The sequence below is a fragment of the Saimiri boliviensis genome, chromosome 2, assembly GCF_048565385.1.
Source record: "Saimiri boliviensis isolate mSaiBol1 chromosome 2, mSaiBol1.pri, whole genome shotgun sequence".
NCBI lineage: Eukaryota > Metazoa > Chordata > Mammalia > Primates > Cebidae > Saimiri > Saimiri boliviensis.
In genome coordinates, this window is record NC_133450.1 from 4,151,836 (window position 1) to 4,294,279 (window position 142,444).

Here is a 142,444-nt window from a genome sequence, read left to right on the forward strand (position 1 = left end):
GTTTTTATTAAAAGTAACAATCAGTGGGGAGATGATCTATTATTGAATACCTACTATCAAAAATAAATAAATAAATACCTCCCTCCTAACACCAAAATAAATTCAAATGGATCACAGGTTTAAATGTTAGAAATAAAACCATCAGGAGCCCAATAAAAGAATGAAATTTATTTTTTGAAGTAGTATGAGAGTGGAGAAAGCATTTCTAAGTCAGACACAAGTCCAGAAGCTGGAAAGATTGATTCTACTACATAAAAATCAATCATTTCTGCCTTCCAAAGAATCATAACACAGTCTAAAGACAGACAAGGAACAAGGCCGGGCAGCTTCCAGCCCTCCCCTCCAGAGCCCTCCCCATCCCATGCTCCCGTGTGTGGGAAGCCGAGCTGCGGGGCCTCCATCCAGAGGCTCCCTGGCCCTCTGGCTCCTAGATGGGTTCGTGAAACCCAGGCTCTCACAGGAGATGGGGATGTGTCCCCTGCGGCGTCCCTCTCCAGAGAGCTCTCTCCCCCTGCAGCATTCTTCAGGCACTACCTGGTCAGGCCCCCCTCTCCCCTTGAAATAATCTCTGTATTAAACCTTCCTCGAATTAAATAGTTTCCTGCTGGGACCCTGAAGGATGCACAGATTAAAAGTTAATTCCTTTAATACTCAGAGTTCCTATAAAAAACAACAATCCAGTAAAAAATAGATGAACATGAGCTGTTTACAGATGAGGAAAATACAAATACATTTTTTAAAAAAATTCTTTAAGCAAAATTGTAAACCCTAAATACCTCTCTGTTTTATGTCCATTGGTTGCACAGTGATAACAGAAGAACTATTGCAGGCTGGGGAATCAGTGCTGGGTTTTAATGGGCAGTGTGGAGGATGTCCCAAAAGTTGCATGTTAAAAAATACTTTATTTTATTTCTTTTCTTTTTTTTTTTTTTTCTTTTTTCTGGAAACGTAGATTTGTTTTCCTAGGAAAGCTGGATTATCAGGGTTTTTTTTTTTTTTGTTTGTTTGTTTTGTTTTTTTTTTTTTAGAAAGAGAAAAAGAATAATAAGAAAAAGAATAAAGAAGAGGAAGAAAGAGAAAGAGGAAGAGAGAGAGAGAATGGGGGTATTGCTTTGTTGCCCGGGCTAGAATGCAGTCTAAATATGGGTATGCCTATGATTGTCCTTAATAATGGAGACATGAAAGAAAATGAGGGAAGAGAATAACAAACAAGGAGCCAACCAACGTTTCGTTTAAACTTCTAAGTTGATATGATGTGGTACGGATAAGAGTGTATATTTTGTGTAAAGTGGAGAGTTCTATAAATGTTAATTACGTTTACTTGTTCCAGATCTGAGTTCAAGTCCTGGATATCGTTGATAATTCTCTGTCTCATTGATCTGTCTAATATTAATGTTGAAGTCTCCCACTATTATTGTGTGGGAGTCTAAGTCTCTTTATAAGTCTTGTATGTCTGGGTATTCCTGTATTGGGTGCGTGTATATTTAGGACCTTTAACTCTTCTTGTTGTTGCATTGATTCTTTTATCATTTTATAATGTCCTTCTTTGCTTCTTTTGATCTTTGTTGCTTTAAATACTATTTTATCAGAGGCAAAAATTGTAACTTCTGCTTTTTATTTATTTATTTTTGCTCTCTGGTTAGTTGGTAAGTCTCTCTCCATCCTTTGTTTTGAGTCTTTGTGTATCCTTGAATGTGAGATGGGTCTCGATGCAGCATACAGTTTTAGTTTTTTGTCCAAATTGCCTGTCTGTCTTTGAATTGGGGAATTTAGTCAATTTAAATTTAGAATTAATAATAATATATGTGAGTTTAATACTGCCATTTGCCCATTAGTTGATATAAATTCTTCATTATATTAATGTTCTTTACTTTTTGGTATTTTTTAGAAAGGCTGATACTGTTTGTTCCTTTCTATGTGTAGTGGTTCTTTCAGAAGCTCTTGTAAAGCAGGCCTGGTAGTGATGAATTCTCTGAGTGCTTGCTTGTTCACAAAAAACTTTATTTTTCCTTCACTTATGAAGCTTAGTTTGGCTGGATGTGAAATTCTTGGTTGAAAGTTCTTTTCTTTAAGGATGTTGAATATTGGTCCCCACTCTCTTCTGGCTTGTAGGGTTTCTGCTGAGAGATCTGCTGTAAGTCTGATAGGCTTCCCTTTGTGAGTAACCTGACCTTTCTCTCTGGCTGCCCTTAGTATTTTCTCCTTCATTTCAACCCTGGTGAATCTGACGATTATGTGCCTTGGAGTTGCTCTTCTTGAGGAATATCTCTGTGGTGTTCTCTGTATTATCTGGAGTTGAATATTATCCTGCCTTACTAAGTTGGGAAAATTTTCCTGAATAATATCCTGAAACATATTTTCCAGCTTGGATTCATTCTCTTCGTCACATTCAGGTACACCTATCAAACGTAGATTAGGTCTTTTCACATAGTCCCATATTTCTTGGAGACTTTGCTCATTCCTTTTTATCCTTTTTTCTCTAATCTTGTCTTCTAGTTTTATTTCATTAAGTTGGTCTTCGACCTCTGATATCCTTTCTTTTGCTTGATCAATTCGGCTGTTAAAACTTATGCATACTTCACGTAGTTCTCGTATTGTGTTTTTCAGCTCCATCAATTCACTTATTTTCCTCTCTAAATTTTGTATTCTTGTTGACATTTCGTCAAATCTTTTTTCAAAGTTCTTAGTTTCTTTAGATTGTGTTAGAACAAGTTCTTTTAATTCACAGAAGTTTCTTATTATCCACATTTTGAAGTCTGCTTCTGTAATTGGAACACACTCGTTCTCCATCAAGCCTTGTTTCGTTGCTGATGAGGAACTGGGATCCCCTGCTAAGGGAGAGGCGTTCTGATCTTGGGTATTCTCAGCCTTTTTTGACTGTTTTCTTCCCTTCATTGTAGATTTATCCATCTGTGGTCTTTATAATTACCATCTTTGTAATTGGGTTTCTGAGTGGACGTCCAACTTACTGATTCTCAGGGCCGAAATCTGAGCAACCCACTGCACCGACTAAATCAGCGGCTTTAAGATTGATGGTGCTTTTCTGACTCTGCACCGAGAACCGACGCTCTGAGGCGCCGGCAAAACCGCCTCGCCGGTCACAAGAGTCGCGCTGGCGACCCGTGGGGCTCCTCCGCTGGGAATCTCCTGGTGCGTGAGCAACAAGAATTCATGTGAAGGTGTGGCGTCCTCTCGTTCTTTGCGTTTTCACTGGGAGCTACAATCCCGAGCTGCTAGTGATCAGCCATCTTGGATCTCTCTCCAATACATTTTAAAATGTAAAGAGATGCTTGGCTGCACTTACAACCAGTGAACTAGCCGGGCGCGGTGGCTCAAGCCTGTAATCCCAGCACTTTGGGAGGCCGAGGCGGGTGGATCACAAGGTCAAGAGATCGAGACCATCCTGGTCAACATGGTGAAACCCCGTCTCTACTAAAAAAAAAAAATACAAAAAATTAGCTGGGCATGGTTGTGCGTGCCTGTAATCCCAGCTACTCAGGAGGCTGAGACAGGAGAATTGCCTGAACCCAGGAGGCGGAGGTTGCGGTGAGCCGAGATCGTACCATTGCACTCCAGCCTGGGTAACAAGAGCGAAACTCCGGCTCAAAAAAAAAAAAAAAAAAAAAAAAAAAAAAAAAAAACAGTGAACTACAACTTTTTTTTTTTTTTAAGACAAAATCTCACTCTGTCGCCCAGGCTGTAGCCTCCGCCTCCCAGATTCAAGCGATCCTCCCACCTCAGCCTCCCAAGTGGCTGGGATTACAAGCATGCACCACCACGCCCAGCTAATTTTGTCTTTTTAGTAGAGACGGGGTTTCATCATGTTGGCCAGGCTGGTCTCCAACTCCTGACCTCAAGTGATTCACCTACCTGGGCCTCCCAAAGTTCTAGGGTTACAGGTGTGAGCCACCATGCCTGGCTTCAGTGAATTATAACTTAAAATTACAAATATAATTATTATTTATATTTTTAAATATAATATATAACTGCCTCCTGGGTTCAAGCAATTCTCCCTGCTTCATCCTCCTGAGTATCTGGGATTACAGGTGCCTGCCACCACGCCTAGCTAATTTTTTTTTTTGAGATGGAGTCTTGCTTTGCCAGTTAGATTGGGAAAGATGGAATGCCCAATTACATACGGTGTTGCTGAGGGTGCTGAAAAACAGGCATCAGATTCATCACCGGTGAAAGTGAATTTCAGTTAAAAAGTAAAGCTTGAGCCGGGCGCGGTGGCTCAAGCCTGTAATCCCAGCACTTTGGGAGGCCGAGGCGGGTGGATCACAAGGTCGAGAGTTCGAGACCATCCTGGTCGACATGGTGAAACCCCGTCTCTACTAAAAATACAAAAAATCAGCTGGGCATGGTGGCGTGTGCCTGTAATCCCAGCTACTCAGGAGGCTGAGGCAGGAGAATTGCCTGAACCCAGGAGGCGGAGGTTGCGGTGAGCCGAGATCGCGCCATTGCACTCCAGCCTGGGTAACAAGAGCGAAACTCCGTCTCAAAAAAAAAAAAAAAAAAAAAAAAAAAAGTAAAGCTTTAGGCCAGGTGTAGCGGCTCACGCCTGTAATCCCAGCAGTTTGAGAGGCCAAGGCAGGAGGATCATGAGGTCAGGAGATTGAGACAATTCTGGCTAACACGGTGAAACATCGTCTCTATCTAAAATACAAAAAATTAGCCAGGTGTGGTGGCACGCACCTGCAGTCCCAGCTACTCAGGAGGCTGAGGCAGGAGAATCAGTTGATCCTGGGAGGTGGAGGTTGCAGTGAGCTGAGATGGTGCCACTGCCCTCCAGCCTGGGTGGCAGAGCAAGACTCCATCTCAAAAAAAAAAAAAAAAAATATTAAGATGCCAGGCACGGTGGCCTGTAATCCCAGAACTCTGGGAGCCCAAGGTGGGAGCATTGCTTCAGCTCAGGAGTTTGAGACCAGGCTGGGCAACATAGTGAGACCTTGTTTTTGTCTCCACAGAAAAATCCTTTAAGTAGCCTCGCGTGGTGGCTCATATAGGCAGTCCAGCTACTCAGGAGGCTGAGGTGGGAGGACTGCTTAAGCCCAGGAGGTGGAGGCTGCAGTAAACCCTGAGTGTGCCACTGTACTCCAGCCTGAGCAATGCAGCAAGGCTCTGTCTCAAAAAAAGTTAAGATGGTAAATTTTGTATGTGTTTTGCCAAAATTAAAAACAAAATAAAACAGAAAGCTGCCAGGCACGGTGGCTCATGCCTGTAATTCCAGCACTTTGGGAGGCTGAGGCGGGTGGATCACCTGAGGTCTGGAGTTTCAGAGGAGTGCTGAAACCCAGGGGTGTGAAAGGGCAAGGCCCTGCCCTTAGCTGAACACTAGGTAAATGTGCAATGAACAAATGAGTGAACCTCGTGGCACAGATGGGGAAACTGAAATCTAGACAGGCGCCCAGGAAGGTGGTGGATGGCAAGGCTGAAAACTCAGCCTTCACCCTGCCAGGCCAGGTCCCTTCCAGTCTCTGCTGCCCCAGGGCTGCAGAATCCTAGCCTGGCTTCTGCCAGGCTACCCTGCAGCTGGGCAAACAGGCAGTGGGTGGGACTGGGTATGATTTCCTCCTTGCCCGCGTGAGGTCTGCTGGGCTCTGGCTGAGCTCTCTGGCCTCTGCCCTGCACCCCCAACTTGGAATCCAAGGGGGTCATGGTTCTCTCTGCCCTGCGTCCCCAGGGATGCATCTAATGAGTTTGCCTTCTCACCCACAGAGGGCTCCAGGCCCCACTCCCAGGGAGAGTCAGAACTCCCTGGGGCCTACAGGTGCACTGTGCTAAGCCAGTGTGAGCACCCTGGGCCGAGAAAGCGACCTGCATAAGCTGCGTATGCAAAGGGGCTCAGACTCAGGGGATGGCGGGGAGTCCCGGCAGCCACGTGGGGATTGGGCTCACCCCTGCAGCACCCCATCTGGAAAAGCCCTTCCAGAGCCAGAAGGGCCTTCTGGGGATGGCTCCTGGAAGGGCTGGGTTCTGCCATCCTTGAGTGACCGACCTGCCTCTGCTTTCCAGAGCGTTCCTATCCTATCTCCTTCCCTCCAGCGGCTCTGGGTTCCTTGCCCTCATCCACCCAGGAGGCCACTGCCCGGGGAGGGGGCCAGGAGCTCTGAAATGAGCACACCCAGCACACACGAGCCAGCACCAGGGTGCCCCGGCCCAGGGGATGACGAGGGGTGGGGGGAGGGGCCTCCAGCTCACCGCCGAGCCTCAAGTCCCGGCCTAACTGTCCCGGCTCAGCTCAGTGCCGCCCTCCGGGGGCTCACGAGGCTCCCTGCCTCCCAGCAGCCACGCCCTCTGGTGTTCCTGGCCCCAGAGGGGCGGAAATCTGGTCCCGAAATGTCAAGCTGAAGGGCTTCCGGGACACTGGCCACAACCGTGGTCTTCAAATTCTGCGGACTTTTCCCAGCGGCAGGATCCACTGCCGGGAGGAAAGCTTCCCACCTTGCCTGTTCCTCCGAACCCCCAAAAACCTCGGGCTTGCGATCTGTGGGGAGAACAGCTCCCGCCCCCTCCCACCTGCTGCCCAATTCTTCCCCATCCGTCCGCCCCCAGCCCTGGCCTCAGCCGGGATCTGCCACCGTCACCCTCCCCAGCCGAGAACTGGAGCCGAAAATGCGGTGTAGGCTGCCCCCTCGTGGGCAGTTAGAAAAGCACGTTTCTCACAGCGGCTCACCTTGACCCACTGTCCTGGGGACCCCACCCCAAATAATAAGGCAACCCAAGGAAAAGCGACTTTGTTTTGCAAATGCAACTTCAAGAAAAGTCTCGCGCCGGGCCGAGGCGGGCGGATCACGAGGTCAGGAGTTCGAGACCAGCCTGGCCAAAGTGGTGAAACCCCGTCTCTACTCAAAATACAAAAATTGGCCGGGCGTGGTGGCGCACGCCTGCAATCCCAGCTACTCAGAAGGCTGAGGCAGAAGAATCGCTTGAACCCAGGAGGCGGAGCTTGCAGTGAGCCAAAATCCCGCCACTGCACTCGACAGTGGCAGAGGAAGACTTCATCTGTTAAAAAAAGAAAGGAAGAAAGAAAAGAAAAGTCTCAAGTTGGTCCTATGCAGAAATTCTGGAGAAACCACCAAGAGTGGCCAGAGGACAGCCCCTTACTTCTCGCTCATTCCTCGCCCTGGTCCTCATAGAGGCACCTGGAGTAGAAATTCCTTGTGCAGACTGGGCGTGGTGCCTCACAACTGTAATCCCAGCACTCTGGGAGGCTGAGGTGGTCTGATCACCTGAGGTCAGGAGTTCAAGACCAGCCTGACCAACATGGAGAAACACCGTCTCCACTAAAAATGCAGAAAAATTAGCCAGGCGTGGTGGCATGTGCCTTTAAATACAGCTATCCAAGAGGCTGAGGCAACAGAATCACTTGAACCCAGGAGGCAAAGGTTGCAGTGAGCCAAGATCACACCACTGCACTCCAGTCTGGGCAACAGAGTGAGACTCCAACTAAAAAAAAAAAAGCTCCTCATCCAACTCCTTGCCAGGAGTTCACTTCTGTTTCTCATACTTTCAGGAACAGAGAGCTCACTACCTTGAAGGCTGACCGTCCTCTTTTCTGTGCCAGGCACTGGGAACACTGATGGTGCAGATCCACCCGTCACCTCCTGGGACTCTCACGCTGCTCACTTAGCTGGAGCAACAGGCCAGAAAATGAGGGTTGCAGGTGCGCCAAAGGCACAGGGATGAGAGCGGCCAGTTCTCCACGGACCTACACCCCAGCTACCTCCCCTCCGGGGTCTTGTATGCAAAGGGATTAAATTCCAGGATCTTGGAGATGTCTGCAGTCCGGCTGCCTCCTTGCTTTTGCTTTCACTTGAGAATCAGCCAAAGTTCCCCAAGCACCTGCTCCGTGCCAGGTCCCTCATGGCACTTTTCCCCATTTAGTCCTCACGTGGGAATGCCACGTGCTATCGCCCACTAGGCAGCTGGGGCCAGAGGCACGGGAGGTCACTTGCCCAGGATGACACCTCTAGTCGTTTGCAGAGTTGGATCTGGCCTCAAGCTTGCTGGGGGCTCTTGAAGCCCATGCAGAATTGACCAGGGCAACACATGACACTCCAGCTTGGCACCAATGCCTGTGTTTCCCTCAAAGGGACTGGGCCTGGCCGGGCGCAGTGGCTCATGCCTGTAAGCCCAGCACTTTGGGAGGCCAAGGCAGGCGGATCATGAGGTCAGGAGATTGAGATGATCCTGGCCGTGGTGAAATCCCGTCTCTACTAAAATACAAAAAATCAGCCAGGTGTAGTGGTGGCACACCTGTCATCCCAGCTACTCGGGAGGCTGAGGCAGGGGAATGGCTTGAACTCGGGAGACAGAGGCTGCAGTAAGCAGAGATCATGCCACTACACTCCAGCCTGCGCAACAGAGCAAGACTCCATCTCAAAAAAAAAAAAAAAAAAAAAGCCCTGGTCAGAGCCAAGCCGAAAGCTGCTAAGGCTCAGGACAGGACAGACTGAGAGGTCAGGAGTCTGACCCCAGCCTGCTCCATCACGCTCTTCCTTCCTGGCCCTGCCTCCACCTCGAGGTCTCCCTGCACCAGCAGCTTCTGAAGGCCCAGACGGAGGACTGGCAGGCAGAAGGCAAACACCTCCCCCAGCTGGCAGCCCTTCACTGCCGAGCAAACCTAGGACCCGGGGCCTGGGTCTCTGCAGCTGCCATCTGGGGACCCCCTCATGGGGCAGGAGAAAGATCGCAGGCTTTGGGGTGGTTCATCCTCTGTGGGTCTCCCTTGCCCTACAGATAAGATCTAGGTGCTTCTGCTTTCCTTGAAGGAAGATGATCAAATGAGAGCAAATGTGTAAACACCCAGCACACAGTAGGCATTGAACAAAGTGTGCCTTCCTACCCGTCCTCACTTTGCTCTTAATACTCAGCAAAATCTGAGGATGTCAGCAACACTGAGGCCAATCCAGGAGCCCCAGGGGCCCGCGTGGTGGTGACCTTCCACTCAGGGAGCAGCCCAGGGTAGGGGGCCCTGTGGAGCCTCCGCAGTCATGTGCTGATCTGGCTCACCTACACCCCAGCACCTCATCTAGAAGAGTCCTTCCATACCCACATGGGGCCCTTCCAGCTGCCTGCCCTCCTGCACCCAGGACCTGCCCTGTGGTGCTCCCGATCAGGAACAATCAGCTCTGGCTCCAGCCCTAGTTGAGCCTGGGACATGGTCCTTTCAGGAGCCAAACAGCTCATCTGTCCCAGAGCAGACAAGCGTTTGCTCTGCAGGAGTCCCTCTGGGCCTGCCCACGGGGCCTGTGACCTTGCCCTGCCTCTGGTCGCTCTCATACCTTCCCCTTGGGGTCTGTACTGTGGGTGCCAGGAGGCGCTGTTCCCCCTCAGACCCCAGGAGACCAACAGGCCCGCGCCCCAAGGGACCAGACTGGATTCTAGATTTTTTGTTTGTTTTTTGGTGAGTTGGAGTCTCGCTCTGTTGTCCAGACTGGAATAAAGTGGCCCGATCTCCGCTCACTGCAACCTCCGCCTCCTCAGTTGAAGCAATTCTCCTGCGACTACAGGCGTGCACCACCACGCCCAGCTAATTTTTTGTATTTTTAGTAGAGACGGGGTTTCCCCATGTTGGCCAGGCTGGTCTTGAACTCCTGAGCTCAAGTAATCCTCCAGCCTTGGCCTCCCAAAATGCTGGGATCACAGGCATGAGCCACCGCGCTTAGCCTGGATTCCAGATTGGAAAAGAAGCAGGAGGCGAGGAATCACCCAGAATGCAAGGGAAGACAATGGCCTTTGTCTAGTCGCTGTGAATCTGGCACTTCCCACGCAAGACCTGACCTCATCCTCCCGCCCACCACGATGGGGGTGGGGTTGGGGGCACCAGTCAAGCTTCTGAGTCAAACAACAGAGACTGACCTCCAGCTACATTAGCAGAAAATAAATGTCCTGCTCAAAAGACAGAGAACCAAACACCATCTCCCTGGGCCCCAGTCACACACCCTGGCCCTAGCCGGCCTGACGCCTCCCCAGCTTTGGGCCTGTCACCCAACGTCAACCCTCACTCATTCAGCAAACCTGGGAGCAGGGGCGTCACACCCTGGCCAGGCCCCAGGCAGGGGGCTGGCTCCCAGCAGCCCACCCAGCGGGCCTCCTCAGTGAGCTGCTAGGCTCATTCCTGGCTGGCCGCTCAGTGGAGACAGGCATTGAGATCTGGCTACGCCACTGGCTGCAGAGGACTTGGAGTCCCCGAGCGCTACGTGCTGCAGGAGCCAAGCCTGGCTGCCGGGTGGGGGTGGGAATCTCTCAGGGATAAGAACCCGCCCTGGGCGCGGTGGCTTCCGACTGTAATCCCAGCACTTTGAGAGGCCGCGGTGGGTGGATCACTTGAGCTCAGGAGTTCAAGACCAGCCCGGCCAACATCGTCAACCCCCGTCTCTACTGAAAATAAAAAACTTAGCCAGGCATAGTGGCACACGCCTGTAGTCCAAGCTACTCAGGAGCCTGAGGCAGGAGAATCACTTAAACCTGGGATGCAGAGGTTGTGGTGAGTCGGGATCGCTCCACTGTACTCCAGCCTGGGCAACAGAGCAAGAGTCTGTCTCAAAAAAATAAAATAAATAAAATAAAATAAAAAATATAAAAAAATAAAAGAAAGAAAGAAAAGAAGAAACCAGCCCCGGGCTGAAGGGAGAGGTGACTGGGACCTCCCGGGGCTACCTCAATGTCAGGAGGGCAGTCCCTGCGACCCACAGACTCCAGTTAGGGCTTCGAGAAGATGGGCTGGGGGACGGCAATAGAGACGCAGGCAAGGAGCTCGTCCTGGGATGGGAGCCCTGAGACCCCCGGGGAGAATGCAGTCACTCACGTGGTCATTCAGCACGCATTTATGGCTACAGGCTCCGCCGCGCCGACCCCGCGTGGTCCGCCAACTCCCTCCTGCGCGCGGAGAGGACGGACATTGTTCTCGGGGCCCGGGAGAGCGTGAGAGCCCCCTGAGGTCTGCGCGCGGGGCCTCGGCAAAGCGGACGCGACTCCGCTTGCGCGAAACAAGCGAGCGACTCATGAGTGTCTCTCGGTGCGTGCCGGTGTCGAGAAGGCCGCGGCGGCGCGCCCCGCACTTTCTGGGGAGACGCCCGAGAGCCGCTCGGGCGGAGCCTGTCGGAGGGGCCGGGGACTGGGGGAAGGAGCTGCCCTCTCCTCGAGCCCCCTGGGGCGGAGCGGCCTCCCGCCAGCCTGCGCGGCCGCTCAGTTCAGACCCCCCGCGGGCCCCGTCTCCGGGTCACTGGGCAGCCCCCTTCTGCAGAGGCCTCCAGCGTGGGGTCACCAAGCCCCGGACACCTGTCGGCCCGCACCGGGGTGGGAGGATCGGGAGGCCCCGCTTTCCAGATGAGAAAACCGAGGTGGGGATCTTTGGAGAGACCTGAGTGTGAGCGTGCGCGCCCCGCCCAGTCTCGGGGTGACGCCTCCGTCCCCGGCCTCCCGAACGTCGCGCAGCAAAGCGACAGGGCGTGGCGCCTAATTGTCCCCACGCCACGCCAGGGCTAGAAACGCGCAGCCGGGGCGGACCCACCCTGCAGGCGCCGCCCCGTCCTCAGGACCGCTGGGCGGGGCTCCGAGGGTTTCCCCAGCACCGCCCCCGCGCCCGCGCCGCGGCCCCGACCATACACCCTCCCCACGGGGCTGGGCCCCCCACGGACGCGGAGGGCTGTCGCAGGGGAGCCCCCTGCCCGAGCCGCGGCTGCGCCTCGAGTCCGACGCCGGCTGCTCGCCGTGAAACGGGGTCTCACGGCGTGACTTTTGGGGGTGTCTAGTATCCCCCAAATCTCCGCCAGCTCCACCAGGCTACCCTAAGTAAACAGAAGCTAATTCACCACTGGGTCCCTTCCCCAGAATGACAACCATCAGCCGGACGTGGCGGCGCGTGCAGAGGAATAGCAGGAGGGGGATGTTTCCGTGGTGGCGGAGCAGTTCTGTGTCTTGATTGTAGCGGTGGTTAAAGGGGTCTACGCCTGTGATAAAATGGCACAGACCTAGGCGCCTGATACTGTTTGATCGTGTTCCACACTTACACAACATAGAACCTTTGGAGGAAACCTACTGACGAGTACTTGAACCCTCTCTGTCCCATCTTTGAAATTTCCTGTGAATCTGTACTTCCAAATAAAAGGTTAATACTTTTAAAGTTGGCCGGGCGCGGTGGCTCAAGCCTGTAATCCCAGCACTTTGGGAGGCCGAGGCGGGTGGATCACGAGGTCAAGAGATCGAGACCATCCTGGTCAACATGGTGAAACCCCGTCTCTACTAAAAATACAAAAAAATTAGCTGGGCATGGTGGCACGTGCCTGTAATCCCAGCTACGCAGGAGGCTGAGGCAGGAGAATTGCCTGAACCCAGGAGGCGGAGGTTGCGGTGAGCCGAGATCGCGCCATTGCACTCCAGCCTGGGTAACAAGAGCGAAACTCCGTCTCAAAAAAAAAAAAAAAAAAAAAAAAAAAATTTAAAGTTGCTTTAGACGAAAATATGAATAATATTGATTGCATGCAGGTCTGGCGACACCTCTGGCACACTGAACGACTGGCATCTCTAATCCATCCCATGCAGGATGGCCCCTGGCCGGGCCCTGTCCTAGGCTAGGGCGCCCCCCCGGGACATAAGCCTCGGGACTCTCTCCTGCTTGGCTTTGAGGCAGAGATGGCAGATATAATATAGGCTGCCCAGTGAAATTTAGATTCTGATAACAGATGGATAATTTTTTAGTAAGTATGTACCGTGCATGTTTAGGACATACTTACCCTGAAAATTATTTCTCAATTCTTTCTTCACCGTCTTCACAGGTGTTGATATTTCAGTTCTTTCATGTATGTGTATGGTTACTGTAAAGCTGCTACTTTAATGGAAACAACACACCAAAGCCTGTAGGCTACAACAAAAGCAGCACTAAGACGGAAGTTTATGGCTGTAAACACCTACTTTTCAAAGGTAGAAAAAGATAAACAACCTAACAACACATATTAAAGAAACAGAACAGCAAGAGCAAACCAAACCCAAAATTAGCGGAAGAAAAGCAATAATAAAGAGCAGAGCAGAAATAAATGGAATTGGAATGAAGACAGCAATTCAAAGCATCAAGGAAATAAAAAGTTTGTTTTTTGAAAAGGTAAACAACATTGACAAACTTTTTTAGCCTAAGACTAAGAAAAACACAGGGAAGGCCCAAGTAAATAAAATCAAAGGTGAAAAAGGAAACTTTACAAGTGATACGACATTCAGAGGAGCACTAGTGGCTGTAATAAGCAACAATATGCAGAGACATTGGAAACCTACTAAACATGGATCAATTTCTAGACCTTTAAAAATGGCCTAGATCGATTTAAGCCTACCAAGATTGGACCACGATGAAATCCAAAACCTGAACAAACCAGTGACAAATAATGAGATCGAAGCGCTAATAAAAAGCCTCCCAGCAAAGAAAAGCCTGGGACCTCATGGCTTCTCTGCTGAATTCCACCAAGTATTTAAAGAACGAATATCAATTTTACCCAGACTAAGCCAAAAGTAGACAAGGATGGAACACTTCCAAACTCATTCTACAAGGCTAGTATTACCCTGATACCAAAACCAAAGATACATCCAAAAATCAAACCTACAGGCCAAAATCACTGATGAACATTGATGCAAAAATCTTAGACAAAGTATTAGCAAATTGAATTCAACCACACATTCCAGTTGGGGCGCACTGTCCCAGGTTCACTGCACCCTTCCCGGTTTCCTCTCTGTGCCTGTCTGCTTTGGCGGTGCCCCCTGGCGGCAGCGGTGGCAGTGTTGGTGTGTGGGCCTCCCAGGACAAGGGGAAAGTGACTATGCCCTTCTCTTGCCTCCTGCCAGGTGTCTGCAGCCTGGCAGCAGCTCCAGCCAGTCTTCAAGCAAGGGACCGGCAGTTGGTCTTTTCCAATTTCTGGATTGGGGAATTGAGGCAAATTCTGGGCATTAGAGTCAGAATTAGGCGAGGCTGAATCAGGGGAGTCTGGGGTCCTGAGAGGAGAGACCTGAAACCCTCTAGAGCCTGTGGGGAGCTGGGTGGGTGTTCAGGCCAGTTGCTTCTCTCTATGCCTCAATGCTCCAGGTACCCTTGCAGGGGCTGAGATCCTGGGGACTCCTGGAGCCTGGCTGCATGGCCTGGCCACCCTGATGCCCTTGTGTTCTCCATGACAGGCCAGCAAGGCCGAGGAGAATGGCTCCAACAGCTTTGTGGGCTCCATGGACCCACAGCTGGAGCGGCAAGTGGAGACAACCCAGAGCCTGGTGGACTCCTACACGGCCACTGTCAACAAGACGGTGCGGGACCTCATGGTGGTCTCATGCCCAAGATCACCATGCACCTCAAGATCAACAACGTGTATGCACCGCCTCATGGGGGCAGGGGGCTCCTGTGGCCCTGGGGACGCAGGTGGCCATGTTGGCCTGCGGGAGATGCCGACCAGCCCTATGGGACCAGGTCCAGGGAGGGAGGCATGGTCTAGACCAGAGCTGTCCCATAGAGATATAGCATGGGACTGTGCACAGTGGCCCATGCCTGTAATCCCAGCACTATGGGAGGCCAAGGCAGGAGTATCGCTTGAGCCCAGGAGTTTGAGACTAGCCTGGGCAACATAGTGAGATTTGGTGTCTACACAAAAATTTTAAAAATAGCTAAGCTTGGTGGTGGCGCATTCCTGTAGTCCTAGCTACTCGACAGGCTGACTTTGGAGGATCGCTTTGAGCCCAGGAGGTTGAAGCTGCAATGAGCAGTGATCTCGCCCACTGTACTCCAGCCTGGAGACAGAGCCAGATCCTATCTCCACAAAAAAAACTTTAAAACACTGAGTAGCCAGGTGTCCTGGTGGCATGACAGGTCCTAGGTCCCCTGCCAGATCTATAACCTTGGGCAGGTGACTTTCCCTCTGGGCCTCACTGTCCCTCTCTGAGTGAGAAAAGGCAGTGAGAGGCAGATCTTTGGGTCTAAGCAGTGGAGAAGCCGCGTCTGAAAGCTCCAAGTCCAGCACACAGTCCCAGCAGGTCCCAGCGTGGCGGCCAGGCATCAGGTCCCAACCTCCTTCCCTCTTTGCCCACTCTCAGACCAAGGAGCTCATCTTCTCAGAGCTGCTGGCCAACCGGTACTTGCGTGAAGGACAGAAAAGCTGATGGAGGAGCCGGCGGAGCAGGCACAGCGGGCTGAGATCCTGTGCGTGTGCCACGTGCTGAAGGAGCCGCTCAGCCTCATCAGCGACATCAACACCACCACCGTCGGCACGCCCACAGGGGCCCAGGGACGACTCCCGGCTGCAGGTGCAGAACGTCCCAGCTGGAGGCGGGTACCAGGGCCGGCCCCCACGGCCTTAAAGCCCCCAGCCTTCATGGCTGAGCCTGGGTGGGGCTCTTGGAACAGGCTCCATGCCCAAGCTGGCAGATGTGAGTGCTCTCCGGAGCTGTCAGAGAGGGCAGAGAGCTCATGGTGCACGGTTAGGGGCTGGGAGCTTGAGGGGTTTGTGTGTGTGTGTGCGGCTGGACTCTGAGGCAGCCAGAGGCCTAGGAACGTCATCCTGGGCCCTCCATGACTGTCGTGCAATGTGAGTCATGCCACCAGCCAGGGCATCCTGCTCCCAGCCTGGGAGTGCCGAGAGCCAAATCCACTGCAGAGCAGGGGTGATAGTCAGGGTCCCTCCTCCTCTGTCTGTCGGCAATCCAGTGGTGATCTAGGGTAAAAGCTCGAGAGTCCCATACACACGGTCATCCTATCACACACCTCACAGGCCAGGCAGGACACCCAGCCCCCTCCACTCCCTCCCAGGTACTATCATAGCTGCTAGTGTGTGATTGAAGGCAGGGTCCCTGGCCCCACTGAAGCACTACCACCAGCCAGCGGGCTCACCGCCTATGCTATTCAACCAGGGGACCACAGTGCCTGCTGATCTAGCTGAGCTCCGCCCAGTAAGTCCGGCTACCCCCAATCTACCTACCCCCCACATCCCCACCCACCGCCACAGACTCTCCCTCTTCTTCTTTTCCCGAAGGAAGGGCCCAGCCTCACCTATGAGACCTGCAGTCCCCAAAACAGCTGAGGCTCCCCACTTACACTTATAAGTCTGTGGCTAGTGGCATCCGACTGCTTGGCCTCCCTGTCTCCCCCAGGGTCCCTTCAGAGGGTCCTGGGCTTTCTGACCACCCAGAGGGGCCTCGGGCGCTCCCTCCAGCCATCCAGAGCTTTTAGCTTCACCCTCCTGGTTCAGGCAATGTTCCTTCTCTATCAGGCCTGGTGGCTGTCGCATGGGGCTCTTTAAGGCTAGCAGTGGCCCTGAGCCAGTGGGTTGGAAGACAGGGTGTTCAGAAAGGAGGGCAGCCCGAGGGCGGTGAGCGTGGGTCTGAGCTGTGGGTGCACTGCCTGTGTGCCGTGGGAGAGGCCAGCGGGTTTCGGGTGGGGAGGCCGCCGCAGCCCCCGGCACTAACTGTGCAGCTCCGGCTCCTTCCTCCTTCTTCCTCCCCTTTCCCCTCCAGCCCCTGTTCCAGGAACCTTGCCGCACCTGCACTGCGCCCTCCCCTGCCCAGCCCTCCCCCAGCTGCTGCAGCTCCCCCTGCTCTGCGCTGGCCTCACCAGCTCTCTCCTCGCCTTTCCCTCTCCCGTTTCCTCTCTGTTTTCTCTGCAACTGCCAGCCGATCGGGTCAGGGAAGTCCATCCCATCCTGAGAGCCCCAGGCCCCCCTTGACCTCTACACAGATCCCCCCTCCTGTCGGAGACCTCCCTTTCCAAGCCTGCCTGGGCGGCTGTTCTGAGACTCCCCAGCCCCAAAGCCAGCCCCCTTCATCTGTGACTTAGTCTGTGGTAGCGGTGAGGTGACACATCCAGGTGTGACCGTCCGCTCTGTGGCACGCCCCTGCTCTGTTCTAGAAATATCTATAAATACTCACATATATATACACCTACATGTGGCCGACCGCCTCGCCTCTGGCACTGGAAATCAGTCACTGTGCTGTCCCTGTGGAGTATTGTGGCCCAACAAGAGAAAGTTGTCCCCTGACACTGCCCCTCCAAAGTGCGCCACCTCCAGTGAGCCTCCCTGTCACCCAGGCCCCGCCATCCCTCCCACCACCGCCAAGCATGGGGTTGCCATGCAGGCAGCCCTGTGGCCTGACAGTCTCTACCCGTCCTGCTGTCCCTCGGCTGAGAGTCAAACCCATTTCTGGACGACGGGGAAGGTGCCCTCTGCTGACTGTGTTTTCTGTGGCGCTCAGGGGAGGGGAAAGGCCAAGCCGTTTCTGGGATGCTGTTGGGCACGGTGAAAAGGCCCCACCCTTTCCAAGGGCCACTGTTCCCGGAAAGCCCCTGGAGCGCAGCTGGTCTTGTCCCGTGCAGCCGGCTCTGGCCACGAGGGGGCAGGAGGGCCACGCACTCAGCCTGGAGGGAGCCCGCGGGGCAGCCGGCGCTCTGGAGGGACAGACAGCGCAGGCCACCAGGCGCAGACAGGAGAGGGAGGCGGGGGGTGGGAGACAGACGCCTGGGGTGGGCGGGAGTCAGCGCCCTTGGGTGCCGGTACCTGCCTTCCCGGCCACCGCTGATCAGGCTTCTGAGCCTGCTGGCTGTCAGGGCCGGACGTGCCACCGCAGTCCCCGGGAAGTCCCCCAGGTGTCACCAGGCGGCACACAGGTAACAGGCCTGGAAGGTCCCCAACAGCCCGGCTGGACTCGCTCAGACACTCTGGGGCTCCTCGTTCAGGGGCACAAACTCCAGGACCCAGTGAGGGAAGCGGGACTACAGCAGGCCGAGCAGTGCGGCTAAATCCATTTATTCCAAAATAAAAGGCAAAATAAACAGGAGTTGCATCACCAGGGAGCCACGACCCTGTCCCCGCCTCCTTCCTCTGTCCTCTGCTATCAATAAATAAGTTTCCCAGCCATAAATGATTATTAAAACCTCCTCCCCATGTGCCAGCTCCAACCTCTGCCAGGTACGATACACAGGGCACCCCAAACCCCTAAAATATACAAAACGTTACACGGATACAATATGTACACTGGGGAAGGGGGGTCACCCCAGCAGCCCGTGCCCTCGCCTGGTCCACAGTTAGCGCCACTGTCCTGCCTCAGCTGCCTCTCTGAGTAAGAAGATGGGAGCCCCCTGAGGGAAAAGTTGCTTTGGTGAGCGGAAGGAGGTCATGAGGCCTCCTCCAAACCAACCAACTCCAGCAGCCTCTGGCTCTTCAATAACAACCATCATCATCCAGAGATTTGAGGACTCAGCCCTGGTCAAGGTGGCAAAGGGTCTGTTTGTCTCCCCCCATTAGACAGGGGTCTTGTCTTGCTACGCTAGTAATAAAGGCGTGACTGGGAAGGGGTGGGAGGGACATGGTGGGGGCGGAGACTCCAGCCCCCCTTCTCCAGGCCTTGCTGACACGGGCCTGCTTTTATTTATTTTTATATTTATCCCGATGTTTATAAAATCTCATAATTTCCTTTTCATAAAATTTATACTTTTCATAAATTTTTTCTACTTTTTAATCCACAACATTTTTGCCACAACTTTTCCACATTTTTTATCCCATAACTTTTTTATCCTATAACTTTTTTTTTTTTTTTTTTGAGACGGAGTTTCGCTCTTGTTACCCAGGCTGGAGTGCAATGGCACGATCTCGGCTCACCGCAACCTCCGCCTCCTGGGTTCAGGCGATTCTCCTGCCTCAGCCTCCTGAGTAGCTGGGATCACAGGTACGCGCCACCATGCCCAACTAATTTTTGTATTTTTAGTAGAGACGGGGTTTCACCATGTTGACCAGGATGGTCTCGATCTGTCGACCTCGTGATCCACCCGCCTCGGCCTCCCAAAGTGCTAGGATTACAGGCTTGAGCCACCGCGCCCGGCCTATCCTATAACTTTTATTAGTTTGTGTTCTTTTAATAAACACACTTGCATAGCTATATTACAATTTTGTAAAAATAAAAACACAGTATCTCATGCCAAGTATGCCCAGCATTTTCAGAGTCTCAATATCTTTAATACTATAGTTGTCAAGACACACAAAATTTTAAGGCAAAAACAGCACTTTGCAGCAATTGAATAATTTATTACATTACAGGAGCGTCACAGCAGCAGTCAATAATGCCGCTTTACACAAAAGGTTCAGGATTTCCATCTTACATTCTGTTCATAAGAGTTCATACATTAGTAAAAGTCATTCTTAGGAAACTTGGCCACTAACGCTTTGGACTGGAATTGGCATTTCTTTCCCTACTTTTCCTTCCCCTGGTTTCTTTTAAACTATGACATTCATATTTTAAAATGTTTTAAGTAATTTCAAAACATTAAGATAGCAGTTACATGTTTTAATAGTTATTTTGAAAATGACTCTTTAAGATAAAGTTTTGGAGAAGCTATATTATGGATAGGATAGGACTGATATATGTTTTCAAATTTTCTTAAAATCAGCTTTGGTTTCAGAACAGATTTTTATTCATTTCTGGAAAATCTATCAGGTTTAATAAAATCCTTTAAAAATGATCATCATATATCGCAATCTTTAAATAGGTATTTTGATTCTTCCTACAGAAATTCAAATTTATTCAGTTGAACCCACATTTTAAAACTCTATTTTTTGGTAATGACCTCTGAACAGAGAGACACTGCCATTGAGCAGGTCTCTGGTATAGCAAACATGGTCCATTCAGAAGCTGTGAATATAGCTCTAGATGAGCCCCTGAATCTGTTCATGGTAGATTATGCTAAATAGTGAGATGTTGCCGGAGGTGTGGATGAGGACGTTTGTTATTGTAATCCTTCTTTGCACCTTATTTTAAAGAATAAATGAAACATTTTTCTGGTTGCTTTTTTAAGAATTTAAAAGGGAGGGGAAGAATAGGGGCAGGGCATTGTTATGTTACTTCTGATGCTTCAGTGTTATAAATTCAACATATAGACTGACAACCTAAATCAATGGTGGAACACAGTTTTTTTCCTTTTTTTTTTTTTTTTGTATCTGTTCAATGAAAATAAGAAGGTATAACCCAAGTTTTGTACTCTAACTAGAGAGATTGCGCTTCAAGGTCTGAAAGTAGGACTTTTACCTTAAAAACAACAACAAACAAAAACTATCACACAGGACGGATAAGAAGATTGCTTAAACAGTTTTGTGTGGATCTTGTTGGTGCTGAACTATGGCATGAGCCTTATAGATTATAAAATAGATATAGTCGGAGCTAATGTACAGAATTAAATTTTTAAACTTTATTTGTTGTTAAATTCTGTGAAGTTTCAGTCATCTAAAATAAACATACACAAATATGAAAATAAAATAAAATTCTATGTTTTTGATGAATGCTAACCTTCTGATGTTGCCTTCTAAGCAAATTGAAAGCTGCCTTCTACTGAACGAGACAGAGAACAAATACTTGGCTGAATGAAGTACTGCAAAAGATTCGCATGCACTTTGAAGAAACACTTAAATTACTGTCATATGATTTCCATTCTTGTTAGATTTTTCTTAAATAGATGACAAAATGCCTACACAGAGTGATATTTCGGTTAATAGAGTAAATGTATTTTCCAGACTGACATTCAGCTTAAATACGCCTGTATGTGATTTACTCCTTAGGTACCTGATGAACACATTCTTGTCAGATTGGGTACAGATGCTAAACACTATCTGAAGGTCATTCCTGGTCATTTATATTTCTTAGGGTAAAAGTGAAGTGATTTGAACTATGAAAATCCCTTTGAAATGATTTATCAATGTATTAGATAAACGCAGTTTTAGAATGATTAAGAAAAACTGTTCGACCAAATAATGCGGCAGATTAACAGTGGTACGATTTCTAGCCCGGGGGTTTAAAATGGACTTAAAGTTCTGTTTTGTGTTTTATTTCTGAACTTGCCGCTTTTGCATTCTTTGAGTTCAGTTTAAAGACAGTTACTCTAAGTCCATTTTCGGGCTGGAAACCGTACCTCTGAAAATGGACTTAGAGTAACTGTCTTTAAACTGAACTCAAAGAATGCAAAAGCGGCAAGTTCAGAAATAAAACACAAAACAGAACTTTAAGTCCAGTTTAAACCCCCGGGCTAGAAATTGTACCACTGTTAATCAGCCACATTATTTGGCCTAACAGTTTTTCTTAATCATTCTGAAACTGAGTTTACCTCATACATTGATTAATTTCTACAATTTGGAAGAGTCAGTTCAAGTCACGAGGACCCAATATTTATACTCTTTCAGGGAATGCAGGCAAATGTGTTATTCCATCTGTAAATCATATTAGTGCTCTCCTATTAATGTCATATTTATGAAAGTATGAGGATGCCAAATGCTAAACATGGACACGGTCAGTAACTAGGAATCTCCACTTCAGGGAGCACACATACATATCTCTCTCCAGCCTAACAATGGGATGTATTTTGGCCCACAGACATTAGAACTTTATGAAGTTTCAACTGTTGATTCTGTTCCAAGCATCATAAAGTTGTGACTTAGGCAATGTCTGACTGAAAGAATTCATTCATAATGTAGAGGCACATTAACATAAATCTTGCACAAAATATGCCTCTAACTGAAACCGATAGGTATAAAAACATATTTCACTCTTGGTAAAGAACTTGGTGAGGAAATAAAACTCTGTGATTGTACAGACACTTTTCCTGATAATACCTTGACATTCACAAACAGTAGATGGCATGCAGTCTATAAACATTTTAAGTTGCGTAAACTTGATTTTCAAATACAGTACAGTTCTCTCTACTGAAACTCCTTTTTGTTTCAGCCAAGTACTCTCACATATATTAGTTTATAATAATGTTTGTGATTATTTTTTGTTTATGATTATTGTTTAAAGTCCTTTTTTTGAAGAAAATGAAGGCAATTCCTATGTCAGAGTAACCACGGTGGTTGAAGAACAGGTATTAGCCAGAGAAGTCTGGATGGTCAATCAGTCTTGTTGCCTCAAAGAAGCTCCATGAACACAGAGGGATGCCAGGTGTCACACGGCTTTCCTGCACTCTAATTCATTCTTGACTGCCACCCATATGCCTGTTCCAGGGACATTTAAACGTTTTACAATTTTTTATTAAAAATTTTAGGCCGGGCGCGGTGGCTCAAGCCTGTAATCCCAGCACTTTGGGAGGCCGAGGCGGGTGGATCACGAGGTCGAGAGATCGAGACCATCCTGGTCAACGTGGTGAACCCCGTCTCTACTAAAAATACAAAAAATTAGCTGGGCATGGTGGCGCGTGCCTGTAATCCCAGCTACTCAGGAGGCTGAGGCAGGAGAATTGCCTGAACCCAGGAGGTGGAGGTTGTGGTGAGCCGAGATCGTGCCATTGCACTCCAGCCTGGGTAACAAGAGCGACACTCTGTCTCAAACAAACAAACAAACAAAAAAAAAAAAAAAAAAAAAAATTATTTCTTTTTCTGGATATTTAAACTCTTAAAAAATTTCTTTTTTTATTGTTGGAGATGTTTTATAAAATGGACATTTTATCAGCAACTTGCTATGTGAACTGTAATAAATAGCAATTTTTAAAACTGAAATGATACAAAAGGATCCGTGGTCTCTTTCTGTGTGCAAGGCACTATACCAAGTGTCCTAAAACATTAACTGTTCACTCGTCAATATCTAGTGCCTATCCACTCTATGATACAAATTTCCATTCATATATGTATATATATTACACTTTATCTTAAAGGATTTCTTATGATCTTTACTAAATACATTAAGAAGAATGCCAACCAGTGCCCTTTTGTGTACTGAGACTTAGAGTCATATGTTAAAACAGGTAACAGAAACTCTGACTTTACAATGTATTATAGGTATAAATGCTCTAAGCTAGGAAAAGTTTTTCACATCCACAGTCAAAGATGGGAGCCTTTTATTCCTCAGAAATCATCCTTTTTAGGTTATCAAAAAGAAGTACAGCTGCCGCAGCTCATGATGCACTATCTTCATGAGCCCACAGCACAGAAATATCCTAACAGAACTGCCATAGCACAGCGCTCGTTCTCGGCATGGGAACGAATGGAATACTCTATTCTGCACATACCTGCCAGAGCAGGCCACTTTCCTCTTCTGTGAGATTTTAAAAGCTCCCGAAAATGTTATTACTCCCATTTGCAATGCACAGAACATGGAAGAAAGGCTGTTTCCAGTTCTCAGCCTTTCAACAACTCTAAATCTCAGTACTCATAGTGGCATCTTACAGGGTAATAAACAGTGTGCTTGTGAGGGCAAAGTACATATTGAGCTAATTAAGAGGTTACTGTGATCAGGATTCCATCAAATATCATAGCAGAACATAAGCAAATTGTATCTGAATTCCATAATGACTATACATGCTCCCGGACTCAAGCGATGCTCATGCCTCAGCCCCCGGAGAAGCTGGGATTACTGGTGTGCGTCACCACACCCAGCTTTGTTGTGGTGGTGGTGGTTGTAATTTTAGTAGAGATGAGGTTTCGCCATGTTGGCCAGGCTGATCTCAAACTCCTGATCTTAAGTGATTCTCCTGCCTCAGCCTCCCAAAGTGCTGGGATGACAGGTGTGAGCCACCGCACCCAGCACAAAGAGCCTCTCACACCACTGTCTCTTGCCCTATGACTGGGGGGCTCCATGCCTCGAGCTGGGATGATGATGTTCAGACCTGGGAGGAGCCCAGGGCTACCCGCCTCTAAAAGTCAGAGGGCAGGAAGCCAGAAACGGTCACAGGACTGCCCTGGAGGGTGTGGGGTCACCTGCCCCAGGGTGGAGCTGCCTGTGGCCTTGCACCTCCCCTCCCCAGAGGCCGGTGCCTGCCTCCCAGCCCTCCCGGATGGGACGGAGATTACCGTCTCCTGTTCATCAAGCTTCTCCTGCAGCTCCTTTCCTTCCTGCTCCAAATGCAGTGCGCTCCTGTTCTCGTTCTTCTGGACAGACAGAAGCAATCAGCGGCCACCCACTGCAGCTGGAGACCCCAGAACTTTGTGACTGCCTCCCATGGCACCGGGAAGGGTGGAGGCAGGTTAGAAAAATTGTCTCCTTTCTCCTACAGCCATCAGAGCAGGGCTCTGGCTCACAGGTGGCTTTAGGAGCCCCATTTCATATACTCCCCCATTTTACAGGTGGGAAAACAAAGCCCTGGAGGGCTGGGGAGGAGGGCAGGCTCCCCAGGTGGGCAACACACCAGCTCCTCCTCCTGCTCCTGGAGCCCCTCCTGCTCAAGAAGCCTCTCCTCCTGTTCTCTCAGCCTCACCTCCTGCTCCCGGAGCCTCATTTTCGCCTCCTGCAGCCTCTCCTGTTCCCGCAGCTCGTCTCTCAGGTACTTGGTTTCAGTTTTTAGGTTTTTCTCCAAGTCAGAGTGTCCTGCTGGGGGCTTCAGGATTGAGGGTTCAGCTGAGAAAGGAAGCAGACGATAAGGGCCTCTGGATTCTCAAAACAAAAAACAAAAAAAACTCTTCCGGGTGCACAGCTCCTCTCAGGCTCCCCAGACCTGCCCTCACTGCTCATGATTCCTCAACCCCAAATGGTAGCCAGTCTTCCGAGCCACTTTCAGATCGAGAGCACCGTGGGTGGCTGACGACGGGAACCCCTCCCTCTTTCTGATGGGGACACTGAGGCTCGTGGCCATTATGAGACTTGCCATCTCCTGGCACAGACCTCTTTCCCTCTGCCTCAAAGCCCTTCCAGACACCCACCTCCCTGGGGCACCCTAAGCCACCCCCACAGCCCTCTGATGCCAGTCCTGCTCCCAGGTCATGCCAGCCCCATCTTACCCAGATGGTTTTGTAGGTGGGCAAGGCTCCTCTTCAGCTCCTCGATTTTCATTGCATCCTGGCTTTTCTCCATTTTGAATATTTCAATCTGCCCAAAGCACAGGGGGAGAGGGCCCTGGAGAGAGGGGCTGGTGGCTGGACAGGCTACCATCGCCCTCTCCGCCCCCAGCTCCACAAAGCCCAGTCCCGTGACCACCCCTGGCTGGACTATTCTCATTTTACAGATGCCCAGGAAGATCCAGTGAACTATCTAAGGAGCGGGGCTGAAGGGTCAGCTCTCACTTCTCCTGCCATTTTCAGCAATTGTTGCTGCCACCGCGCCTTCTCTGTTTCGAGTTTTTGAGCGTATGTGTCTCTTTCTAGCTGAGCTTTCTTAAGACACTCCGTCACCTGCAAGAATGGGCCCGGAAGTTAGGAAGGGCTGTCACGGGTCCTCACCTGCTCCTGGCCACCTGGGGTCATCTTCCTTCCACATCCCTCCCTCTGCAAAGTCTCACCTCTGCCACCTGTGCTTTGAGCAGTTCCTGCTCCTGTAGAAACTGCTGTAACTGCTGCTCAAGGACTGCTTCACAGCGGCTCGAGGGCTGGAGGGTGGAGAGGGAGAAGCTTCAATCTGGAGAGCCTGGGCCATTCCACACGGTGCCCCTTAAAAGGGCTAGGGCTGAGCTTAATACACAACTTGGTCAGTAAAGATCAAGGCCCGTGGTCTGGATTTTAAAAGAACTCAGTAAAGTTGGAAGGGACAGGCAAAGAGATCAAATTTACAGCTGGCTCACAGAGGCCCAGAGAGATCAGATCGTATTCTATTGTTATTCCTCTTATTACTACCGCTGTTGGAACCTTTATTGAGTGCGTCACGAGGTAGCGAGCTAACAATCCCATTTAAAATGACCAGGAGAGACAGATTCTAGCAGCGCATCCCCACAGCGAGACCCCAGAGAGCACCATCCTCATCCTCATGTTACTGGGCAGACAGACACACAGACACACATGCACACCCCCCCCCCCCAAGGTACACATCAGACACGTGCATGCACTCCCAGATGTGCACACACAGAGACACAGAGATACAGACACCAGCCAGGTGCCCGGGAGCCATAGGGAGGTAGAGTGGTAAGGACCCCAGCTGGGATCCACCTCTGCCAGGAGGCCCCCGACTGCAGCTGATCTGCTGATCTGGGTGGAAGGAAAGGGAGAGAGAGCTTAGCTGGCCTGGGGCCTCATTCGAGGCTGAGCTGGTCCAATTCAGTGTACCTTAGACGGGAACAGAGCTGCGCTCAGAGGGAGGCGGCTCCTTATGTTTGCAGTGTAGTCTGCCACTGTGTATTTGTACAGAAGAAAATCTCAGTGTTTTCTTTCCTTTTTTTTTTTTTTCTATGTCTCAGACCAGACCCGGAGCGGGAGAGGATATAGCCTCAGGGCCTGGATGGGCTATATTCTCTGAAGTCTGAGGACCTGAAGTGGACAACATCAGTGAAAGGTGATGCAGTGACAGAGGGCCGGGCCCTTGGCAGATTTCTCTCCTGGCAGGAAGTGGTGCCAGGGGAGCCATATGCACGTAGCCTGCACATGACACATAAGCCTGGGCCAATTTGGGCCCCACATGCAGGGTCTTCCAGCCCCTCGGAGACTTCCAGGCCGTTTCTACTCCCTCCCTAGACCCCTGGAAGGCTAGCCCAGGACTCACCCTCTAAGGGCAGGTGGGGGCCCTGGGCCCTGGGCCTGTCCAGCCAGGATGGTCTACAGTGCAGACCCTGGGTCATGGGCAGGGGTCCTGTTCAGAGTGGCCGATGGACCAAACGAGCAGAGCTTTTCCAGCAGGGCGAGGCTCTCGGAGGTAGGGCAGTGGCTGGATAGGGTCTGCAAGAAGCCACATTGCATCAACGTCAGGCTGACTGGGGGTTCAAGAGCTCAGCACCCAGTGCTCCCGGGGGCTCTGGCATGCTCCCCCTCCAGTCCCATCCCCAGCCTCAAGCTCCTCCACCCAACCCTCTCTGGGTCTCTAGCTCAGTCTGCCTCCAATCCCAGGATTCACTAGTCTGCACTGTCCCCAGATTAGTGGATAAGATTGTGGGTTTCAATCTTGACTTCAGGATATACTAGCTGTGTGACCTTGGCCAGTTACTCTGCCTCTCTGGGCCTTACCTGCAAAAGTGAAAATAACGGTTTTCCTTAAGAGGGCTACATGGACAAGCACATGAAAACACATGGTGTTCGGTCACAGGTTCGCCACTACGATTGCACACGTCCTGCTGCTGCAGGTGTGGCCACTTTGAGGAGAAAGTTCCCCTTGCAGTCAGTGTCCTTTTGGGGCCAGAGAGCTGCCACAGGGGCTGGATTCTACTTACCCTCTGCGTGAGTTTCCTGGGGCTGTGGTAACAACGTGCTGAAGACGGGGTAGCTCCAGCGGCAGGTGTTCACTGTCTCCTGGTTCTGGAGGCTGCACTTCGGGTCAGGGTGTCGGGAGGGTTCGTTCCTTCTGAGGGCTGTGAGGGAGGGTCTGTTCTAGGCCTCGCCCACTGCTTCTGGTGCTTTGCAGCAGTCTTTGACACTCCTCCCGGGATGTCCGCACAGCGACTCGCTGTGTGTCGGCCTGTGCCCACATTTCCCCTGTGTATAGGACTCCAGTCACCTTGGATTAAAGCCCAGCCTCGTTTCTTCATTTTAGCCTGATTACTTCTGTAATGATCCTGTCTCATCACGAGGTACTGAGCACTTCAGTATATCCTGTGGTGTTGTTGCAGGGGATACAGTTCAACCCAGATGCCCCCAGTTTGCTTCCTGCTACCTTCCCGGCTGGGTGGTTTGGTTCCGGTGCGACTTGAGACCTCAGGGCCCCAGTGCTGCCTCTTGTTTCTCCCCTCATGTAACCACAGGCCCCTCACACAGCTGCAGAGAGGCCAGAATCTGCACAGGAGGAGCTGCAGTGAGTCTGGGTGGGCACTGTCCAGTGAGCCCCCTGGGTCCCTAGTCCACACGCCAGCCAGGGAGGGCATGCCCGGGCCCAGGAGGAGACCCGTTCCCCTCTGAAGACTGGACCTGCCCAAACCCAAGAGTTGTGTGAGGGTTTCTGTGGGTGTGAGAGGATGGAGGAGCGGGGCCCCTGGATGGGGATGCCGCCTGCTCCTCCCCACCCCTTCCTGGCCAGCCACAGGAGCAGGCTGCAGGCTCTGGAGAGGGAGAACCACCAGTTGGCTGCTGGGATCCAGAGGTGGAAGGTGGGCAGGAGCTGGGCTGCCTGGGGTGAGGTAGCCCCATCTGCAGTCAGGGCCCCCAAGGAACCCTCCTGAGGACCCTAGAGCCCTCCCCACTCCTGAAGTCAGGTGCCTTGAGGATTAAAGTGGGAGGCCGGGCTCTGCCCCAGCCACAGCCCTTCCCCTATGGGGCCTCAGCCTCCTGTGTGTTTAATGGGTCCCAAGCTCTCCACCCTGGCCCCGAGTACCAGGGTGCCCAGGCTCAGGGTGGCCTGAGCATGCCCACCCAAGGACAGGGACATAAGAATCCGGTCAATTTTGACAGCCTGAAAGGAGGGCAGCCACCTGGAGCAGGCCAAATGCTCCCGAGTCCTTGTCACCTCCTTCTTCCCACAGGGCAGGTCCTAGCAGAGACCCCAGGCCAGCTCCAGAGTCTGCAAGTGGAAGGTGGGCCCGACTTCGCCCCTTCCCCACTCAGCCCACTGTGGCTTCTCCGGGGGACTACACAGGCATTTACCTGAGTGGGCACGAGCCAAGCCCCACCCACCGCTCTCCAGCCCCACAGCCTGTGGATGGAGCCGCTGGGAGTCCTCGCTGGCCTGTCGAGTGACAAGGGTTCCACAAACACCGATGGAGAATCTAGTCCCAGCTCTGCCCCAAACTGGCCAGTGGCTCCGACCAAGCCTCTCGCTGTTTCTGGGGCTCACCTGTACAGTTCCATCTGCACACTGGGTGTGGGGCTCACCTGTACAGTTCCATCTGCACACTGGTTGTGGGGCTCTCTTGTACATTTCCATGTGTACACTGGGTGTGGGGCTCACCTGTACAGTTCCATCTGCACACTGGGTGTGGGGCTCACCTGTACAGTTCCATGTGTACACTGGGTGTGGTGCGGGAATGGGACTCTGGGGAGCTCTGACACTCAGGGATCCCATGACCCTGTTCAGTGTACCCACTGGCTCACCGTCCCTGCTGCACGGTCTCCCAAGCTCTATAGAACTGGGCCTGTGCCTCAGCTGAGTTGCCCAGGGGCCTTGGTGGAGCTAATGATGCACAGAACGGGGTGGCGGCAAGGGAACAGCGTCCTGCCATCCCTGCCACACCCAGCGGCATCTCTGTCTCCCAGCCCCCATGAGCTGTGGGAGCCCAGGTCTGCCAAGGAGCCTGAATCTGCAATGTGGACTCCACCAGAGGCCGATAGGTGAGCTCAGGGACAGGCTGGGGTGGAGCTGGGACAGTCCCCTCCAGGGATGAGAGATCAGTCTGGAGGTGGGACCTCCCAGGCAGAGATCTTGGCTCTGGTCTCCCATTGCCATGTGGACTGGGGTCTCTGGGACCACACTGGGCCCTTGTTTTCTGGAGCTGGAGGAGCTGCGACAGGTGCCATGTGGAGAAGGGAAGGCGGGGCCTGGGTCGGGGAGCAGGGGATGGAGTGGGGAGCCTGGCTTGTGGATCCAGTGATTCGGGATGGGGGCTCTCCACTGAGCACCGAGGGCTCAGCCTAGACTCATCCCAGGCTGGAACCCCGGCTGCCCTGCCCTCAAGCCACCTCAGCGTGGCCCTGAGAGGGGACGAGGTGTCGCTCCTTGGCAGGGTGGACTCACCAACTGATGTGATGAAACCAGTGTGTTAGGGACCAAGGCTTTGCGGGCTCAGCCCTGTGCAGGACGTGGAGATGGAGGCGGCCTGAGCTCCTGGGCTGAGCAGTACTATCTGTACAGGGAGCGCTGTGGGACTCAGGGGTTAAAGGAAAGAGGGAATTGCAGGATCTGGGGTTCAGGGCACGTGTTGGGCCTTCAGTCACCCACGCAGCTTGGAGGGGACGGTGCACCCTCTCGCTCCGTCCCCTGGTGCTGTTCCGTCAGCACTGCACCTGATGCCGCCATGGTGGCCTCTTCTCTGTGGCAAAGCACAGTCCCCAGGAAGGCCCCTGTGAGGCTAGAGCTCTGAATCCAAGGGGGAGCGAAGTTCTTGAGGGGGGCCCCAGATCAAGACACGGGCCAGCCCCACCGTCTTCCGTCTCAGACTTCTTTGCAGGAGGTGGGCTCAGAGCTGGCCAAGATGCGGACTGAGCTCGAGGAGGTCTGCCCAAGGGGAGGGCTCAGCCTGGAACACGCTCAGTGCCTCCCTTACCCATCTCCAAGCTGGTGGAGTTTCCCTGGGAAACTGAGGCTGCAGCAGCCACTGAGGGCTCTAGAACAGGAGCTGGTAAAGTGGTGACCACAGGGTGAGGGGGTGCCTGCGTTTGAGAGAGAAACCCAACCCTCCCTCCCAGTGATGCTTCCTAGGCCCCACAGGCAGGGGCATTTAGGGACACTTTATGAAGGCTCCCCTCTCATCCCCTCAGGGGCTAGGATGGGTGGGGCTCTGCAAGGGCCTGAGGCCTGACCAATCTCCTGGTCTGCCTTCTTCCCTCAGAAGATGCGAAGCCAGGGAAAGCAGCAGCAGGAGAGGGCAGGGCAGGGTAGGCTGTGGGCACAGGGAATCAAGATCTTTGGGCCTCTGGATCTGGTGCGATGGATAAAAGGAGAGCCAAGAACTCTTACACGTCACCATCCACCACTCCCCGGCTTGGCCAGCATGAGCAAGTCTCGCCTTCACTAAGCCTCAGCATCCTCTGTAAAATGGGTACACGGACAATACCTAGGGCATGGGACTGATGTGAGAATGGCATGATGGCATGGGGCACCATGCACCGGGCACCGGGCCTGTTTTCTCCGTCCTCCGGTTTCCTCTGTATCTGGGGTCCAGATAGGCTGAGTCAGTACCAAAGTCACAAAACCAGGTATGAGTGCCCGGGGGCGGCTGCATACGGGCGTTAGTCACAAAGCCTGTCTTATGAGATGTTCCATCCACAAGGCTTCGTTTGCACTTTTTGTGATACTCGGGAAATAGTTAGATGTAACGTGGAGCGGCCGATGACAGACAGTACAGCACATTCCCCAGGCTGGCGACAGCTACCTGCTTGTGTTTAAATGCCGTTTCATTCTGACCGAGGTCATCATCTTTGAGCTCCTGCAATAAGGAGCTTGATGGGGTGGGGGATGTTGTCCTTTGCCTCAGCTGCTTTTTTTGGAGACTTCCGTAAAGAGCCTCAAAGCTGCCGATGGGGTCCGGGAGACCCTAAGAGTTCTGACCATCAGCTGAGAATTGTGTCCTTGCGGAGCGGGAGCTGCAGCAGCTCTGAGCACCAAGGACTCCAGCACCAGGAGGACGGGAGCGGAGCCTCCAGCCACCTCCACCTCGCAGACCCTGCAGATTGCATATGGGGTCCCTCTAGACGGGGCGGGGGGGGACCTCTGCAGTTCCTTTCTGTCCCTTGGCCTCCTTGTGTGCAGGTTGTAGAGGGGAAACAGAAGGCTAGGAAGGCCCTTCCAGCTTGGGCTTTTGCTGGTTTGAAATGGATTCCTGAGCCGGCCTCCCTGTCCCTGGACAGAACCGAAGCTACCCCCTGCCCTGCCTCTCTGACCCCCATGGCATGAGTCTCTGTCACATCTGCCCCCAGATCCCAGATACAGCCCTGGAGCCAAAAGAAGTGCATCTGAGAAAAGTTGGAAGCCAGGGGCAGTGCTCAGGCAGTGTGGAGACCATGCCCAGAGCCAGCAGGGGACTCATTCACAGCCTCACTCTGCAGCACAAGGGATTGAGGCCACGCCCTGTACCCCCGCCCAGTGAGCTGAGGGGTCCTGGCATCAAGAGGCTGGATTGAGAGGCCTCAGGGAGTCAGGAATGGTGGCTCATGCCTGTAATCCCAGCACTTTGGAAGGCTGAGGCAGGTGGATCACTTGAGGCCAGGAGTTCGAGACCAGCCCAGCCAACATGGGGAACCTCTGTCTCCACAGACACAAAATACAAAATTAGCTGGGGGTGGTGGCACATGCCTATAATCCAAGCTACTCAGGAGGCTGATGCAGGAGAACTGCTTGAACCCAAAAGGTGGAGGTTGCACTGAGCCAAGATTGCACCACTGCACTCTAGCCTGGGCTATAATGAGACTGTCTCAGGGGGAAAAAAAAAAAAAAGGCCATAGGCAACCGCAGCTGGGCAAGGACTTGGGAAGAGGGGAGACGGCTCTGGCTGTGCCTTCAGCCCCCAAGACCAGGGTTTTTATGAGGCCTGAAGCAGGAGCCTGTCATAGGCAACTGCAGTCAGAGGCCTCCCTGGCAGAAACCACTCCTTGTCCCCTGCCTCCCACAGGTCGGAAATGCCCATGTTGGCACAATGTTGCCAATACGGCTCTTGGTGCATGAGACGGCCCGGCACTTTCCCAGGGGACTCTGGGCTAGGAGTAGAGCTGGGCATCCAGTGCCCAGCTCCAGAGGAGGTGCTGCAGGCCCGTAAGCCTGGTTGGCCCAATTACTGCCCTAATGCCATTGCACAGTGCCACCATGGACCCTTTGTCTTGCCAGGGAAGGCCTTAGGCACTGGGTTTAGACATTTCAAAGTGAGTTCTCATTCACTCGTACCTTCGATCACACTACAGTCCCCATTTCACAGACAAACTGCCCAGAGAATTTGTCATAGGTCACACAGCAAACCAGCAGCTAAGCCCCCTGGGCCCCTCATCTGTCCCAGAAACGTGGTTTCTCAGCTGTTCTGGGCTTGCCAGCGTGACCATGCTCAGGAGCTACAGGCAAGGTGGGCGGAGACTTGGTATCACCCTCGAGGTCATCTGGCCATGAAACGCTCCTCCCCAGCCAGCTTCCTCTGGCTGAGCCATGTGCCCCCGGAACCCCTCTCAGTTCTGTTGCCGACGCCTCCCTCCATCTGCGCCTTCACTGAAGCAGTTTCTCAGAGGAGGGCTCTTTGGTACCGTGGAGGGACAGGACACCTCTGGGAATTCGTGCCCATCTGTGTTCATGCCGAGTTCTTCATGACCACTCCTTCCAGCCTCAGGTGGAATCCAGGGCTGGGTACCGAGCCGTACTGGACCAGTGGACCCCCTCCTGGGATCGCAGGATTGCAGCAGAAGAGTCCCCTCCAGGGCTGAAGACCGGACGCAGAAAACTTGGGAACTGTCAGCTGTCCTGTTTTTCACCTCGTGGCATAAGCTGGACTTCGATGAGAGCGAATGGAGCTGACAATTCCCAGAAACTGGAGTTGGGACGGCGAGACCTTAGTTCAGCCCAGGGCGGCCTCATGTGTGGAGCCGATAAACTTGAGCTTTGAGGGGGTCCTCAGAGCGAGAGGAATACCCTCCGCGGGCAGAGCTCTCCGGGTTCCGGGCCCTTCCTGACGCCGGCACAGGGTCCAGCTGCCCTTGGGCTCGTCCGCACACCCTGGATCCAAGAATAAACCTCTTTCCTCTCTGCCGCCATTGGCCTGACTGGCTTCGGTTACTTCGTACAAAGAGCCCTTGCTGAGCAAACCACCCCGGTGCTGCTCCAAAGGAGACCCCTGCTCTCCCGGAAGCCCCTCCCTGAGGCCGGGTATCCACTTGCCTCCCGCAGCCCTCGCCGCAGCTCCAGTTCCTGCTCGTTTCCCTGCCCACCCCGCCCAGTGAGGAGATCGGCGCCCCTCGTCTGTCCCCGGGGTGCCGGGATTCGTGCGCCTCACTGTCTCCAAGCCCGGCTTCTATCCCTAGTCCCTTCCTGTTCCCGCCACTCCGGCTGGCTTCCGTCTCCTCGTCCCTCCACCGGTGATTCCAAACCTTCTCTTCCATAAGCTCCTCCATGCCCTTTCCCAGACACCCAGAGGCGGCCACGCGCCGCTGCAGAGGCGCTGCCTACGGCGGGTCTCCCTCTGCGCCGCGCGGGCAGTCCAAGGTCATTCCCGGTCACCTGCCCCCTCGCTCCCATTGGCTCTGGGGAGGACACGTGACTCCATGCTGGCCAATGGCGTGGGGCCCTGTGGCTTGCCGCCGGGCAAGCTTTTCCAGGAGCTTCCGGAGGCCGCTCGGGGATGCCTGGCTGAGCGCAGCCTGGTGTCGCAGAGACCTGAGGACAACCGCCCTTAGATCCTCTGCCTTCCTCTGGTCCCTTCCCCTCCCTGAAGCGGGGGACTTTGGGGGGAAGTTAAGGGCACCCGCTTTGGAGTCCCATCCCAGCCCTGCCTTGGATGGGCGCGGTGTTTCACGCCCGTTCATCCCAGAATTTTGAGAGGCTGAGACGAGAGGATCTCTTGAGCCCAGGAGTTGGAGACCAGCCGGGGCAACATGGTGAGACCTTGTCCCTATAATTTTTGTTTTTGTTTTTGTTTTTTTTGTTTGTTTGTTTTTAAGACAAAGCCTTGCTCTATCACCCAAGCTGGAGTGCCATGGCATGAACTCGGCTCACTAGTGGCTGGGATTACTAGCGTGAGCCACCACGTCCCGCTAGCTAATTTTTGTGTTTTTAGTAGACAGGGTTTCGCCATGTTGGCCTGGTTGGTCTTGAACTCCCTACCTCAGTTGATCTGCCTGCCTCAGTCTCCCAAAGTGCTGTGATTACAGGTGTGAGCCACCGCGCCCGGCTCTATAATTTTATAATAAATAATGTTAAAGAAAAAAAATTGCCTCATAGAGCTGTGGGTGGCATGTATAGAGTGCTTAGCATTTGTGTTCAGGGCGCAAGCTCTGGGCTCTGCAGACACTGAACTACAGCCCCGGCTCCTCTACTCGCGAGCTGTGGGACCTCACCACACCAGGTTCAACTGGTAGTTTCACAGCCAACTTACTATGAAGCCATCCGTGCTGTGTGAACTTTCCTTTCCATCTCCTGGGGGACAAACGTAGGAGTGAAATTACAGGGCCCTAGGGACAAGCGCATGATCAGCTTTAGTAGGTAATGCCAAACTGGTTTCCACACTGCTTAGCCCAAGAGTGCGTCAGAGTTCCTGCTGCTCCTCATCCTTTCCAGGACCTGATACTCTGTGACTTTTAAGTTTGTGTCAGTCCCGTAGTGCGAGGTGGATTCTGAGCATTTCCCTGATCACAGGGAGGTCAAGCCATCTGTGTTTTCTCTTAGGTGAAACATCTATTTGTGACAGCCCCTTCTCCCTAACTCTTGCTATTTGCTTTTGTCTTAAGGATTCATAAGCAACAGAAAGAAATCATTATCGGCTGAGTGCACACCAGCATGCCTGGCTGACTTTAAATTTTGTTTTGTAGAGAGGAGGGTCTCTGCTATGTTGCCAGGGCTGGTCCCAGACCCATCAAGTGATCCTCCCACGTCGGCCTCCTAAAGTGCTGAGATTACAGGCATGAGCCACTGTGCCCGGCCACTTAAGCTTTTTTGAAGGGTCTAGCTTGAGAATTTTTTTTTTTTTTCTTTTTGAGCTGGAGTCTCGCTCTGTCGCCAGGCACCAGGCTGGAGTGCAGTGGTGCAATCTCGGCTCACTGCAACCTCGGCCTCTCAGGTTCAAGCAATTCTCCTGCCTCAGCCTCCTGAGTAGCTGGGACTACAGGCACGCACCACCATGCCCAGCTAATTTTTGTATTTTTTAGTGGAGACAGAGTTTCACCACGTTGGCCAGGCTGGTCTCAATCACCCGACCTTGTGATTTGCCCACCTCGGACTCCTAAAGTGCTGGGATTACAGGTGTGAGCCACCGCACCCAGCTGAGAAATTCTTAAGGTTAAGATGTTCTTCAATGTTTTATTAATTTGAAATGGAATGGAATTGCAGTGGCCTGGTGCCTGGCTATCCCTGGATTCATCACCATTTCTATCAGATGCCACTTCTTCCAGAACTCTCCCGGGATCCCTGCACCCGCCACCAGCCACCATATGCTGTTTCCATCTCACGTGTCTCTGGGCCTGCTTCTGCCCTTCATCACTCAGCTCCCTCCTAGATGGGGGTCTTTGACATTTCCATGTGGCCAGGACGTTGTGAGGTGTGATACCAATGAGTGGTTACCAGTAAAGTGCTAAAGTATCACTCATTTTTTCCCCACAAGATTAAAGAAAATCAGCAATGGACTCTCAAGACTCTCCCAATGTCACCCTCTTTTTCTAGCATTTCAAAATGCCAGAGGCTGGATGCGGTGGCTTATGCCTGTAATCCCAACATTGTGGGAGGCTGAAGCAGAGGATCATTTCAGCCCAGGAGTTCAAGACCAGCTTGGGCAACATGGCAAGACCTCGTCTCTACAAAAACTTAAAAAAAAAAAAAAAAAAACCTAGCCAGGCATGGTGGCATGAACTTAAGAAACAAACAAACAAACAAATACTAGCCAGCCATGGTGGCATGAACCGGTAGTCCTAGCTATCTGGGAGGCTGAAGGGGGTGGATCACCTGAGTCCAGTTTGAGGCTGTAGTGAGCCGACTGTACCACTGCACTCCAGCCTGTGTGACACAGTGAGACCCTGTCTAAAAAAACAACAAAAAAAACCCGTATGTGTGTGTGCGTATGTATACACATATACAAAGAAGCAAAAAATACCTACCAGATAGGGACCCCTGCTAGCCTGACCTCACATGGTTACAAAGACAGGTACAGTATGTTGTCACGGATGGCACAGGCAATTACCAGTCCCCACAGGGCCTGCCTCTCTGCGTGTCTTCAGGGTATGCCGGGGAGTATGCCTCATCAGAGAGAAAAGGCTCTAGGGCAGGCGTCCCCAAACTTTTTACACAGGGGGCCAGTTCACTGTCCCTCAGACCGTTGGAGGGCCGCCACATACTATGCTCCCCTCACTGACCACCACTGAAAGAGGTGCTCCTTCCTGAAGTGCGGCGGGGGGCCGGATAAATGGCCTCAGGGGGCCGCGGTTTGGGGACGCCTGCTCTAGGGTCTACGCCTGAGCTCCACTGGCAGTGCCCCAGGGTTCCAGGACCAGCATGTCACCTGGCTTCACATCACCCTTCTAGAAAAGCTTCTAAGCCCATGCCCTGGTGAAAATACATCCTAATTCTCAGAGGATGGCGCCGGAATCCATTAGTGTGGGACCCATGCTGGCCCCAGCTTCACTTTTTCCCAGTTCCCCTCCCCTTCACCCGCTGACCCAAGGCACCAGCCACAGTTCCCGAGTGCCAGGTCCTTTGATGCCACTGTATTTCCCTGTGTCTTTGTATGTATGTATGTATTCCTCTGCAGGGAATGCTCCTCTCCAGGTGCAAACTCTGACTCCTCTGAAGAGGGGGTGGGGTAGGGGAGAAGGTTCAGGAGAGATCGGGGGGTGAGGAGTAGTTCACTCAGTCCCCTTTCACTCGGCAGCTCAGCTCTCCCCAGTACTGTCCGCTGGAAGGGCCACCCAAAGCAACTGAGAGAGACCTGCTTGTGCGAAGAGGTAGAGGTTTATTGAAATATAAACATTCAAGAACATGTAAGATAAAAATAACCACAACATATACAGACACTTGTTGCAGGAGGACATCTGAGGTATTTATTCACTGCCTAGGCTACCCATGTGCTATCACACTTTTCCTGGTTAAAATACACATAAGATGGGGAGCGGGGAGGGCACACAGCTGCCCAGGCTGACGGCACCTTCAGGGAAAGCTCTGCTTGGGCCAAGGCCCCACTCCTGGGGGCGCCTGCTGGCACCCCCCCATCGGGCTCTGGCTGAGACCCTGATGCTGTCTTTGAGGGCAGTGAGGGTTCGCTCTGAGGGTGCAGCCAGGCAAGCTGCCGGGGAAAGGGAGAGGATCCAATGACCAGAAAAACGCAGCGTACTGTCCCTGCATCCTCCGGGTGGGAAGAGTCCATCCTTCGTGACCAAACCCCTGAGAAAGACACACTGGCCATATGTCTGAGACACCTTCAAGTGGGCCCCAATGCCAGCCAACTGGGCTCCTTAATGGCACCAGATCCCAGATGCCCTTCTTTGCCCACACCCTGCAGGCTGAGGCCAGATGAGGTGAGCCCCTGGGAGATGGGGTGTGTGTGAGTGTGAGTGTGGGAGCTGGAGTGTGTGTGGAGGGCTGGGGGAGAGAGAGGGGTGAGCAGAGCTGCAGCTTCTCAGGCCGAGGTTTTCTGTTTGTGCTCAAGCTTTCAGTTCCCTTTCCTCTCCTCCACAGGACTGAATGCTAGCTGTGCTGCCGCACACCCATGCCACGCACAGTGTCTCCCACCGCCACCGCCCCATGTCACAGTGGTGTTCCGCTCAACACCCCAGGGCTTCTTCGACTGGGGTGAGCCGCACACAAGAACCATCTTTTCTTGACAGCACAGGAGCCACCTGCTCCAACCCAGGGTCCAGGAGGAGCAGTGGAGTTCTTGGCATCTCATAGCTGGGGCGGCTCAACCTCCAGCAAGGCCAGCGAGGACCCCAGCCTGCTGGCGCCCTGAACTGGGAATGCTGAGTGATGGGGAGGTGTTCTGCTGCCTCCCTGGTCAGCAGGGGGTGGGGGGTGGGGTGGCAGAAAATGGACTGTCTTCAGAACTGGTGCGGTTCCAGGGCCCAACTGGCGTGAGAGCAGGCCTCTCGCCTCCACCTCCCCGCCCCGCGATCCCTGAGTCGGCTCCCCTGCCTGCCTCCCTCTGGCCTCCTCACTGGGCTTGAGAGAAGAGCCGGAGGGGCCGGAGTACCCAGTCATTTGCTTGGCTTTGGGGTGATCTGTTTTCATTTCTTTGGTGCTACAACAATAAAAATTTTAAAATAAAAAAAAACAAGAGTCAGCAAAACACATATAAAAAAGATTTCAGAGATGCAAATACTTCCTGAAGACTCAAATGTCAACAATTACAAATCTGAGGTATTTCAATGAACCTGACATCGGCACGTGTGGGGATGGTGAGGCCAAGATGGCCCCATGAGAAATGGAAGGGGGCTGGGGAGGGGACAAGGAAGCTATTCTTGGGAGAGTGGGCCAACAAGGGCAAGTGGGGAGCATGAGGTTTTGGGGGTCAGAGAAGGGTCCATGTGAAGCAGGTGCCAGGGCTGGGCAGCACTGAGGCTCTGCCTTCCCGTCAGCAGGTGCCCCGTGGGCCCTGGCCCCGAACTGCCCTTATGGTCTCTTCCTTGGGACCATTAGATGGGAGATCTGGGGCCCTGAGGACTGATTCAAGACTTGAGTTTGAAGGACCCACACCCCAGGAACCTAACGGTACGCAAGGTGGGCTGGGAGGGCCCCATCCCATGCTCGGCAGAGAAGGGCATGAAGGCATGCTCTCGGCTCCTAGCAGCCCCACATGGGACTTAAAAACAGGGGAAGAGATGAGGGGCCCTGGAGTCATGGCAGAAGGAGGGGCAGGGAAATAAATTAAAGGGGAAGGGAAATGGAGGGCCTCCAGCCCTGTGTCGGCTGACAGATTGTCGATACACTGTGCCCCGGGCTGGGAGGTGGCTGGGGAACCCTGGAGGAAGCTGGACACCCACAGACCCCCACCCAGTTCTCCAGGACAATCCCTGATTGGACAACGCTGCCCTGTCCTGCCCCTCTAGCCTCTCCCTGCCCCCAGAGTACAGCAGGACCTGAAAGGAGCCTGGATAGACGGACGCGTCCAAACTCTCCATGTCTGGCCAAATGGTGCTCGTCGACGTGGGCTCCGTGAGATGAGGTAAATTCTGTGCATCAACTTCCTTTACTCTCGGGCAGGAGAGTGGCAAGTGGGAAGCTGGGTCCTGCCCATCAGAGGGACCAGCTGGTGGAGGGCTCTGCGCTGGGGGTGCCCCGGGATGAGGTAGGACTTGGTGAGCAGTGAGAGCTGCTGCTGCTGCTGCTGGCGCTGCTGCCGAGGCTCTGGGGGGCAGACCCCGCGAGGAGGTGGACCACGGGCTTCTGGGCAAACAGCACACCTCGGTGTGGGGAAGAGAAGCAAGTGTGGGCAGAGGAAGAGCGAAGGGGCAGGCCAGCAGGAATACTCAGGGTACACAAAGAGGAAGCCCAGGGCCAGGTTAGCAGGAGTCAGCTAGGCTTGTTCCCAAGCTAGTCCACAAACAAATGAAATGGGAATGGGAAAAAGGCAGCTGTTTTATGAATACTAAGTTGTTCTTTTTTTTCTTTTTGAGACAGAGTTTCACTCTTATTGCCCAGGCTGGAGTGCAATGGCTCGATCTCGGCTCAGGCTGGAGTGCAATGGCTCAATCTCGGCTCACCGCAACCTCAGCCTCACAGGTTCAAGCGATTCTCCCGCCTCAGCCTCCTAAGTAGCTGGGATAACAGGCATGCGCCACCATGCCTGGCTAATTTTGTATTTTTTAGTAGAGACACAGTTTCTCCATGTTGGTCATGCTGGCTTTGAACTCCCAACCTCAGGTGATCCTCCTGCCTTGACCTCCCAAAGTATTGGGATTATAGGCGTGAGCCACTGAGCCTGGCCCATTTTTTTTTTTTTTTTTTTTTGGAGACAAGGTCTTGCTTTGTTGTCCAGGCTGGAGTGCAGGAGTGCAGTGGTACAACCATGGCTTGCTACAGCCTTGACCTCCTGGGCTCAAATGATCCTCCTGCCTCAGCCTCCCAAGTAGCTAGGGGCCACAGGTGTGCACCACCATGCCTAATGTTTTGTTTTGTTTTTTTTTTTTTTGATTTGGGATTTTGCTATATTGCTCAGGCTGGTCTCAAATGATCCTCTTGCCTTAGCCTCCCAAAATGCTAGGATTACAGGTATGAGTCACCGTGCCCAGTTGTGAACACTGAGTTAAACCCTTGGAAAGACTGTAAAGGTGCTAAATCAACCTGCAAAGAAAACACTGTTGCCAAATTAGGTTTTGAAAGAGATAACTATAAAAGACTGGGGGGTGGAGAGCTTAACAGTGTTAAGCTGATTCTGCTGCACCGGGGTTCCTTTGGCTGTGTCTCAGTCCTCTGTCTTACTTTAAAGAAAGGGAATGACAGAGAAGGTAATAAAAATGCATTCTGCAAAAGGAAGAGAACAGCTGAACTACAGTCAGAAAAAGGTGACCTGTGTATGAGAAGACCTGGAGATGGTGGGATACTGACTTCTTCAATCACCGAGCCAATCACCTGTCTAAAAGGGTTAGGTGGCCAGGCACAGCCCAGTACTTGGGAGGCTGAGGCAGGCAGATCACCTGACGTTGGGAGTTCGAGACCAGCTTGACCAATATGGGGAAACCCCATCTCTACTAAAAATACAAAAGTTAGCCAGGCATGGTGGCGCATGCCTGTAATCCCAGTTACTAGGGAGGATGAGGCAGGAGAATCACTTGAACGCAGGAGGCGGAGATTGTGGTGAGTGGAGATCGCACCATTGCACTCCAGCCTGGGCGACAGGAGCAAAACTCTGTCTCAAAAAAACAAAACAAAACAAAAAAAACGGGGGGAATTAGGTGAAGGATTTCTGCCAAAGTGAGAGGGACCTATCATCCTGTTAACAATCGTCTCTACTAGTCCAGAGGACCACTTGACCTTTGCAACTTTGAGACCAGAAAAAGGAAGCCACCCCGGGAAGTGTTCGGACAGAAGGTGAGAGGCATGGGCAGCCACGGAGCTGCCCTGTGGCTGGCTGCGGCCACATGAGCCTCCCACAGAGCTCCAGGGCCTCACCTGCATAGGTGGTGCCATCGATGTCCACAGACATGTTAATGCTCCCGATGCTGCTTGTGGTCAGGTTCAGTGCTGCAGCCGAGGCCTCTGCTCTGTCTTCTGCTGGGGACAGAGGGACATTGGGCCTGGTCAAGCCTTGCACAGCACTCCTGCTGTCCTCTCTGATGCTGCCTGGCCACCCCTGGTCAAAGACTCACGCTGTTAGAAAGCAGCTACGTAACCTTCTCCTGAGTGTAGGGTACGGCAGGAGATCCCTGGCTCACCAACCTCTTGTTGCTGGCTTTTCCCAGCGACCCGGTTCATCTCCCCAGCTCCCTCTGCTCCCAGAGAAAAGGAGTCCCAGCAGGCAACGAGGCCACCCCGTCCCTCAGCTCTGCACTGGCACTCTCCATGTGATGGGCAAACCCCAAGCTCCACCCCACCAGGCCCAGGAAATCAGAGATCAGTAAGACCCAGCCCCAACTCCTGAGGACCTGCCTTGCCCCTTCTTTCCTTTGACTCTGAGTCCCTCAAGAGGAGTCTACGCCCTCAGCACCTGCCCCTCCATGACCACCTGGGCAGCTGGTGTTTGTGGAAGGCTCCAGGTGCAGGCACACAGGGCCTCTGCCTGGGTCATCCCAGACTCAGAATTCTTCCTGGCGAGCCGTCTGTTCTAACAGCCCTTTGCTTTGTGCAGGAGCAGGGCACCTGGCCCTGGATGAGCTTATTACCTTCCAGTTTTCTTCTGCTCCCCAGGGGTATGGGGTAGGGAGGGGCGGCCTGGGAATATGTACAGCTCCCTTCACACTTGGCTCCTTCCCACGCATCTCATTCATGTTTGCTTTGAGATAGCATCAGGACCAGAATGGGAAAGAATGTGTGTGAATGGGAAAAGGGGCATGTGGTTTGGGGAAGAGAATGTGGGGCACTAGAGCAATGTGACGGGGAAGGGAAGGGATGTTAACTATGCTGCCAAACTTGTATTTCCTCCTTCCCCCCATATTTCTGAGGGTCACTGGCAGTCCCGCTGTCCAGCCCTGGACACCCTGGCCCCTCACTGAGCCTCAGGAACAAGGGGTGTCTTCCTCTCAGACCTGCTGATGGTGCCCCACTCTTGCCTCCATCCAGTGGGGTGCTGGGGTAAAGGCTGTGGGGAAACGCAGCAGCTCTCAGAAGGCCTCTGGCTCCTCCTCCATGAATAACTGCTCTCCCCTCTTACTAGAGAATAGGGTACTGCCTGAAGCAACATGTGGTCCCCTAGAAAACCACCTCAGCCTGGGGAACTGAGAGCTCAGTGCCTCTCTTCTGGGGGCCTGCAAGGCAGAATCCGGAGGGGCCTCTTCCAGGTCACCACCCCTGCCCCACCAGTCCCAGGAGGCATGAATGGGCTGTGGTTTGGCACTCAATAGGAAGGGAAGGACCTGTCCTGAGCCCGGCTCACCCCTGCCATTGATCCTGATTTTCATGGGGAGCTGCCGTGCCATGCTGAAAAAGTTGCGCTGGAAGGCCTGCTGCACCAGGCGCTGCTCCTCCTCGGACAGCCTTGACGCCTTCTTCTCAGCAGGCTCCCCTGACTCCAGCCGCTCCCGCAGCTGCTCCAGCGTGGCAGTCCGAGTACCAGCCTGCTGGCTTGCCAGGGTCACGGGCACAGCCAGGCGATTTGGCACAGGCACTGTTGTCACTGGGGCTCCATCACCTGCGAAGGAACTAGAGCTGGAGCAATCCACAACGGACCCTCTTGCCCAGAAACCCCACTCCTGAACACAGGGCAACTGGCGTCCCTTCCTCCCTTTCTTCTTTCTCCCCTGGGAGCCCTGCTGACCTTTCCTGAGAGTGGTTGCTGGGGATATCCGCGGGCCACTGGTATTGGTGCCACTGCTGGAGCCAAGCCCAAGGATGGGAAAGCGGATCTTGGGTGGGGAGAGGAGGGCAGGGGCCCCAGCAGCGGCAGCAGCAGGTGAGTAGCCGAAGAGGGAGGAGCTGTAGCTGGGCCGCCGGCCCTCCCTGCGGTTGCCGTCGATGGCGGCCTGGAGCTCGGCCGGGGAACTCAAGGCTTTCTTCTCACACTCATAGGCGTAGAGATACTTCATGTACCTGGAGGAAAGGAAGCAAGCAGGGAGAATAATCCAGAACAGCACCAGAGACCACCCAGTTGAGGTTGGTGGGTCTCTGGAAGCAGTCTCTGTTGGGCAGGGCTCTAGGGCAAGGATGGCAACCTTGGTGTACCTGGCAGAAAAGTCTGGGATGGCTGGATGCTCTGCCCAGCGTCCTCTAACTGCTACCCAACCCTAAACAGGCTCCACTCTGAAGCACCATTCACTAGGGGAAATAAATAACATCTCAGTTGATGTGTTCAAATTTATTTTGGTGCTTTTTTAGTGCACTGGGAAAAATTCGGGCCAGGTTTTACAAGGGCTTTCTGGCTCCTTGATCTTCTAACCATTCAGAGTGGAGCTGGTCAGACAGGAGCAATTCTTCCCTCTGTGCAGGGGACCTGTGCTGTCATTCTTTGTGTCTTAGGTCCCAAGAAGCAGTTCTCTCCCCAGGAACCTTGTCATTCTGGTTGTAGCTACAACATGTCACCGAACCGACGGGTCAGCTGTTCATTGCATACTCTTCACAGAACAACTTCCAGAGTGTTCCAGAAGAACAGACACCTCTTGGGCCCTCATCCTTCAGTGCTGCTCTTGGTTTCACTGCTTCCATCACCAGTGTCAGTAACTCAAATGCTGACAAAACCAGGTCACCAATCCAAAGGGGCCTTCCTGCCTGCCTTTCTCTGGGTCCTCTGCTGCTGGACCAGCTGAATGTTAGGTAAGAGGAGTCACCTGGGGTGGAGATGCTGTTTGGAAGACAATGACCTGGAAGGGACATGGGTCTCAGAGACAGAAGCCCGGGTCCGAATCTCAGCTCTACCACTTACTGGCTGGTATGGCCTTGGCCAAATTATTTAACCCTGGAGACTTCATTTCTGTAATGTGGAAAAAGGGGGCATACTTACTTTACAGGGTTGACTGTGAGTGGACGCTTGGTAAATGGCAGTTCTCATCTCTACTTGGTTTAGTGAAGGATTCATCTCAGAAAGCTCCCCACTGTTTTGGGAATCCTTGCTAACTATATAAAGGAATTTCCTTCCTTCCTCTCCTCTAGGTTACAACATCCCCTTTCTCCAGCCTCAGCTTCCTTCCCCAAGGCCCGGCCACTCACTGGGTCCTGAGGGTGAAGGCAGCGCTGGTGATGGATGTGGGCAGGTTCAGGCCTTTGGTGATCTCCCTCCAGATCTTCTTGTTGATGATCTCCACCAGGCCCCCCTTCTCGGTCACCAGCTTATACAGCATGTACAGGTCCAGGATCTGCTTGGCCATGATGGGGATTCGGTTGATGGGGGTCCCTGTGGTTGTCCAACGAGAGAAAGAGACAGCTGGATTACCATCAGACTGAGAAAAAAAGATTCCATGTGTGCCCACCTTTAGCTGAGCTGGAAACAATGCTCATGAATCTGTTTGGAAGTGTAATTTAACTCAAGCTCTGCGAGCCTGAACACTCGGACGAGCAGTGAGGACAGGTCCAGTGCACAGGCTGTGTGGCCTTTGAAAAAGCAGCCTCTCTGGTTCTGTTTTGCCATCTGTAAATAGGAGGGCCAGACTGGATGATTTCAAAGGCGCTTGTTTTTTAGTTTTGTGTGTGTGGTTTTTGTTTTTGTTTTGCTAGCAGTACAATTCCAGACTCTTTCTAGTGATCTGGCGACTTATCTCTGCAGCTTTCAGACTCCATTCAGTGGCAATGTCCCCTGGGAAGCCTTTCTCTGACTTCCTAGAAGGGGAGCCCTGCTTAGTCCCCCGCCTGGCAGCTCTCAGTGCTGCTTGGAAGAGTGTGCTCCTTTGCACACGCCTGCTTTTTCCTCTCCTGCTCAATGGAGAAACAGTTTCTTTCTCATGTGCCCCGCCATGTCAAAGAAGCTGCTGGACACACAGGTCTCCATGGGAATGAAAGCCACTCAACAATTCTCTCCCCACACCAATCACTCCACCCACTCTCTGGCCTCTGAAAGGGGGAGGGTCAGAGCAGCTTCCGCCCAATGGCCCCGAGGGGAAGTGAGAGGAGCCAGGGACTTGATTAGGAAACCTGGCACCGAGCAGGAAGGGCTACTAATGAGCACCAGGGGATGTGGTGAGGGCGGGGCCAGTCCTTTCACAGCCGGCTGGGATGCTCGTCAGGAGGCGTGATGGATGACTGTCATTTGGCAGCCTCGGGATTAATGATCTGGAGGTCAGAGGGGAGAATTCCACAGGGAAGGGTCACCGTCCGGGGCAGGGTATAAGACTTGTTGCCTTTTGATGGCAAACTCCTTTTACTGTACACAGGCTGCTGCTCCTGTCTTGCCCCCTCCCACTGTCCCTGTCTCGCTGAGGTCTCATGGAGCTGCCTGGTGGAACTGAGGCCAGCTTGAGCAGAGAAGAGCTGTTTGTTTCTGCTCCATCCGCCTTCTTTCCCTAAAGGCACGGCAGTCTTCTCCACTCTGAATGGCAGCCTCACCAACCTTTTACAGGATGGTTCAAGCCAGAGGATGAAAAGGAAGTACTATGAGCTGGACATGTGGTACTGCTACGGCAAGACCAGGCCTTCTCCTCTTCTTTTTTAAAGATAAGGCCTTGGGCTGGGCACAGTGGCTGACACCTGTAATCCCAGCACGTTGGGAGGCCAAGACAGGATCACGAGGTAAGAAGATTGAGATCATCCTGGCTAACACAGTGAAACTCCATCTCTAACAAAACTATAAAAAATTAGCCATGTATGGTGGCATGTGCCTCAAGTCCCAGCTACCTGGGAGGCTGAGGCAGGAGACCTGGGTGGAGGTTGCAGTGAGCCGAGATTATGCCACTGCACTTCAGCCTGGGTGACAGAGCAAGACTCCAACTCAAAAAAAAAAAAAAAAAGATAGGGTCTCACTCTGTTGCCTAGACTGGAGTGCAGTGGCACAATCATGGCTTATTGCAGTGTTAACCTTCCAGGCTCAAGCCATCCTCCCACTCAGCCTCCTGAGTAGCTGGGAAAACAGGTGCACACCACCACACTGATGGAATTTTAAAACATTTTCTGTAGACACAGCGTCTTCCTATGTTGCCCAGACTGGTCTCAGGCTCCTAAGCTCAAGCAATCCTCCTGCCTCAGCCTCTCGAAGCATGAAAATTACAGTGTGAGCCACAGCACCCAGCCTAGGCCTCTTTCCTAAGCGTGGGGAGGGAGTTCGTGATCTTGAAGACTTTTGTCTTGAACTGCTGTCCTTGGAGGGTCAAGGACAAAGGGGTAATGGAATTAGATCCAAAAATTCATAGGTAAAAAAACAGAGGATTACTGACATACTTCTGAGACACAGCTCATGTGCTGGCTGACTTCTCCCAGTGCTGTTCTGGACAGAAAACCTTCCTCCTACCAGAAAGACATTTTAAAGCCTCACGTGGTTGCCCAGCAGGACAGGGCTAACATCAACCTTCTTTCGGAGGCCTGTCTGCCCAAACACATCCATGGCCTTGCGTCCACACCTTCCAAGGCATTACCAGGAGTGTCTGAGAGGACCACTCCAAGGTCCTCTCACATAGGCCTCCTAAGCTCACATTTCCAGAAGCTCCTAGAGCGTCTTCACACATGTGGTCCATTTACTTCCGGGTCAGAATGTTTGTGCTGGGCTCATCTTCATTCCCCTAAACTAGCTTCCTTTCCCCACACCTCATTTTCCCCAGCAACACCACCACCCTTGGAGGTGAGGCAGGAACCTCGTCGTCAGCACTGGCTCCTCTCCTCTCCCTATCACACACCTTCAGGGTGTTAGAGGGCTTCATGATTCGTCCTTTGAGGTACTTCTCAAAGGCATCTTCCTTTTTTGGCCTGCAGTCACCATTCTGGTTCAGGCCCTCTCTGGCCCACAATTAGATGCCTGCAGTAGCCTCTTATCCGTACATTCAACTTGCACACTGCAGCCAATCTTAATTAAAATACTACTTTTACCATATTACCCACTTCCTTGTTTAAAAACCTACAAAAACTCTTAATGCTTACCTAGCCCATCTCACATGTCCAATTGCATAACCTAAGTTCCTCAACCCTCCTTTAAAAGATCACATATGAAGCATTCCTGGCATATCCCAATGACTCACTTGCACTCCAACTCGCTGGGCCTTCTCCCTATCACCCCGAAACCATGCTCTTTTCTGCCTTCACTCAAATCCTCCAGTGTCCTTCCACGTCCACTCCTTCCAGGAAGCATGTTCTAACTACCCCAGTTCAGGTGGATTTCTTCCCTCAGAATTTCTGTGGTACCCTGCAAGCTTAGCAAATCACCACTCTCTAATTGCTTCACATCTTTTCATCCAGTATCCCAGGAGAACTGTCAGCTCTATGAAGGTAGGGGTGGTCTTTCCTTTACCATGCCTACCACGCCTTATAGCATTTAATAACCTACCCAAAAATGTTTCTCAGAGTTGAAGCAACCAAATCCATGGAAATTCAACTGAGAATCTTTCTTTTTCTCAATTTTCTTTTTAGAGACAGGGTCTCACTGTGTCATCTAGCCTGCGGTGCAGTGGTGTGATCATAACTCACTGTAGTCTTGAACTCCCAGGCTCAAGTGATCCTCCCACCTCAACCTCCTGAGAAACTGGGACTACAGGGGCACACTGCCATGCATGGCTAATTTTTAAAGTTTTCTTTTGTAGAGACAGGGGTCTCACTATGTTGCCCAGGCTAGTCTCAAACTTCTGGTCTCAAGGAATCCTCCCACCACAGCCTCCTGAGTAGCACCCAGCTCTCAACTGGGAATCTTCTTTTTTTTTTTGAGACGAAGTCTCGCTCTGTTGCCCAGGCTGGAGTGCAGTGGCACGATCTCAGCTCCCATGTTGAAGCAATTCTCCTGCCTCACCCTCCCGAGTAGCTGAGACTACAGGCACGTACCACCACACCTGGCTAATTTTTGTATTTCTAGTAAAAACAGGGTTTCCCCATATTGCTGGTCTCAAACTCCTGACGTCAGGTAATTCACCTGCCTCAACCTCCCAAAGTGATGGGATTACAGGATGAGCCACCATGCCTGGTCTCAACTGGGAATCTTAAACACACTTCCTACATGCCTGTGATGTGCCTGCTGGGACCCTCACTGTTGAGGCCAAAGGAGAAAACAGGTGTCAAAGAGCAGGCAGCGGCCAGGTGTGTCACATGCATAGGACACAGGCGGCGAGTGCCACACCAGCACAGCAAGGCTTGCCCGGCTGAGGAGGTGTCATCCTACAGGTCACCTTGGACAGCCAGATACCACATGGCTTTGAAACTCCATCTGCAAACAGCTTTCAGAGTTTGCACTGTTCTCTTTCGATTCTCTTTAATGTTGGCAAATCTTCACCACTGGAGAATGCATTTTCCTTTTAGAAATGGTCATCTTTCATCTGGAGGCATGCCAGGCGAGGAGGACAAAGACTGGGCTGTTTACACGGTTCTTAATCAAAGATGAAGTGTGAGTATAAATCATGACAGAGTTTTTTCCTTTATCAAGAGAGTGTCTCACTCTGTTGCCCAGGCTTGAGTGCAATGGTATGATCATAGTTCAGGGTGGCCTCAAAATCCTGGGCTCCGGTGATCATCCCACCTCAGCCTCCCAAGTAGCTAGGAACACAGGTGCATACCACCTAGCCCATCCTAGCTAATTTATCTTATTTTGCTTTTTCTTTGTTTTTATTTTTTGAGACTGAGTCTTGCTCTTTTCCCCAGGCTGGAGTGGAGTGGCGTGAGCTTGGCTCAATGCAACCTCCATCTCCTGAGTTCGAGTGAGTCTCTGGTCTTGGCCTCCCGAGCAGCTGGGAGTAGACAGGTGCCACCACATCCGGCTAATTTTTTGTTTTTTGTTTTGGTAGAGATGGAGACATGTTAGAAAGGCTGGTCTCCAACTCCTGACCTCGTGATCTGCCCGCCTCGGCCTCCCAAAGTGCTGGGATTTCAGGCGTATTTTTATTTTTTGTAGAGATGTGGTCTTACTATGTTGCCCAGGCTGGTCTCAAACTCCTGGATTCAAGCACTCCTCCCACTTCCGCCTCCCAGAGTGTTGAACTGACAGTCGTGAGGCACTGCGCCTGGCTGAGATTTCCTTGTGTGGTTCAAAGTGCCTCTGAAAGCAACTCCCCAGAGAGGAATTACAAATTCATTTTGAGTAGTCATTGGATTAACTGCCTATTTGAGATGGCATCTTTGAAAGACAACATTGTTACAGATGTAGAAATTTCATTAAAAATTAGCCTCTTTCTAGTCACATACAACGTGACTGTATTAGAATGAGAACTGCTTGGGGCAAGGGGAACAACGGTAGACACAGAACCTGAGGAAACAAGGAAGGGTCACACGGTGTTCCAAGTCAAGGCTGTAACCTCACCAGTAAGTCACCTCTTCCCAGAGGGAAAAATGCACTCTTCTGGGAACTGTCATCACACTACGGAGAAACTGCAGGTGAGAGATGCCCTGGAAACCACGGTGGTGGCCCTGCGCCCTGCTGTGTGGCCCAGCCCCACCCAGGGCATACTTGGGAACCTGCTGTTTTCTTCACTCGGGTGGACTCTCCTCACGTGAGCGCCCGTGCCCTGATCGGGCACCCTGGTTCTGGAGATCAAGCTGATAAGATTGGGCACTTTCTTCTATTAAAGTAGTTCCCAGTGCAGGCGGACCCCTTGGTGCCATAAGAAACAGGGCAGAGGCTATGCTGAGGACTCTCTCTAGATGACGGTGGGGCTTTCTCCCATCATGTAATCCAGACACAAGTCTGCCATGGCTCTGATTCTTCTAACAGAGAGGCAGATACTGCAGGTTGGTCTGTCTCAGCAGTTTGCTTTGTGCTTAATAGACCTGGTAGCCATTTCTTTTGTCCAAAGTAGATTCTAACATGAAGAAGGCCTTTAAGCTAAGTTTACCAGCCTGAGCAAGAACCAACAGGTGATCAACGGACTCAGGCCTCAGTTTCCCCAAATGTGATGTGAGGAATTTAGATTAGATGCATTTTCAGTTCTAAAGCCTATGAAGAAAAATTAAAACAAAAATTCTGGGCCAGGTGCCGTGCCTCACACCTGTAATCCCAGCATTTTAGGAGGGCAAGGTGAGCAGATCACAAGGTCAGGAGATCGAGACCATCCTGGCCAATATGGTGAAACCCCATCTCTACTAAAAAATACAAAAAAAAAAAAAATAGCTGGTCATGGTGGTGCATCCCTGTAATCCCAGCTACTTGGGAGGCTGAGGCAGGAGAATTGCTTGAGCCAGGGAGGTGGAGGTCACAGTGAGCCATGATCGTGACATTGCACTCCAGCTTGGTGACAGAGCAAGACTCCATCTCAAAAAAAAAAAAAAATGCTGATATACCTTCAAAACAGCAATATATAAACAGATAAACAAACAAAAATTGGTAGTTGTGATTATTACCAAAGGAAGAATGACTTGGTTTTAGGAACCTGCCTCAATTACAGAACAATGTTGTCAAGTGGCCTTGATACAGATGGTCTGAGCTCTTCTCTCTGAGGGCCCCTGGCTTCAGACCAAATTTGTGAAGTTCATGTCTACGAGCAACAGCTCCTTTCCCAGCCTTTGTGGGAAGGAGCAAGGGATCTCTGGCCTGCTCTCTGCGCTGTTTTCTATCTTCCTCTAAGGAAGCTCTTCACCTGAGAGAGACAGGCCTTTGTCCACAAAAAATGCAAAAGCAACCCGCAGAGCACCAGGAAGGAGGCAAACACCCACTGGAGAGTTCTTTGTGGGTCACTGGTGTTGGCACTACAGGAGACCAAATCTCCACCGCCATCACGCCTCCCAGAAGGGGGTGAGCACCTGATGGGGAAGCCTGTGGACTGTCAGTCACTGCTATCAAAGCAGGAGCTGGGATTGAGGGTAATTAATCATGCTCTCTCTGACAGGAATCCGGGGCCTTATCTGCACCCCAAGAAGTGCCACTGGTCTCCAGTTCCCTCCTCAATAAAGGAGACTGACAGTTGCAACAAAGAGGCCCCTTATCAGATTTCAGCCAGGGAGCCTGCAGCCGGAGGGATGGATTTAAATGGCTTTTATGAGGGCCAAGGACCCAGTGAAGCCGGCGGGACTCCTGGGGTTTTAACCCTTGTTGTTGGGAATGCCGCTAGGCGCTGTCACTAGCAGGCCACAGCTGCGATCAGGAGCTTCCAGTGCAGATGTGGCCAAACAAAAAGCTACTCCCTGGTACTTTGTTTTCCTTCCTGCCACTCAGACAACCAAGATGTAACTGGGGGAAGGGGTGGGGGCAGAAAAAGAGATGGCCTCTTCTGGCTTTGGAGACAAAGATGAGAGATGGTAAGTGATGGAGGGAAAGCCACTTCCTCTCCACTGCAGAGAGTGGGCGGGTTCCAGGGAAGTCCAGAAGCAAACAGGGGCAGGGACCCTAGACACACTCACATGGCTGCCTTCCTGCCCACTGGGCAGGGGTGAGGGCTCAGGACCCAGGGTGTGGCCCTGCTAGGGACCCTCACTGCTTTTTCCTGGCCTTGAAAAAGATCATTAATCATTTCCATACCCTGACTGTCCAGAGCGATGAGCAGAGAGCCTAGAGGAGTTCAGGCTTGTGTTAAGCAGGGAATGTGCACAGGCAGCCAGGCTTCCTGATCATTCCTCTGCATCTTCATTCTTGCCCCGCTCTAGGCTTGCTCTCCAGAAACCAGCACAGAAATGACTGCTGATCTACCCCCATGACCTGTTCATATAGAACTATCACAACAGATACTGGCGACTACTGGAGGGGACAAGGGCTGATAAACTACCGATCAGGTACCATGCATACTACCTGGGCGACGAGATCAGTGGATACTGTGCACACTACCTGGGCGACGAGATCAATCATACCCCACACCTCAGTGCCATGCAATACAACCATGTAACAAACCTGCCCGTGTACTCCATAAACCTCCAATAAAAGTTGTAATCTAAAAAAGACAAGATCTCCTGCTGGGAAAGCAGGCAGCAGTGTCTGGCACTCTGCCGTGCGGTTTGTAGTTGGACTGTTGCACAAGACAGGGCAGAGGCAAGGATGTGCCAATACGCTAGTATGCATTGACAGGGATCGTTAAGCCTTTCACCTCAACTGCCCACGGACTGGGTCTAACTTATATGCAGTATGATGCATTAACCTTAACTATACAGCTCGCTAGATTTGTACTTCCACATACACCTCCGTAACTATCCCTCAGATCAATATAAAACTTTTTTTTTTTTTTTTTTTGAGACGGAGTTTCGCTCTTGTTACCCAGGCTGGAGTGCAATGGTGCGATCTCGGCTCACCGCAACCTCCGCCTCCTGGGTTCAGGCAATTCTCCTGCCTCAGCCTCCCAAGTAGCTGGTATTACAAGCACCTGCCACCACGCATGGCTAATTTTTGCATTTTTAGTGGAGACAGGGTTCACCATGTTGGCCAGACTGGTCTTGAACTCCTCATCTCAGGCGATCCACTGGCCTTGGCCTTCCAAAGTGCTGGGATTACAGGCGTGAGCCACCGTGCCTGGCCAAAATACAGAACATTTCCAGCACCCCTAGAAAACTCCCTCATGCTTCCTTCCAATCAGTATCCATCTCTCCACCCTACCCACTCTGGAGATAAAATGTTATTCTGACATATATTGTTTTGAACTTATATAAATAGAATCATATAGTACATATTCTGTGTCTGGCTTCTTTTGCTCAATATCAGGTCTGAGAGTCATCCCAGCTGTGTATAGCAGTAATTCATAACTTCCTTTTTTTTTTTTTTTTTAAAAGATGGGGTTTCACTATGTTGGTCAGGCTGGTCTTGAACTCCCGACCTCAGGTGATCCACCTGCCTTGGCCTCCAAAGTGCTTGGATTTCAGGTGTGAGCCACCACGCCCGGCCCTTGCTTTTTTTTTTTGAGATGGAATCTTACTCTGTCGCCCAGGCTGGAGTGCACTGGCATGATCTTGCCTCGCTGCAGCCTCCCAGGCTCAAGTGATCCTCTCACCTCAGCCTCCCGAGTAGCTGGGACTACAGGCAGGTGCCACCACATCAGGCTAAGTTTCTGAGGTTTTTTTTGGTAGAGATGGGGTTTCACCATGTTGCCCAGGCTGTTCTTGAACTTCTGAGCTCAAGCAATCCATCCACCTCACCCTCCCAAAATGCTGGGATTAAAGGTGTGACCCACTGCATCCGGATAGTTCATAACTTTCTACTGCTGTGTAGTACTCTGGTATGTGACTATGCTACATTTATTTATCCATTCTACTACTGATGGACATTGGAATTCTTTCCATTTTTGGCTATAATGAATGGAGCTGCTATGAATATGCTTGCCTGTATCTTTCAGTGAACACAAACACTCATTTCTGTTGGGAGTATACCCAGGAGCGGAACTGCTGGCTAACAAGGTCCAGGTATGTTTAGCTTTAGTGAATACTGCCAAACAGACTTCCAAAGCACCTGTATCCCTTTACGCTCCCAACTGCAATGCATGGGAGAGCTGGTTGTTCTACAACCTTGGAGGCTAATTTTAAACTCATTATCTTTTTTGATACTCCAGCTTGGACTAATCTCCTTAGGTGAAGTTCAACAGTAAATGCAACATTGTATTCTGCTATACCTAATAATAAGATTATGGCAGCTGGGCGCAGTGGCTCATGCCTGTAATCCCAGCACTCTGGGAGGATGAGGTGGGCGGATCACCTGAGGTCAGGAGTTGGAGACCAGCCTGGCCAACATGGTGAAACCCCGTTTCTACTGAAAATATAAAAATGGCAGGTACCTGTAATTCCAGCTACTTGGGAAGCTGAGGCAGGAGAATTGCTTGAACCTGGGAGGTGGAGGTTGCCGTGAGCCAAGATTGTGCCCCTGTACTCCAACCTGGGCAACAGAGCAAGATTCCGTCTCAAAAAAGAAAAAAAGGTCAGGCATGGTGGCTCATGCCTGTAATCTCAGCACTTTGGGAGGCCAAGGTGGGTGGATCACCTGAGGTCGGGAGTTCAAGAGCAGCCTGACCAACATGGAGAAATCCTGTCTTTACTAAAAATACAAAATTAGCTGGGCGTGGTGGCGCATGCCTGTAATCCCAGCTACTTGGGAAGCTGAGGCAGAAGGATCACTTGAAACCCAGGAGGCGGAGGTTGCAGTGAGCCAAGATCGTGCCACTGCACTCCAGCCTGGGCAACAGACCAATATTCCGTCTTAAAAAAAAAAAAAAGAAGAAAAGAAAAAGATGACAGCTATGACAACTGCATTCAGAGAAAGTGATCAATGAGTCAGAAGGCGGTGGACTGCGGGGTCGTCCCTGCTTTGCCTGCCACTGGGCAGAACTGGTTGGCAACTCCAGGAGAAGAGTGGAAGGCTGGCTGGGCTGGAGCACACCTCATGGGTCTTCTGGCCTGAACAGGGCATGGCTGTCTGAGCTTCCAGTACTGTCTGTACAAACAGGCCCTCAAAATCCAGCAGAACTTCCCCATGGTGTAGGCCGAACACTCACTGCAACCTTTCCCTAAAGCAACTCTTACATGATTTACTGACTACTGGCTCACTTTGCACAAAAGTGAGCACTCACAGAAGGCACAAAACTATCAAATAACTCAATTTTCCCATGTGTTACAAATACCAATGAAAGATTTTGAAGGGGAAGAGGGTGAATTTAATGACAAAAGCAGGCTATTCAAATTAATTGTGACTTTCAAAAACCAGACTCCCTTCCTATGATCGTGGATAACTGGGCATTTATAGAGTATTATAATGATTACTTAAAATGGGGAAAAAAAAACCAGCTTTCTTTTTTGAGATGGTGTCTCACTCTGTCGCCCAGGCTGGAATGCAGTGGTACAATCTCGGCTCACTGCAACCTCTGTCTCCCAGTTTCAAGTGCTTCTCCTGCCTCAGCCTCCCAAGTAGCTGGGACTACAGGTAACTGTCACCATGCCCGGCTAATTTTTAGTGGAGATGGGGTTTCACCATGTTAGCCAGGCTGGTCTCGAACTCCTGAGCTCAGGCAATCCGCCTGCCTCGGCTTCCCAAAGTGCTGGAATTACAGGCATGAGTCACTGCACCCAGCCAAAACAGTATATATATTTTTAACAGCAGCTGGGTGACCTAAAGAGAGAAAAAGATCTGGCCTCGGACAAAGGGCTGATCCAGACACTTAAAGCTTTGCATTTTAGACTTTCATTTGGGAATAAAGTTAGAAAATGAAGCCCCAAAGCCTATTTCATGTGAAAAAGACAATATATTTTCATCTACCAGGAAGGGTGTCTAGGGCACAGACCATTTACGGCAAGATACAAAGAATATACAAGAAATTGCGTCCACCAAAAGGCAAAGCAATATATGTCATGAACATTTCCTTGCCTGAGATGGATAGATAAGCACACAACAGAAGGAAAAACACTCAAATTGCACTTTGAAGCAGACCAAGCCCTTTTCCCACAGTAAATTCTTTGTATATACACATCAAAAACAGATCCAACAATCCATTTGGGAAAACCAAGGTCAGTTTGCAGCCTTGAACAGAACTGATGGGGGCGGGAGGGCAGCTCTGCAAGTGAGGTCTTGACAAAACTTGTCTTCCACGTGACCAAGCAGTTCTTTAGCCTGGTGTGCCCAGATGCGGCTGGGGGCAGGAAAAGAGAGCCTTGCCTGTGGGCATTCTGGGTGCCTCCTGTGTCCCCCACCCCTTTCCCCAACCTGCCTGGACAGACGGCGGCCTCTGTGCCACTGGGTTGTCACATCTACCCTTCCCTGTTTCTCTCAGAAACAGGCCTGACCCTGAGATGAAGGCCCAAATTGCCCGTCAGGTTCTACCCTGTGCTCATCAGCTAGATTCTTAGAAGTGCTACCGGACGGTGCCCTGTGGAGGCAGGCCAGCGCTCTCTGGGGGGTGGTGAATGCTGCAGGAGACACAAGGCTTCCTGCTGCCCCAAAGGGGGGTGATGGCGTTGCTGGTGCTAAAAACAAGTTTCTCAAAGATCAGGCAGGAGAAGCAAAGCACACATGCCTGGAGTTGGGAGACTGCATGCTAAGTCTGCCCTGCGGCCTTAGCTGAGTCACTGAACCTGGGGGCTGCTTCTTGAGGGTTACAGGTGATAACCTTTGCTCTCTCTACCCCACAGCGCTGGAGCTGAGGGGAGCAGCAGAACAGATAATGGGTTGAAAGGGTTCTGTAACGTGCATAGCATAGAAAGAATACAAATAACAGTAAAATTGCCATCGCCATCACCATCACCATCACCATCACCATCATCACCATCATCATCATCCTGACTCTTTGATGAGACCACACTTCTGTTTCACCTCCTAGGGAACAAGAGAACAAGCTTTTCTTCCTCACTGATGAAGGAAAAATGAAATTGTTTACAATACAGCCTTTGCTTATTAGAAATTAGTCCTTCTCCTTGGGCACTGAAAGACTAAATGGAAAATCTATGAGGGAATGGTATTTCAGAAACCACCCACAGGGAATTAAATTAGCCAATTTTATTTAGAACTGTTTGGCTTTATTTTTGTCAAAGAAATGTGTGTATTGCTTTTTTTTCTGACAGTCTCACTTTGTTGCTCAGGCTGTGGTGTGATCTGAGCTCACTGCAACCTCTACCTCCCAGATTCAAGCGATTGTCCTGCCTCAGCCTCCCGAGTAGCTGGGATTACAGGCATGTGTCGCCATGCTTGGCTAATTCATATATTTTTAGTAGAGATGGGGATTTCACCATGGTAGCCAGGCTGGTTTCAAACCCCCGGCCTTAAGTGATCCACCTGCCTTGGCCTCCCAGAGCGCCGGGTTTACAGGCAAGGGCCACTGCATCCGGCCAAAACGTGTATATTTTTTGCACACGGCAAAAGGTGAGCCAAAAGGGGCATCCAAGTTCTAAAACCTAACCAATCTTTTCTAGAGAAATATTCTAGCGAGGTTGGGGGTGCGGTAGCAATCAAGGGTAACTTGCTTAATTGAATTTGGCTTCAGTCAGCAAAAGAGGAAATACATTACACAGCAAGGACAGGAGAGAAGCATTTGGTCTTGGAAATTCTTGGTTTCACACAATTACTTTGACAGAAAACTGCTAAAGGGACTTTTCTTCTGTTGTTTTTTGTTCAAGGGTAGCTCAATAGACACAATCATGGACACACAATACAGACAATAGAAACTTCCTAGAACCCAATCTTCAGGCAAAAGAAAAAAAAAGAAACTTCCAAGATGAGTCTAATTGAACCCTCTCATTCTATCAATAAGGAAACTGGCCGCCAGAGTGGGGAGGATGTGCTCAAGATCAGGAGAACGAAGACTGTTAGCCCTAGCTTTGCACTGTCCGTCCAGACCTCCTTCCACCTCCCCAGGGCACTGCCTCCTCCCACTCCACTCTTCTGAGGCTCCTTTATGGGCAGATTGATCTGCTGCTCAGGGAGCGGGTCGCCAGGGTACAAGTCATCCCGGTCTCGTCTAGAAACCAAGGTGCTGAGGGCTGAAAAGCCCATCTGTTGCAGTCAATTCACCCAAACACGTTAACAAGCGAGAGACACAGCACAAAGCAGCAGTTACGGCCTGTCCCTGTCTCCCACTGGACAGCCGTTTTATCACCTGCAGCTGTGGTCATTCGGGGCGGCCTGCTGTGTGCTGCCTCCTTCAGAGCCGTCTGCTTCCTCTGCGGGCAGAGCCTGCTGTGTCAAAGCTGCGGGCCCCACTCACAGCCCAGTTGGGTGTCTCCAGGCCTTTCAAACTCAGGCTATTTTCTTTCTTTCTCTTTCTCTCTTTCTTTCTGAAACAGGTTCTCACTCTGTTGCTGAGGCTGGAGTGCGGCGGCACAAGCTCAGCTCACTGCCACCTTGACCTTCCAAGCTCAAGTGATCCTCCCACCTCAGCCTCCAAAGCAGCTGAGACTACAGGCGAATGCCACCACACCCAGCTGATTAAAAACAATTTTTTTTTTTTTTAGAGACAGGGTCTTAATATGTTGCCCAGACTAACTGAGGATATTTTCAGTGACTCCTATGAAATCTATCGCTTATCCTTCATATTAGCTACGGAGACCAAGTCCCTGACCTGCTGCCAAGGTCTATGAGGCTCTTCCTTGGTTCCAGCTAACAAGATCTGCCTCCCGTGCACCCAGACACTCCATGAGTGATAAGTAAGTCACAAACGTCTAGGGGCCTTTGGTCTCACCATTTTTTTAAGAACAAAGACAGCTGGGCGCAGTGGCTCACACCTGCAATCCTAGCACTTTGGGGGGCCAAGGTGGGCTGATTACCTGAAGTCAGAAGTTCAAGATCAGCCTGGGCGACAGGGTGAAACCCTGTCTCTACTAAAAATATAAAAAAAAAAGGCCGGGTGCAGTGGCATACGCCTGTAATCCCAGCTACTCAGGAGGCTGAGGCAGGAGAATTGCTTGAACCTGGGAGGCAGAGGTTGTGGTGAGCCCAGATCATGCCACTGCACTCCAGCTTGGGCTGTGGAGTGAGACTTCATCTCAAAAAAAAAAACAACAAAGATCAGGTGCAGTAGCTTATGCCAGAATTCCAGCACTTTGGGAATCCGAGGCAGGCGGATCACTCGAGGCCAGGAGTTTGAGGCCAGCCTGGCCAACATGGTGTAACTGTTGTCTTTACTAAAAAATATAAAAATTAGCTGGCGTGGTGGCACACTCCTGTAATCGCAGCTACTGGGGAGGCTGAGGCATGAGAATCCGGGAGGCGGAGGTTGCGGTAAGCTGAGATCGACCACTGAACTCCAGCCTGGGCCTGTCTCAAAAAAGGGAACAAAGACAGCAAGCCGCACATGATTAAAAGTGTAAACTGAGGCCGGGTTTGGTGTGGTGGCTCATACCTGTAATCCCAACACTTTGGGAGGCCAAGGCAGTTGGATCACTTGAGCCCAGGAGTTCGATACCAGCTTGGGCAACATAAGGGCCTTGTTGCCACAAAAATAAATAAAATAAAATAAAATAAAATAATTAAAATAAAAGTGCCATCTACTCCCACCTCTCTTTCAAAATTTTCTTCTTTTTTTTTTTTGAGATGGAGTTTTGCTCTTGTAGCCCAGGCTGTAGTGCAATGATGCAATCTCAGCTCACTGTAACCTCCACCTCCTGGGTTCAAGCAATTCTCCTGCCTCAGCCTCCAGAGTAGCTGAGATTACATCTTTTTTTTTTTTTTTTTTTTTTTTTTTTTATAATACAGACAGGGTCTTGCTATGTTGCCCTGGCTGATCTCAAACTCCTGGCCTCAAGTGAGCCTCCCACCTTGGCCCCCTAAAGTGCTGGGATTATAGGTATGAGCCACCATGTCCCACCCTCCCAACCCTCCTGAACCACCACTCTAGTTCAGACTACCAGACAAGGGTTTTCCAGGAAGGAGATCGCTGGGAAATTAGATAACAGCCTCTACATTATCTTCCTGTCTCAGTCTCTCCTCTCTAGCCCAATGACACATTGCCACAGCAAGTTTCCTGAACGCCAATGTTCTGCCTTCAATAATTTAGCTAAAGCTATAGCTATAGACTGAAGTGCTAACTTTTTGGCCAAACATGGCCCTTCAGAGTCTGGTGCCAGCTGACCCATTCAGACGGCCCCTGGCTCTGGGCTACCAACAAGGGTTCTTCCAGCTATGGCAGGGCCACAGGTCGCAGCATTTTTTCCTCCACCTACATGGTTGGGTCTGACCCACTGGAGCCACAGCTCCTCTCGGAGGCTTGCTCTGCACCCCAGCCTAGGGTGGGGTCCCAGCACCCGCTCCCTCAGCACTCAGTCACAGGACACAATGCCACCTGACATGGCTTGCTCTCATGTACCTGACTGGAGGCAAGATGATTTCCATAAAAAGTTTTTTTTTTTTTTCCTTTTTTCTTTTTGAGACATGGTTTCACTTTGTCCCCCAGGCTGGAGGGCAGTGGTGCAATTTTGGCTCATGGCAGCCTCCAACTCCCCGGCTTGAGCAATTCGTCCACCTCAGCCTCCCAGTACCTGGGACTACAGGCATGCACCACTACGCCTGGCTAATTTTGCTTTTACTTTTTGTAGAGACAAGGTCTCACTATGTTGCCCAGGCTGATCTTGAACTCCTGGATTTAACTGATCCTCCTGCCTCAGCCTCCCACAGTGGTGGGATTACAGGAGTGAGCCACCGCACTCAGCTAAGTTTTTCTTGCAGAGGAAACTTCACATTTTTATAATCTTTCCCATCTTTTCATTCCAGAGGATCCCAACAGGGGACAATTTTGCCCTCCAAGGGACATTTACGACATCTAGAGACATTTTCGGTTGTTATGACTGGGTGGCTGCTATTGGTATCCAGGGGACAGAGGCCATGGATACTGCTAAACATCCTACAGTGACCAGGTGCGGTAGTTCACACCTGTAATTCCAGCACTTTGGGAAGCCGAGGTGGGAGGTCAGGAGTTGAGGTCAGGGGTTGAATACCAGCCTGGGCAATATAGTGAGACTCCATTTCTACAAAACAAAAAAGTTAGCCAGGCATGGTGGCTAACTTTACTCAGGAGGCTGAAGCAGGAGAATGGCTTCAGCTCAGCACTTCGAGGCTGCAGTGAGCTATGATCACACCATCACACTCCAGGTGAGACAACAGAGTGAGACCTTGTCTCAAAAATAAAAATAAAATCCTGCAGTGCACGGGACAGTCTCCACAACAAAGGACTATCCATCCCAAAAGTCAACAGTGCTGAGGCTTAGAAACCTTTTATTAAAGTAACAAGTAGCAGACAGAATAGAGCAGTTTCCCTTCTCTTGGTAATGCCAGCAAACAGTGAAATACCTGACGTAAGTGCTGAAGACAGGACAAAGATTTACTTAGGGCCTGAAGAACCGTCAAGTGACATTATCAAAGGGAGTCACTCACTCCTACTTTGGGTTCACCCGGTAATATACTAGATGGCAATCTGGCAGTCTCAGTTGCCGCAGAACGGCAGGATGTGCAGCAAAGACTGTTCTCTGCTGCTGACTCTCAATTACGGGGCAGCTGGCTGAAGGACACAGATGCACCCAAACCTCAAGGCAGCTTGACTACCCTGCATGTGGCAAGCTGAGCCAGGAAAACCAGTAAGACTGCTCACATAGCAAACACGTCCTGAGCACCTTCCTGCCTGGACCTGTGCTGGCACTGGGGACATGAAAGAATGACAAAGTGGCCCTCTTTGAGATGCTCCCAGTCTAGTGGGGACATAGAGTAGGAAATAATCATTGATCTTTGCAATTGGCTTGGCTGATCTAACTTCCATTTTCCTTTAAAAATCCTTCAGGGAAGGGAGAAAAACAATAAAGTAGAAAATAAAGCGGTGGAGCTCTACTGCTGATTAAAATCTATATTGCTATGGCAGCCCCTCTGAGACAGGATCAGCTCCTGGGTTTGCACCAGCTGGGCTTGTGGAGCTTGTAAATAATTAAAAGGTAATTGGAAGGGGAGACCAAAGTATTAAGTGGATTTCTCTCTCTCAGGGCAAACAGGGAGGCTCATTGCAGCAAGTTACATTATCTTTCAGGATTATATGTATACATATATATATATATATATTTTTGTTTGTTTGTTTTTGTTGTTTTTTGTTTTTTTGTTTTTTTGTTTTTTGAGACGGAGTTTCGCTCTTGTTACCCAGGCTGGAGTGCAATGGCGCGATCTCCGCTCACTGCAACCTCCGCCTGCTGGGTTCAGGCAATTCTCCTGCCTCAGCCTCCTAAGTAGCTGGGATTATAGGCACATGCCACCATGCCCAGCTAATTTTTTGTATCTTTAGTAGAGACGGGGTTTCACCATGTTGACGAGGATGATCTCGATCTCTTGACCTCGTGATCCACCCGCCTCGGCCTCCCAAAGTGCTGGGATTACAGGCTTGAGCCACCGCGCCCGGCATTACATATATATTTTTGAAATGAAATCTCACTCTGCTGCTAGGCTGGAGTGCAGTGGCGCAATCACTGCAACATCCACCTCCCAGGTTCAAGCGATTCTCCTGTCTCAGCCTCTCCAGTAGCTGGGACTATAGGCACACGGCACCACGCCCAGCTAATTTTCATATTTTTAGTAAAGACAGGGTTTCACCATGTTGGCCGGGATGGTCTCGATCTCTTGACCTTGTGATCCACCAGGCTCAGCCTCCCAAAGTGCTGGGATTATAGGTGTGAGCCACTGAGCCTGGCCTCAAGAACATATTCTTGTTTTTTTTTTTACTGACACATGCAGTTCCAGGTAACAGTTGGAGGAGTTAAACTAATTAGGGCTGCTCAGACTGCTTTGATGGGCTTAGAGCTTGGGGAAAATAAAGATTCAACACTTTCAATTGCCTTTTTAAGCAAAACAGCAGTAACAGACATGCTACCAAGAAGGACTAAAGCTTCCAAAGGTAAAGGAGTGGGAGGGAGGAGGGAAATAGACAGATAGACAGACAGACAGACAGACAGACAGACAGGAGTTAATTTAGGATATTTAGCTGCTGGGGGCTGCCATTACAGCTTGGCCCAGGATAAAGAGGAAGATTTCATTCTTAGGTCTCAATAAAGTTGTTGACATGGGCACCAAGGGATGCATGATCAGATAAAACAGGATCCTGGGAAGAGGCTACTGGGAGTAGCTCTGTCCTATGGTTTTGTCCTGAGGGTGATGAAGGTGGAGATGGCTCTTGGGGATGTGCGGGGAGTGAGGAGAGAAGAAAAGAGAATTGAAAGGGTGCATTATAAAGCAGATGCCAGCTGGGCGCAGTGGCTCATGTCTGTAATCCCAGCACTTTGGGAGGCAAAGGCAGGTGGATCACTTGAGGTCAAGAGTTTGAGACCAGATTGGCCAACATGGTGAAACCCCGTCCCTATGGAAAAAAAAAAAAAAAAAATCAGCCAATGTGGTGGTGTGTGCCTGTAGTCCCAGCTACTCAGGAGGCTGAGGCACGAGAATCGTTTGAACCTGGAAGGTGGAGCCTGCTTAGATCACACCACGGCACTCCAGCCTGGACAACAAAGTGAGACTCCATCTCAAAAAGAAAAAAGGCCAGGTGCGGTGGCTCACACCCATAATCCCAGCACTTTGGGAGGCCGAGGTGGGCAGGAGTTCGAGATAAGCCTGAACAATATGATGAAACCCTAACTCTACTAGAAATACAAAAATTAGCCGGGTGTAGTGGCATGCGCCTGTAGTCCCAGCTACTAGGGAGGCTGAGACAGGAGATTCGCTTGAACCCAGGAGGTTGCAGTGAGCCGAAATCGTACCACTGTACTCCAGCCTGGGCAACAAGAGTGAAACTCCATCCCCCTACTCCCCCGCAAAAAAAGCAGATGCCTATGTACCTTACTGTTCAACTGCAGGAATGTTCTAACCAAGCCAGCAGATGCAAACATCGAAAACCAATGGGTAAGAAGAAAGAGTTGGCCTTTCCTTTCCAAAATATCTGGAGGGGCCTCTATTCTTTCACTTACCTTTCTCGGTCTCTATGAGACTAGATATGCCAATAAGAAGCCCCACATGATAGATTAAGTGAAGTCCAGGGTAGCTATAAGGTTTAAAAAAGGCATATTTGAATGTGAAGTGACTCCAGAGACCAGTTAATTGGAAGAAGAGACACAAAATGAGGCAGGGCCCAATGTGGAAGACCATTCCATCTACTTTGTGCCAAGGCCGCCTCTGTCCTTCAATCTGGCTATCAGTTATTTGGCTAAATGCAGAACCTACTGGCAGTAAACGCCTCTTGTCCTCCTGAATATGGATGACTGGGCCAGGATGTCTAACAGTGACTAGCACACAGCAGGCACTCAATCAGTATTCCCTGAATTGGAATGATGAATAGATGCACACTCACCCCTCTTCTGCATAAAGACGAAAAGGTCATCCAGGAACTCTTTCCTTTCAGGATCACCGTCCAGTTCATACAGCTGCAATGCCAATCCCCGAAGAAAAACACACAATGAAAAATTCCATCTTGCTGAAGTCTTACACCAGATACACTAAGACCATATGAATCACTACAAACGCAACTCACTGGCTACTTCTGTCCTTATTTCTTGGGGATCAGCTATGATAAGCCAGTTCTGCTTATTATATAAGAACCGCCCCTAGCTATATCACGAAGGAAATATTACAGACCTTGGCAAAATCTCGAGAGATCTCTCTTCCCCGGCCTCCATCTGCATCATCACTCCAGGCCAAACCACCATTCTAAAAGGGAACAAAACAAAGTTGAGAGGGGCCAAGGAAGAGAAAGAGTTAGGATAGAGGGCAAGGTAATCATTTAGGGCAAAGATGAAGATGCTTGGCAATTGTGCTATCCTCACTCACATTTATAAGACAACTCAGAAGACTAATTCTGCCACCCTTCCAGGGGTGACATCTTTTTTTTTTTTTTTTTTTTTTTTTAACTTTTGACTTGGTTCCAAAATAAGAGGGCATTGGGTGGAAGAATCATCTTCGTTTGTTGGAGAACAGTGGGTGTCATTTATACTTGACAATCCTGGAAGAGGAAGACACAAAGGCCCACGTTGCTTAGAATGGGCTCATTCCCAGATGGTCCCCAGAAGCTACCACTCTTGAGATGTGCCACTTTCCTGCAGACTAAGACACCTAGCCTCGTTTCCTACACAACACCCTAAGTGATAAGGGTCAAAGTGAGCAGGACACATACATTCTGAAGTCCTGGTCTCTCAGCCAAGCCTCACCATTCAAAACCCTAAGCCACATGGCAAGAACTCATGGTGATACGAGGGCCGCCACGGCTTGAGATTGTTCCCAAGTATAGACTCTGCCCACTAGGGCCAGAGTTCATTTTTATTAGAGAAATAATGAAAACCTAAGCCTAATCTAATTGATTGGGTTGATGCAACACCATTCAACTAGGTAGGAAGGGATGGGAAATATTCCTTCAACTTGCTTCCTACCTTTATTCAGTCCAGTAACTCTTATGCCTCAAATCAGGGATCCCTTCTGTGGGAAGCCTTCCCTTCAACCAAGGCTACACTAAGTACTCTAGAAGCAATCTCTGTTCATTTCTAGCTTAGACTTTAACATATTACTTGCGAAGTGTCTGTCATTCCCACCATATGATAAGCTCCTTGAGAGCAAAGGTGTCTTATTCTTCTTTGTCCTCAGGCACATAGCACATTGCCTGGCACACCAACTAAGCACCTCTTCAAAAAATATACACATATCTTATGGGGGATCAAAACGTCTGTGCTAGTGAGGGTATGAACTCTCACAGTATAACTCTGTTGTTCACCCGGGAGTTCACTCGCTGGTCAGTGGAGGTCCCAGTGGCCTGTGCACACTGAACCTGTCATATTCATTTCTCCCCCAGGACCACAGGCACATGTGCATCATGCCACCCAGCTGGCTGAGGTACGTATGTGGTGAGAAAAGGATGTGTGGGGCTAGGAGCAGTGGTTTCTTGGGAGAACATTTTTTGGAGTCTTCTTCTAAAACCATGTCAATGAAATAAAAGCCTGGTTGAATTCCATTCTCTTCCATCTCCCCCTTTAATAAAGCTCGTCTGAAAGCAGGAGGCATTATGCAGTCATATTTTGGGGCCATACTTTGTTTCTCGTATTCAAAGTGGTCCTGAGATGCAAACCCACTTTCTGATAGCAGCAATGTGGCAAACAGCGACGTAAGTATAACCAAGAAGTGACACTCTGTCAGTTGAAATGAAACAGGCTACACCAAACTGTTCCTGCTTATCTAGTAAAAGCTGTGTGTACGGAAGTGCTCGGTAAATGCTATCTGACTGTGCACTCCTCTCTCCCAAGGCACACATTGTTGGATCCCTTCCTACAGCACCTTCAGCCCAGGGGAGCCAATAACCAAGCGGGAGGAACATTGTTTAAAAAGGAAAAAAAAAAAGCTAAAGCTCATCTCACATTGTAATTACAGTCACCAGAAATCTGGTGTCATCTGGTAGCAACTAGCACAATGAATAATCAAGATGAATTATCCTTGTCAGGTCAGCAAAACCAGACAGAGTTACATTCCCCCTTTCAAAGGATGCAGTAGGTTGCCCTAATGCCCAGTGATTTTGTTTGAGCCAGTAATTCCTGCTGGAAAGTCAATTATCCCGGGAGCCTCTATCGGCTAAAAGACATTTAATGGGGGATCATTGCCGCTTCTGTTATGTCAGCTGTTTACTATGGCAGCTCAATTCCCAACTCTCTGGCCAGAGCTCTGAAGCTGATCTTGTTCACAGAAGGATTCTTTCTCTATCAGTCACCAAGAGAAATGAAAACACCATTTTCTTTTTTTGCTAATTATAGTAACTTCCAAGCACTCTGAACGCTCACTCAAAAACTATTTAACACTCAGTTAGGTGAAAGCATGGAATCCACAACCTAAAAAGTCAGACTGGGCTTTCCACAGCAGGAGAGCAGTGTGAAAACAAGCAAGCTAGTGTGACCACTATGTGACTATGTGTGAAAATAAACACCCAAGTGTGAGCACTCAGCTCCAGGCATGGAGAATGCCTTGGCAGGATGGGGGCTGGGGCCGGTAGGGTCCTCTTGGCTTCTCCAGCTGTGTCCAACCTGTAAGAGAATCCGGGCAGTGGGATGCTGAGGCCTTGCACAGAGCCCACTAAGTGTGACCCACTTAGCTTGAAATGCCTCCAGCTTGGTGACCACAGAGGTCAGGAAGACTTGCCGGAGCAGGAAAACAATGAGACCTAACTCTCTGAGTAATCCCACGGTTGGACCCATTCCACAGATAGGAAATGTCAGTTACTCCATTTAAAGAAAATTTGGGGAAAATAGTTGCCCAGAGAGGAGGTATTTTCGTTTGTCCAGCTCCAACGCAAGGATGGTCCATTCAGCTGAGGCTGATGGAGAAAAGTTTATTACATTCTTTGTCTTACGGCAGTTAAACTTTGATCCCGCTTCACAGGATTTTCTGGCTGAGGTGAGAATAATTCCTAAGCCCTGCCCGCCTTTCAAAATCTAGCAGAGCCTCCTGCCTCTGCCCACCAGGCAGATTCAATGTCTTTCTCCTCTGGGCTCTATCACCTGGGTTCAGTTAGTTACTTGTCTGGGCATCTCCGGCCCTGATCACATGGAATGCACTGACTGGCTGGGCATGGTGGCTCTTGCCTGTAATTCCGGCACTTTAAGACCAACCTGGGCAACATAGAGAGACCTTCTTTTTTTTTTTTTTTTTTTTTTTGAGACAGAGTCTTCCTCTATTGCCTAGGCTGGAGTGCAGTGGCATGATCTTGGCTCACTGCAACCTCTGCCTCCCAGATTCAGGGGATTCTCCTGCCTCCGCCTCCCAAGTAGCTGGGACTACAGGTACATGCCACTACACCCGACTAAGTTTTGTATTTTTGGTAGAGACAGGGTTTGGCCATGTTGGCCAGGCTGATCAGGGAGACTCCATCTCTGCAAAAAAAAGAGGAAGCACCAACACATCTGCTAAAAGACAGAGATGGGCTCCCCTGTGGGACCTCCAACCCCACAGCTCCTCTGTCTTTCCTTCCCCCTTTCACGGGGTGGGTTACAGGCTTAACCAGTGCTTGGTTCTTTTTTTTTTTTTTTTTTTTTTGAGACGGAATTTTGCTCTTATTACCCAGGCTGGAGTGCAATGGTGCAATCTCGGCTCACCGCAACCTCCGCCTCCTGGGTTCAGGCAATTCTCCTGCCTCAGCCTCCCGAGTAGCTGGGATTACAGGCACGCGCCACCATGCCCAGCTAAGTTTTTGTATTTTTTAGTAGAGACGGGGTTTCACTGTGTTGACCAGGATGGTCTCGATCTCTTGCCCTCGTGATCCACCCACCTCGGCCTCCCAAAGTGCTGGGATTACAGGCTTGAGCCACTGCGCCCGGCCGCTTTTCTTGGTTCTTAACTCTGACCAACTGCGGTAAAACATGGCTCACTTACGCAATTCAAGTTTGTGTGCTGGAGGTTTCTTGAACTATCAATAGGGTATGGGTGTGACTACTAGAAAATTATCAGCCCAGAAATAATTTTTTCTTGGATGCTGACTGTGGCTGAGACTGTAATGGTGGAAGAAAGCAGGGAACAGCAGAGGCAGATGGAGTGTGAGGAAAACACACCCAAAAAGAGGACAGCTCAGCATCTTAGGGATCAAGTGAGTCCGATGAAGAAAGCATTTCAGTTGAAGGTTTGCTGCGTGCAAGTTAACCTGCCCAGGGAACAGGCTTTGTTACTTCACTGGCAGCAGGCAGCAGTATTAAATAGCCCTGAAACGTGTGTGGGAAGTCAACAGTAGCCAGAGCGGCCACTTACTGCCATTTACAGCCTTCTCAGCCTCTCCTACTTGAGAAGTGTCTTTTAACATCTTTGATCTCACCAGGAGCTCACAGGAAACTGATAGTTTGCTCCCAAATACACACCCAAGACTAGCTTTGGCTACTATACCCACATTTAGCTAATTTTCCCCAGGAAAAGAAGGTTGGGGGAAAGAGAAAAGGTAGCAGGAAGCTAGTGTTTGTGTGCTTTCTGCATAGCAAGGATTGGACAAGGAGCCTTACAAGCATTTCCTCATTTCATTCTATAATGTAGAGGTGGTTATTTTAGAATTGGGAAAACAATGGCTCAAAGAGCTCAAACAACCTGCTCAGGGTCTCAGAGTTTCTTAGTGACAGTGCCAGGATGTAAACCCAGGTCTGTCTAGTTCTCTCTGTTATACTATGCTGACGTGTGGTTTCAAAGAATAACACTAAGTGTTCTGGGTTGGAAAACCAGGAAGGGAGAAAGGAAGAAAAAGAAGTGAGAATAAAATCCTCTGTCCATAGAAGCCTGAAATGCTCAAGTCATGGTGCTGGGCAGCTCCTATCAATGGGAGATTCTTTTCATCCTTGCTTTATCTCATGGCCGTATCTGGGCACTTTAGCCAAATGAAAACCAGCCCTCACATAATCCTTGCCCAGCAGAGTTATCTGGGGGTACTGAAATAATAATTGATAACTTTTTACCCCTGCCTCCAAAATAGACCATTCCTGTAGAATGAGCCCCATCTTCCCCCAGAAGACACAGATCAGGGGAGAGGAAGAGAGAAAGAGAGAGGAGGGTTACACCTCTGAATGCACCAGAGGAAGATGGCAGCTTATACTGTGATGTGTACAACAGGCCTTCAAAAATAATGAATAAAGGTCTAACCTGACTGCTACTCAAAATCACAATAGTGCTTCCCCAGCATCTCAATCCCGGAACCCATTTCAACAGCACACAGGGGAAATGAACAGACTCACTATCTTTGAAAATCTAAACGTAGTGAGTGAAGAGAAACTAGGCTTTTTCCTCCTTTCTCTCTAAAGCCCCAGAGGGCACAACTAGGGTGATAGGCAAAAGTTACCCGGAGGAATATTTCAGGTCTACAGAAAGACTTTTAAAAACAGTTAGAACTACCCAGTAATGGAGTGAGCTTCCCAGAAGCTGGGAAGCTTCCTATCTCTAGATGACCATCTGTATGGGACGTCATGGCATGGAATCCAACATGAGACAGGGTTGGATGAGATGGTCTCTAGGGGCCATCTGTCCTGACAAGCAAAGATCTGATGACAAGTTTATTCAACACAGATTTCCTGAGAACCTACCCCAGGTAGGGCATTGTGCAAGCTGCTGAGAATACCACTAAAAAAAAAAAAAAAAAAAAAAAAAAAAAAAAAGTTCCCACTACAGAGTCTTACCATGGAGTTGGAAAAACAAACTGAACGCATGTATAGCATGTAATAGTGAGTCACCAAGTAGGAAAACCCAAGGTGCTCCGGAGACGGAAGAAAAGGATGGTTGGTTTAGAGGTGGAGGTTAAGCTGGCCTTGAAGAATGGGTTGAAGGCAGATTTACAGTTTAAATGAGCATGGAGTGGGGGATAAACAAGGCATGTTTTGACAGGGAGGATATAAGGACAGCAAGTCTGAATGGTTAAGGTTGAAAGAGGCTGTGAGATGCCTTGAATACCAGGAGAGAATTTAAACTCTGAACTGCGAACAGTGGGGAGGCAGTGGATGTTTTCTGGACAGAAAAGCACATGATTAAATCAACGTTTTAGACTGCTTTAGTGACCTATTTTTGTTGAAAAAATAAAAATAACAGAAACATACAAACGTACATAGACACCTAATCCGATCTATGTACATTTGGGATCATGGGAAATTTTCACTTTTTTTTTCATTATATTCATTCATGTACAAACATTTGATCACCTAGAATTTACCAGTTACTGTAAAAGATTCTAAAGAAAAAAAAAAGCAAGACAAGATCGTCTCATGGAGCTTACTGTTTAATGGAGAGAGAGACAATTACAAAACCCAATTACGCTTTTTAATTAAAAAAAATTATTTTCTAGATGAATCTGAACCATTTGTCACAACTTATCATTTGCTTTCCACCCTATAATGAAGATTTGGAATTGGGTTGCACTGAAATCAGAGAGAATTTCTCATAGAACTGAAACCTTCACAAAATTTATTTAGTCTTTCTTTTTTCCTTTGAGACAGAGTCTTGCTCTGTTGCCCAGGCTGGAAGGTGGTGGCATAATGAGGGCTCACTGCAACCTCTGCCTCCCAGGTTCAGTCGATTATGGTGCCTCAGCCTTTGGAGTAGCTAGGATTACAGGCACTCGGAACCATGCCCAGTTAATTTTTGTATTTTTGTATTTTTTTCTTTTTTAGTAGAGACGGGATTTCACCATGTTGGCAAGGCTAGTCTCAAACTCTTGACCTCAGGTGATCCACCCACCTCAGCCTCCCAAAGTGCTGGGATTACAGGTGTGAGCCACTACACCCAGCCTATTTAGTCTTTCAATTACAAGTAAGATTTTTCAGTTACGAGTATGATTTTTCATCTCATCAAAAAACGTTTTTAATGCCCCTTGGCAATGATTTGTAATGCCAACAGATTTTGTAAACAGTACTGAAAATTTGAGAGGGAAAGCCTACACTGGGGCTAGGTGGCAGTGCAGTCGCCTGAACTGAGAATGTGGGACTGGGGGAGATGGACAGAAGCAGAACTAGGGAGAAATGAGTGCCATAAATGGCAACCAATTCAGAGAATCAACTGGATCTAGATTGAGGGGATGAAAGAGAAAGCGGATGCATCTGAATTCTTTTTTTTTTTTTGGGAAGGGGCCCTGAGCCCAGGCTCCTTGGCCTCATCTGAATTCTTATAGAGATAAAGGTTATGTTCTGATGCAAATAGAGGCAGGACAGTGGATCAAGCAGGAAGCCTTTAAGCACTAATGAAAACAGACCGCTGTCTAGGGGGGTGGGTGACAAACCCAATCTCATAGCCCTGGAAGAAGCCAGGTTATGGCAGCTGGCAGCAGAAGAAGCCAAAGGCTTACTGCTAACCTTCCAACGAGAAAGGGTAGATTTAACAAAGGTCTCCCGATCCAAGAAGGCTACCTTGGGCCTTTCTTTTCACTAGGATTAAAAAACAACAACCCCCCCTCCCCCCAAAAAACAACCAACCAAACCACGCCTCTAAGATCTTAGGAGTCAGCCCTGCATTCCTTAGAGCTCTACCTCCCCAGAGACAGAAGTGCCTGACTTTAAAAGCAATTAAGTATCTAGGCTATTTTAGGATTACTCCTTGACCACCTGGAATATCTTATTAAAGCACAGCTCAGATGTCCAAAGCAATTTTAGTTCCCATTCCTCATTCCTCCCCAAGGCAAGGGTTAACCCCTTCCTTGGGGTTTAAAGCCCAGGGACCAAGTCTTTACTTGGGTTTCCCATATTTTGGAACCTCTCAGAAACTGCTGCCCTGTCCTTAAATCACCATTGTGCATACAGACAACTTTTATAGAGATTTTTGAGAGTTCTCTGATGATACAGAACAGGGTACAGTGGCTCACACCTGTAATCCCAGCACTTTGGGAGGCTGAGGTGGAAGGATTGTTTAAACCCAGGAGTTTGAGACCAGCCTAGGAAATATATGGAGACCCCATCTCTATAAAATTTTAAAAATAAAAAAATTAGCTGGGCATGGTGGTGCATGCCGATAGTCCCAGCTAATTGGAAGGATGATGTGGGAGGATCACTTGAGCCTGGGAAGTTGAGGTTTCAGTGAGGTATGACTGTACCACTACACTCCAGCCTGCGCAACAGGGCGAGACCCTATGTCAAAGAAAGAAGGAAAGAAAGAAAGATGCAGAACAGTAACGTGTCTATTCTCTATAAATCAAATAGATTATGCACCCCAAGGTCAAGGATCTAGGCAAATTCCTAGGACCTGAACCTCCAACTAATCATTAGAAAATCACTAGACTTCAGGCCGGGTGTGATGGCCATTGCCTGTAACCCCAGAGCTTTGGGAGGCTGAGGCAGGCGGATCACTTGATCCCAGGAGTTTGAGACCAGCCTGGCAACCTGGTTAGACCCCATCTCTATAAAAAAATTCAATAATTAGGCTGGGCGTGGTGGCTCACACCTGTAATCCAAGCACTTTGGAGGCCAAGGTGGACGGATCACCTGAGGTCGGGAGTTCAAAACCAGCCTGACCAACATGGTGAAACTCCATCTTAAAAAAAATTTTTTTTAAATAAATAAAAATTCAAAAATTAGCCAGGTGTGGTGGTGTGTCTGCCTGTAGTCCAAGCTACCTGGGTGGCAGAGATAGGAGGATTGCTTGAGCCTGAAAGAAAGAAGCAATGAGCCATGATTGAACCACTGCACTCCAGCCTAGGTGACAGAGTGAGACCCTGCCTCAAAAAAAAAAAAAAATCATTAGACTTCAAAGGAGCTGATCTGAAGCTCATGGATAAAACTAAGTACTCCAAAATACAAAATGAGACCAAAGCGTTTGGGCTAACTGTGGCTGTTGATGTCTTTCTTTTCTTTTCTTTCTTTCTTTCTCTTCTTTCTCTCTCTCTTCCTTCTTTCCTTCCTTCCCTCCCTCTCTTCTTTCTTTCCTTCTCTCTTTCTTTCTTTCTGCAACAAATAAACGATCTTATCATTGGCCAGGTCCATGGCTCTACAAGCATTACGTGTACCACATTTCTAATTACCCTACTTCTGGCCTGATTAATGACACTGTAATGTTAAAAATCCAATTCTCAGATCTTGCCATGAAGACAAGAAAAACACTCTTTGCCTCATACAAGTTTTAACTGATTCTAGGAGGCAATGAGACATGCACAAGGTGTAATGGGCAAGATTACAGAAGAATCCTAAGAGGGGAGGGGAGCCCCAGGAAGCAAAACAGATACTGTTATAAGCAACACTGTTGGACTACAAAACCCTCTTGATAAGATCAGGATTACTGCTCTTAACTAAATTGCTCAGGCCTTGGAAGCACTAGAGTTATAATTATCAGATGCACACCTTCCGCTGTCAGGTAACTTTAGCAGGAACCAGAAACAGCCTCCCCACCTCTTACTAACAGCAGAGATCAATTCAAACTCAGTGGCTTGGAAAAAGAGCTAAAGGACACTTTTCCGATTAAGCTGTAGAAAGGGGGCAGAGCAGGGGAGGAAGAGAGGGCAGCGGTCTCACCTTTCCACTAGGCACAGAATCACTCCATGCAATGATCAAGAAGCCTGTCCAGAAATAGGTATTCCTATAAAAGGAGGCAGAAAAACTAAAATGCAATGTTATGATGAGGACACCCTGATGCCAAGGCATGAAGTGGCCCAGCCAAGTCCAAGTCGGACAGCCACAGAGCTAAATCCCAGCTCCTTTTCTCTGCAGAATCTGAGTTGGCAGCACTATGGCTTCCTCCAACCCTGGAGCTACCACATGAACTTCCACAATAGTTGCCGACATCCATTCACACCACAGAGGCTCCACTCAGAGTTGCACCAAGTCAGAGCCAGAGAGCCCAACACAGGAACACTTCACTGGATTCGCAGGTGACAACAGAAAGGAAAGCAGACCTAAGAGGTTTAGAAACTTGCCCAGAAGTTTCGTAAAACTTCTTTCCCCCAAATTACATATTTTAAATGTATACGAAGAACAACACTTTCTTTTCTTTTCTTTTTTTTTTTTGAGATGGAGTTTCTCTCTTGTTACCCAGGCTGGAGTGCAATGGCGAGATCTCGGCTCACCGCAACCTCCGCCTCCTGGGTTCAGGCAATTCTCCTGCCTCAGCCTCCTGAGTAGCTGGGACTACAGGCACGTGCCACCCTGCCCAGCTAATTTTTTGTATTTTTAGTAGAGATGGGGTTTCACCATGTTGACAAGATTGGTCTCAATTTCTTGACCTCGTGATCCACCCACCTCGGCCTCCCAGAGTGCTGGGATTACAGGCGTGAGCCACCGCGCCCAGCCCAGGACAACACTTCTAAAAATTGCTATAATAAGTTATCTTATAAAATTTTAAAAATCCCTCCTTTATTTTCAAATTAGGGATTCCATAAGTTTGGGTGTCCTCAGGCAGAACACAGTCACGGTTTGTGTTTAAAAGTCAGCCCCATTCACTGATTTTCAGAGTTTCTCCCAAGGCTTCCTCCAGGTCCACACCCCCATCCCAGGGGTGCTACCATGGTGTACACATTCCTTTTCTAATGACAGCTATCCCCGTGCCACCTGCCACCTCTACCAGGCTGTGAGGCTCTCTCACACAAGGATAGTGACTGACTCCTCTATGAGGCTGGTGCATCATGCATGGGGCCTGACAGATGGTCCAGGCTCAAATGAATGTCAGTACCTGAAAAACAAGCCAACAACAATAAACTTAGGAGATTTAGCCAAGCTAAGTGAGGAATCTGGGGGAAAATCAGAACACACTTAAAAGAAGGTGGGCCGCTAGTTCTTAATGACAACTCTGGAGAAGGGTTCTAGAAGGCAATGTAGGTTATTTCCTAAAGACAGCAGGTTAATTTTTGGGCCCAAGAGGTAAACATAAGAATTTGCATTTTAGGCTGGGCGCGGTGGCTCAAGCCTGTAATCTCAGCACTTTGGGAGGCCCAGGCGGGTGGATCACGAGGTCACGAGATCGAGACCATCCTGGTCAACATGGTGAAACCCCGTCTCTACTAAAAATACAAAAACTTAGCTGGGCATGGTGGCGCGTGCCTGTAATCCCAGCTACTCAGGAGGCTGAGGCAGGAGAATTGCTTGAACCCCGGAGGCGGAGGTTGCGGTGAGCCAAGATTGCGCCATTACACTCCGGCCTGGGTAACAAGAGCCAAACTTCGTCTCAAAAAAAAAAAAAAAAAAAAAAAAAAAAAAATTTGCATTTTAAAAAAAGGGGCCCATCATTCATATGTAAAATTAGCAAAGCTTCAAAAAATGATGATGATGATTTCAATGACAACAAGGGTTGGTAAAACAGGATCTCTCGAATTCCCATAATGAAAATGTAAAATAGCATGACCTTTCTGGAAAGTCACTTGCCTTAAAATGCCTATCACAATAACAGCAGCAGCAGCAATGACTAATAATTGAGTACAGATACTCCTCAACTTACGATGAGGACCAGGCGAGGTGGTTCGTGCCTGTAATCCCAGCACTTTGGGAGGCCATGGTGAGAGGACTGCTAGAGACTGGGAGTTCCAGGCTGCAGTGAGCAGCAATCACACCACTGCACTCCTACCTGGGCAACAATGAGACCCTCTCTCAGAAAAACAAAACAAAGCAAAACAAAACAAAAAACGCTTATAATGGTGTTAACAACCCAATACACTCATCAGAAGTTGAAAATATTGCGCCAAGCATGGTGGCTCACACCTGTAACCCCAGCACTCTGGGAGGCCAAGACAGGCAGATCATCTGAGGTCAGAAGTTCAAGACTAGCCTGGCCAACATGGTGAAACCCTGTCTCTACCAAAAATACAAAATTAGCCAGGTGTGGTGGCATACGTCTGTAGTCCCAGCTACTCGGGAGGTGGAGGCAGGAGAATCGCTTCAACCTGGGAGGCAGAGGTTGCAGCGAGCTGAGATCAAACCATTGCACTCCAGCCCGGGCAACAGAGCAGGACTCCATTTCAAAAAAAAAAAAAGAAAGAAAAGAAAAAATATCGTTGTTGGAAATGAATTTAATACACCTATTTTTTTTTTTTGAGACAAAGTCTTGCTCTGTCAACCCTGGCTGCAGTGCAATCTAGCCTACCTTAAACGTGCTCAGAACATAGGCATTAGCCTACAATTAGGCAAAATCATTTAATACAAAGCCTATTTTATAATAATGTGTTGAGTATCTTGTAATTTACGGAATACTATAATGTAAGAAGAAAACCAGAATAGCTGGATGGGCACTTGAAGTAGTTTCTACCGAGTGTGTATCACTTTTGTAGCACCACAAGGTTGAAAAATAGTGAGTGGAACCATCTTAAGTCAGTGGCTGTCTGTGCTACCTGCCAGGCAGGATTCCAGCATTTCATATGTATCGACAATCCTCAGCACAGTGCTCTGAAGTGGGTACCATACTAACCCTACTCTTCAGATGTGAAAACAAGGCACAAGGAAGTTGAGTGACTTGGTTACAAAGTAACAAAATGGTGGGGCTGAGACTCAACAGCAGGCAGGGCAATTCAAGCCCCTGCTTATTACTGCCTCACTTTCTGAAGTCTCCTCCTGATCTTCTAATTCTGGTCTGTGACTCTGGCCTAAGGAAATAACTAGAAATACAGTACAATTTTATTTATAAGAGTAGCACATTAAAAGCAGTCTAAATGTCTGACATTAAGGGAATGGGCAACACATGAAGGTGCTATCCACGTGATAAAACATGCAGCCATTAAAAACAGCAACACTCTTTAAACACATTTGATTCCTATTTGTTCTCTTAATCCTTCTCATTCATTCTAGATGTAGGAAAAGTCTATGATTAAAAATACAACCACAAAGTATTAAGAATAGAGAAGAATACTTTTTGTAGAGAGGGAAAGGCCTTCTCAAAGGCCTTTGACATAAACCATAAAGACAAAAATCAGTAAGTTTAGCCACATCAAAATTTTAAACTCCTATTTGATGAAAGAAGCACATATCAAGTTGAAAGACAAATTATGGGCTGGGCACAGTGGGTCACACCAATAGTCCCAGCACTTTGGGAGGCTGAGGCACAAGGCTTGCTTGAGCCCCAGGAGTTTGAGACCAGCTTGGGCCAACAGAGCATGACCCTGTCTCTACAAATTTATTTTATTTATTTTTATTTTTTTTATTTTTTGAGGCGGAGTTTCGCTCTTGTTACCCAGGCTGGAGTGCAATGGCGCAATCTCGGCTCACCGCAACCTCCGCCTCCTGGGTTCAGGCAATTCTCCTGCCTCAGCCTCCTGAGTAGCTGGGATTACAGGCACGCGCCACCATGCCCAGCTAATTTTTTGTATTTTTAGTAGAGACGGGGTTTCACCATGTTGACCAGGTTGGTCTCGATCTCTTGACCTTGTGATCCACCCGCCTCGGCCTCCCAAAGTGCTGGGATTACAGGCTTGAGCCACCGCGCCCAGCCTACAAATTTAAAAAAAAAAAAAAAAAAAAGACAAACGGCTGGGTGCAGTGGCTCATGACTGTAATCCCAGCACTTTGGGAGGCTGAGGCAGGCGGATCACGAGGTCAGGATTCCAGAGTAGCCTGGTTGGATATGGTGAAACTCTATCTCTACTAAAAATATAAAAATTAGAAGGCATGGTGGCACATGCCTGTAGTCCCAGCTACTCAGGAGGCTGAGGCAGAAGAATTGCTTGAACCCAGAAGTTGCATTGAGCCGAGATCGCGCCATTGCACTCCAGCCTGGCCAACAGAGAGAGACCCCGTCTCAAAAGATAAAATAAAATTAAATTTAAAAAGACAAACTATAAAAAACATTTGAAACATAAAGACAAAGGCCTATGCGAAAGGCTATTAAAAGGTAAGAAAAAGATAAACAACGGAAAATGGGCATAGGCTATAAAGCAATTCATAAAACAGATACAAAAGGCAAATAAACATATGAAAAGAGAGCAAAAATAAAAGGACTGATAATAACCAATACTGGCAAGGGTTTGGGAAAATATATTACCGGCAGCAAAGTAGAGTAATATCTTTGAGGTTGATTTAACAGTATATACTGAAAAGCTAATATATACATAGACACCTAATCAACATCCATAATAATCTAACCCACCATAAAGATACATATACCAGGGCATAGGGTTACACACACCACACACACATACACAAGTACATTCACACTCACATGTCCTGTGACTGCACGCTTTAGTCAGTAAATACAGAGAAACCGTCCCAGAAGCTGGTTCACTCCTACTTGTGGGGTGTAAGGACACAGGAAAGGCAACAGGACATCACGGTACTTTTTTAACTACCAATTTTTACTCGGCATTTTTCTATATTGTTTTAACTTCCATGAGGACAGATTCATACCACTTACGTGATTTTAAATAAATAAATATAAAAACACGAAAAAAGGCCGGGCGCGGTGGCTCAAGCCTGTAATCCCAGCACTTTGGGAGGCTGAGGCGGGTGGATCACGAGGTCGAGAGATCGAGACCATCCTGGTCAACATGGTGAAACCCCATCTCTACTAAAAATACAAAACATTAGCTGGGCGTGGTGGCGTGTGCCTGTAATCCCAGCTACTCGGGAGGCTGAGGCAGGAGAATTGCCTGAACTCAGGAGGCGGAGGTTGCGGTGAGCCGAGATCGCGCCATTGCACTCCAGCCTGGGTAACAAGAGCGAAACTCCGTCTCAAAAAAAAAAAAAAAAAAAAAAAAAAAAACACGAGAAAACAGAGCTCCATGAACAGTCATGGAGGACTGCCAGAGCAGTGAGTACAAAAGCAAGTGGTAGGACAATATGCAGAACAGACAAAATACACTTGCGAAAAGGAAAAGCTCCAAAAAGGTGTGGACAGCACTGTTTTTTTGTTTGTTTGTTTTGAGACGGAGTTTCGCTCTTGTTACCCAGGCTGGAGTGCAATGGCGCGATCTCGGCTCACCGCAACCTCCGCCTCCTGGGTTCAGGCAATTCTCCTGCCTCAGCCTCCTGAGTAGCTGGGATTACAGGCACGTGCCACCATGCCCAGCTAATTTTTTGTATTTTTAGTAGAGACGGGGTTTCACCGTGTTGACCAGGTTGGTCTCAATTTCTCGACCTTGTGATCCACCCGCCTCGGCCTCCCAAAGTGCTGGGATTACAGGCGTGAGCCACTGCGCCCAGCCTGGACCGCACTGTTAACCATTACACCTGAGGAGCTGGACTTGTATTTCAGACATTTCCATATTTCTAAAATTATTTTAGTTACTATTACTTCTATAATTTATTTTGAAAACTAAAATATTTTAAAATAATACTTTCAATTGTTCATGGCCTGTTAGGTGATAAAAGCTAAGCACAAAATTGTAAATAATTGTTTTTCTTTTGAGACAGAGTCTTGCTCTGTGGCTCAGGCTGGAGTACAGTGGCACAATTGTGGTTCACTGCAACCTCCACCTCCCGGGTTCAAGAGATTCTCCTGCCTCAGCTTCCTGAGCAGCTGGGATTACAGGTGTGTGCCACCACTCCAGCTAATTTCTATGGTGGTTTTTTCAGGAGACAGGGTTTCACCATGTTGCCCAGGCTGGTCTCGAACTCCTGGGCTCAAGCGATCCACCTGCCTTGGACTTTCAAAGTGATGGGGTTACAGGTGTGAGCCACTGCACCCAGCCTGTATATAAAATTTAAAACTGTATCTACGGAAGGCATTTTTCTCCTTAGTTATGTGGTTGTAGCGATTACATTTTCTTCTTAACAAATTTTTATATTTTCCATGTTTTCTAAAATAAGCTTGCATTACCTTGAAAATTACAATCAGGAAAAATAAGTAAAAGTCATTTGTAGAGTAATAAAACCACTGAAAAGATTATTTTTCTCCTGTTCTATCTGGAAGGGAGGAAGAGAGTATGGAGCTAGAAGTCAGACCACCTGGATTCACTGCCAGCTTCCCAACTGTGAGACCACAAGCTTCCCATTTTACCGTTTTTCTCATTTGTAAAGAAAACAAACACTTAAAGGGGGTAATATCAGGGCCTGCCTCACACAATGAAATGAAATAAGATACTTGGCACGTAAGAGGTCAAAAAGTCTTAGCAATTAAAAAACAAAAGCAAGAAAACAAGCAAACAAAACTGTGAGTGAGGCTAGTCTGATGTGAAGGAACTCCACTATCTCCCTCCGTCCTTCCCCAAAGAAAACCTCACAAAGAAAAGCTGGATAACATTGAACACCCTACCCACTGCACACACAGCTGAGCTTGCAACCCAGAAAGCAAGCAGAGTCCATAGCAGCAGAAACAAAATGGTAGCAATCAGTGAGCAAGTGGCTCAAGGGAGAACGTGACCTGAATAGGGTTCTTAAGAGCTGAGTGCTGAACTGGGAGCTGGAGATTCCATCAACCCCAAGAGAAGGGAGTCCAGGCTGCAGGCCCCTGCATGCCAGGAACCAGAACTGAAATAGCTGCATAAAGCCAGAGGCCATGAGAGACTACATTCACTACCCACCATGAACTGGGCCTAAAAAAACTGCCCACCAGCCTGGCGAAGCAGCAAGGAACCTTGCCATCTGGCAGGGGACTCATACTGAGGGGACTGTCACTAGGCGCAAATGTAGGCTTCAAATTCACACTACTCAAACCAATGCAACCAGCTAAACTTGTGCAGCCCCAGCAGAGGGAAGAACAAAACTCTTAGGAGTGCTTCCACTATCCAAGGCACATGGGACTCCTAAAGAAGCAAATCCCCATTCAAAAGGAATTTACACTGAAAAAAACAGAAAAATCACTTCAAGAGGAAATAAACCATCATAAGGGACAGTAACATGACACAGGAAGAACTTGTACCCCAGGAATTAGAGATAATAATAGAATCTAAAAGAATCTTTAAAATAAGCATGTTTAAAAAGAAGGGCAGACTGTTGATACTTGTTGAAAGCTGATTAAAGAACACAGATGGTTCATTACCATTCTTTTTTTGTATGTATGAAATTTCCATAAATGAGTTTTAGCAATCCCAAAATATAAAGTTTTAAAAAGTCAAAGATGTCCAAAGAGCTAACGGAACAGAAACCAGAAAGTAAGAACAGGTAGATTTTTATTATTTATTTATTTATTTATTTATTTATTTTTGAGACGGAGTTCCGCTCTTGTTACCCAGGCTGAAGTGCAATGGCGTGATCTCGGCTCACTGCAACCACCGCCTCCTGGGTTCAGGCAATTCTCCTGCCTCAGCCTCCTGAGTAGCTGGGATTACAGGCATGCGCCACCATGCCCAGCTAATTTTTTGTATTTTTAGTAGAGACGGGGTTTCACCATGTTGACCAGGATGGTCTCGATCTCTTGACCTCGTGATCCACCCGCCTGGGCCTCCCAAAGTGCTGGGATTACAGGCTTGAGCCACCGCGCCCGGCCGAACAGGTAGATTTTTAAATGCCAAAAAATTTATAAACAAACACAATAATGAAGACAAACCATTTTTGAAGAGCTATAAAGTAGAATAGACAGAGCTGGAGAGAATTAGAAATTAGAAAATTAAACGTGAAAGTAATCCAGAATGCAAGAGAATGACATAAATAGGTAAGACTTTAAAAGAAAAGATGCTTGGCCGGGCGCGGTGGCTCAAGCCTGTAATCGCAGCACTTTGGGTGGCCAAGGCGGGTGGATCACAAGGTCAAGAGATCGAGACCTGGTCAACATGGTGAAACCCCGTCTCTACTAAAAATACAAAACATTAGCTGGGCATGGTGGCGCGTGCCTGTAATCCCAGCTACTCAGGAGGCTGAGGCAGGAGAATTGCCTGAACCCAGGAGGCAGAGGTTGCGGTGAGCCGAGATTGCGCCATTGCACTCCAGCCTGGGTAACAAGAGCGAAACTCCGTTTCAAAAAAAATAAAAAATAAAAATAAATAAATAAATAAATAAAAGAAAAGATGCATAGAAGATGGAATGAGAAGGTTCAAATACCTCTATTAGAATACTGGTTAAGAAAAAACAGTAACCGAGAAAAAAAAAAAAGACACAAATCAGATTGAAGAAGGAGACAGAGACCCACGTAGAATAAAAGCCCAAACCTAGATGGCTATAGTGAAAGTGTAAAATAGCAGAGTCAAAAAGAAAAAAATCTTAAAAGCTGCAAGAGAAAAAAGATCCTCCCTACTCCCTCGGACCCAATCATACTGAAATTAGGCCAATTAATAACCTTGCAATGGCCTCTAAGTATTCAAGTGAAAGAAAGAGTTTTAAGTCTCTCACTTTAAATCAAAAGCTAGAAAAAGATGAACAGATCGACACTAGATTTCTCAACAACAAAAATACTTGCTAGGAGACAATGAAATCTTTTTTTTTTCTTTTTTTTACTTTTTAAAATTTATATTTTAATTATTTTATTTTATTTTCAATGGGAGGGAGGGATTGAGGGAGTCTACATTTTTTTCTTTTTTAAAATTAATTAATTTTTTTTTTTTGACAATGAAATCTTATCATTAAAGGTGCAGAGAAAAATAATGGTCAACCTAGAATCTAAAGCTATGAGCAACTGTACAAAAGAGTTTTTAAAAAAGTTTCAAACATACCACAATTTTTTTTTTTTCGAGACAGGGTCTCGGTCTGTCTTCCAGGCTGGAGTGCATGGCACCATCATAGCTCACTGCAGCCTCCATCTCTCAGGCTCAAGCGATCCTCCCATCTCAGCCTCCCAAGCAGCTGGGACTACAGGCATGTAACACCCTATCTGGCTAATATTTTTGGTTTTTGGTAGAGTCAGGGTTTCATCATGTTGTCCAGACTAGTCTTGAGTTCCTGGGCTCAAGCAATCCACCTGCCTTGGCCTCTCAAAGTGCTGAGATTACAGGTATGAGCCACCATGCCTGGCCTAAGACTTTTATTACACAGAAGTTTCCAGTAAAAAAAGTTAGTAAATAAAGAAAAAGGAGGCCTGGGCACGGTGGCTCATGTCTGTAATTCCAGCACTTTGGGAGACCGAGGCGGGTAGATCATGAGGTCAGGAGTTCGAGACCAGCCTGGCCAATACGGTGAAACCCCATCTCTACTAAAAATACAAAAATTAGCTGGGCATGGTGGCACATGCCTGCAGTACCAGCTACTAGGGAGGCTGAGGCAGGAGAGTCATTTGAACCCAGGAGGTGAAGGTTGCAGTGAGCCAAGATAGTGCCACTGCACTACAGCCTCAGCAACAGAGTGAGATTTCATCTAAAAAAAAAATAAAAAAAAAAAAAAAAAGAAAAAGGATTGAGACCCGAGGGAATGAGGGTGATATAAGTAATGGTGAAAAAAAATGGATAAACTTGGTAAGTCTAAATAAATGATGACTGCTAAGGGGAAAAAAAAAAAAAAACTAATTTAAACAAATGAGAACTAAAATACTGGCCACTATAAATGGTAAAATGGGATTAGAGAGGCAGATGTTAAAAACTAGAATTTCTAGCTGGGCACGGTGGCTGACACCTGTAAACCCAGCATTTTGGGAGGCCGAGGTGGGAGGATCACGAGATCAGGAGATAGAGACTATCCTAACCAACATGGTGAAACCCATCTTTTTTTCTTTCCTGCCCCCACCTCCACCACTGTGAAACCCATCCTTAATAAAAATACAAAAATCAGCCAGGCGTGGTGGCACGTGCCTATGATCCCAGCTACCTGGGAAGCTGAGGCAGGAGAATCACTTGAACCTGAGGCAGAGGTTGCAGTGAGCCAGGATGGCGCCACTGCACTCCAGCCTGGCGACAGAGCGAGATTCCATCTCAAAAAACAAAAAAACAAAAAAACTAGAATTTCTAAGGTACCAATGTTTGAAAGCACAGCACACCTCGTTTCCAAAAGCATGTGCTCACTTCGTGTCTCTGTGTCATGTATTGGTAATTCTCGTATTTCACACTAAGTATTCAAGTGAAAGAAAGAGTTGTATGTCTCTCACTTTCAATCAAAAGCTAGAAATGATTAAGCTTAGTGAGGAAGGTATGTTGAAAGCCCAAACAGGCTGAAAACTAGGCCTCTTATGTCAAACAGGTAGGCAAGTTGTGAATGCAAAGGAATAGTTCTTAAAGGAAATTAACAGCAAAACAGGGGGCCGGATGCGGTGGCTCACACCTGTAATCCAAGGATGGCAGATCTCAAGGTCAGGAGTTTGAGACCAGCCTGGCAAATGTGGTGAAACCTGGTCTCTAATAAAAATACAAAAATTAGCCAGGTGTGGTGGAATGTGCCTGTATTCCTGGCTACTCAAGAGGATGAGGCAGAACTGTTTGAACCCAGCAGGCGGAGGTTGCAGTGAGCTGAGATTACACCACTGCACTCCAGCTTGGGCAACAGAGCAAGATTCTGTCTCAAAAAAAAAAAAAGAAAGAAAGAAAAAACCAAAGCAAAACAGTCTTATTACTGACATGGAAAATGTTTTCATGGCTTAGATAAAAGATGACACCAGTAACAACATTTCCTTACACCAAAGCCTAACCCAGAGCAAGGCCCTAAGTCTCTTTAATTTTACGAAGGCTGAGACAGGAAGTATAATGCAGAAGAAAAGTTCGAAGCTAAGAGGTTGATTCGTGAGGTTTAAGGAAAGAAATCATTTCCCTAACATAAAAATACAAGCTGAGGCAGCAAGTGCCGACATAGAAACTGCAGCAAGTTATCCAGAAGATCTAGCTAAGACCATTGATGAAGGTCACTATGCTAAACACAGATTTTCAATTTGTAGATAAAACAGCCTTATTTAAAAGAAGATGCCATCTAGGACTTTCATAGCTAGAGAGAAGTCAATGTCAAGCTTTAAAGCTTCAAAGAACAGAGTGACTCTCTTGTTTAGGGTCTCATGCAGCTGGTGACTTTAAACTGAAGCCAATACTTGTTCATCATTCCAAAAATCCTAGGGCCCTTAAGAATTATCCTAAATCTACCTAGGCTGTTCTCTGCAAATAGAACAAAGCCTGGATGACAGTACATCTGTTTACAGCATGGTTTACTGAATATTTTAAACCCACTGTTGAGACCTACTGCTTAGAAAAAGGATCCTTTTCAAAATATTTCTAACCATTGACAAGGTACTTATCACCCAAGAGCTTTGATGGTGATGTACAAGGAAATGAATGTTATTTTTATGCCTGCTAACACAATATCCATTCTGCAAACCATGGGTCAAGGAGTAATTTCAACTTTTAAGGTTGAACTTTCAAATTACCTAAGAAATATATTTCATAAGGCTACAGCTGCCATAGACAGTGATTCCTCTGATGAATCTGGGCAAAGCACATTTGAAACCTTCTGGAAAGGATTCACTGTTGCCATTAAGAATATTTCATGGGCCGGGCACGGTGGCTCAAGCCTGTAATCCCAGCACTTTGGGAGGCCGAGGCGAGTGGATCACGAGGTCAAGAGATCAAGACCATCCTGGTCAACATGGTGAAACCCCGTCTCTACTAAAAATACAAAAAGTTAGCTGGGCATGGTGGTGCGTGCCTGTAATCCCAGCTACTCAGGAGGCTGAGACAGGAGAATTGCCTGAACCCGGGAGGCGGAGGTTGCAGTGAGCCGAGATCGTGCCATTGCACTCCAGCCTGGGTAACAAGAGCAAAACTCCGTTTCAAAAAAAAAAAATAATATTTCATGATTCATGGGAGGATGTCAAAATAGCAACTGGGGGCCGGGCGCGGTGGCTCAAGCCTGTAATCCCAGCACTTTGGGAGGCCGAGGCGGGTGGATCACGAGGTCAAGAGATCGAGACCATCCTGGTCAACATGGTGAAACCCCGTCTCTACTAAAAATACAAAAAATTAGCTGGGCATGGTGGTGCGTGCCTGTAATCCCAGCTACTCAGGAGGCTGAGGCAGGAGAATTGCCTGAACCCAGGAGGCGGAGGTTGCAGTGAGCTGAGATCATGCCATTGCACTCCAGCCTGGGTAACAAGAGCGAAACTCCGTCTCAAAAAAAAAAAAAAAAAAAAAGGCTGGGCGCGGTGGCTCAAGCCTGTAATCCCAGCACTTTGGGAGGCCGAGGCGGGCGGATCACAAGGTCAAGAGATTGAGACCATCCTGGTCAACATGGTGAAACCCCGTCTCTACTAAAAATACAAAAAATTAGCTGGGCATGGTGGCGCGTGCCTGTAATCCCAGCTACTCAGGAGGCTGAGGCAGGAGAATTGCCTGAACCCAGGAGGCGGAGGTTGCGGTGAGCCGAGACCACGCCATTGCACTCCAGCCTGGGTAACAAGAGCGAAACTCCGTCTCACAAAAAAAAAAAAAAAAAAAAAAAAAAAAAATAGCAACTGGGGTTGGGCACAGTGGCTCATGCCTATAATCCCAGCACTTTGGGAGGCTGAGGTGGGCAAATCAAGAAGTCAGAAGTTTGAGACCAGCTTGGCCAACACGGTGAAGCTTGGTCTCTACTAAAGACACAAGAAGTTAGCTGGGCGTGGTGGTGCATGCCTGTAATCCCAAATACTCAGGAGGCTGAGGCAGAATTGCTTGAACTTGGGAGGCAGAGGTTGCAGTGAGCTGAGATTGCATCACTGCACTCCAGCCTAGGTGACAGGGCAAGACTGTCTCCAAAAAAAAAAAAAAAAAACCAAAAAACAGCAATCGGGAACAGTGGCTTATGCCTGTAGTCATAGCACTTTGGGAGGTTGAGGCAGGAAAGTCATTTGAGCCAGAAATTTGAGACCAGGTAATACAGCAAGACCCTGTTTCTACAAAAAATTTTGAAATTACCTGGGCATGATGGCACATGCCTGTGGCCCCAAGCTACTCAAGAGGCTGAGGTGGGAGGATCACTTGAGCCCAAGAAGTTGAGGCTGCAGTGAGCTGTGACTGCACTCCAGCCTGCGTGACAGAGTGAGACCCTGCCTCAAATGAAAAAAAAAAAAAAAGAATCAATGTAGTAAACTTCAATGCTGTCTTATTCTATGAAATTGCCATAGCCACTCCAGCCTTCAGTAACTACCACTCAGATCACTCAGAAGCCATCAACATGAAGACAGAACCTTCTACCAACAAAAAGATTACAACCTGCTGAAGGCTCAGATGATTGTTATTGTTTTTCTCATAATGAAGTATTACTTTAATTTTAATTGGCAAATAATAATTATATATATTAACGAGGTACACAGTGTTGTTTTCATATATATAGTGTACGGTGATCTGATCAGGGTAATTAGCTTATCACCACAAACATCTATAATTTCTTTGTGCTGGAAACATTAAGGAGCAATAAAACATTTTAATTAAGGTATGTACATTTTTTTTTTAAATTTGGGATGGAGTCTCACATTGTTGCCCAGGCTGGAGTGCAGTGGCGTAATCTCAGCTCACTGCAACCTCTGCCTCCTGCGTTCAAGTGATTTTCCTGCCTCAGCCTCTCTAGTAGCTGGGATTACAGGCTCCCGCCACCACGCCTGGCTAATTTTTCATATATTTTCTACTAGAGACGGGGTTTCACTATGTTGGCAAGGCTGGTCTCAAACTCCTGACACTGTCATCTACCTGCCTCAGCCTCCCAAAGTACTGGGATTACAGGCGTGCGCCACTGCGCCTGGCCAAGGATATGATGGTTACAAGGAGCAAACTGAACGTTGGGTAAATTTGCCTAGACAAGATTGTTCTAGACAGAAGAACTAACCTATGCAAAGGCCAGGGTAACTGGAGCACTGTGATAGATCAGGACATTGTCAAAGATAAGGCTGGATAAGTAGGCAAGGGTCAGATCATGCAGATTTTGGATTTTATAATTAGAGCAACTGACATCATACTTAGAGGGCATTAACACAGTGACATAATCTGATTTTTTTAGAAGATGGCTCTAGCTGCTGTGTAGAACATGGATTAGAATGGGGGAGGGGTGGGCACAGAAACCCAGTGAGAGCTATAGTGGTAGACAGGTAGTCTGGACCACGTAGGTGATGATGCAGAAGGCAGGAGGAGCAATACTCTAGACATTCAGATGAGCGAACTGGTAAGACTTGGTGATGGACTGGACATAGGGAGTCACAGAGTGGGGGGTATGAAAGACAGTCAACTCTAAGAGTTTGATACGAATGACCAAGTGGAATGAAATGCCATTTACTGAGAAGGAAAGTAAAGCAGGAAATGACGGTAGGAGAGGAGGCTGGAAATCAGGAGTTCAGTCTCACAGGTATTAAACTTAAGATGCTAGTAAAACATCTCAACAGAAATGCCAAGCAGGGAGTTGGAATTACCTTAGACTAGAAATGTGGGCTCAAACAATATCTACTGGAGTTACTGGCTTACAGATAGTGTTTAAAGCCACAAGAGTGAGACTTCTCAGGGAGAACACACAGAGAAGTGAGCCTAAGAGGCCGGGGAGAAGAGAAAAAGTTGAGGAGAGAAAGGAAAATAAGCAGATCGTGTGCAGTGGCTCACGAATGTAATCCCCACACTCTGGAAGGCCAAAGTGGGAGGATTGCTTGAGTCCATGAGTTCAAGACCAGCTTGGGCAACATGGTGAAACCCAATCTTACAAAAATAAAAATAAAAATTAGTTGCAATACCACTGATTTGATAATGGAAACAAAAAAAAAAAAAAAAGAAGAAAGAAAGAAAAAAAGAAAGAAAGAAAAATTAGTGATGCATGCCTGTAGTCCCAGCTGCTCAGGAGGCTGAGGCAGGAGGATCACATGCGCTTAAGAGATCAAGGCTGCAATGAGCTGTGTTTGTGCCACTGCACTATAACCTGTGCAACAGGGTGAGACTCTGTCTTCAAAAAAAAAAAAAAAAAGAAAGAAAGAAAAAAGAAAAGGAAAAGAAAAAATAAGCACAAGCAGAATGAAGGATTATAGAAAGCAAAAGAAGAGACCGTTCAAGGAGGGAGTAGTCTACTGTATCCAGTAATGCTGAGAAATCAATGAGGTCAGGGCAGGCTGGGCTTAGCAACACGGAACTTTAGGAACATGGAAGAGACAGAGATCAGACTGGAGTGTGTTGAGGAGTGAGTAGGAGGTGACAAAGTGGATATAAAGAGTAAAACCAATTTCTCTGAGAACCTTTGTTGCAAGGAAGTGGGGATGGTTAGGAATAGACAAAAAGCTGGCAATTATGTGTAGTCAAGAGAAAATGTTTTAAAGTGGTCTCTCATTTCCTTGTTAACAACTGATTCAAGTAAAACTTAAGATTAAAGGTTTTTGTTCTTGTTTTTAAGTCTAGGAGAAAAAAGATGTGGACATGTGGAAATGGCCTGGAAGAGAATGAGCCCAAAGAGTCAGGCAATGGAGGCCTCACTGATGGAGCAAGTCCCTGGGAACCCGGGGGTGGGGGCGGGGGATGGGATCTGGACACATGTAGAGAAATTAAATTAGCCTCTGGTGAGAGGGATAAGGACCCAAGTCAGGTCAGTGATCTTGTATTTATAAGGACTTAGTAAAGCTTACTTCTACCAATAAAAATAAAAAATAAAAAAAAAAAAATAAAAAAGCACATATCCCTATGCTAACATGGAAAGATACGGCTTCAGAAGTGCCATGGTTGAAGCTCACATAATCCTGAAAGGTTTCAGAGAACTTCAGAACGCCAGAGTGTGGTCATGGCTCTAGAAAACCTGAAAAGGAGTTATTTTAGAGTAGGGGGTAGGATCTTACCTACAAAGGTCATAAAGACTGAAAAACTACAGGATTGACCCTTGAACAACATGGATTTGAACTGCCTGGGTCCACTTATATGTAAATTATTTTCAAACAAACTTGGATCAAAGACAAAATTTATGGGATGTGAAACCCATGTATATGGAAGACCGACTTTTAGTATACTTGGGTTCCACAGAGTTAACTGCAGGACTTGAGTACGCTTGAATTTGGGTACATGTGGGGGTCTTAGAATCCCCTGCATATAAGAGATGATGGTAGCTTCAAAAAGGACTTAGGTGTTAATGTTGATTGGACCTAACCTTTGTATGGTGGTATACATCTTGCAAAGCTCTTTTGCACTCATATTTTCCTTCTACCTTTATAATATCCTTAAAATGGCTTCCTGAGGACAGTGGGAAAGGATTATCATCCTATTGGATAGATACATGCATGGGTTCAGAGAGGCAGATTAGAACACTTGCCCAAAGCACTACTTGCCCAGGTGGTGGAAGCAGGGTCTAAATCCACAGCCTCTGGCTCCAAAACCAATGCTGATTTAATAATTAAATCTGTTACTAGGTAACAAGTCTGCCAAGTATTTACACCTTAACCTTTTGGGGTTAATGTCTGAAAGACCAACCAAGCTCTCTCACGTATCACCAAAGGTATCACGGAGTGCTGGACTGAAAGAATGACTGATGGAGTCAAGTAACAGATCTCAAGTTCTAGGCCTCAAACTTGGGAGAGCCCAAGTGACAGTCTGTTCACCTGGATGACTACAGAGCAAAGATATGAGCTCGGCACAGATACTGAAAGTAGGTGTCAAGAAAATTCAAGGTTGCCAAACTCCTCAGTTACTGAGACTGAAACACAAAGAAAGGAACAGTCTCTGGCGCTGTCTGATGAAAGTGAAGCTTATGTTCTCTTTCTGGTTACACAATCTAGAGCACAGTTTCTCAACCTTGGCATGACTGTCATTTTGGACCAGGTAACTCTTTGTTGTTGGGGGGCTGTCCTTACAGGCTGTGCATTATAGGATGTTGAGCAGCATCCCTAGTCTACCCACTGGATGCCAGCAGCACACTCCCCCTGCCCGTCACAGCAATCAAAATGTCTCCTGACATTGTGAAATGTCCCCTGGGAAGGGGCAGGGGTCGCCTCTAATTGAGAACCACTCATCTAGATGGATTCCATTGTGACTGCAGAAGGCAAGGGCATGCAAGGTAGCTCTACAAAGAACATGAGGAAAGCCTACGAACATTTTCTTTTTCAGGCAATAGTTTGCACAATTTTTACAAGAAACCTCAAATGCTCCATAATCACGCTGTATCATTTTTTTCTTTTCTTCCTTTTTTTTTGAGACACCATCTCACTCTGTCATCCAAGCTGAAGTGCAAGTGGCTCGATCTCAGCTCACTGCAATCTTTGTCTCCCAGGTTCAAGTGATTTTCATGCCTCAGCCTGCAGAGTAGCTGGGACTACAGGTGTGGGCAACCACACCCAGTTAATGATATTCATGCAGTATCTACCAAAAAAAGTAGGCCTATCCCGAGGGATCACACCTTACTTAGAGGAATGGCTTCTGGACACCGGTCAGTCAGTCATGGGATGAGAAAAAATGGACAGTAGTGTCTGCTCATTGCCCAGCAGGAAGTTGCCTCTCACATTAAGATGAGATTGATTTTGCTCATGGTTAACTATAGGCTAAACAAACAAAACAAAAAAACCCGAAACTCCCCCTTCTCAAATCATGTTCCCTTTGCATCCCAGTGCCCATCTAACATGGGGATTCTTCCCATTTGCCATGGAGCTTCCTTCTGCTTCTGTACTGCAGAGGTACTTCTCCAACAAATTCAGAGAGAACCCACACAGCTGTCATGAGCTGAGGGTGCCCCAAGCAGTGTGAAGGTGCTCGAAATTGGTAATACCCTGTCCTCGTTAACACATGTGATCAGCAAGCTTTAAGACGTGTTAGGAATTCTTTAATTGCAAATATTCTGAAATTCAACCCTCTCATCCTAGAAGGCAATCATGAAACACAATCTTGTAAAACATGCTAGAAAGGGAAGGTTAGAGGAGGGGGCCAACATTCACTGTGCAATGACTCCCAGTGCTTTGCACTGAATTCGCTGTGAACTTACGTTAAGCCCCTGGTGGGATCACAGCTACATGCAGTAACCAAAGCGACTGCCAAAGTATGCAGAAAATCGTACACACGCACCCTGGTCCCCACATGCTTGTCAAGCCCTCCTTCTTCTTTCTGTTCTATGGAAGGGGGTCTACATCCTTCTAGTAACCTATCTCTACCAATGGGCTCAAGGCAGACCCAGCCGGTGCTGCTTGAACCACCCTCTACCAGAAGGACAGAACAACATCCCCGCAAGGCCAGCAACATCCCAAAGTTGGCTGTATGATCTCTTTGAGAAATGGAACACTCAGTTCTTTGTCTATTTTCTTGTTTTACAATTATTTACTCTGCCCGTAGGAATCTGATGGGTTTTAGAACACTCAGCTCAATAGCGTTATCCATCTTCCTATCACTGTGGCGTCAGAGCATAATACCACACCCTAACAATCCAGGCCTTGAGAAGCAAATATTTTCCAAGAGTGTCTTCAGAGAGAATCCATGAAATAATTTTGACTTTACATGTTCTAAGTAAAGGATTTCAGCTGCAAAGAGTAATATATGGAACCCTTAAGCTTTCCCAGTTTCACTTTTCAGTTGGCAGATGCCTGTCCTCCCTTACCCTAAAATCTTGCAAATACTTTTCAGTATTCCTGTTGGTTTGCCAAGCTATGCTATGCTGTAGACAAAATTAACTTTTTAAACTTTGGCACATGAATGTTTGAAACAAAACCCTGTTTTAAAATATCTATGCTATATCACAGACTGGGTGGCTGGGCTCCAGGAGACTCAGGACAGACTCAAATCACTGTAACCCAAGTTCCAATCCACCTCGAGGTTCCCACACTGCCACCGCCAAACCTGAACTCCCTGAGGGAGAAACGTGCCTTGTTTCATGGAGCACAGGTCTGGCACAAAGAGGCTACTGTAGGCCGGGTGCGGTGGCTCACGCCTGTAATCCTAGCACTTTGGGAGGCTAAGGTGGGTGGATTACCTGAGGTCAGGAGTTCAAGACCAGCCTGGCCATCATGGTGAAACCCCATCTTTAATAAAAATTAAAAAAAAAAAAAAAGTTTAAAAAAAATAAAAAAAATAAAAAAAAAAGAAGCCACAGTAAAAGTTTGTTGTTTAAAAGAACAAGACGGACACTGTATCACATCAACAATAAGATCTGTGTTAGGGTGGCTGTGGTGGCTCATGCCTGTAATCCCAGCACTTTGGGAGGCCACGACAGGCAGATCACTTGAGGTCAGGAGTTCAAGACTAGCCTGGCCAACACAGTGAAACCCCATCTCTACTAAAAATACAAAAAAAAAATTAGCCAGGCATGGTGGCATGTGCTTGTAATCCCAGCTGCTAGGGAGGCTGAAGCATGAAAACTGCTCCAATCCAGGTGTGGAGGTTGCCGTGAGCCGAGATCGTGCCACTGCACTCTAGCCTGGGCGACAGAGAAAGGTCTATCTCAAAAAACAAAAGGCCAGGCGCGGTGGCTCACACCTGTAATCCCAACAATTTGGAAGGCCAAGGTAGGTGGATCACCTGAGGTCAGGAGTCTGAGACCAGCCTGACCAATATGGTGAAACTCCGTTTCTACTAAAAATACAAAATTAGCTGGGCGTGGTGGTGGGTACTTGTAATCCCAGCTGTGAGGGAGGTTGAGGCAGGAGAATCACTTGAACCCAGAATGCAGAGGTTGCAGTGATCTAAGATGGCACCACTGCACTCCAGCCAGGGCAACAAGAGCGAAACTTCCTCCCAAAAAAAATGATCTGTGTCAACTGTAAAGGTCTTTTTGATTGTTGCTGGAGCAAGGGATATTCTACTTTTGCACTCCTTTAAGTTACATAAAGAAACAAAAGACTCTGAACAACAAAACAATCTATTCTATATATCTAAATATCCTGCTTATACCACAAAAAAAAAAAAATCTAGTTGAATGATTTGTAATGGTTTATATTCTACAGACTCTCTCAAAGAATATTATTATTTTTGGCCCTTCTAAAACATAACTAAAAAAAAAGTCTTAAAATTCTCAAGCACATTATTTACTCCTTTAGAAGCAGAATTTATAGACAAGGAGAGCTCAGACCAAATCAGTTTTAAAAATTAAAGGGGAGGCCGGGCACGGTGGCTCACGCCTGTAATCCCAGCACTCTGGGAGGCCATAGTGGGTGGATCACCTGAGGTCAGGAGTTCAAGACGAGCCTGGCCATCATGGTGAAACCCCATCTCTAAAAAAAAAAAAAAAAAAAAAATTAAAGGATTAAAAAAAAGGTGTACATCGAAGGGCTAAAGTCATCGCTACCCAAAGCCCCCACAGTTCAGCTCCTGATCTTCAAATCCCGGGGGAGGGTAAATTTTGGATGAGGGATTATGCCTCAGCTACTCTGGTATTTATAAAACATTTTGGCAGGTGCTCTGCCAGGCAGTCTATCTATAATTAGTGAATATGCCTCAGAAACGTAAAGTGAACTCAAACGGTTTCAAATGCCAACAGCCACCCCCCTGAATACTGAGCTATGTAATCATAGGGCTGCCATCATCTAGATAACTTGGTGCTGGGTGTCCTGCCACGGTGCACACGTGTGCACACGCACACGCCAGTTCTGAAGAGTCTTTTTTTAAACCTCTAATGGCTCGACCTCAACACCTGCTACACTTCCTGAAGACAGACAGGCTCTGGAGCTCCACTTGTTCCTCGCATGCGGCTGCACTTTCTAGGAACGACCGCACACATGCAGACGCTGGCCAGCTGCCAAGGCGGGGGCAGCCCAGCCGCCTCGGGCCTGAACTTTCCCAGCGCTGTCAGGGCAGGATCCCGCTATGAGCTGACTCAGCAGCCGGTATGGAACTCTGCCAACCACACAGCAGTGCGGGGGCAGCCGGCAACTCACAGATGTTTTGCTAAACCAAAGCAATCAGTGGGAGGCGGGTCTGGGCTGGTGGCCAGGGTGCTGCTGTCGTGGAAGTTGGGATTTTCTGATTCTAGTCCTAGCTCTGCTGCAACTCCCTGGGTGATGTGAGCGAAAACCTCCGTGCATCTCAGTACCTCTCCTACTTCGGAGGCATGTCTGTGTGATGCAGAAGATGGCACTGTTTACATAAAAGAGCTCCTGGAGCACTATTACCTACCACGTGCCTGGCACTGGACAGGCTTTCACCTGTGCCAGCTCCGTTAATCCTTACAACATCCTTGGGAGGCGCTTTCATTCTTTTTATTTCACAGATGAGAAGATAACAGGCTCAGAGCAATTCAGAGCCCAATAAAAAGATCACAAGGGCAATCAACAGAAGTGACGGGATTTGAACCCCTCTTCTGGCTGCAAACACTACTGCTGTAAAACTCAGATCTACTGCACAGGCCTCCTGATCCAAGACGTTTGATTTTTCAGGTTCCAGAGGACCTTTCTTATATGACTTCTCAGTTGCCCTGTGAAAACCCACAGCTTTTCACAAATGATTTCTAAACAGTACCAATGGATCACAAGAAGTGTGTGTGCTTAAGCGGGGTACCCAGGGACTACTGGTTTTATCATGAACTCCCTTCCTAAGCACCAAAAAGTCACTCAACATGGAACAACTTATCATCCCTCCCATTCTTTGGGTGAGGAAAAACTATATTGTGGGTCACAAAGAGAAGATGAATCAGAAGTCAAAGGCTTAGCTAAGAACAAAGATTCCCTAGGCTCCACCCTCCAAGGCAATTCATTAGGACTCTGCAATCTGTATTTTTGACAAAGCTCCCTAGCTGACTCTGATGCTCAGCCGTTTGGTAGTCACTTCAGGTTTCCTTGACTAAAAAGGAAATTTTGAGGTCGACCCTTCCCTGTAGTCAAGGGGATGACGTAACAGTGAAATGAAATCATGTCTACAAGGCTCTTTGTTGGAAAATATACATAATATGAGTGCTTCTTTTCAGCTGTGTTTAGGTACAAAACAACTAGCTGTCCTTAAAGAGCACGATCCTGGGTTAGCCTGGAGCTAAGAAACTGTCTAAGCAAGAATGCTCTTTTACACTACTGTGAGAAAACATAATTATTAGAAAAACCCCAATTAGTCACACATTTTAGATATTCCTCATGACATTGTTGCAACTTCATCCTTCCTTAAAAAAATGAGATTGTATTGACATTCTTTCCCATCAAACTTGGAAAAACGTATACAGCGCCAGGTGCGGTGATGCACACCTGTAATCCCAGCACTTTGGGAGGCCGAGGCAGGTTGATCACCTGAGGTCAGGAGTTTGAGACCAGCCTACCCAACATGGTGAAACCCCATCTCTACTAAACACAAAAAATTAGCCAGGTGTGGTGGTGCATGCCTGTAATCCCAGCTACTTGGGAGGCTGAGGCAGGAGAAACTCTTGAACCTGGGAGGCGGAGGTTGCAGTGAGCCCAGATGGCGCCACTGAACTCCAGCCTGGGCAACAAGAGGGAAACTCTGTCTTAAAAAAAAAAAAAAAAAAAAAAAAAAAAAAAAAAAAAAAAAGAAAGAAAAGAAAAGCCTTTATTTTTTTTTTTTTTTTTTTTTTTTTTGAGACGGAGTTTCGCTCTTGTTACCCAGGCTGGAGTGCAATGGCGCGATCTCGGCTCACCGCAACCTCCGCCTCCTGGGTTCAGGCAATTCTCCTGCCTCAGCCTCCTGAGGAGCTGGGATTACAGGCACGTGCCACCATGCCCAGCTAATTTTTTGTAGTTTTAGTAGAGACGGGGTTTCACCATGTTGGCCAGGATGGTCTCGATCTCTTGACCTCGTGATCCACCCGCCTCGGCCTCCCAAAGTGCTGGGATTACAGGCTTGAGCCACCGTGCCCGGCGAAAAGCCTTTATTAAGAGTAACATACATTTCATTGCTTTAATGAAGAAGACAAATATTAAGTAAGAAAACGTTCCAAGTCTATTCATGTCTAGGTTGTCGGTCACTGAAGTGGGGTGAGAAGGCACAGACTGGCACAGCCCCTGACGCTGTCAGTCCAGTACCCCTCTCCAGCCTTTAGGAAAAACAAACAACCTTCCATACCAGAAAGACTGACCTGCTTGAGCTGCTCGTCCAGGCTCCAGTTCGGCTGCCCGGCTGTGGAGACAGAAGGTGGGGCCTTGGAAGCGTCTTTGGTATGGTCTTCTTTAGGCTGTTGTCCATGTGGTGGGAGCCCTGGTGCTGGAAGTAGATTGGACATGGGTGCCACTCTGGGATCTTGGCGAGCTACTTGCTGCACATGAAAATATTTTGAAGCAGCCTGGGTTTCTTTCTCAGCCACCTCTGCAACTTCATCATCCCCATCCTCATCCTCCAAACCTTCCTCTTCCTCAGGCTCTGAGTTCACGTTGCCCCGTTCAAAACCTTGGGCCACTGTGGTGGTGGCTGGAACTCTGGCTAAGGGACCCAAGGGAGTGCTGCCAGAAGGCCTCCCAGGTGTGGCAGAAAGGAGAGTCGGCTGTGTGACCAGCTTTTGGGCATACAAGAACTGGGCTTCTCTCATCTGCTGGCCCTGCTTCTCTCTGGCATCCATCTGCAGAGGAGCCAGGTGTGGCTGCTTCTGTTGCTGTTGCTGCTGCTGCTGCTGCTGCTGCTTCTGAAGTGGCTCCATTACTGCCTCAAGCTTCACCCACAGAGTGGCATGACTCTGAACCTGGGCACAGCCCACCAGGCACACTGGGTCTAAACCTTAAGTAATTAACAGAAAGCACAAAGAAGGAGGGAAAAAAACAACTATGTAAAACAGGTATAAAAAGGTTTCCTTTCCTCCAGCAGAGGGCCATTGAGTTCCGAACGCTGAACATATGCTCCTAAACCTGAGTTTTAAGATGAGTGAGTTGTGGGGGTTTTGTGAGTGGGTAGGAAAAGGTGTGAAGAAGACAAACAGGATCTCAGAGGGGAAACAGGGAATGAATCTCAGTAGTAGTAGCAGCAGACTCCTTGAGTAGCATACTATTAAAAGAAGTATATCCAGCCAATATCTAGTCTGCTAACATGTGTTCTGATCTCTCTTCCTCTGCCTTATCAAACATTAATCTGTGACCGAATTAATGTTACCGAACATTCGTTACTGGAAAGGTAACTGCGTTTGCACTGTAGCAGAAGCTGTAATCGTGCAAACAATAATAATAAAGGGACAGAACAGCCTGCCTGCAAAAGAGAGACTATGTTCCCAAGCCCATCAGAGAAAGGTATCACCTCTAAGCTAGACCCAGAACTCTCAGGCAGACAGTTTTTCTCTCAAAGAAAAAGCAAGACCAAGCAAGCTGCTCTTGGGTTTAAATTTTTCAAATTTCCTCGATCAAATTGCCAGCCTGCTTGTTGAGTAGACTGAGCCATACTAACTGGACAGGATAGTCTCAGAAAGAATCCAATTTCAACAACATGAAAGAAACACACGAGGAGGCAAGAGTCTCAAATTGCAATCGTCACTCAAAAGCAAACGGGGAAATTCCTCTGGAGATTTTAAAGTTAATTAATTTGAAACAGATATCAACATTGAACAAGTTAATGCTGCGTTGCTTTTTTTTTTTTTTTTTTAAATAAACAGCCAAGTAAATCTCTTCACATCCCCTTTCTTTCTGATTCATTTCTACTATGATACTCTCTGGCAAATACAAAAAGAAAAGGCTTTCGGGCCAAAAGCATTCTGGGGGCAGGTTTATCTGCATTCTTACCAATCAGTCTCCAAACACACATCACTTTCACACCCTCTTCTTTAGCTCCCCCACCTCTCCCTTGCAGGCCCTCACCCCCGACTTATGTTTCTTCAGCGAATCTCCATAACTGAATAGATGACTACTCAAGGGCAAACTTTAGGTGAACAGGACTTTCAACATGGCGTACAGTTTTGTCATCACATCAAAGAAGCTGTACTGCACATGTTGGGACTTGATATCTGCATTGTTCCAGTGTTTTAGGATTGGGTCGAAAGACCAAAAAAACTAAGTGTCTTTATTTAGCATCTTCAAGAATTCACAGAGAAGTAATCACATTTTTAGCAATAAACACTGCCTGGATTTAAGATGTTTTTCCAGGTTACAGTAAAAAAGGTACAAGTTTTAAAACTAGGCCAATTAGGAGAGAGAAAAATTCTCATTTGCTGTTTATCTTATAGCACTGTTTGCGTCTTTTGTCTTTCTGTAAAATACTGGAATTCCTATTTGCCTCTTACTGCCTTTACTTCCTCTCTTGGCACCTTACAAGTGTGTTATGCTTGCAGCAATACTTTCATGCTGCTTTAGCTCTTCTTAACAGTGTAAAAAAGTATGACAAGATTTACATCCACATTAAATTCAGTTGGCAAAAGTGTTCATTTAAAACGAAAACAATTTGGGTCAAATAAAATTACAGAATAAAGCCAATAATTCGGTGATCAATTTAAATGTCCTCAGAGTCATTACAGTCAATCAATCACGATCCGAATAATTTCTAAACCAAGTCCTGCCAGTCACTGAACAACTGCTTCTTGTCTTGTGGCACCATCTTCTCTGAATGCTGTCCCCAGCAGAGGGGGAGGTGTCCCTCCCACAGCCTCTTATAGTAAGACTGAGATGACTCAGTTCTACAACTCAATACACACACCCTCCCCCAAAGAGCCCATCTTCCTGCAGTCCCTAAGCAGCCAGTGATCCAAACAATACCACCTGCCTACATTTGGAGAACTTATGTCTCAAATCTAAACCTCTCCATCCCTTCACACGGGCCCCTCCCCCATTTCCCCTAAAGTTCCCGGACCACCAAGCCTGGTGCAACGGACTGCCTGAAGCTTTGAACCCGGCCTGCTGACCATTTCCCTACCTTTGCCGCCGGATTCTTTTGGCCCCAGGCCCCTTCAAGTACTACAGCCCACCTCCCCGGTCAACCCAGCACGCCTCCCCCCATTTTTTATTCACCTCCCCCATGCACCCCTATCACTTTTACCTCTCCCAACCCTCCCAGCCAATCCGCTGGCTCGCCTCCGACGGCCCCCGCCCCATCTATCTGCGCCCACTCAGCTCCAAGGCCCCTCGCCGTTCTCAACGCTTTCTCTCAAATGCCCTAATGGGCACAGGGCGCCCGGGGCTCCCGCGGCGCTCTCACTTTCCTTCGCTGTCCCCGCGCCCCCGGCCCGCGCCTTCCCCTCTCTCTCCACACCTGCCCGGAGCCCTCCACCTGCCGCACCCTACGCTCCCGCCGCGCGCGTGGGAGCCGAGACCCGTGGCGCTTACCTGTGCGTGGCGCTGCGGCTTTTCGGGCGGCGGAGGAGGCGGCCGCTCAGGCCCCGGCGCGGCAGCGGCGACTCGGACTCCTCCGCAGCCGGGGGCCACAGCCGGGGCGGGGCCCGCACCGGAAGCGCCGCCGCGGGGCCGGACCGCCGGCCAGGGGCAGGGGCGGGGGCGGGGCGGGGCGGGGCGGAGCCAGAGGGGGCGGGGCGGGCCCGAAGCCGGAAGCGGCTAAAAAGGGACCGAGGGGTGGGGCGAGGCGGAAGTGACTCCTAGGGACTGCACTGCCCGACTGAGTCGTGAGAGGAAGCGGGTGGAAGCGGGCGGAAACTTCGGCCAATGGTAAAGTGCGGACACGGGGGGGTTCCGGTGTGAGCACTTCCGCGGGGAGTTGAAAAGAGCCGGGCTGGAACGTTCTGAGCGTTTTCGGTTGCGGAGGTTGGTGTGGCTCCGGCGGCTGGTTGGGAGGAAAGTAAATAAAGAACAGAGGAGCGTAGAGTTTGCCGCTGCTTCAGTCCCTTCCGTCTCCTGCCTTCGAGCCGGTCTTCCTCAGGGATTCCCGCGTTTAGATCAGCTTTTCTCTAAACTCCGCCCATTCTTGGGACAGAACCCTGGCTGTCCCGAGAATGTTGCGTCCCGTGGAACCTTCTCACTTGAATTAGTATTCTCTATTCTCAGTTTCCAAAAGTCAGGAGTCTGTGCCAGGTGCTGTCACCTCTTGTAAAAACACGTGCTTCTCCGACGCTTTCTCTTAGACTCTGCCACCTGTTTCACGCCGCTTGGAGATAATCTGCCCGTCTGTGTTATCCAGCTCCTTGTCATGATCCCCTCTGACTATCTTCCTTGACAATGTCAGAGCCGGTGTGGCCAACCCATTCAGCATCGGGCCTCGTCCTTAGCGACCCTTATATCAGCCTCCCAATCCCAGTCAAAATCTGGACCTTGTCCCTAAACACTATCGCGTTACGACTCAGTAATTTTTTTTTTTTTTTTTTTGAGATGGATTCTTGCTCGGTCGCCCAGGATGGAGTGCAACCGCGCAATCTCGGCTCACTACCACCTCCGCTTCCCAGGTTCAAGCAATTCTCCTGCCTCAGCTTCTCGAGTAGCTGGGACTACAGGCGCGCGCCACCACGCCCGGCTAATTTTTGTATTTTTTATTTCTTTTTAATATCCAATGTGATAGTATAATTTTTATATTTTTAGTAGAGACGGGCTTTCACCATGTTGGCCAGGATGGTCTCGATCCATTTACCTCGTGATCTGCCCACCTCAGCCTCCCAAAGTGCTGGGATTACAGGTGTGAGCCACCGCACCCGGCCAGGGCTCAGTAATTGAACAACCCTCTCGTCAGCTACAGCCTGCTATCCTCTGTCAGCTTAACTACTTTTGAATTATAGGCCAGGTGCGGTAGCTCACGCCTGTAGTTTCAGCACTTTGGTAAGGCTAAGGCAGGCCCAGTAGTTGGAGACCAGCCTGGGCGACATGGTGAAACCCGGTCTCTACAAAAAAAACAAAAATTAGTGGGGCATTTTGGCGCACGCCTGTGGTCACATCTACTCAGGAGGCTGAGATAGGAGATCACCTGAGACCAGGAGAGAAGAGGCGGAGGTTGCAGTGAGCCGTGATTGTGCCACTGCTTTCCAGCCTGGATGACAGAGACAGTTTCCCCCACCAACCCGCCCCCTTACAGCATAACTGTTCTTTCACTTTTTTTTTTTTTTTTTTTTTTTTTTTTTTTTAGACGGAGTTTCGCTCTTGTTACCCAGGCTGGAGTGCAATGGCGCGATCTCGGCTCACCGCAACCTCCGCCTCCTGGGTTCAGGCAATTCTCCTGCCTCTGCCTCCTGAGTAGCTGGGATTATAGGCACGCACCACCATGCCCAGCTAATTTTTTGTATTTTTAGTAGAGACGGGGTTTCACCATGTTGACCAGGTTGGTCTCGATCTCTCGACCTCGTGATCCACCCGCCTCGGCCTCCCAAAGTGCTGGGATTACAGGCTTGAGCCACCGCGCCCGGCCTCTTTCACTTTTTTTTTTTTAGGTGGTGTCTCTGTCGCCCGGCTGGAGTGCAGTGGCGCCATCTAGGCTCACTGCAACCTCCCCCTCCCGGGTTCAAGCGGTTCTCCTGCCTCCGCCTCCCAAGTAGCTAGGATTACAGGCACGCACCACCACAGCCAGCTAATTTTTGTATTTTTAGTAGAGACGGGTTTTGCCATGTTGGCCAGGCTGGTCTTGAACTCCTAATCTCAGGTGATTTGCCCACCTAGGCTTCCCACAGTGCTGGGATTACAGGTGTGAGCCTGTTCTTTCATGTTATCGGAGCATCTAATCAGTTGAAAGCCTCTACTTTATCTCTTATCCTCTACTCTTCACTTCCCTCCTTACACAGTTAAGATTCAATGGTATACCATTACAAACCCGTCTGTACTTAATCTTAATCCCACCATACTACCTTTTCCCCAGCAAAATCCCTCACTCTGGATGTTTCTGCTTGCTTGTACCTTGTCATAGAAGATTGTCCTGCTGAGGCCGGGCACGGTGGCTCATACCCGTAATCCCAGCACTTTGGGAGGCTGAGGCAGGCGGATCACCTGAGGTCAGGAGTTCAAGACCAGAATGACCAACATGGTGAAACCCCATCTCTAATAAAAATAACAAAAATTAGCCAGGCGTGGTGGTGAAGGCCTGTAATCCCAGCTATTCCAGAGGCTGAGGCAGGAGAGCTTGAACCTGGGATGTGGAGGTTACAGTGAGCTGAGATCATGCCATTGCACTCCAGCCTGGGCGACAAGAGCGAAACTCTATTTCAAAAAAAGAAATAGAAAAGAAAATTGTCCTGCTGAACAAATTGGCATCACTAAATTAATAATTACCAACTATTAATGAACTGTGGGTGGGTTGCAGTGGTTCATGCCTGTAATCCCAGCACTTTAGGAGACAGAGGCGGGCGGATCACGAGGTCAGGAGTTTGAGACCAGGCTGTCCAACATGGTGAAATCCCATCTCTACTAAAGATACAAAAATTGTCTGGGTGCGGTGGCGGGCACCTGTAATCCCAGCTACTCAGGAAGCTAAGGCAGGAGAATTGCTTGAACCCTGGAGGCAGAGGTTGCAGTGACATGAGATCGCACCATGGCACTCCAGCCTGAGTAACAGGGCAAGACTCTTTCAGGGGAAAAAAATGGACTGTGAACTGTGACTAGAAATTTTATTATATTTTTCTAGTCAACTTGCTCTCCACGATCTCTTTTATTTTCCTCTGCACTGTCTTAATTCCTTCAGCGCTCTCCACGATCTCTACAAATCTGATCCTACACTCATACCACTTCCCCCTGAGTAACAGAAAATATAGCATGTCCTGAAATCAAGAAACCTACTTACTTGTGTTCCCATCCTGTCCTTCCCTCCTATGTATTCAGTGAAAAATATTCATTGAACTCCCACTATATGCCAGATCAGGCACTCATGTAGGTGCTTACTGAGCAGTGGACAAAATAAATTCCCGGCTCTCAAGGATCTTTACTAGTTCGGGAGAGAAAAGTATATAATGTCAGAGGTATATGCTATGAAAAAACAGCGCAGGGTAGGGGTTAGACAGTCGTGTCAGGTAGCTGCTGTTTTAGATAGTAGTCAGCCAGGAATTTATGATAAGGAGCCCTTAAGCAGAAACTAGAATTGACTTAATGGGTGTGAGCGTAGATATCCAGGGGAAGAGTGTTCCAGGCCAGGGAGATAGCAAATTCAAATGTCCTCAGGCAGGAGCCTGCTTGAGGTGCTATAGGAACAACAAGGAGACCACTGTGTAGATTGAGAGTGAGTGACTGGGAGAGTGGTAGGAGAGCAGATAAAAAGGTAGCTAGGGCCTTAACATGCAGGGCCTTATAAATTATGGCTACAATTTTGCCAGTCACCGCTGAAAGCCCTGGAAAGTTTTGAACAGAAGAGTGACTTGATCAGATTTTTATCTCTAAACAGATCATTCCAGCTCTTGTATGGAGAACAGGAGAGTAGAGGGGTAAAAGTAGAAGCACTCGTCTTGGCAGAAGATGACGGTGGCCTGAACTAGATAACAGCACTGGAGGTAGTGATAAGTGATTAGATTCCAGGTATATTTTGAAAGCGAGCCAGCCAGAACAGTGGCTCACACCTGTAATCCCAACACTATGGGAGGCTGAGGTGGGTGGATCACGTGAGCCCAAGAGTTTGAGAACAGCCTGGCAACATGGTAACAACTCCATCTCTACCAGCAAATACAAAAATTAGCCAGGTGTGATGATGTGTGCCTGTAGTCCTGGCTAGTCAGGGGGCTGAGATGGGAGGATGGCTTGAGCCCAGGAGATGGAGGTTGTAGTGAGCCATGATCACGTCACTGCACTCCAGCCTGGGCAACAGAGACAGACCCTGTCTCAAAGCAATTAAGTAAATAAATAGATAAAGTGAAACCACCAAGTTTTGCTGATGGATTGGTTGTATAGATTAGAGAAGAGAGTGAAGGATGATGCCTAGGTTTTTGGCCCAACTAACTGTTAGAATAGTGGTATCATTTACTGACCTAAGGGATACTAGCAGAGGCCAACACCAATGGAATATTAGCAATAAAAAGGAATAAAGTGGCCGGGCGCGGTGGCTCAAGCCTGTAATCCCAGCACTTTGGGAGGCCGAGGCGGGTGGATCACAAGGTGGAGAGATCGAGACCATCCTGGTCAACATGGTGAAACCCCGTCTCTACTAAAAATACAAAAAACTAGCTGGGCGTGGTGGCGCGTGCCTGTAATCCCAGCTATTTAGGAGGCTGAGGCAGGAGAATTGCCTGAGCCCAGGAGGCGGAGGTTGCGGTGAGCCGAGACCGCGCCATTGCACTCCAGCCTGGGTGACGAGAGCGAAACTCCATCTCAAAAAAAAAAAAAAAAAAAAAAAGGAATAAAGTAAGGCCTGGCATGGTGGCTTACACCTGTAATCCCAGCACTTTGGGAGGCCAAAGTGGGCAGATCACCCGAGGTCGGGAGTTTGAGACCAGCCTGACCAACATGAACAAACCCAGTCTCTACTAAAATAAAAAATTAGGCAAGCATGATGGTGCGTGCTTGTAATCCCAGTTACTGGGGAGGCTGAGGCAGGAGAACCACTTGAACCCTGGAGGTAGAGATTACAGTGAGCTGAGATTTTGCCATTGCACTCCAGCCTGGGTAAATGTAAGTCAGTGATTGCCAGGAGCTAACGGGATGGAGGGAATGATGGCAAAAAGGAGGATTTGGGGGTGATGGAATTCTTTTGAATCCTGATTGTGATAGTAGTTACACGAATCTGTACATGTGTTAAAATCCACAGGACTGTATATAACAAAAATAAAGTCAATTACTGGATGATGACAAAGTCAGTAATGGATGATGACAGACACATAGTCATCACCCCATCTGACATCTGACCAACTGCCAGATGTGTATGAGTGTGGCCTCTTAGACCAGCTAGCCTGCCAGCCACCACCAGACACATGAACTAGAGCATTCTAGACCAATTTGAAGTGAGGTCAAGGTGAAGTTTTTGTCTTAAAAGCCAAACTCCAGGCTGGGCACAGTGGCTCACGACTGTAATCCGAGCACTTTATGAGGCTGAGGCGGGTGGATCACTTGAGGTCAGGAGTTTGAGACCAGCCTGGCCAGCATGATGAAACCTCATCTTTACTAAAAAATACAAAAATTAGCCAGGTATAGTGGCAGGTGCCTGTACTCCCAGCTACTTGGGGAGTCTGAGACAAGAGATTGCTTGAACCTGGGAGGCAGAGGTCACAGTGAGCTGAGATCGTGCCATGCCCACCGGACACATGAACTGGAGCATTCTAGACCATCCAGGCCCAGCTGAGCTGGCCCAGACTGGAAGACTTCCCCAGTAAACCCATAGACTGATGAAAAAGATAAATGCTTATTGTTTTAGAGTGAAACTGGTAAGTTCTGAGGCGCTTTCTTCTGCAATAAAAACTGACACATGGGCTGGGCGTGGTGGCTCATGCATTTGTTGCCCTCCTGGGCAACAAGAGATAAACTCCATCTCAAAAGAAAACAAAAAAGCCAAACTCCATGGCTGTTCAAGTTTCCCTTCCCCATTCTTAGGGATTTCACCTTAACCTCTTGCAATATTGGATCCTTCCATTAGTATTCAAGCAAACTCTAGTTTCACTGATCTTTTGCTTTCAGAAGAAGAACAAAAAGCCTTTCCCTCAATCCTGCATTCTGTTGACTAAAGCCTTATCTTACTAATTCCCCTTCCTGGCAAAACTTCTAGAGTTACTGTCTTCACTACAGCCCAAGTGATCGAATCTTTCTCCTTAAAATGCCCTATGGCTTCGCATTGCTCTTGGGAACAAGAGCTAAATTCCTTTATGTGGCCTGCAGCGCCCTCAGAAGATCTAGCTTCTTGCCTACCTCTTTGCTTTTATCTGTCTCAAGGCATAGAAAAAGGGCCTAGGAAAGTGGCCCTACTAGTTGATCTCAGTAGCTGAAACAGAAAAAAAGCATGCCCCTCCTATCACAGAAATATGATACAAGTGACAGAAAGTGTAGCATGCCCCGAAACCTAGATGATTAAATCCTGAGATATATGCCCATTTATGTCATAAGGAATATCATTTAATCTCTGGCTTCTAAGGGGTAGTGGGTTGAACAGAATAGCCACAGTGTCCTTCAGCTTCTCCCATCCAGAGTTAGAATCTGTTTCTCCATTTGCTGACTCTAGGCTTGGCCATGTGACTTGCTTTGTGGAGGACAATGGCAAATGTCAAGCAAATAGTGAGTTGAGAAGTGATTGCAATAGGGCCTTGCTTCCTCTTGCTGCTGGGGCCTCTTCCACTACCACGTGGATAACTCCTGTTAACTTAATGGGTGATGACAGACACATAGTCATCACTCCATCTGACATCTGACCAACTGCCAGCTGTGTATGAGTGTGGCCCCTTAGACCAGGTAGCCTGCCAGTCACCACCGAACCCATGAACTGGAGCATTCTAGACCATCCAGGCCCAGCTGAGCTGGCCCAGACTGGAAGACTTCCCCAGCAAACCCACAGACTGATGAAAAAGAATAAATGCGACGGCCGGGCGTGGTGGCTCAAGCCTGTAATCCCAGCACTTTGGGAGGCCGAGGCGGGTGGATCATGAGGTCAAGAGATCGAGACCATCCTGGTCAACATGGTGAAACCCTGTCTCTACTAAAAATACAAAAAACTAGCTGGGCGTGGTGGTGCCTGCCTGTAATCCCACCTACTTAGGAGGCTGAGGCAGGAGAATTGCCTGAGCCCAGGAGGCGGAGGTTGCGGTGAGCCGAGATCGTGCCATTGCACTCCAGCTTGGGTAACAAGAGCAAAACTCCGTCTCAAAAAAAAAAAAAAGAATAAATGCTTATCGTTTTAGAGTGAAACCGGTAAGTTTTGAGGCGCTTTCTTCTGCAATAAAAACTGACACACGGGCTGGGCGTGGTGGCTCATGCCTATAATCCCAGCACTTTCGGAGGCCGAGGTGGGTGGATCACGAAGTCGGGAAATTGAGACCATCCTGGCTAATACGATGAAACTCTGTCTCTACTAGAAATACAAAAAATTAGCCAGGCGTGGTGGTTCACGCCTGTAGTCCCAGCTACACGGGAGGGAAAAAAAGACAGATACACAAAGCATTTTCTTTGCGTTTCTCAGGACGGATTTGTTTGGTGTACTTCTTAGAGTGCCTGAAGCCATCATGCGTCATTTTCACAGAGGTGGTCTGTGTTACCTTAAGTTACCTCATCAGATTTCTCACAGTGTTGCTGATTTATAGCAAAAAATATTTAAGACATAACAATGCACATCATGTCTCTTGTTATTTCAACTTGTTCAGTGAAGGTAATTTCATTTGCGAAGTTTTCATTCATTTTATTACTCTTTTTTTTTGAGACAGAGTTTCACTCTTGTTACCCAGGCTGGAGTGCAACGGCGCAATCTCGGCTCACCGCAACCTCCGCCTCCTGGGTTCAGGCAATTCTCCTGCCTCAGCCTCCTGAGTAGCTGGGATTACAGGCACGGGCCACCATGCCCAGCTAATGTTTTGTATTTTTAGTAGAGACGGGGTTTCACCATGTTGGCCAGTGTGGTCTCGATCTCTTGCCCTCGTGATCCACCCGTCTCAGCCTCCCAAAGTGCTGGGATTACAGGCTTGAGCCACCGTGCCGGGCCTTTTTTTTTTTTTTTTTTTTTTAATTGAGACTGGGATCTCGCTGGTCTCCTGGGTTCAGGCAGACCTCCTGTGTCAGCCTCAGGGTCTCACTGTGTCACCCAGGCTGGTCCAGAACTCTTGGGCTCGAGTGATCCTCCTGCGTCAGCCTTCCAAAGTGCTAGGATTTCAAGCATAAATCACCATGCCAGGACTTGTTACCATTTTTTTTTTTTTTTTTTTTTTTTTCGGAGATAGCGTCTTCTCTATATCACCCAGGCTAGAGTACAGTGATATGATCTCTTGATCTTAGCTCACTGCGGCCTCTGCCTCCCGGGCTCAAGTGATCCTCCCACCTCAGCCTCCCGAGTAGCTGGGACCACAGGTGTGTATCATCATGCCTAGCTAATTTTTGTATTTTTGTAGAGATATGGTTTCACCATGTTGCCCAAGCTGATCTTGAACTCCTGGACTCTGATCCTCCTGCCAAAGTGCTAGGATTACAAGCGCGAGTCATCGTGCCTGGCCCTTGTTACTTTTTTTTTTTTTTGAGACGGAGTTTCGCTCTTGTTACCCAGGCTGGAGTGCAATGGCACGATCTCGGCTCACTGAAACCTCCGCCTCCTGGGTTCAAGCAATTCTCTTGCCTCAGCCTCCTGAGTAGCTGGGATTACAGGCATGTGCCACCATGCCCAGCTAAATTTTTGTATTTTTAGTAGAGACGGGGTTTCACCATGCTGACCGGGATGGTTTCAATCTCTTGACCTTGTGGTCCACCTGCCTCGGCCTCCCAAAGTGCTGGGATTACAGGTGTGAGCCACCGCACCCGGCCTGTTACTCTTTTTTTTTTTTTTTTTTTTTTTTTTTTTTTTTTTTTTAAAGCAACAACAACAAAGGTTAGGCTGGGAATGGTGGCTCACGGCTGTAATTCCAGCACTTTGGGAGGCCGAGGCGGGTGGATCACCTGAGGTCAGGAGTTCGAGACCAGCCTGGCCAACATTGCAAAACCGCATCTCTACTACAAATAAAAAAATTAGCTGGGTGTGGTGGTGGGCACCTGTAATCCCGGCTACTGGGGAGGCTGAGCCAGGAGAATCACTTGAAATGGGAGGTGGAGGTTGCAGTGAGCCGAGATTGTGCCACTGCACCCCAGCCTGGGCAACAGGAGTGAGACTTCATCTCAAAAAAAAAAAAAAAAGGAAAGAAAAAGGTTAACACTAGGCTTGATGCCTCTCACCTATGATTTTATCACTTTGAGAGGCCTAGCCAGGAAGATCACTTGGGACCAGGCATTCAAGTTCAGCCTGGGCAACAGAGCAAGACCCTGTTGCCTAGGCTGGAGTACAGTGAGGCAATTTTGGCTCACTGCAACCTCCGTGTTCCAAATTCCATCGATTCTCTCTTCTCAACCTCCTGAATAGCTGGGATTACAGGTGCATGCCACCATGCCCAACTACTTTTTGTATTTTTTTTTTTTTTTTTTTTTTTTGAGACGGAGTTTCGCTCTTGTTGCCCAGGCTGGAGTGCAATGGCGGGATCTCGGCTCACCGCAACCTCCGCCTCCTGGGTTCAGGCAATTCTCCTGCCTCAGCCTCCTGAGTAGCTCGGATTACAGACATGTGTCACCGTGCCCAGCTAATTTTTTGTATTTTTAGTAGAGACGGGGTTTCACCGTGTTGACCAGGATGGTCTCGATCTTTTGACCTCGTGATCCACCTGCCTCGGCCTCCCGAAGTGCTGGGATTACAGGCTTGAGCCACCGCGCCCGGCCTACTTTTTGTATTTTTAGTAGAGATGGGGTTTTACCATGTTGGTCAGGCTGGTCTCGAACTCCTGACCTCATGATCTGCCCGCCTCTGCCTACCAGAGTACTGGGATTGTAGGCATAAGCCACTGTACCTGGCAAAGAAGTTTTAAAAAAAAAATTGCCAGGCATGGTGGTGCGTGCCTGCAGTCCTAGCTACTCCGATGGGAAGCTGAGGCAGGATCACTTGAGCAGTGAGCTATGATCATGCCATTACACTCCAGCCTGAGCAATAGAATGAGAGTTTGTCTCAAAAAAAAAAAAAAAAAAAAAAAAAAGGTTGCGTTATATAAGCATTGGATATCATTTTTAAAATTTATGTTTTGTTATACATTTAGTCTTTTTTTCTTGAGACAGAGTCTTACTCTGTTGCCCAAGCTGGAGTACAGTGGCGTGATCTTGATTCACTGCAACCTCTGCCTCCTGGATTCAAGTGATTCTTCTGCCTCAGCTTCCCAAGTAGCTGGGGCTACAGGCACGAACCACCACCTCTACCTAATGTTTTTGTATTTTAGTAGAGACGAGGTTTCACCATATTGGCCAGGCTGGTCTCAAACTCCTGACCTCATGATCAGCCTGCTTTGGCCTCCCAAAGTGCTGGGATTACAGGCATGAGCCACATGCCTAGCCAAACTTTTTTGTATTTTTATTTATTTATTTTTTTAAAGATGGGGTTTCACCATGTTGGTCAGGGTGGTCTTGAACTCCCAACCTCAGGTGATCCGCCTACCTTGGCCTCCAAAGTGCTTGGATTACGGGCATGAGCCACCACGCCTGGCCTACTTTTTTTTTTTTTTTTTTTTCCGAGGCGGAGTTTCGCTCTCGTTACCCAGGCTGGAGTGCAATGGCACGATCTCGGCTCACCGCAACCTCCGCCTCCTGGGTTCAGGCAATTCTCCTGCCTCAGCCTCCTGAGTAGCTGGGATTACAGGCACGCGCCACCATGCCCAGCTAATTTTTTTGTATTTTTAGTAGAGACGGGGTTTCACAATGTTGACCAGGATGGTCTCGATCTCTTGACCTCGTGATCCACCTGCCTCGGCCTTCCAAAGTGCTGGGATTACAGGCATGAACCACCGCGCCCGGCTACTTTTTTGTATTTTTAGTAGAGATGGGATTTTGCCATGTTCACCAGGGTGGTCTTGAACTCCCGACCTCAGGTGATCCACCTGCCATAGCCTCTCAAAATACTGGGATTACAAGTGTGAGCCACTCACTGAGCCTGGCCTAAACTTACTGTTAAATGTATAGTGCATAAAAGCTAAGAAACAACAGGTCAGGCAAGGTGGCTCATGCCTGTAATCCTAGCACTTTGGGAGGCCGAGGTGAGCGGATTGCCTGAGCTCAGGAGTTTGAGACCAGCCTGGGCAACCTGGTAAAACTCCGTCTCTACTAAAATACAAAAAATTAGCCAGGCTTGGCAGTGTGTGCCTGCAGTCCCATATACTCTGGAGGCTGAGGCAGGAGAACTACTTGAACCCGGGAGGTAGAGGTTGCGGTGAGCCGAGATCGTGCCATTACACTCCAGCCTGGGGTACAGAGTGAGACTCCATCTCCAACAACAACAACAACAGCAACAGGTAAATGGCCATATTATGGAACAATAATGTCATAACTAATGAGGTCATAACTAATAAAGGGAAAATGCCTTTAGTTTGTGTTTATGATAGCCAGTGTAATTGTTGATACATGAGATTTGATGTTTTAGCATGAGTGGGTGTCAATTCTGGGACTCTGTACACATATACACATATTAAAATTAAATTTAAATTAATTTAATTTAAATTAATAGTGATTACATTGAAATTAAATAGTGATTACATTTTCAACTTCATTTGCCCCACAGAGGTTTTTTAGGATTAACTACCCCAGGAAGGCAGCAAAGGATTGTCCTGCAGTTACTGTAACTTTTACTGTCATGGAAAGTTAAAATGAAACCAGATGATTAAGGTTTCCACCTGTCGAGAGATGAAGTTATAGCCTGAGGAGCCTCTATTAGCATGTGTAAAGCCTCTGCTGAGTAAATGGTATTAACTTGTGTAAAGAAAGAATGTGAGGAGGGGGCCCTGAAAGGAGGTATATCAAGTCAACACATTCCTGAGGGGATCTCTCTAGCTGTGGCGGTGGATGCGCCAGTAAGGTATCTGCATCCTGAGTGGGCTTTCAGTGTGTTTTCCCATCGGGAGGGGATACGACCATCAGGCTGACTACTGGGTGTCCTCTTGTACGGAACTGTTTGTATTTTAACTCAGACAATTGGTATTTGGTGTCTGGTGACCTGGGTTATGTGATGTGTCAGCCTCCACTAACCACTAAACCCTGGGGAAATGCCAGTACCTAGTTAATGAGGCTCAAAGGTAAACTTTGAAAACTTTTTCAAAGTAACGAGCCCTCCTGGCAGTGGACAGACCAGTATTCCCCTGAAGATAGCGGCTGTCTTGCCACATTCTCTTTCCACATGCTCTCACTGCAAAGATCTTTTCCAAGCCCAGGGCTCCGATTTGCCAACATGCTGATAAACTGATTTGACTATATTGTTCTTCCTCTCACCTGGGAATAGAAGAGATTAGACCTCTAAGGCAAGCAAAAGGGCCAATCCCAGAGTGACTCATCTTTGAAAATATTGGATCGTTTCGCTCTCCCTAATACTTAATTAAAAGCCGTCTTTGCAAAGCATCATCCTATTTCTGTAGTGGTTCCAGCACTCAGCAGTCCCAGAGACTGCCAGAGCAAAAGGGAGCAGGAGGCAGTTCAAGCCATCTGTCCTAGAGTAGGACATCTGGTCACAGGCCTGTGCCTCTGGTCAGGGCTCTTTGGGAGCCATCTGGCCCTCCAACCCACAGAGCTGTGCTAATCCAGACCCTGTAAAGTGCTGGTGAGACTGAGAGGGTACGCAAGCCAAAGTTAGCCTGGCAGTGAGCTTGACTGTCTGGGAGAGTTGCAGGGCCAACCGATTTTCATAAATGTGTCCACAGACATCTACGCAGGCCCAGGGGCTTTATATCTATCAAAACATCTTTATTGGCCTGGCGCGGTGGCTCACACCTGTAATCCCAGCACTTTGGGAGGCCGAGGCGGGTGGATCATCTGAGGTGGGGGGTTCAAGACCAGCTTGACCAACATGGTGAAACCCATCTCTACTAAAAATACAAAATTAGCCAGGCATGGTGGTGCATGCCTGTAATCCTAGCTACTCGAGAGGCTGAGGTAGGAGAATCGCTTGAACCTGGCAGGCGGAGGTTGTGGTGAGCCAAGATCCTGCCAGTGCACTCCAGCCTGGGCAACAAGAGCAAAACTCCAACTCAAAAAAAAAAAAAATTTTTTATTTCCAAGCACTGACTCTCAATACTGGGTTATCAAAGACAGTAATAAGGATTTTCTTTTTTCTTTACATTCACCAGCTCAACAAGTAATAAGGATTTTCTATTGCCAGAGTTGGCTGAGACCCTTGTTCTCTGGAGGCGAAAACACACGCATGTGTGCACACACACACATACCACACACAAACGTACACACACACAGACACACACACACACACACACACACACACACACCCACACACCAGTCTGTCAATTTCAGCAGAAGCAGGAAAAAAGTCTAGAGAAATTAGTTTTGGATGATACTAGGTACTTATTTCAGAAACATGAACTCAGAGGATGCAAGTTACTCTGAAGAAATTTTCATGGAAAAGGTGTTTCGCAAATACAGCCTGGGGAACATTGATTTTGTTCGGTTTGAGATGTTTGGGCTCCTGGTTCATCGTGTCTTGTTGCCCGACACAGCACATACCATGCAACTATGTTCCTCTTGCAAGCTTGATACTGTTTTATCCCTGATTCTTAGCTAAAGGAGGCTTCAACCTGGGCAATATCATGAGACCCCATCTATACAATAAATAGAAAAAATTAGCCTGGTGTGGTGGCATTCACCTGCAGTCCCAGCAGCTTGGGAGGCTGAGGCAGGAGGATTGCTTGAGCCTGGGAAATCAAGGCTGCAGTGAGCCATGACTGTACCACTGCACTTGGTGTGGGTGACAGGATGAGACCCTGTCTCAAAATAAATAAATAAAGTAACATAAAGGAAGCTGATTATACTACAATGGGAGTCTTCACAATTTTATTAAGGTGAAATCTATGAAACGCCAGAAAGGCTGAAAAACTTGTCTACTTCAGGCCTTTGCTTCCTGCTTTATGGCAAAAGCACATGTTGAATATTTAGATTAATTCAAACCAATCTCAGCGCAGATTTTTTTAAACATTTATTTATTTATTTATTTTTGGAGACGGAGTTTCGCTCTTGTTACCCAGGCTGGAGTGCAATGGCGCAATCTCGGCTCACCGCAACCTCCGCCTCCTGGGTTCAGGCAATTCTCCTGCCTCAGCCTCCTGAGCAGCTGGGATTACAGGCACGCGCCACCATGCCCAGCTAATTTTTTGTATTTTTAGTAGAGACGGGGTTTCACCATGTTGACCAGGATGGTAGGACACGGTTTCACCATGTTGACCAGGATGGTCTCGATCTCTTGACCTCGTGATCCACCCGCCTCGGCCTCCCAAAGTGCTGGGATTACAGGCGTGAGCCACCGCGCCCAGCCCAGCGCAGATTTTTAACTCTGATGCAATTTCAGGGAACAATAGTTAACATCATTTAGGAATCGAATTTAGAAACCTCACCTTTTTTTTTTTTTTTTTTTTTTTTTTTTTTTGTGAGACGGAGTTTCGCTCTTGTTACCCAGGCTGGAGTGCAATGGCGCGATCTCGGCTCACCGCAACCTCCGCCTCCTGGGCTCAGGCAATTCTCCTGCCTCAGCCTCCTGAGTAGCTGGGATTACAGGCACGCGCCACCATGCCCAGCTAGTTTTTTTTGTATTTTTAGTAGAGACAGGGTTTCACTATGTTGACCAGGATGGTCTCGATCTCTCGACCTCGTGATCCACCCGCCTTGGCCTCCCAAAGTGCTGGGATTACAGGCTTGAGCCACCGCGCCCGGCGAAACCTCACCTTTAAAAATGGAGCCAGATTTTCCATCTCTCTACTTAAAGTGAAAGTTTGATTTCATAATGCTTATAACTGTACTGAGATTGTGTTGGAAGAGAAGAGATTGATTAGAAAGCTAACTGATCTAATATTCTCCTGACCAATTCCCTTTCATATCTCTCTCCCCACAAAAAGGGACAAAATGCTGAGCTTAATACTGTGGTCATCAAGCAGCCAATCATTTCCTAATATGGACTGTTCAGTCCTTCAGTTTCACTTCTGGAATCCACGTACTAGGAGAATAGTATTTACATTTGTGTATATTTTTTACAACTCTTTCCCTTCTCAGTCCCAAGAGAGAAGCCTCTGTGTTGCTTCCTTTAACGTTAATTATGACGTCTGTAATGACTCTATTTCCTGAACCTACAGTATGGGATCAGCTCTAACACATCGCCCTAATAGTTTGATTACAAAGTTCAAATGAATAATAACAAAATTTGAGGCCGGGCACGGTGGCTCATACACGTAATCTCAGTACTTTGGGAGGCCAAGGTGGGCAGATCATTTGAGGTCAGGAGATCCAGACTAGCCTGGCCAACATGGTGAAACCCCATCTCTACTACAAATACAAAAATTAGGCCAGGCTTGGTGGCTCACACCTGTAATCCCAGCACTTTGGGAGGCCGAGGCGGGTGGATTACTGAGGTCGGGAGTTTGAGACCAGCCTGACCAACATGGAGAAGCCCTGTCTCTACTAAAAATGCACAATTAGCTGGCCGTGTTGGTGCATGCCTGTAATCCCAGCTACTTGGGAGGCTGAGGCAGGAGTATTGCTTGAACCCAGGAGGCAGAGGTTTCGGTGAGCTGAGATCATGCCATTGTACTCGGGCCTGGGCAACAAGAGTGAAACTCTGTCTCAAAAAATAAAACATAAGTAAATAAAACAAAAACGCAAAAATTAGCTGGGTGTTGTGGTGGACGCCTGTAATCCCAGCCTCTGGGGAGGCTGAGGCGGGAGAATCGTTTGAGCCCAGGAGGCAGAGATTGCAGTGAGCCAAGATCGTGCCATTGCACTCCAGCCTGGGTGACAGAGTGAGACTCTGTCTCAAAAATAAAAAAAAACTTAAAAAAATGAAATCACAAAATGTGAAGAATCCCTCTTTATTGAAAACGAGTGGCTACCAAAAAAAAATGATTACAGATATTAAAAATAATGAAGTTAATATACTTCTCCTGACTGGGAAGATGTCAGCAGTATGATTTAAAGAGAAATTACTGGGCTGGGTGCAGTGGTTCACGCCAGTAATCCCAGCACTTTGGGAGTCTGAGGTGGGTGGATCATTAGGTCAGGAGTTTGAGACCAGCCTGGCCAACACGGTAAAACCCCCGTCTCTACTAAAAACACAAAAATTAGCCGGGCGTGGTGGTGTGCACCTGTAATCTCAGCAGCTGAGGCAGGAGGCTGAGGCAGGAGAATAGCTTGAACCCATGAGGTAGAGAGAAATCAGCAGGCTGAGAGTAGTGCTTCACGCCTGTAATACTTACACTTTGGGAGGCTGAGGCAGAAGGATCCCCTGAGCCCAGGAATTGGGGACCAGCTGAGGCAACATAGCGTGACCCATCTTTACAAAAAATAAAGGTTTTAATTAGCTGGACATGGTGGCTGTAGTCTCAGCTACGCAGAAGCCTGAGGTAAAAGGGTTGCTTGAACCCAGGAGGTCGAGGCTGCAGTGAGCCATGATCATGCCACTGTGCTCCAGCCTGAGTAACACAGTGAGACCATGTCGAGAGAAAGAGAGAGAGAGAGACAGAGAGAGAGAGAGAGAGAGAGAGAAACTAGCAAGTTACAGAGAAGCATGTAAAATAAAATTATTTGAAAAAACTGAACAATGATTTAATCTTTTAGAAACCAATTTCCATTTTTTTTTTTTTTTTTTTTTTTTTTTTAGATGGAGTGTCGCTCTATCGCCGAGGCTGGAGCGCAGTGCTGTGATCTCAGGTCACTGCAACCTTCGTCTCCTGGTTTCAAGCAATGGGATTACAGGCGTAAGCCACTGCACCCGGCCCCAATTTTCCATCTTAACAATAAAGACAGTTATGATACATTGATACATATCCTATCTTTAGACTCCAGTTTAATTCTGGCTTTTTTTTTTTTTTTTTTTTTTTGAGACGGAGTCTTGCTTTGATGCCCAGGCTGGAGTGCAGTGGCACAATCTCAGCTCACTGCAACCTCTGCCTCCCAGGTTCAAGCAATCCTGCCTCAGCCTCCCAAGTAGCTGGGATTATAGGCACATGCCACCGTGCCCAGCTGATTTTTACAGTTTTAGTAGAGACAGGGTTTTGCCATGGTCTGGTCTTCAACATCTCACCTCAGGCGATCTGCCCACCTCGGCCTCCCAAAGTGCTGGGATTACAGGCGTGAGCCACCACATCCGGCCTTAATTTGGGCTTTTTTTGGTAATTTTTTAAAGTTACATAGAAAGAAAAATTCTATAGTACATGTTAACTGAATATCATGTACTCAACACTTCACTATCATTTAATATTCACAGTAGTCACCACTTAACAGGTGAGAAAATTAATGCTTACAGTTCAATAACTTTCGTAAGGTTAAATTACATGTTATAGGTAGTAGAGCTGGGATTTGAACCCAGGGCTGTCTCATTGTAATCATGCTGTTAGGCCACCATGTAAATCATCCTACTTGTGTAAGTGTTGGACTTGTAATCACTTGAGTTTATTTTTTAGCATATATTTTATAGTAGTAGACCACAGAGAATCGATAGAGTATATTAGCTTTGTAATTTGGCTAAAAGAATCTAACAGAAGTCCTAAATTAAATAATAGAACTAGATAATGCTGGACATGTAGCTGACAGGTCTTTTTCATTTGCAGAGTGTCAATTGAAAGAACTTAAACCAACTGGGTGGGGTAGCTCACACCTATAATCCTAGTCCTTTGGGAGGCTGAGGGTGGGTGGATCACAAGGTCAGGAGTTCAAGGCCACCCTGGCCCATATGGTGAAATCTCATCTCTCCTAAAAATACAAAAACTAGCTGGGTGTGGTGGTGGGTGCCTGTAGTCCCAGGCAGGAGAATCGCTTGAACCTGGGAGTTAAAGGTTGCAGTGAGCTGAGATTGCACCATTGCACTCCATCCTGGGTGACAAAGTGAGACTCAGTCTTAAAGAAATAAAGAAATAACTTGAACCAAGGACAATAGCAAAAGACTGTCAGCAACATAAATGTCCATGAGTAGGGAACGGGTTAAATAACATGTGGTACTTAAGCTCTTCAAAAAGCAAACATAGTAACTCACACCTGTAATCCCATCACTTTGGAAGGCCCAGGTGAGAGGATAGCTTGAAGCCAAGAATGCAAGACCAGACCAAAGCAAGACCCTGGCTCTACAAACAATAAAAAATTAGGCTAGGCGTGGTGACTCACACCTATAACCCCAGCACGTTGGGAGGCCCAGGTGGGTGGATCACCTGAGGTCAGGAGTTTGAGACCACCCTGGCCAACATGGTGAAACCCCATCTCTATTAAAAATACAAAAATTAGCCGGGCGCGGTGGCTCAAGCCTGTAATCCCAGCACTTTGGGAGGCCGAGGCGGGTGGATCACGAGGTCGAGAGATCGAGACCATCCTGGTCAACATGGTGAAACCCCGTCTCTACTAAAGATACAAAAAGTTAGCTGGGCATGGTGGCACGTGCCTGTAATCCCAGCTACTCAGGAGGCTGAGGCAGGAGAATTGCCTGAACCCAGGAGGTGGAGGTTGCAGTGAGCCGAGATCGCGCCATTGCACTCCAGCCTGGGTAACAAGAGCGAAACTCCATCTCAAAAAAAAAAAAAAAAAAAAAATTAGCCTGGTGTGGTGTGGGTACCTGTAGTCCCAGCTACTCTGGAGGCTGAGGCAGGAGAATCACTGGAACTTGGAGGTGGAGGTTGCAGTGAGCTGAGATCACGCCATTGCACTCCAGCTTGGGAGACAGAGTGAGACTCCATCTCAAAAAAAAAAAAAAAAAATTAGCTGGACCCGGTGGCCCACACCTGTAGCTACTAGGGAGGCTGAAGTGGGAGGATCGCTTGAGCCCAGGAGTTTCAGGCTGCAGTAAGCTATGATGGAGCCATTGCATTCCAACCTGGGCAACAGTATAAGACCCTGTCTACCCCCTACCCCTGCAATACTCGTCCAAGAAAGCAAAAATAAAGAAAATAAAAACGAAGTTATTAATATACTGATACAGAACGCAAGGTTCACTAAAGGGTGTTTAGTATGTTACCATTAATTGTTGTTTATTTTTATTTATTTAGTTTTTTTAGATGGAGTCTCACTCACTCTGAGTGGTGTAATCTCAGCTCACTGCAACCTCTGCCTTCTGGGTTCAAGGAATTCTCCTCCCTCAGCCACCTGAGTAGCTGGGATTCCAGGTGCGTGCCACCACACCTAGCTAATTTTTGTATTTTTAGCAGAGATTATTTCAACATGTTGGTCAGGCTGGGCTCAAACTCCTGACCTCAGGTGATCCATCCACCTCTGCCTTCCAAAGTGCTGGGATTATAGGCGTGAGCCACTGTGCCCGGCCAATAATTATTGTTTAAAAGGATATACATATATAGTCATGTTGAACAAGCATGACTCATGGGGTGTGTATTGGTTAATAATAGGTTAAACTACTGCAACAAATAGATCCAAAACATGACTCAGTAAAATACTTAATTTCTTGCTCATCTAACAGCCCCGGGCTGATATTCAGGTCAACGAAGCCGCTGTTCTCCACTGTTTTCATTAAGGGGCCCGGAGGCATCCATCTGTTATCTCCTGCGTCAAGAAGTGACACACATTGGTCCCACTCACATTGCATTGGAGAAAACTGTCACATGGCCACACTCAAATTGAATGGGAGTATGGGAAACAGTCTAGTTGTGTGCTTAAAGAGAATAATGGGCCGAGTGCGGTGGCTCACGCCTGTAATCCCAGCACTTTGGGAGGCCGAGGTGGGCGGATCACAAGGTCAAGAGATCGAGATCATCCTGGCCAACATAGTGAAACCCCATCTCTACTAAAAATACAAAAATTAGCTGGGCGTGGTGGTGAGTGCCTGTAGTCCCAGCTACTTGGGAGGCTGAGGCAGGAGAATTGCTTGAACCCCAGAGGCGGAGGTTGCAGTGAGCTGAGATTGCACCACTACACTCCAGCCTGGTGCCTGGTGGAGCGAGACTCTGTCTCAAAAAAAAAAAAAAAAAGAAAGAGAATAATGACTTTTGGTAGACAGCAAGGGGTCGCTGCTACAGTCGGCCTCTCTGACCAGCAAATCTCATCCTCACTCTTCTCCCTAGGGCCATGGCAAAAACTTCTATTCATTTACAGCATTCGTATCAGAATCTGGATTGTGGTCTTCCCTAATTGGCCTGAGCGAATTTCCTCATGGTCCAGCTATCTATGAACGAAAAGCTAAGTGGCTGCCACTCTCTCACCACCTCCGTAAACCCACCTACCCATCTACGGTGATGAAGCAGGGACAGGAACATGACAATAGCAAATCCTATTTGGAAACGGGAGAGTGGGAAATACCCAAACTTCCTGTCCAGAGCGATGATGGATTTCTGCTGGATACGCATTACGAAGACGCCCTTTCCTGGCAGTAGATGAATTTCCTAGATTAGATCAGATTTTGCTCTTTAGGAAAAATTGTTAAGGCATTGTTCTCCTTCCACCCTAGTTCTGCCCTCTGGCAAATTCTTCCTTAGCCTTTGTTCTCCCTGGCTTTGTGTGGAGTGGGCACAGGGCCTCTTTGGCAGCTACGCAGTCTTGACAGCCTTCTTCCTGATGGTGCAACTTTGGATTTCCAAGTGTTACTTTATGGTTTTACTTATTTATTCATACCATGGTGGGGAATTTTTTTAGCAATAGAGTTTGCTCAGACACTTTTTGGATCTATTTGCCTCAAAGCAAACAGTATCTTGTGTCAGAGAATGTGTATACATATATATATATATGTATTTTTTTTTGAGATGGAGTTTCGCTCTTGTTACCAAGAGCGAAATCTTGGCTCACTGCAACCTCCGCCTCCTGGGTTCAGGCAATTCTCCTGCCTCAGCCTCCTGAGTAGCTGGGATTACAGGCACGTGCCACCATGCCCAGCTAATTTTTTGTATTTTTAGTAGAGACGGGGTTTCACCATGTTGACCAGGATGGTCTCGATCTCTTGACCTTGTGATCCACCCGCCTCGGCCTCCCAAAATGCTGGAATTACAGGCGTGAGCCACCGCGCCTGGCCACATTTTTTTTTTAAAGACAAGGTCTCATTCCGTCACCCGGGCTGGAGTGCAGTGATGCCATCTCAGCTCACTGCCAACTCCACCTCCTGGGTTCAAGTGATTCTCCTGCCTTAGCTTCCGAAGTAGCTGGGATTACAGGTGCCTGCCACCATACCCAGCTAATTTTGTATTTTTAGTAGAGGTGGGGTTTCACCATGTTGGCCAAGCTGGATTTTTTTCAAGACATAAATATCAACTTTTGCTTATCTGTTTCTTTCTTCGGTCCATACCTCTCTCTTTCAACTTAATGGCAGTTATAGTGAGGCCATAGGAAATAATAGGTTTAGGTGGTAGGAAACACCTTTAAACTGTTCTTTGCGGTACTACTGAATTCCTCGGTTTAATTGAAATACCTTACTGAGGCTGGGTGCAGTGGCTCACGCCTGTAATCCCAGCACTTTGGGAGGCCGAGGCGGGTGGATCACGAGGTCAAGAGATTGAGACCATTCTGGTCAACATGGTGAAACCCCGTCACCACTAAAAATACAAATGCATGGTGGCGCACGCACGCCTGTAGTCCCAGCTACTCGGGAGGCTGAGGCAGGAGAATTGCCTGAACCCAGGAGGCGGAGGTTGCAGTGAGCCGAGATTGCGCCATTGCACTCCAGCCTGGGTATCAAGAGTGAAACTCCGTCTCAAAAAAAAAAAAAAGAAATACCTTACTGGACCTATGTTTCTCAAAGTCTTTTCAGTCTTTCTTCCTGTTGTTGGTGTTCAACAGCTTCTCCAACCTGACCAGGCCCCATTGCTGGACTCCTAGGCCTTTTCATTTCACCTGCAAATCAGTATGTTCTTCCCTGAGCTTATCTCTTACTAAATCTTTTTTTTTTTTGAGACGGAGTTTCACCCTTGTTACCCAGGCTGGAGTGCAATGGCGCGATCTCGGCTCACCGCAACCTCCGCCTCCTGGGTTCAGGCAATTCTCCTGCCTCAGCCTCCTGAGTAGCTGGGATTACAGGCACGCGCCACCACGCCCAGCTAATTTTTTGCACTTTTAGTAGAGATGGGGTTTCACCATGTTGACCAGGATGGTCTCGATCTCTTGACCTCGTGATCCACCCGCCTCGGCCTCCCAAAGTGCTGGGATTACAGGCTTGAGCCACCGCGCCCGGCATCTCTTACTAAATCTTGTTACATACCGCACGGAATGACTAATACACACTAAAGTCTGACTCCTGGGCCATGGCTTCAGAATCCCATGGAAAGAAAGATAACATTTTCCTTCTCACTTGGCATCCGTGTTAAACATGGACACTAAATTTTTTTTTTTTTTTTTTTTTTGAGATGGAGTTTCACTCTTGTTACCCAGGCTGGAGTGCAATGGCGCGATCTCGGCTCACCGCAACCTCCACCTCCTGGGTTCAGGCAATTCTCCTGCCTCAGCCTCCTGAGTAGCTGGGATTACAGGCACGCACCACCATGCCCAGCTAATTTTTTGTATCTTTGGTAGAGACGGGGTTTCACCATGTTGACCAGGATGGTCTCGATCTCTTGACCTCGTGATCCACCCACCTCGGCCTCCCAAAGTGCTGGGATTACAGGCTTGAGCCACCGCGCCCGGCCGCAAAAATGGACACTAAATTAATGAATTTCCTGATGTCTTGGAAATTGCTGTCATTAAGCAGAAGCCCACACTAAAAAAATGAGAAATGCTTCAGCAGATCTTTATATTTACAAGTTGCTCTGTCTGAAGTCTGTTGTTTTTTTTTTTGTTTTTTTTTTGAGACAGCGTTTTGCTCTTGTTGCCCAGGCTGGAGTACAGTGTATGATCTTGGCTCATTGCAGCCTCTGCCTCCCAGGTTCCAGGGATTTTCCAGCCTCAGCCTCCCGAGTAGCTGGGACTACAGGCGTGCACCATCACACATGGCTAATTTTTGTATTTTTAGTAGAGACGGGGTTTCACCATGTTGGCCAGGATGGTTTGAATCTCGTCCTCATGATCCGCCCACTTCAGGCCTCCCAAAGTGCTGGGATTACAGGCATGAGCCATGGCGTCCGGCCCATTATTTTTATTTCTTAGAGGTCTTTTTTTTTTAATTTTTATTTTTTTTATTGAGACGGTGTTTCGCTCTTGTTACCCAGGCTGGAGTGCAATGGCGTGATCTCGGCTCACCGCAACCTCCGCCTCCTGAGTTCAAGCAATTCTTCTGCCTCAGCCTCCTGAGTAGCTGGGATTACAGGCACGCGCCACCATGCCCAGCTAATTTTTTTCTATTTTTAGTAGAGACGGGGTTTCACCATGTTGACCAGGATGGTCTCGATCTCTTGACCTCATGATCCACCCGCCTCGACCTCCCAAAGTGCTGGGATTATAGGCTTGAGCCACCGCGCCCGGCCCTATTTCTTAAAGGTCTAAGAAATAAACAGGGTCTCCTGTTGTTCAGGCTGGAGTGCACTGGTGTGATCATGGCTCACTTCAGGCTCAACCTCGTGCCTTAGTCTCCTGAGTAGCTGAGACTATAGGTGTGCGCCACCACACCTGGCAAATTTTTAAATTTTTTGTAGAGATGGGGTCTTCCTTTGTTGCCCAGGCTGGTCTTCTCTCCTGGGCTCAAGTGATTTTCCTGTCTTGGCCTCCCAAAGTGCTTGGATTACCGGTGTGAGCCACTGAAGCCAGTTTGTCATGTGTTTCTTTTTGCACAAATTAATATATACATTTTGTATTTTCTTATTTCCCCCTTTTAATTTCTTACCCAGAAGGGAAGATAGCATACTACATGATCATATACCTTTTTTTTTTTTTTTTTTTTAAAGAGACAGAGCCTAGCTCTGTCTCCAAGCCTGCAGTGCAGTGGTGCAATCATAGCTCACTGTTGTCTTGAACTCCTGGCCTCTAGGGTTTCTCCTGCATCAGCCTCTCAAGTATCTGGGACCACAGGCACACACGACTACACCTGGCTAATTTTTTAAAAACTTTTTGTAGACATGATGGGTGGGACGGAGGTCTCAGCATCTTGTCTAGGCTGGTCTTAAACTACTGGGCTTAATAATAGATCCTCCCACCTCGGCCTCCCAAAGTATTGGGATTACAGGTGTGAGCCACTGTGTCTACTGTGTATATGCTTTTTATTATTCCTGTTTCTGTTGTTGATATTCTTGTATTTAGTAAATTCCTTGTATACAACAATTACTTGTCCACAGTTAGCCCACAGTCTAACCAGATTTGGTTGCTGGGTTGCGCTCACTTCTGTTTAGGCTGCATAATTCCTTTGGGTAGTAATTCCCTCAATGATATCAATGACTTCATAACGAATGAAGTCATTATGAACTCTTAACATAAGGCCAGGCGTGGTGGCTCACACCTGTAATCCCAGCATTTTGGGAGGCTGAGGTGGGTGGATCACAAGGTCAAGAGATGAAGACCATCCTGGCCAACATGGCAAAACCCTGTCTCTACTAAAAACACAAAAAATTAGCTGGGTGTGCTGGTGTGTGCCTGTAGTCCCACCTACTCGTGAGGCTGAGGCAGGAGAATCACTTGAACCCAGGAGGTGGAGGTTGCAGTGAGCTGAGACTGAGCCACTGCATTCCAACCTGGCGACAGAGCGATACTCCGTCTCAAAAAAAACCAAACCAAAACCATAATAACTGATAACCACCATCACAAACCTTATATTTCCAAGCCACCAATACCAATATTGTCATGCCTACAGTAGGACGTTTTTGTTTACACAGAAATCAAACTAAGGGCCTAAGGTGGGGACCGGTTCACGTGTTCAAACTTTTGCAGCGTCGACAGACCAGGGAAAGAATCACTAGTATGGTTTATTTTTAAAAATGTATAACCTGCACAACTCTTACTGCAAAGACATGCCAAAGCATTCTTTTCAAACATTTTAAATGTATTTCCAACTGGAGTAGACTCAGATTCACTACCTTGGCCTGGGTCCATAATGAGAGTTCTGGATTATCCTGGCCGGAACCCAGTTCCTAGGGGACTTCTAATGAGTGGTACTTGCTTTGTGGAATAAAGGACTCCTGGTTACTCCCAGAAAATTGGCAATATGTTTCTATTTATGGCAACTGATTCCTGTATTAAGAAAAATTCACAGCCAAGCACGATGGCGCACGCCTGTAATTCCAGCACTTTAGGACATCGAGGCAGGCAAATTGCTTGAGGCCAGGAGCTTGAGACCAGCCTGGGCAACATGGTGAGACCCCATCTCTTCTAAAAATAAAAATTAGCTGGGCAAGGCTGGGCACGGTAGTTCATGCCTGTAATCCCGGCACTTTGGGAGGCTGAGGTGTGTGGATCACCTGAGATCATGAGTTCAAGATCAGGCTGGCCAACATGGTGAAACCCCATCTCTAAATTTTGTATTTTTAGTAGCTGTAACTGCAGCGCTGCACTCCAGGCTGGGCAAAGCAAGACCCTATTTCAAAATAATAATAATAATAATAATCATCATCATCATCATCATCATTCAGGGCCTCCCTCATACACTCTTTTGGTCAAAATTTTCTAAAGAGAAATTATTTTTTTTAAAAAACAGGATCTTTCTGTTGCTCAGGCTGGAATACAGTGGCACAAACACGGCTCACTGTAGCCTTGACCTTCTGGGTTCAAGTGATCCTCCTGCCTCAGCCTCCTGAGTAGCTGGGACTACAGGTGTAAGCCACCATGCCAGGCTAATTTTTTTACTTTTTCTTTTTTGTTTCTTTTTTTCTTTTTATCACCACTTGTCAGCAGAAAGCCAGGCTAATTTTTAAACATTTTTTTGTAGAGATGAGGTCTTGCCATGTTGCTCAGGTTGGTCTCAAATTCCTGGGCTCAAGCACTCCTCCCACCCTGGCCCCCCAAAGTGCTGGGATTACAGGTGTGAGCCACTGTACCCGGCCTAAAGGGAAACTCTTTTATTTCTGTAATAAGTAATTAGACCTTGGCATAAGAGAATTTTGAAAGTATTTTTTTTCTGTCCCCAGACAGCTTCACGCTATGCCTTACAGGGGCACATATATTTGAGAGAGTTCTTCAAGTTTTTGACCATACAAATGACTGAAAGCTTAACAAAGAGCTTCTAAGCTTTAGACTTCTTGTTGCAGGAAGGCAGTCAGCCAAAATAGAGTGCCCTTAACATATTTTCCTTATCTCACAAAAAGGAACTTGCATTGTACTAAGGGAAAATACTGCACTTACTTATACACAAGGTGTCTCAGAGATTTTCAACACTATCAAAGAGATTAGAGAAACTTTAAAAAATTTTAAATGATAACCAGCTGGTCAATATTCCTTTGTCTGGGCTGGGCACAGTGGCTCATATTTGTAATCCCAGCACTTTGGGAGGCTGAGGTAAGTGGATCCTTTGAACCCAGGAGTTCGAGACCAGCCTGGCCAACATGGCGAAACCCCATCTCTGCCCAAAGTACAAAAATTAGCTCGGCTTGGTGGTCACACCTGTAGTTACAGCTACTCACTCAGGAGGCCGAGGTGGGAGAATCACTTAAGCCTGGAGTTTGAGGCTGCAGTGATCCAGGATGGTACCACTGCACTTCAGCCTGGGTGACAGAATAGACTCTATCTCAAACAAAAAACACTTGTCTTACCCCATACTTCAGGTCAAAAAGAGGGTTTAATCTGTGAAAACATGGATCATGATTTTGGTGCATGTTCCAGTTCTAAAAAAAATAAATCTAGTTTGTGTGTGTGTGTGTGTGTGTGTGTGTGTGTGTGTGTGTGTGTAAGACAGAGTCGTGGGCTGGGCGCGGTGGCTCATGCCTGTAATCCTAGCATTTTGGGAGGCTGAGGTGGGTGGATCACCTGAGGTCAGCAGTTCAAGACCAGCCTGGCCAATATGGCGAAATCCCATCTTTACTGAAAATACAAAAAAATCAGCCAAGTGTGGTGGCGGCTGCCTGTAATCCCAGCTACTCAGGAGTCTTAGGCAGGAGAATCCTTGAACCCAGGAGGTGGAGGTTGCAGTGAGCTGAGATCATGACACTGCCCTCCAGCCTGAGCAACAAGAGGGAAACCCTGTCTCAAAAAAAAAAAAGCCCAGGCTAGAGTGCAGTGACATGATCTCTGCTCACTGCAATCTCCACCTCCTGGGTTCAAGAGATTCTTCTGCCTCAGCCTCCCTAGTAGCTAGGATTACAGATGCCCACCACCATGCCTGGCTAACTTTTGTATTTTTTAGTGAAGAGAGGGTTTCCCCATATTGGCTAGGCTGGTCTAGAACTCCTGACCTCAAGTGATCCACCCGCCTCATTCTCCCAAAGTGTTGGAATTACAGGCGTGAGCCACTGTGCCTGGCATATATTTTTATGTTGTATTTATATACTGTCTAGCTAGTGTCCACAATTTTAAACTCTACCGTGTGCTGGCTGTCTCATCAGATGGTGCAACAGATGATCCTGAATCAAAAACAAAATGAAATCATGATGATCACCACAGCCACCATTTCGCCCCCTAAGGAAAACCATGCCAGTGGACTACATCTAGAGTTCTAGACCAGGGGTTAGCAAACTATGGCCAGTGGGTCAAGTCTGGCCCATCGCTTGTTTTTGTAAAGTTTTATTGAAACAGAGCCACACCTATTCATTTACAAATAATTTATGCTGTTTTTGTGCTACAACTGCAGAGTTGTTATGACAGAGTCAGTAGGGCTCACAAAACCTAAAATATTTATGCTTTGGCCCTTTACAGAAAAAAGTTGCCCACCACTATTCTAGACCATATTTGATGGCCTCTTTCATGACCTGTCAAGCAGGGGCAAAATGGGAGGCGAAAATAGAAAATTCCATTCTTCTTTTTTTTTTTTTTTTTTTTTTTTGAGATGGAGTTTCGCTCTTGTTACCCAGGCTGGAGTGCAATGGCGTCATCTCGGCTCACCGCAACCTCCGCCTCCTGGGTTCAGGCAATTCTCCTGCCTCAGCCTCCTGAGTAGCTGGGATTACAGGCACGCGCCACCATGCCCAGCTAATTTTTTGTATTTTTAGTAGAGACGGGGTTTCACCATGTTGACCAGGATGGTCTCGATCTCTCGACCTCGTGATCCACCCGTCTCGGCCTCCCAAAGTGCTGGGATTACAAGCTTGAGCCACCGCACCCGGCCTTTTTTTTTTTTTCTTCTGAGATGGGGTCTCACTGTATCACCAGGGCTGGAGTGCAGTGGCGCCATCTCGGTTCACTGCAACCTCTGCCTCCCAGGTTCAAGCGATTCTCCTGCCTCAGCCTCCCGAGTAGCTGGGATTAAAGGCGCCCACCACTACACCCAGCTAATTCTTTTGTGTCTTTAGTAGAGACGGGGTTTCACCATGTTAGCCAGGCTGGTCTCGAACTCCTGACCTCATGATTCACCCACCTCAGCCTCCCAAAGTGTTGGGATTACAGGCATAAGCCACCTCACCCAGCAGAAAATTTAATAAAAAGATTATACCCAACTGGATGTGGTGGCTTACGCCTGTAATCCCAGCACATTCGGAGGCCGAGGCGGGCGATCACCTAAGGTCAGGAGTTTTAGATCAGCCTCGGAAACATGGTGAAACCCCGTCTCTACTAAAAATACAAAAGTTATCCGGGTGTGGTGGTACACGCCTGTAATCCCAGCTACTCAGGAGGCTGAGGCAGGAGAATCGCTTGAACCTGGGAGGCGGGGGTTGCAGTGAGCCGAGATCAAGCCACTGCCCTCCAGCCTGGGCAACAGAGCGAGACTCCATCTTAAAACAAAATAAAAAAGATTATACCAACCTGCCAAGTATGTTGGGAAACAGAGCCAGATTTGTGCCTAAAGGATAGAATGTCTGTGAGTAGGGAGTCTCCACTACAGAGTATGGATCAGAAAACTCTTAACTTTTATCTTTCACTAGCCTCTTTTTTTTTTTTTTTTTTTTGAGACGGAGTTTCGCTCTTGTTACCCAGGCTGGAGTGCAATGGCGCGATCTCGGCTCACCGCAACCTCCGCCTCCTGGGTTTTAGGCAATTCTCCTGCCTCAGCCTCCTGAGTAGCTGGGATTACAGGCACACGTCACCATGCCCAGCTGATTTTTTGTATTTTTAGTAGAGACGGGGTTTCACCATGTCGACCAGGATGGTCTCGAACTCTCGACCTTGTGATCCACCTGCCTCGGCCTCCCAAAGTGCTGGGATTACAGGCTTGAGCCACCGCGCCCGGCCTTTCACTAGCCTCTTAATGTATTCTCTGGGCCTAGTTTTCTCCTTCCCTCTTAGATGAAACCTTGGTCAAATCGCTCAATTTTTCTGGTCACTCATAGATATTAAAAGTCTTCTCCCAGGTGCGGTGGCTCATGCCTGTAATCCCAGCACTTTGGGAGCTTGAGGCAGGTGGATCACGAGGTCAGGAGTTTGAGATCAGTCTGACCAACAGGGTGAAACCCCATCTCTACTAAAAATACAAAAATTAGTTGGGCTTGGTGTCGTGCACCTGTAGTCCCAGCTACTAGGGAGGCTGAGGCTGGAGAATCGATTGAACCCGGGAGGTAGAGGTTGTGGTGAGCCAAGATGGCGACACTGCTCTCCAGCCTGGGTGACAGGGTGAGACTGCATCTCAAAAAAAAAAAAAAAAAAAAAAAAAAATCTTCCTGGGCTGGGCGAGGTGGCTCACGTCTGTAAAAAAAAAAAAAATCCTCCTGTCATGTTAGTTTCCCAAATAATATCAGTTAAGTAATAAAAATGTCCAACCCCTTCTAACGTCTACTACTGTAAAATTCATTTATACAGAGTCTCTCCCTCTCCCAGATTGGGCCTCTAGGAGGTAGGTCACCTACCATGGAAGACGAGTGTGTGGCCAGCTTAGCTCCTTCCTCATTCAGTGCTTCCTCTCCTCCTCTTGCTAGTCAGTGTCTCTGAGATCCTCCAAACTGGGTGGCTGCGAGTCCATCTGGTGCCTCTGTAGATGAGGAAAGTGTTCCCCTTCTGGTGTATGCAGCCCCCTGGTAAGAGAACTGTACCTCTGTGTGAATTAGGAAAACATGGCTCTTCTTCCAAGTAGATACAACCCCATGCCAGGGCATACAGTTTGGAGAATGGAAGTCAGACTGGGTTGCAGCCACCATAAACACCTTCATTCAGGCACCTGTTAGCAGCAAATGAATTACACAGCCACAAGGCCTGTTAAGGTTGGAACATATGGAGAAAGTAATAGAGGAGACGGTAAAGTTCACACTTGACTAGTACTGTCATGAATGGCATCTGTACTCTGGCAGGTGTTTAAGGCTTACCATTTTTGTATGTGGGCTGTATTTCTGAGTTCCTTAAAGTTTCCTTTTCCCGTCATTGGGGATCTCACCTCCTCACCTCTGCAGTTTTTTTTTTTTTTTTTTTTTTTGAGATGGAGTTTCGCTTTTGTTGCTCAGGCTCGTGTGCAATGGCTCAATCCCAGCTCATCGCAAGCTCTGCCTCCTGGTTTCAAACGATTCTCCTGCCTCAGCCTTTTGAGTATCTGGGATTACACGCATGCACCACCACGCCCGGCTAATTTTGTATTTTTTTAGTAGAGACGGGGTTTCTCCATGTTGGTCAGGTTGGTCTTGAACTCCCAACCTCAGGTGATCCACCTGCCTCGTCCTCCCAGAGTGCTGGAATTACAGGCATGAGCCACCATGCCTGGCTTCCCCCTACCCCTTTTTTTAAAAGATGGGGTTTCGCCATGTTGGCCAGGCTGATCTTGAACTCCTGACCTCAAGTGATCCACCCGCCTTGGCCTCCCAAAGTGTGGGGATTACAGGTGTGAGCCACTGCACCTGGCCTACAGTTTCTTCTTCGTAAATGAATACGTGGCGTTTACAGTTGTTTATTTACAATTCTTTCTCAAGACTCTAGGCATCTGGTGCTACGCCTCCACCTTCCTTCTGCTGAAGTCCACTTACTTTCCAGGCAGCTTTCTTGAACAGGATCCGAGGCAATGCTTTCCCGGAGCTCTTGCATGTTTGTATCATACTTACATTAGAGAAAAGATGTTTATTTGACCCTGTGTTGCAAGAGCTGCTATATCCCAAATCACAGGCTCTTAACTACCCCATGGGACGCCTGCATGAACCCTTTGCCCTTTACACATCCTAGGCATAACTCAGACTTCAGCCCACTGTGCCTCTCAAAGACAATGAAAAGGCCAGGTGTAGTGACTCACACCTGTAATCCCAGCACTCTGGGAGGCCGAGGCGGGCGGATCACCTAAGGTCAGGAGTTCCAGACCAACCTGACCAACATGGAGAAACCCTGTCTCTACTAAAAATACAAAATTAGTCGGGTGTGGTGGTGCATGTCTGTAATCCCGGCTACTCAGGAGGCTGAGGCAGGATAATCGCTTGAACCCGGGAGGCGGAGGTTACAATGAGCAGAGATTGCACAACTGCACTCCAGCCTGGGCAACAAGAGTGAAACTCTGTCTCAAAAAAAAAAAAAAAAAGAAAAAGATGAAGAAACACGTATTATGTTCTATTATGCAATCCCAGTAAAATTCCTTTTACTAGTGTGAGGTGAGGGGCATGTACCCCTTAGATGAGCAATGACTCAGTGACTCAATTCAGCAATAGCTTTCTCTAAAACCTTGAATCTCCTATTTTTTTTTCAACCTCTGCAACATCTTTTGTAGGCTGGTGATGGTTAGTGAAAGAAGATTGAAAACTGGTTTTCACGCTGGGCATGGTGGCTCACGCCTGTAGCCTAGCACTTTGGGAGGCTGAGGCGGGTGGGTCACGAGGTCAGGAGTTCGAGACCAGCCTGGCCAATATGGTGAAACCCCGTCTCTACTAAAAATACAAAAATTAGCTGGGCGTGGTGGCACATGCCTGTAGTCCCAGCTACTCAGGAGGCCGAGGCAGAAGCTTGTAGTGGTTGAGGCAGAGGTTGCAGTGAACCGGGATCACGCTGCTGCACTCCAGCCTGGGTGACAGAGCAAGAATCCGTCTCAAAAAAAAAGAAAAAACAAAACAGGTTTTCTATAATCTCCTTTTGCTAATCCTGTGTTGGTGGACTTGCCTCTAACTTTGAAATATGACCTTATTGTTTTGGGGTCTCAGTCAAAAGAGACAAGGGAGGTTCCTTTAAAGCTCCTATGTATCACATATGTCTAGAAATACACGTATGGAACAGCAAATACTAGTTACCTTCGGTGGGGAATTTGTTGGCTCAGGGCAGCAGTAAGAGGGAGAATATTTCACATATATACTTTTTTGAACCATTTTGATTTCAAACCAGATGGTATGTAGTATCAATTCAAAAATTTAAAGAAATGTACTTCCTAAATATGTTATAGTCATACAATGGAACACTTGGGCAAGTCTTGAAAAGAATGAGCTGTATGTCCTAATGTACAAAAATCTCAAAGAAGCTGGTGTGGTGGTGTGTACCTATAGTCTCAGCTACTTGGGAGGTTGAGACTGGAGGATTGCTTGAATCCAGGAGTTTGAGTCCAGCCTGGGCAAGAGAGCAAGGCCCTTCCCCTTCCAACTATCTGTAAGGAAAAATAATAATAAAAAGAAAAATCTCAAATATCTTAAACTTGAATCTCATTTCTTAGCCATAGAAAAGGCTTGTATTGGGCCGGGCACGGTGGCTCAAGCCTATAATCCCAGCACTTTGGGAGGCCGAGGCGGGTGGATCACAAGGTCGAGAGATCGAGACCATCCTGGTCAACATGGTGAAACCCCGTCTCTACTAAAAATATAAAAAATTAGCTGGGCATGATGGCGCGTGCCTGTAATCCCAGCTACTCGGGAGGCTGACGCAGGAGAATTGCTTGAACCCAGGAGGCGGAGGTTGCGTTGAGCCGAGATCGCGCCATTGCACTCCAGCCTGGGTAACGAGAGTGAAACTCCGTCTCAAGAAAAGGCTTGTATTTCTTTCTTTTCTTTCTTTCTTTCTTTTTTTTTTTTTTTTTTTTTTGAGAGGGAGTTTAGACCTTGTCACCCAGGCTGGAGTGTAATGGCATGATCTGGGCTCACTGCAACCTTTGCCTCCTGGGTCAAACGATTCTCCTCCCTTAGCCTCCCGAGTAGCTGGGATTATAAGTGCCTACCACCCTGCCCAGCTAATCTTTATATTTTTAGTAGAGACAAAGTTTCACCATGTTGGCCAGGCTGATCTTGAACTCCTGACCTCAAATGATCCTCCTGCCTCAGCCTCCCAAAGTGCTGGGATTACAGGTGTGAGCCACCGCACCTGGCCAGGAAAGGCTTGTATTTCTTGTATATGGGCATGTTTCTTGTATTTGGGCATGTAGAATGCAAAACGGGTAACTTTTCAGGGCAGCTGTTTCTGTACCTGGTGACTCAGCGATCCAGGCTGTTTCCATCTTGTGGCTTTACCATCTAAATGCACGGCTTTCACAATTGCTGCAGCAGGGGAAGAGGGAGCTGGAGAGTCATTAAATGGCACTGAATGCTTTGGCCCAAGAGTAGCCAGTATTTCTATTCACAGCCCTTGAGCCAGAACTAGTCTTATGGTCTCAGCCTCACCACAAAGCAGGACAGGAAATGCTGTCATCCTTTATGCCCAGAAAAAAGGAAATGAAATGAGGTTCAATATCATATGGCATCATGTCTGCCACAGAGACACAAACAAGCAATGGGAGGAAGGATCCCAAGGACCTAACATCAGGAGAGTTACTGTTCACTATACTATTCACTCTTTCGTTCCTTCTTTCTTTCTTTGTTTTTTTTTTTTTTTTTTTTTTTTTGAGACAGAGTGTCACTCTTGTTACCCAGGCTGGAGTGCAATGGCGCGATCTCGGCTCACCGCAACCTCCGCCTCCCGGGTTCAGGCAATTCTCCTGCGTCAGCCTCCCGAGTAGCTGGGATTACAGGCACGCGCCACCACGCCCAGCTAATTTTTTTTTGTATTTTTAGTAGAGACGGGGTTTCACCATGTTGACCAGGATGGTCTCGATCTCTCGACCTCGTGATCCACCCGCCTCGGCCTCCCAAAGTGCTGGGATTACAGGTTTGAGCCACCGCGCCCGACCTCTCTCTTTCTTTCTTTCTTTTTTTCTTTTTCTATCTTCTTTCTTTTTTTTGTACAACAACTATATACATACTCATTCACTATATTGTTTTGAATTTTTTTTTTCTTTTAAGAGACAAGAGTTTCACTCTTGTTGCCCAGGCTGGAGTGCAATGGCGCGATCTCAGCTCACTGCAACCTCTGCCTCCCGGGTTCAAGCCATTCTCCTGCCTCAGCCTTCCAAGTAGCTGGGATTACAGGCATGTGCCACCATGCCCAGCTACTTTTTTATATTTTTAGTAGAGACGGGGTTTCTCCATGTTGGTCAGGCTGGTCTTGAACTCCCAACCTCAGGTGATCCACCCACCTTGGTCTCCCAAAGTGCTGGGATTACAGGCGTGAGCCACTGCGCCCGGCCTGTTTTGAATTTTTTTAACCATTGGCTTACATATACTTTTTCAGTTAAAGACTTTGCACTTTTTGCAATGGATGCTAAGACTACTGGGTAAAAGTTTTATGAGGAACAGAATATAGTCTCAAAATATCTCCCCACAAGATACTTATTGTCCAGGCATGGTGGTTCATGCCTGTAATCCTAGAGTTTGGGGAGGCAGAGACCAAGTTGGGATGATTACTTGAGGCCAGGAGTTGGAGATCAGCCTGAGTAAGACCTATCTCTACAAAACATAAAAAATTAGCCAGGCCTGGTGGCATGCCTGTAGTCCTTGTTACTCAGGAGGATGAGGTGGGAGGATCACAGGAGCCCAGAAATTTGAGTCTACAGTGAGTTATGATTGGGCCACTGCACTTCAGCTTGGGCAACAGAGTGAGATCCTGTCTCTAAAAAAAGAAAAAAAAAAAAGGCCAGGCGTGGTGGCTCACACCTATAATCCCAGCACTTTGGGAGGCCGAGGCAGGCAGATCACAAGGTCAGGAGTTTGAGACCAGCCTGGCCAACCTGGTGAAACCCCATCTCTACTAAAAATACAAAAATTAGCTGGGCCTGGTGGCGTGCAACTGTAGTCCCAGCCACTCAGTAGGCTGAGGCAGGAGAATCACTTGAACCCAGGAGGGAGTGAGATCGCGCCACTGCACTCCAGCCTGGGTGACAAAGCGAGACTCCGCCTCAAAATAAACAAATAAATAAAAGAAAAAAAGATACTTATTAACTAAAAATGGACAAAGAATAACTTTACAGTGGAAAACCTGGCAGATACCGCCATGACCTCAAAATAAAAATTAACATCACCAGTAGTCAGTAATGTGACAAATAGCTATCATGTCCCTCCTGATTTAATAAACCAAGAATGCAACGTGGGTTTTAGAATATTCCTGCCAAAAAACCAGGTAAACCTAAATCAAAGAACTTCGTACAAAATATGCGGCCGGTGCCGCCTCGGGGTGAGGCCCTCACTTCATCCGGCGTCTAGCACCGCGTCCTGCAGCGCTCGCCCCACACTCAGCGCACCATGGCCTCCGACTCCGGGCTCGCCTGCATCTGCTCCGCCCTCATTCTGCATGACGATGAGGTGACCGTCACGGAGGATAAGATCAATGCCCTCATTAAAGCAGCTGGTGTAAATGTTGAACCTTTTTGGCCTGGCTTGTTTGCAAAGGCTAACGTCAACACCGGGAGCCTCGTCTGCAATGTCCGGGCCCGGGGACCTGCTCCAGCGGCTGGTGCTGCCCCCGCAGGAGGTAGTGCCCCCTCCACCACTGCTGCTCCAGCTGGGGAGAAGAAAGTGGAAGCAAAGAAAGAAGAACCCGAGGAGTCTGATGATGATATGGGCTTTGGTCTTTTTGACTAAACCTCTTTTATAATGTGTTCCATAAGAAGCTGAACTTTAAAAAACAAAACAAAACAAACAAAAATATGTGGCCTACCGGCCGGGCGCAGTGACTCAAGCCTGTAATCCCAGCACTTTGGGAGGCCGAGGCAGGTGGATCACGAGGTCAAGAGATCGAGACCATCCTGGTCAACATGGTGAAACCCCGCCTCTACTAAAAATACAAAAAATCAGCTGGGCATGGTGGCGCGTGCCTGTAATCCCAGCTACTCAGGAGGCCGAGACAGGAGAATTGCCTGAACCCAGGAGGCGGAGGTTGCGGTGAGCCGAGATCGCGCCATTGCACTCCAGCCTGGGTAACAAGAGCGAAACTCCGTCTCAAAAAAAAAAAAAAAAAAAATATGTGGCCTGTATTCTTCAAGCGACAAAGGATTGTGGACGGCAAAGTCAGACTCAGGAATTATTCTAGATTGATAGAAATTAAAGAGACTTGTCAGCTAAGTGCCATGTGTGTTCCTGGACTGGATCCTGAGCCAATACAAATAATTTTTCTTTCTTTCTTTCTTTTTTCTTTCTTTCTTTTTTTTTTTTTTTTAAATGGAATCTCTCTCTCTTGCCAGGCTGGAGTGGAGTGGCACGATCTTGGTTCCCTGCAACCTCTGCCTCCTGAGTTCAAGCGATTCTCCTGCCTCAGCCTCCCTAGTAGCTGGGACCACAGGCGCATGCCACCACATCCAGCTAACTTGTCTATTTTTAGTAGAGATGGGGTTTCACCATCTCTACTGGGCTAGGATGGTCTCAATCTCTTGACCTCAGGATCCACTCACCTTGGCCTCCCAAAGTGCTGGGATTACAGGTGTGAGTCACTGTGCCCGGCCTCTTTCTTGTTTCTGAGTTGAAGTCTCACTCTGTCACCCAGACTGGAGTGCAGTGATGCTATGGCAGCTCACTGCAACCTCTGCCTCCCAGCTTCAAGCAATTCTCCTGCCTCAGCCCTCCAAGTAGTTGGGGTTACAGGTGCCCGCCACCACACCTGGCTATGTTTTGTACTTTTAGTAGAAATGGGGTTTCTCCATGTTGGCCAGGCTGGTCTCAAACTCTTGGCCTCAGGTGGTCTGCCTGCCTTGGCCTCCCAAAGTGCTGGGATTACAGGCGTGAGTCACTGTGCTTGACCTCAGAAAAATAATTTTTCTTTTTGTTGTGGAGAACATTATCAAGACAGTCAAGGATATCTGAATATGGTCTCTGGGTTAGGTAATATTATTGTATCAATGTATTATTATTATTATTATTATTATTTTTGAGACGGAGTTTCGCTCTTGTTACCCAGGCTGGAGTGCAATGGCGCGATCTCGGCTCACCGCAACCTCTGCCTCCTGGGTTCAGGCAATTCTCCTGCCTCAGCCTCCTGAGTAGCTGGGATTACAGGCACGCGCCACCTTGCCCAGCTAATTTTTTGTATTTTTAGTAGAGACGGGGTTTCACCATGTTGACCAGGATGGTCTCAATCTCTTGACCTCATGATCCACCCGCCTCGGCCTCCCAAAGTGCTGGGATTACAGGCTGGAGCCACTGCGCCCGGCCTCGGATAAGTTTTATATTTTTTGTAGAGGTGGGGTCTCGTCATGTTGTTGTCCAGGCTGGTCTCGAACTCCTAAGCTCAAGCGATCGATCCACCTCAGCCTCCCAAAGTGCTGGGATTACAGGTGTGAGCCACCGTGCCCGGCACTGGATTCTTAACAGCTCTAGAAGGTATCCATAGAGATCAGATGATGGTTCAACCTCCTCATTTTACAGTTAAGCTGGTGGGTTTGGCAGATGAAGCATGTGGATTAGAGTCTTGTGGATGAAGCTGAGCAGATTCAAAGACTGAGAGGGCAGAAAAAGAAAAGGAGATAAGAAAGGGCACATCACCAGGACCAGTTACAGAATGAGGAGGGCCCAGTGCAAAGTGAAAATGCAGGACCCTTTGTTCGTAAGTTATTAAGAATTTCAAAACCATGAAAGCAAGCATGGGGCCCTACTAAATGTGGGCCTGGTGTCACAGCACAGGTCGCACACCCATGAAGCTGGTCCCGAAGCTCATAGCCCACCAAATACATCCACACTCAGTCATTCATCCAAGGTCAGTTAATGTCCTACTAGGAAGGCGCTTTCAGTTGAAAGGGACAGAAACCATGATTCAAAATGACTTCAATTATAAGGAAATGTAGACCAGCAGAAGGTGTGTTTTCAAAATTATTATTATTATTTGAGATGGCCAACTGGCTTGGGCTTCGAAAGTGCTGACATCGCAGGTGTGAACCACCACTCCATGCTGGGCCTCAGGTTACACATATTTATTTATTCATCTTTTTTTTGAGATGGAGTCTCGCTCTTGTCACCCGGGCTGGAGTGCAATGGTGCCATCTCAGCTCACTGCAACCTCCACCTCCTGGGTTCAAGTGATTCTCCTCTCTTAGCCTCCTGAGTAGCTGGGATTATAGACACACACCACCACGCCCAGCTAATGTTTGTATTTTGAGTAGAGATGAGGTTTCACCATGTTGGCCAGGCTGATCTCGAACTCCTGACCGCAAGTGATCTACCCACTTCAGCCTCCCAAAGTGCTAGGATTACAGGTGTGAGCCACTGCGCCTGGCCTTTAAATTATTATCATTTTTGAGATGGAGTCTTGCTCTGTCACCCAGGCTGGAGTGCAGTGGCCCGATCTTGGCTCACGGCAACCTCTGTCTCCTGAGTTCAAGTGATTCTACTGCCTCAGACTCCTAAGTAGCTGGGACTACAGGTATGTATCACCACATCTGACTAATTTTTGTATTTTTAAAAATTATTGCTTTATTATTTGGAGACAAGGTCTTGCTCTGTTGCCCAGGCTGTAGTGCAGTGGCACAATCATGGCTCACTGCAGCCTCTGCCTCCTGGGCTCAAGCGATTCTCCTGCCCTGGCCTCCTAAAATGGAAGGATGACGATGTGAGCCACCACGCTCGGCCAGAGGTTTTTCTTTAGGCAGACTGTGATCACTGACACTCCATGTCACCAAAGGCCCAGGTTCTATCAGGCAAGTCTCTGTGCTCTGCTGTCCTCAGTGTTTGGAATTTGCCATCCAGCCTGACAACATCCAACAGTGAGTTTCTGTTTTCTTTGGCAGGAACAAGGATGACTTTCCCAGGAGCCTCTCGCATCTCATTAGCTAGAATTGGGTCCCATGTCCATGGCAGGAGGAATGTGGACCACGATTGGATTAGGTCATCAGGATGCCGCTCCTGTGGATCAGGTGGGACCATCTCGGTTCATTGCAAACTCCACCTCCCAGTTTCAAGTGATTCTCCTGCCTCAGCCTCCCAAGTATCTGGCATTACAGGCATGTGCCACCATGCCTGGCTCATTTTGTATTTTCAGTAGAGACGGGATTTCTCCATGTTGGTCAGGCTGGTCTCGAACTCCCAACCTCAGGTGATCCACCCACCTTGGACTCCCAAAGTGCTGGGATTACAGGCATGAGCCACCTCGCCCAGCTAGGTATATGTTTATTCTTATGTGCATTTAAAAAATAATTAATGAGCAGAACACAAAAAGCACTAGTCATAAAGAGAAAGATTGGTAATTTGAATTTATTAAAATGAAGAACTAAAAAAAATCTCATAATTCTGAAAGTGGTATTAAAAAAAATGAAGAACTACTATTAATCAAAAGATACCATTAAGAGAGAAAAAAGGCAGCTGGACGCCATGGCTCACACCTGTAATCCCAACACTGTGGAAGGCTGAGGTGGGAGGATCATGAGGTCAGAAGTTTAAGACCAGCCTGGCCAACATGGTGAAACCCCATCCCTACTAAAAATACAAAAATTAGCCAGGCGTGGTGGTGCATGCCTGTAATCTCAGCTACTCAGTAGGCTGAGGCAGGAGAATTCCTTGAATTCGGGAGGCGGAGATTGCGGTGAACCTAGATGGCGCCATTGCACGCCAGCCTGGGCAACGAGAGCCAAAGTCCATCTCAAAACAACCCCCAAAAAATAGCCAGGTGCGGTGGCTCAAGTCTGTAATCCCAGCACTTTGGGAGGCCAAGCGGGGCAGATCACAAGGTCAGGAGTTCGAGACCAGCCTGGCCAATATGGTGAAACACTGTCTCTACTAAAAATACAAACTTAGCTGGGCATGGTGGCGTATGCATGTAATCCCAGCTACTCAGGAGGCTGAGGCAGGAGAATTGCTTGAACCTAGGAGGCGGAGGTTGCAGTGAGCCAAGATTGCACCACCACTGCACTCCAGCCTGGGGGACAGAGTGAGACTTCGTCTCAATAAATAAATAAATAAATAAATAAATAAAATTTTAAAAATAGATAATTAGATAAAAAGAGAGATAAAAGGCAAACCATCAAGAGGGAGACTATATTTGCAATCCACATATTCAGCAATGAGAGGTGGCTCGTGCCTATAATCCCAGCACTTTGGGAGGCTGAGGCAGAAGGATCACTTGAGCCCAGGAGTTGAAGACCAGCTAGGCAACATAGGGAGACCTTTATCTCTCCAAAAAAAATGTTGTTGTTGTTGTTTTGTTTTGTTTTTGAGACAGAGTCTTGCTCTGTTGCCCAGGCTGGAGTGCAATGGCGCCATCTCGGCTCACTGTAACCTCTGCCTCCCAGGTTCAAGCAATCCTCCTGCCTCAGCCTCCCAAGTAGCTGGGACTACAGACACCCACTACCATGACTGACTCGTTTTTGTAGTTTTAGTAGAGACAGGGTTTCGCCATGTTGGCCATGTTGGTCTGGCTATTTTTTTCTATTATTAGAGACGGAGTTTAACCAAGTTGGCCAGACTGGTCTTGAACTCCTGACCTCAGATGATCCGTCACCTTGGCTTCCCAAAGTGCTGGGATTACAGGCTTGAACCACTGCATTCAGCCCTCCAGTTTTTTTTCTTTCTTTTTTTTTTTGTTTTGTTGAGATGGCGTCTCACTCTGTTGCCCAGGCTGGGGTGCAGAGGCACAATGTTGGCTCACGGCAACAACCTCTGTCTCCTGAGTTCAAGTGATTCTACTGCCTCAGCCTCTGGAGTAGCTGGGATTACAGGCACAGGCCACCACACCCAGCTAATTTTTGTAATTTTAGTAGATATGGGGTTTCACCACATTGGCCAGGCTGGTCTTGAACTCCTGATCTCATGATCCACCTACCTCTGCCTCCCAAAATGCAGGGATTATAGTCGTGGACCGTCATGCCTGGCCAAGAAAATTTTTTAAAGTACTTGGGTGTGGTGGCAGGCACCTGTAGTTCCAGCTACTCGTGAGGCTGATGTGGGAGGATCACTTGAGCCCCGGAGGTCAAATTTGCTGTGAGCTGTAATTCTTTTTTTTTTTTTTTTCCCACAAATAACTTTTTATTTGCCACTACTGTAAGTCTGAACTTTAAACAGATTCTTGGACTGGTGGTTCATATCCATCAGCTCGTTCAACTTTAGCACCTGTCTCATCCCCAGCGGCTTTTCCGGAGCTACTGCCTTCACCATGACGCTCCATGAGTTTTCCCAATTCAAACTTGGGCTTCTTCAGCATTTTTACTTTTCTAACGAAGACATCATGGAGAGGATAAATAGATTGGCAAGCCTTTTCTATGTCTTTTCCAGTGCTGTCTGGAATCAATTTATTGACCACTTCTTTCAAGTCATTTGTCTGTACCTCTCGGGTCATGATTTCCATCATCTTCTTCCGGATTTGGCGGACCTGTTGGTGCTGAGCATAAGAGGTCTTCCGTATCTGATTGTTGCGTTTTTTAGTAAAACCAACACAGAACAGACGAAGCAAGTAACCATCGGTAGTCTTGACATCAACATGAGCTTCAATCATTGTCTGCCATTTTTTGACCATGGAACACATTTTGTCACAGGTAAGATCCATGCCATGGAAGTTAGTCAGGCAGTTTTTGCCCTGAACATCTTCAGTAATGAGCTTGAATTTCCTAAATGCAACTTCATCATTCTGCAAATCAGCAAGACTAACTTCAAATACTCGGCCCTTGAGGCCATCGGATGCAATTTTGGTTCCTTGGGTCCTGGTGACTAGCGTCTTTCCAATATTTCTTATGTTGAACATAGCGGGCGCTTTCACATCATACCAATCTTTCTTAGAAAATGGATCAACCACTTTCTTCTTGGCTCCCTTTTTGCCGCCTTTCGTAAGGTGCTTGTTCTTGCCAACCGCCATGGTGCTGCTCAGAGAGCCAAAAGGGGTGAGCTGTAATTCTACCACTGCACTCTAGCTTGAGCAACTGAGTGAGATTCTATTAAAAAAAAAAAAAAAAAAAAAAAAGATAGAAACAAGGCAAAAAAGGCTGGGCATAGTGGCTCATGCCTGTAATCCCAGCATTCTGGGAAGCCAAGGTGGGCAGATCACGAGGTCAAGAGATAGAGACCATCTTGGCCAACATGGTGAAACTCCATCTCTACTAAAAATACAAAAATTAGCTGGGCGTGGTGGTGGGCACCTGTAGTGCCAGCTACC

The 142,444-nt window shown here is 48.3% G+C and overlaps 3 protein-coding genes and 1 pseudogene across 8 annotated transcripts; 1 reads left to right on the plus strand and 3 right to left on the minus strand.

The window, feature by feature from the left end:
• Positions 1-19,029: 19,029 nt before the first annotated feature.
• On the minus strand, positions 19,030-33,645 carry LOC120364021 (golgin subfamily A member 8N-like). Of its 3 annotated transcripts, XM_074392668.1 has the most exons (8): positions 27,053-33,645; positions 26,392-26,564; positions 25,202-25,288; positions 24,987-25,094; positions 24,705-24,792; positions 24,185-24,324; positions 23,781-23,858; positions 19,030-21,989 (listed from the first exon to the last, which is right to left on the minus strand). In XM_074392668.1, exons 4-8 carry the CDS (start codon positions 24,996-24,998, stop codon positions 21,960-21,962), a joined length of 348 nt encoding a protein of 115 aa, XP_074248769.1. In that variant the 5' UTR covers positions 24,999-25,094; positions 25,202-25,288; positions 26,392-26,564; positions 27,053-33,645; the 3' UTR covers positions 19,030-21,959. The 3 variants fall into 3 exon arrangements, with proteins under 3 accessions (XP_074248769.1, XP_074248768.1, XP_074248767.1); XM_074392667.1 differs by having other exon boundaries at positions 19,030-23,855; XM_074392666.1 differs by having other exon boundaries at positions 19,030-23,858.
• Positions 33,646-37,713: 4,068 nt separating this feature from the next.
• On the minus strand, positions 37,714-100,090 carry ARID3B (AT-rich interaction domain 3B). 4 transcript variants are annotated; one of them, XM_039469365.2, is made up of 9 exons: positions 99,980-100,090; positions 96,826-97,457; positions 64,331-64,402; positions 64,047-64,119; positions 44,452-44,635; positions 43,067-43,338; positions 42,686-42,940; positions 41,266-41,364; positions 37,714-39,557 (listed from the first exon to the last, which is right to left on the minus strand). In XM_039469365.2, exons 2-9 carry the CDS (start codon positions 97,378-97,380, stop codon positions 39,391-39,393), a joined length of 1,677 nt encoding a protein of 558 aa, XP_039325299.1. In that variant the 5' UTR covers positions 97,381-97,457; positions 99,980-100,090; the 3' UTR covers positions 37,714-39,390. The 4 variants fall into 4 exon arrangements, with proteins under 4 accessions (XP_039325299.1, XP_039325298.1, XP_074248771.1 ...); XM_039469364.2 differs by having other exon boundaries at positions 41,266-41,367; XM_074392670.1 differs by having other exon boundaries at positions 39,470-41,364; positions 99,980-100,082.
• Positions 100,091-135,624: 35,534 nt separating this feature from the next.
• On the plus strand, positions 135,625-136,021 carry LOC101040563 (large ribosomal subunit protein P1 pseudogene; annotated as a pseudogene).
• Positions 136,022-141,317: 5,296 nt separating this feature from the next.
• LOC120363956 (small ribosomal subunit protein eS1-like) lies at positions 141,318-142,155 on the minus strand. Its single transcript, XM_074390838.1, has one exon. It carries the CDS (start codon positions 142,145-142,147, stop codon positions 141,353-141,355), a length of 795 nt encoding a protein of 264 aa, XP_074246939.1. The 5' UTR covers positions 142,148-142,155; the 3' UTR covers positions 141,318-141,352.
• Between the last annotated feature and the right edge of the window lie 289 nt (positions 142,156-142,444).

Bases quoted from the DNA above. Each gene is read 5' to 3' on its own strand.
- LOC120363956 (XM_074390838.1), bottom strand. From the start codon at position 142,147: ATGGCGGTTGGCAAGAACAAGCACCTTACGAAAGGCGGCAAAAAGGGA.
- ARID3B (XM_074392669.1), bottom strand. From the start codon at position 97,380: ATGGAGCCACTTCAGAAGCAGCAGCAGCAGCAGCAGCAGCAACAGCAA. The intron at 64,403-96,825 runs GTCAGTCTTTCT...GTTCCCTTTTAG, and splicing joins TGGACGAGCAGCTCAAGCAG to AATGGTGGTTTGGCCTGGAG. The intron at 42,941-43,066 runs GTCAGCAGGGCT...GTTCCTTCGCAG, and splicing joins AGCAACCACTCTCAGGAAAG to GTGATGGAGCCCCAGTGACA.
- LOC120364021 (XM_074392666.1), bottom strand. The intron at 24,325-24,704 runs GTAAGATGGGGC...TTCCTTTCTCAG, and splicing joins CCACCTACAAAACCATCTGG to CTGAACCCTCAATCCTGAAG. The intron at 23,859-24,184 runs GTGAGGCTGAGA...CTGTCTGTCCAG, and splicing joins TGAGGCTCCGGGAGCAGGAG to AAGAACGAGAACAGGAGCGC.